General features: G+C 41.1%; 1 protein-coding gene, 2 long non-coding RNA genes and 2 pseudogenes across 7 annotated transcripts; 4 read left to right on the top strand and 1 right to left on the bottom strand.

The window, feature by feature from the left end:
• Positions 1 to 10,546: 10,546 nt before the first annotated feature.
• Positions 10,547 to 14,634, top strand: LOC120543893 (annotated as a pseudogene).
• A 970-nt stretch (positions 14,635 to 15,604) lies between these two features.
• LOC120543890 (collagenase 3-like) lies at positions 15,605 to 108,349 on the top strand. Of its 5 annotated transcripts, XM_039777254.1 has the most exons (11): positions 15,605 to 15,763; positions 15,973 to 16,220; positions 16,318 to 16,466; positions 16,718 to 16,846; positions 16,960 to 17,121; positions 17,671 to 17,800; positions 17,914 to 18,047; positions 18,144 to 18,303; positions 18,425 to 18,528; positions 81,798 to 81,826; positions 93,728 to 93,843. In XM_039777254.1, exons 1-11 carry the CDS (start codon positions 15,665 to 15,667, stop codon positions 93,806 to 93,808), a joined length of 1,425 nt encoding a protein of 474 aa, XP_039633188.1. In that variant the 5' UTR covers positions 15,605 to 15,664; the 3' UTR covers positions 93,809 to 93,843. The 5 variants fall into 5 exon arrangements, with proteins under 5 accessions (XP_039633188.1, XP_039633187.1, XP_039633186.1 ...); XM_039777253.1 differs by lacking the exons at positions 81,798 to 81,826; positions 93,728 to 93,843 and adding an exon at positions 108,225 to 108,349; XM_039777252.1 differs by lacking the exon at positions 93,728 to 93,843 and having other exon boundaries at positions 81,798 to 81,922.
• Positions 50,076 to 51,981, bottom strand: LOC120543895. The gene is made up of 3 exons (XR_005636408.1): positions 51,504 to 51,981; positions 51,075 to 51,103; positions 50,076 to 50,120 (listed from the first exon to the last, which is right to left on the bottom strand). It is a non-coding gene; the product is annotated as an uncharacterized LOC120543895 (long non-coding RNA).
• LOC120543896 lies at positions 54,038 to 57,445 on the top strand. Its single transcript, XR_005636409.1, has 3 exons — positions 54,038 to 54,077; positions 54,632 to 54,792; positions 57,196 to 57,445. It is a non-coding gene; the product is annotated as an uncharacterized LOC120543896 (long non-coding RNA).
• On the top strand, positions 91,211 to 91,982 carry LOC120543894 (annotated as a pseudogene).
• Positions 108,350 to 119,775: the final 11,426 nt, after the last annotated feature.

The following is a 119,775-nucleotide window of genomic DNA, read 5'->3' as shown; positions in this document are numbered from 1 at the left end:
AAGAGTGGCAAGAAGAAAGCCATTTCTTAAAGATATCCATAAAAAGTGTTGTTTAAAGTTTGCCAAAAGCCACCTGGGAGACACACCAAACATGTGGAAGAAGGTGCTGTGGTCAGATGAAACCAAAATTGAACTTTTTGGCAACAATGCAAAACGTTATGTTTGGCGTAAAAGCAACACAGCTCATCACCCTGAACACACCATACCCACTGTCAAACATGGTGGTGGCAGCATCATGGTTTGGGCCTGCTTTTCTTCAGCAGGGACAGGGAAGATGGTTAAAATTGATGGGAAGATGGATGGAGCCAAATACAGGACCATTCTGGAAGAAAACCTGATGGAGTCTGCAAAAGACCTGAGACTGGGACGGAGATTTGTCTTCCAACAAGACAATGATCCAAAACATAAAGCAAAATCTACAATGGAATGGTTCACAAATAAACATATCCAGGTGTTAGAATGGCCAAGTCAAAGTCCAGACCTGAATCCAATCGAGAATCTGTGGAAAGAACTGAAAACTGCTGTTCACAAACGCTCTCCATCCAACCTCACTGAGCTCGAGCTGTTTTGCAAGGAGGAATGGGCAAAAATGTCAGTCTCTCGATGTGCAAAACTGATAGAGACATACCCCAAGCGACTTACAGCTGTAATCGCAGCAAAAGGTGGCGCTACAAAGTATTAACTTAAGGGGGCTGAATAATTTTGCGCCATATTTCAGTTTTTTATTTGTTTAAAAGGTTTGAAATATCCAATAAATTTCGTTCCACTTCATGATTGTGTCCCACTTGTTGTTGATTCTTCACAAAAAATTACAGTTTTATATCTTTATGTTTGAGGCCTGAAATGTGGCAAAAGGTCGAAAAGTTCAAGGGGGCCGAATACTTTCGCAAGGCACTGTAACTACAGCTCGTGCTACCCTCCACTCCCCCTACTGGTTGTCTCATTAGAACTACAGCTCGCGCTACCCTCCACTCCCCCTACTGGTTGTCTCATTGGAACTACAGCATGCGCTACCCCAGGTAGTTCTTCTCGCTGAAGGCCAGCTTGCACTTCTTCGGGTTCGCTGTGAGTCCTGCTTCCCTGAGTGAATCCAGCACCGCTTGTACCCGGGGTAGGTGGCTGGCCCAATCCGGACTTTGTATGACGACATCATCCAAATAAGCCGCTGCGTACCTCTTGTGGGGCGCCAGGACTCGATCCATCAGGCTTTGGAATGTGGCAGGTGCCCCGTGGAGACCAAACGGAAGCCGGTTATACTGGTAGAGCCCCTCCGGGGTGGCAAAGGCTGTCTTCTCCTTGGACGCCGGGGTCAGGGGCACCTGCCAATAGCCTTTTGTAAGGTCAAGAGTGGTTAGAAAACGAGCATGCCCCAATGTGTCTATTAAATCATCGACACGAGGCATTGGGTATGCATCAAATTCAGACACTTCATTCAACTGTTGATAGTCATTGCAAAATTGTACTGAATCGTCTGGTTTGGGAACTAGTACAATGGGACTTGCCCAGGCACTGTGTGACTCTTCGATTATTCCCAACTCCAGCATCTTCCTTACCTCCTTCTGTATAGCCACTTTACGAGCCTCTGGCACGCGGTACGGGCGCTGGTTTACCGTTCGGCCAGGCAGGGTGCGGATCTCATGTTGGACCACTTCTGTGTGATCGGGAACGGAGGAGAAGACATCCTGGTTCCAATCCACGAGTTCCAGGGCCATCTGTCGTTGATGTGGGGACAGATTTGGACCCAGCTGAACCTCATCTCGCGCCGGTTCCTTGGTCTCTGTGGGGGGTAGACAGCTGAACAACGCCTCTCTGGCGTGCCACTTCTTCAAGAAGTTAACATGATAAATCTGCTCAGTTTTTCTTTTATCTGGTTGCCTCACCTTGTAGTTTACTTCTCCCATGCGTTCAATGACCTCATATGGTCCTTCCCAGGAATTTACACTCAGCGGTTGGTAACAGGACCAGCACCCTGTCCCCCGGCTCAAACTCCCTGGGTTGAGCAGATCTGTTGTAGGAGGCTTGCTGTTGTCGCTGACTGGCCTCCAGGTGTTCGCGCATCATGGGATAGATGGCCTTCATTCTCTCCCTCATGGCCCCGACATGCTCGATCAATGTCCGCTGTTGGCAAGGCTGCTCCTCCCAGGCCTCCTTGGCGATGTCGAGCAGTCCTCTGGGTCTGTAGGAAAGTAAGAGCTCAAAGGGTGAAAAACCAGTAGAAGACTGTGGTACCTCTCTCACCGCAAACAATATGTATGGTAACAGCTGATCCCAGTTGCGCCCATCTTCCCCAACCGCCTTCCGCAGCATGGACTTTAGTGTCTTGTTAAAACGTTCAACTAGGCCGTCCGTTTGGAGGTGGTAGACCGAGGTTCTCAGCTGTTTGATTTTCAGTAAAGCACAGAGTTCTTTCATTACCCTGGACATGAATGGAGTCCCTTGGTCCGTCAATATCTCTTTTGGGATTCCCAGACTAGTTGAGAGAAGGAACAGCTCCTTGGCGATTTGTCTGGATGTAGCCTTCCTCAGCGGAATGGCCTCAGGGTACCGGGATGCATAGTCCAGAATGACCAGAATGTATTGATGCCCCCTGGAACTTTTCGGTAAGGGCCCGACTATGTCTAAGCCAATCCTCTCAAAAGGAGTTTCAATAATGGGCAAGGGAATGAGCGGGTTTCTATATGTGGGCTTTGGTGCAACCTGCTGACACTCAGGGCAACTACGACAGTAGTTCTCTATCTCTTTGTGTACTCCTGGCCAAAAGAAACGTTGCATTATTCTGTCCTTAGTCTTCTCTACCCCTAAGTGGGCCCCTAGCGGGTGTGCATGTGCTAGGTGGAGTACTGTGGCCCGATAGGGCTGTGGCACTAGGAGCTGTTCATGCACTTCATCATTTTTTTTTACTATCTGATACACTAACCCCCTGTTTACTGCGAAATGGGGGTAAGTAGGGCTTGTCCTATCACCTAATACTACACCTTCTAATACCTGCACATTTCTTAAGGCATTTGCAAGAGTAGGATCTTGTAATTGAGCTGTACCATACTGGCCTGTGAGAGGGGAAGCTCCTGGGTGCCTTGGACATCTTCTTCACTGGAGAATGGAGCACTTTCCTGGGCCGCGTTCTCTTCTCCCGTATCTGGACCAGTCTCTGTGTCGGTCTGGGCACCAGCCATCCCTATCAGAGCCCGGGCGGGAGTGAGTAATTCGGAGGACTGCACCAGAGCATTCCCAAGGATGAGTCTTGCCTCTCCGTTTCCGAGGTACTTGGGCTATCCTCTGAGACTCTCTCCAGAGTGGGTAAAAGGCTGGGCAGTCTCGTCCAATTAGGACAGGGACGGGGAGGGAATCAACCACCCCCGCCCGTGCGTGTGTATGGTTCCCCGTGTGTGCTGGTCATTGTGAGTTCAGTAATGGGGTAGTCTCTGGTGTCTCCATGGACACAGGAAACAAGGGAGGACTTTCCCTGGGGTCAGGCGCACGATGGGCCCATCAGGTCCTTACGCACCAGGGTGGCCCGGCTACCAGAATCCAGTAGGGCCTCCACGTCATAGTGATTCACAGTTACCGGGCAGGTGGGGGCCGATCTGGGCCGCCATCTACGACTCCCAAGAGTGAGGCGAAGCGGTGTGCGGTGCTGAGCTGGAGGACTCAGCAGTGGGCATAAGGTTCATCGGCTGGTTTTTCCCTTTTCCCACACTGCCAGGAGATATGTCCCATCTCCCCACACCGGTAACACTGTCGAGTTTCCCCTCCTGCTGTACTCGTCCTGGACGCCGCCGGTTTCTGCCCCCCCTGGAGCCGGGATAGGTCCTGGGCGGGGCAGCGTTCGAGGCCTTAGGGTTCTTTGGACGGGTTCCTCCCGCTTGTTGTGGGGCGTACTCCTGGGGTCTTTTCGGAAGCATGCAGCATCTCCGCTGTGGCCTGGTACTTTTCCACAGCTTCGCGCGGTCAGATCAGCCGTGGTCAAAACCTGTTGGCTGATGAACCGTTTTCGCCTCATAAGGCAGGGCGTGGTAAAGATCCACCACACGGCGCCCCCCTACGCCCGCTGCTGTATTCCTCTGCGGATCTAGCCATTTCCTGGTGATCCGGACAAGTTCATGCATCTGCGCCCGAGGAGGCTGGTCTAGTTGGAAGGTCCAGCTGTGAAAGCGCTGGGCCATACCAAACTTTGTGAGCCTGTTTCTGCTGAGGATCTCGGACTTCAGGGCATCATAGTTGGTAACCTGGTCAGGGCCCAGGTCCCGAACAGCATTCAGCGATTCCCCGGTTAGGAAGGGGGCTAACAGTCCAACCCACTGTTGCTTGGGCCAGGCTTCCCTAGTGGCCGTGGCCTCAAAGGCATGCAGGTATGCCTCAATGTCATCGGCAGCCCCCATCTTAGTTAGAAAGTCACTTGCCTTTATTGGGCGGGTATTTTGGACGACCATCTGTCTCTGCAACTGCAATTCCTCTGCCTTCAGAAGGTTGGCTTTCCTTTGCTCCTCCAAGAGCGCCACATTTGCTTGCATCTGGGCTTGCTGGCCAGCAACAAGGGCTTTCAATATGTCCTCCATCGTAGTCGGCGGGTAGCCCACGGCCAACTCAGTAAACTTGACGAGCACAGCTTCTATATCCTCCTTTGACATGCACTAGTTATGCTTGAGCGTGCCCACGTTCTCCACCATATGTGACGTCATGAGAGGCTGCACAGCTGTCAGCGGGGTGGCTCAAGTAGTGCAAGGAGACGAGGTTCAAATAATAACAAGGAATTTATTAAAGTTCTTGGAAGTCAATGAAAACATAACAGAATGCAGACATCTTGTTGCTCTTTAAGGGCCAACACTTCAGGGATGTCTCTTTGGCCTCTTGAAATCATAATTCTCTCCCTCAGGAAAATAAACAGTTTTTCTCAGCCTTACGGTAGTCCAGGCTGCAGCTAGTGGCCAAGCCAGCAGTAAGTCCTTCCAAATGTCTCTCACGTATTTCCACAGGTGAACACTTCCAACGGTGAGTCCCCTCCACAGACAAGTCTCTCCAACTCTTCATAGTCCTCATGGCAACAGCAGCACAGCGCTCTCGTCCTCCTGGGAGCCCAGCTTGGAGACCATGTCTCCCCACCACACACAGACCTCTCTAAGTGTGTGTCCATCCCTTAAAAACCCTTCAGCTCATCAGCTCCTGATTTGTCACAGCTGTATGGGAACATTGGCCACAGAGGGGTGGAGTTCCCGATTATACCAGCGGATGGAGCCATAGCTGTCTTTGCTTGCAGCCATCTCAGGGGGATGTAACGTCCGTCCAGGACACAGCCTCTCGTGACGTCACAATATATATATATATATATATATATATATATATACACACTACTGGTCAAAAGTTTTAGAACACCCCAATTTTTCCAGGTTTTTATTGAAATTCATGCAGTTCAATGTCTTATTGTACTCTGAAATGAAAGAATAGAACAAATGAACAATTTAAGTTAAAAAAGAAATCATGGAATCAATTTATAAACCAAAATGTATTCTAAATGTTTGACTCATCAACGTAGCCCCCTTTGGCAGATATAACATCTGAACACACTCGTGGCATTCTTTCTAAAATGGAAATCAAATATTCTTCAGAAAGTTCTTCCCTGTTGCAGAAGTTCCCATAAATGTGTGGCACTTGTAGGTTGCTTTGCTTTCACTTTTCTGTCCAGTTCATCCCAAACCAGCTCAATGGGGTTTAAGTCTGGTGACTGTGCTGGCCACTCCATGTTTTTAAGCTTACCATATTGTTCTTTTTTCCTAAGGTAGTTCTGGCATAGCTTGGACTTGTGTTTTGGATCATTATCTTGCTGTAGGATGAACCCCTGACCAACTAGGCACATAACAGAGGGTACTGCATGGTGCTGCAAAATGCTGTGGTAGCCGTTTTGGTTCAGGGTGCCTTTCACTCTGTACAAATCACTGACCCTGGATCCGGCAAAACAGCCCCAGACCATCATGCTTCCTCCTCCATGTTTGACAGTTGATGTCACACACTGAGGAACCATCCTTTCGCCTATTGGACGGAATACAAAAATCCTACGTGATGAACCGAAGATTTCAAATTTTGATTCATCAGTCCATAGCACCTTCTTCCAGTCTTCAGTAGTCCATTGACGATGTTTCTTGGCCCAGGCAAGCCTCTTTTTCTTATTCTGACGTCTTAGCAATGGCGTTCTTGCTGCAACTCGACCTGTCAAACCTGCAGCTCGAAGTCTTCTCTTTACAGTTGAAACTGAGACTTGCTTATTACGACCACTATTAAGCTGTGCTTGAAGCTGTTTTTGATGGTGAAGAATACTGTACTCACTGACACCTTGACTTTCTTCGCAATTTCTCTGTAGGAAGGACCAACGTTCTTAAGTGTTATGATGGTCTGTCTCTCTTCCATTTTGCATTTTTCCCGTCATTTTTATAGCAACACACTACTTTCTGCAGTACAATACTGTTCAAATAATGCTCACGAGGGTATGGTACCACAGTGTGTTCCAACAATACTTTTATACAAACAGAGGGGGTTGTAAATAATCCAGACAAGTTGGAACACCTGTGGGAATTGGTAGCACCAACTTTCAAAGCTTGATCAACCTTGATTGCTGCAGAACAGCTTTACGTTGTTTACCCATTTCTTGTTCCCTGAATTAGGCCTTTTTATAAAATACTGAAATGTACATTATTTTTCAGTTTTGGGTAACCTTACCTTTTTTTTTTAACTTCAGGCAATTCAACACTTACCTTTGTACCATTTCAAGCTATTCATTGGACTTGAACTGCTAAAATTTCAATAAAAAACAAAAAAAAATTGGGGTGTTCTAAAACTTTTGACCAGTAGTGTGTATATATTAACATGACTTCCAGCCCAACCTTGAAAAAGTAGAACAAAGCATTTCACTTTGGGTCACTGTGATTGAGACATTTTATTTAAAACCCAGGTTGGCTCCAAAAGAAATTCACACCTTAACAAATCAAAACACTTTTGATCAGTTGAAGTAGACAGTATTGAGTCTATGCAAATCTACTCAGGCAGACTTGAGTTGAATTTCTTCTCAGCTTTTGTTTATTCTGTTGTTTCCTGTAACCTTATATAAAACCCTGGCTAGAAACTCATCCTGGGCAGAGATAGTTCTACAGCTTTTTGAGAGCTTTCTGAGAACTTCTGTCTCCACTGTGCAGTAAATAAAACTCGTCCGAACCAGCAACTGAATCGGACCTGAAAGAACTTTTCTTCCATACTGGCTATTACTATCCATCCATCCATCCATCCATCTTCGTCCGCTTATCCAGAGTCGGGTTGCGGGGGCAGCAACTCCAGCAGGGGACCCCAATCTTCCCTTTCCTGAGCCACATTAACCATCTCCGACTGGGGGATCCCAAGGCGTTCCCAGGCCAGGTTGGAGATATAATCCCTCCACCTAGTCCTGGGTCTTCCCCGAGGCCTCCTCCCAGCCGGATGTACCTGAAACACCTCCCAAGGCAGTAGCCCAGGGGGCATCCTTACCAGATGCCCAAACAACCTCAACTGGCTCCTTTCGACGCAAAGGAGCAGCAGCTCTACTCCGAGCTCCTCACGGATGACTGAGCTTCTCACCCTATCTCTAAGGGAAATGCCAGCCACCCTCCTGAGGTAACCCATTTCGGCCGCTTGTACCCTGGATCTCGTTCTTTCGGTCATGACCCAGCCTTCATGACGATAGGTGAGGGTAGGAACGAAAACTGACCGGTAGATCAAGAGCTTTGCCTTCTGGCTCAGCTCTCTTTTTGTCACAACGGTGCGATAAATTGAATGTAATACCGCCCCCGCTGCACCGATTTTCCGACCAATCTCCTGTTCCATTGTCCCCTTACTCGTGAACAAGACCCCAAGGTATTTGAACTCCTTCACTTGGGGTAAGGACTAATTCCCTACCTGGAGAAGGCAGTAATGGCATGGCCTCAGATTTAGAGGTGCTGATGCTCATCCCAGCCGCTTCACACTCGGCTGCGATCCGATCTAGTGAGTGCTAAAGGTCACAGGCCAATGATGCCATCAGGACCACATCATCTGCAAAAAGCAGCGATGAGAGACCCATGTCTATTACTAGATCCATTTAAAAAGGTCCTTATTGGTGCTAGTATTAGTCCATATCAGATTGATGGATAACTAATGACCATGTATTTTGAGCACTGAGCTAAAAAATTTACATTTTATGTATCCCAATAATGAATCTTCATTCCCAACAGGAGTTGTCCACTTCTTTAAGGGAAACATCCACTATAAATTTGACTCAGAATCCAAACATGTCTTCTCCACCGGTCCTGCTAACGACCTGCTGGAATGCAAGAACAATTGACGACAATGAAATACTGACAGGGAGGAGATAATTGAAGGAAAGCACACCATGTAGCCTGAAGCTAATGCTATGTATTTGATGTGTGTGTATACAGTGTTACAAAACACCTAGATTCAGTAGAAACCACAATGTACCCAATACCAAATTGGGTAACTGATGAATCCACGACAGTGGTCAAAGTGTTACAGTACCTCAGTGTGTAATACCATGTTGTAATATATAATATGTTTTGTGTTGGATTTGATTTTAAAGTTGAACTTACAAATATTTGTTTCATTCAAATGTTGCTGCTGAAAGTGTAGTTTTTTTGTTTTTTTTTACATTTTAGATGATACCTCCATTTCAAGACACTTAACAGCATATAAAATATATATCTGTGATTCTGCCAGCATTGTGACAATGTTCTGTTGTATATCTATAAAACATGAATCTTTGCCTTTTTATTGCAACACATTCATTCTCTCTGAGTGTCTTCATATACTGGTGTTGATCAATGTACCTGAGACAATTTGAAACAGACACTACTACTCCTCCTAGTTCACTATTGGGTAACAGTGACCAAAATGTAGCTTTCCACATCATTGATGTACAAAGTGGTTGTAGATTACTATAGACACACCTGGATTGAAAATAACCACTAACCAATGCACGCAGATCCTCCATCAAGTGAAAGACCCTATATGTTTTTTATGCAGTAAAACACCCACAAATATGTTATAAAATAAACTGACTTGGAGAGTTACAGTAGGAAATATGATTAGGCCCAAATGAATGAATGAATAATTATTATGGCACAGCATAATACATGACTCTACAGTAGGCATCTATAAGTACTCCACATTTTGTTCACAATGACATGACACGACATGTCGCTGTTTGGTCACAAAGCACGTCACTGTCTTACCAGAAGCAACAGCATGCGGGCTGGGGAAGACACTTTGTGAGTCAGAGGTATAGCCTATTGATGAGAGAACACCTGAACAAAATATGAAATAGAATTGTCAAAGACGTACAAAATGGCAAGCATTTCTGTCAAACCTCTCAGAGGAGATACTTTAAAAAGACTGCGTGGCTCAGAATGCATACAGGTCTTTGGGATGAAGTAAAACACAGATCAAGATGTTGACACCCTAATCCTCGTTCATTTGAGAGTTTATTCCAATTTTTAAGTATCTAAAATGTAATGTCAATAAAGTGTTCATTCTCAGCTGTTATCACTGCCAAGAGGGTTATATATTTGGTTATGATTATTTCTTTGTTATTTTATAACTAGGCTACTTTACATTTGATGGAAGGTTGGGAGATGACACCAGGAATATATGATTTGTTTTTTTGCACATCTTGATAATCAATTTGCAGATTCTGACATATTTTTCCATGTTGACAAAACAATGTCATCATCAAACATATTACATAAGCTTCCTCAGCAAATGGAATTCGGGCAGTTTTCAAAAAGATTTCTTAACATTTTAAGATAAGGCATTTTCTGACCAAATCTTAAATGAACTATTTCAGGAAAATCTGGATCCAAATACAAATTCTAAATGTTATATTGGCTTTTTTATTAGATTTTTTTGTGAAACTAATTTTCCAGATACCCCTCATTTTTTGAAGCCATGGAAATGGAATGGAATGGAAATTGATTTATTTGAAACAGGGACAATGCACAAATAAACATTAAACTTGTTAAACAAGAGAATATGTCGTTGGCCAGATTATAACAACAATTGCTAATTTCCACCTGTAGTCCCTGGGCAGGTATGACAAATTTAAAAAACAATTTACAATTTTAAATAGAAATATCACAAAACTATATAATATATATAAATGACAGGATGTGCATAGTAATTAAGAACAAACAGTTTAGTTAAAACAGGGGCGCCATCAGCCCACTCACCATGAGCAATACGACTGTTGGAAATTGAGAACTTGTGCAAAATAAGTGTCTCTGAAGAAGATGTACAAGTAGCAGTACAACCCCTAACCCTATGGCAGATTCATGAGATTGTTGTAATGTAATCTTTATTTGATAAAAATGTCACTAGGCGTAGTCTGTTACATGTACCAACATGTGTTATGTCATCATAATTAGGGTCTTGTTTTGGGAAACTTTTTTGTTGGGTGAGCAATCAAAGCACAACTTCCTCTCGTATCCATAAAAGGAATATTGAGTCTCTGATTCAAGGACGTAGTTGTTTAACACGCCCTCTCCTCAGCCTTTATAACAGCTGCCTGCAGCTCAGAAACACAGGTTGTATTCAACGAAACATGAAGACTTTCAATCTGTGCATTCTAGTGAGCCTGGCTGTCGCAGTTTACTGCGTGCCAATATCGCATGTTACTGGGCAAGATGAGGATTTTGCAGAGGTATGTATTCTTGCTTTGCCTTGTTCTTCAAGCATGTGGAAACTTGAATTTATCCAGATATCTTAATGTTACGCTGTACAGGAAAAAAATGTGGGAAGCTGCTGTAAATAGATTTGCATATTAACAAACAGATCACTTCTTACTATATAGAGCGTATTATGTACATCCTGCAGCTGATGCATGTTTAAGTATCAAACACCTGTTCTTTTTTACAGAGCTACCTGAAGAAATTCTTCAACCTAACAGAGGAGAAAGGTCCCACTAGCAGACGTGGGGTCAGCGCGGTGAGCAGGAAGCTGAGTGAGATGCAGAGATTCTTTGGCCTCCATATCACCGGGACTCTGGATGCTGACACCATGACGATGATGAAGAAGCCCCGCTGTGGCGTCCCAGACACCAACATTGCCAGTTTCTCCACGTTTGGAAGTAACCTCAAGTGGGAGAAAAACAGCCTTACCTACAGGTGACTGATCTGAAGAGAAAATGTATGAGAGAAACATAAAGGTGCCCTGCCATATAAAACCGTTTTTACTTGCACTTTTTGAAATCTGTTAGGTCCATATGTGTTTGTGTTATGTGGTGAATGTGAAAATGAACTGCTACCTCCTCTGTCAGCTCTAGCCACTGAAAAGAAATAAGCGGAGAAATCAGGCCAATTACAAAAGTCTGACGTGGTGTTGCCTGAGCTCATTACTATTCATGAGCTCACCCAGTTGCGCTGGGTAAAGGATGCTGATAGCCAGGCTCTCATTGGCTAGCTGTTAGCCAATCAGAGTCAAGCAGCTTAGCTTGTTGAATATTAATGAGAACTGGCATAAATTGAGCTGTCTTCCTGTAGGCTTTCTATACCACGCTAGAATGGCTTGAAACAAGGTAACCAAGGCATTTTTTCAACAAAAAATGTTACAGAGTCCATGGTAGAACTTCAGACATTACCACAAAGTCATGAAATACGTATGGCAGGGCACCTTTAATGTAGGCAGTACATGTCATTAATTATTTAAACATAACTAACCCTTTTCTGTCCTACAGGATAGAGAACTACACACCTGACATGTCTGCGTCAGAGGTAGATGACTCCATAGAGAAAGCGCTGCAGGTTTGGGCCAAAGTCACTCCTCTGAGATTCACAAGAATCCAAAGTGGCACCGCTGACATCATGATCTCCTTTGGCCGCCGAGGTGAGTGCTCAATAACTTTTCCTGTGTCTTTCCCAGTTATATACTCTCTCTGTGCTCAGGTTATTGGTTGTGATGTCCCATAAAGCATCTTTGCTGTAACTACATGTGTTTGCTGTGTCTTGTATCACATTGGGCAGCTGATCAATAATAGCGCTAAGATCCATTTAAAAAACCCTGTTCTGATTTATGTTTTTTTCACGGCTTGTAGCTCTATTTGGTTTGGAAAACCTGACATGAGTATGATTTCTTGTCAACAGAACATGGTGATTATTACCCCTTTGATGGCCCTGATGGCACTCTTGCCCATGCCTTCGCCCCGGGCACTGGCATTGGAGGAGATGCTCATTTTGATGATGATGAGGCCTTCACTTTCCGCTCAAATACTGGTCAGTTTGTTCTCTTGTATTCACTAACTGTGTCAGTGTATGTTTTGAGAGCTGTAACTAACCTGTACTTCTGTGTTACCTGCTGTAGGCTACGTCCTCTTCCTGGTGGCTGCCCATGAGTTTGGCCACTCCCTGGGCTTGTCTCACTCTGATGATCCTGGTGCTCTCATGTACCCTGTGTACTCATACAATAACCCAGACACCTTTGTTCTGCCACGGGATGATGTCAACGGCATCCAGTCTCTCTATGGTTAGTACTAACTGGCTGGATCATCCATGCCTGTTTGCAACGCATTCTCATTAACCGGTTGGTATCATATCCTACGAAAATGTATGCACACCAATTTGTTTGATATCCTACGAAATTACGACTGCTGGCTGGTCACGTGACGATTAAGGTTAGCGGTCAGTTAAATTTATCTGAATAAAGGTTACTGCAAACCGGAAGTCCAGATTAGAAAAAAAGACTGTGGTTTTGGTTTCAAAACCTGTCCCCTTAAGTAGTACTCCAGGGACACGATCACATGTTTCCTGGGTGAAAGTCTCACCAGAGCAGTCTTATACAGCAGCACTCAACATGGTGCATACAGTAATAAATATGTGGAATACATACAAATTACTGTTCATTACTTTTCATAGCTGTATGCACGAATGGTTCAAAAGAACAGCCTGTTGTACACACAGCACTTGATAACACTTGGTTTTATGCTATTGTTGTAATGAGATTCTGATTTTATTTAACCTCCAGGTCCAAACCCTGATACGGATGGAGATATAGATAAACCTGAGCCCCCCACCACCCCCGATGCCTGTGATTCAACCCTGGTCCTGGATGCTGTTGCCACCCTCCGAGGAGAGATGCTCTTCTTCAAGGACAAGTAATGCAGACGTACAGTAGAAAAAAAAATGTAAATGCTGAAGTCCATTAAGAGTGTTTTCTCTGTACACAATATGAATTATAAACTACTTTATGTTCTTGTGTGTTCTCAGCTTCTTCTGGCGGAGCTACCCTCAGAGCAATACACCTCAGCAAACTCTCATCACAAACTTCCAAAGCCCCAAGCCACATCCGGCCGGCTGCTTAAAAAAGCCTACAGTCAGACAGAGTCCTTCTCTTTAAAGGTATGTGTTCTCCTTATCTAATCTAACAACATTGTCAAGACTGTATCTTATGTACATGCATATATTAAAAATTATTTTCTTTTGATCTCGATACAGATCAGAGAGTGTGGGCTTTCAATGGCTATGATCTTGTGAGAGGCTATCCTAAACCAATTTCCAGTTTTGGTCTGCCCACAAGAGTGAAGAAAATCGATGCGGCCCTCTATGACGTGGAATCTGCCAAGACTCTGTTCTTTGTAGGCACCTCTTACTACAGGTGCGTTCAAATGATCAGATGATGTGAAATCAATTCAGGTGACGTGACATAGGTGTGATGATGTTTTACAAGATGGTTTACAAATTTGGAATCAGTCTAATTATTGTCTGTGTTTCCTCAGTTATGATGAGGCCAAGAAGACCATGGACCAGGGATTCCCCAAGCCAGTGGATCAGACGTTCTCCGGTCTGACCGGCAAGGTGACTGCAGCTCTCCAGGTCAAAGGTGAGTCACATTCAAAGCTGACCTGAGAATTCCAAGTCAAAACAACTGAAATTAGATATTTTTTGCAGATGAACTAACATTGAGTCTCTGTTCTGCAGGTTTTACTTACATCTACAGCGGATCGTACATGTTTGAGTACAGCCTGAGCACCGGGAGGTTGTTCCGTGTGCTGAGGAACAGCTACTTCCTGCGGTGCTCTAACTTCTAGAGCAGTTTACTGGCCAAGCTGTTTATTTAGCCACTCTGAATGAGAATGAAGGAAACAGAGTTAAAGTGTCCATGCATATGCAATAATATATCTTATAATATAGAATATTATTTGTACACATGTATGTGTTCATACTGGATATATGCCCTTCCTGAGAACAGCACCTTATATGTTTTTTAAAATGGTATTTTTGTGATGTCAGCGATTGCTTTTTTAAATTTAATTTAAGTTTATTTTATCTAAGTTTATTTATGCCATAGTCATAATTTAATTACTGTTCTTGTTTTTGTTATATTTTTGTGTTTAATGTAGTGTGTGGAACTTTGGAGCATGTTACGTAAATGTATTTTCAAATATTAACATTGTTACAATTGCACATGTCTACACAGATTTGTACGTCACTGTAATAAAACATCTGATTGTAGGTCTTTGGGATGAAGTAAAACACAGATCAAGATGTTGACACCCTAATCATCGTTCATTTGAGAGTTTATTCCAATATTTAAGTATCTAAAATGTAATGTCAATAAAGTGTTCATTCTCAGCTGTTATCACTGCCAAGAGGGTTATATATTTGGTTCATTACCTGTACTGCACTTGTTTGAACTCAATACCTGCATAAAAGACACCTGTCCACACACTCAATCAAACAGACTCCAACCTCTCCACAATGGCCAAGACCAGAGAGCTGAGTAAGGACATGTGGTCTGATGAGACAAAAATAGAGCTTTTTGGTCTAAACTCCACTCACCATGTTTGGAGGAAGAAGAAGGATGAGTACAACCCTAAGAACACCATGGAAACATCATTCTTTGGGGATGCTTTTTAAGTAGGAAAACCTGCAAAATCGGCAGTGTATCAAATACTTGTTCTCCCCACTGTATGATTTGTTTTTTTGCACATCTTGATGATCAATTTTCAGATTCCGACATATTTTTAAAGGTTGAAAAAACAATGTCATCATCAACTCCATTTAATAGCTGTCCTGGAGCTTATAAACATATTACACAAGCTTCCTCAGCAAATGGAATTTGGGCATTTTTTAAAAAGATTTCTTAACATTTTAAGATAAGGCATCTTTCTGACCAAATGTTAAATGAACTATTTCAGGCAAATCTGGATCCAAATACAAATTCTAAATGTTATATTGGCTTTTTCATTAGATGTTTTTGTGAAACAAATTTTCCAGATACCCTTAATCTTTTGAAGCCATGAGCAATATGACTGTTGGAAAACTGAGAACTTGTGCAAAATAAGTGTCTCTGAAGAAGATGTACAAGTAGTAGTACAACCCCTAACTCTATTGCACATTCATGAGATTGTTGTAATGTAATCTTTATTTGATAAAAATGTCACTAGGCGTAGTCTGTTACATGTATCAAAATGTGTTATGTCATCATAATTAGTGTCTTGTTTTGGGAAACTTTTTTGTTGGTGAGCAATCAAAGCACAACTTCCTCTCGTATCCATAAAAGGAATATTGAGTCTCTGATTCAAGGACGTAGTTGTTTAACACGCCCTCTCCTCAGCCTTTATAACAGCTGCCTGCAGCTCAGAAACACAGGTTGTATTCAACGAAACATGAAGACTTTCAATCTGTGCATTCTAGTGAGCCTGGCTGTCGCAGTTTACTGCGTGCCAATATCGCATGTTACTGGGCAAGATGAGGATTTTGCAGAGGTATGTATTCTTGCTTTGCCTTGTTCTTCAAGCATGTGGAAACTTGAATTTATCCAGATATCTTAATGTTACAATGTACAGGAAAAAAATGTGGGAAGCTGCTGTAAACAGTTCTGCATATTAACAAACAGATCTCTTCTTACTATATAGAGCGTATTATGTAGATCCTGCAGCTGATGCAAGTATCAAACTCCTGTTCTTTTTTATAGAGCTACCTGAAGAAATTCTTCAACCTAAAAGAGGAGAAAGGTCCCACTAGCAGACGTGGGGTCAGCGCGGTGAGCAGGAAGCTGAGTGAGATGCAGAGATTCTTTGGCCTCCATATCACCGGGACTCTGGATGCTGACACCATGACGATGATGAAGAAGCCCCGCTGTGGCGTCCCAGACACCAACATTGCCAGTTTCTCCACGTTTGAAAGAAACCTGAAGTGGGAGAAAAACAGCCTTACCTACAGGTGACTGATCTGAAGAGAATGTGTGTGAGAGAAACTTAATGTAGGCAGTGCATGTCGTTAATTATTTAAATACAACTAACCCTTTTCTGTCCTACAGGATAGAGAACTACACATCTGACATGTCTGTGCAAGAGGTAGATGACTCCATAGAAAAAGCGCTGCAGGTTTGGGCCAAAGTCACTCCTCTGAGATTCACAAGAATCCAAAGTGGCACCGCTGACATCATGATCTCCTTTGGCCGCCAAGGTGAGTGCTCAATAACTTTTCCTGTGTCTTTCCCAGTTATATACTCTCTCTGTGCTCAGGTTATTGGTTGTGACGTCCCATAAAGCGTCTTTGCTGTAACTACATGTGTTTGCTGTGTCTTGTGTCACATTGGGCAGCTGATCAATAATAGCGCTAAGATGCATTTTAAAAACCCTGTTCTGATTTGCATTTTTTTAATGGCTTGCAGCTCTATTTGGTTGGAAAAACCTGACATGATTTCTTGTCAACAGAACATGGTGATTTTTACCCTTTTGATGGCCCTGATGGCACTCTTACCCATGCCTTCCCCCCGGGCACTGGCATTGGAGGAGATGCTCATTTTGATGATGATGAGTCCTTTACTTTCCGCTCAAATACCGGTCAGTTTGTTCTCTTTTACTCACTAACTGCTACTCTCAGTGTACGTTTTGACATGCTATAATCATGGAGAGGAACTGTAACTAACCTGTATTTCGTGTTTTTCCTGCTGTAGGCTACGTCCTCTTCCTGGTGGCTGCCCATGAGTTTGGCCACTCCCTGGGCTTGTCTCACTCTGATGATCCTGGTGCTCTCATGTACCCTGTGTACTCATACAATAACCCAGACACCTTTGTTCTGCCACGGGATGATATCAACGGCATCCAGTCTCTCTATGGTTAGTACTAACTGGCTGGATCATCCATGCCTGTTTGCAACGCATTCTCATTAACCGGTTTGTATCATATTCTATGAAAATGTATGCACACCAATTCGTTTGCTATCCTACAAAATTACGACTGCTGGCTGGTCACGTGACTATTAAGTTTAGCGGTTACTGTAAGCCGGGTACAGGGCACAGTGAGGAGACGATCCTTTTAGAGGCTTTTAAGATTAACGTCAGGTAAATTCTGGCACCAGAACAACTAGTTCAGATTAGAAAAAAAGACTGTGGTTTGGGTTTAAACACACCTGTCCCCTTAAGTAGTACTCCAGGGACATGAACACACGTTTCCTGGGTGAAAGTGTCAAAGTGGTCTTATACAGCAGCACTCAACATGGTGCATACAGTAATAAATACATGGAATACATACAAATTACTGTGCATTACTTTAGCTAGCTGTATGTGGAAATGGTAAAAAAAACAGCCTGTTGTACACATAGCACTTGATAACACTTGGTTTTATGACATTGTTGTAATGAGATTCTGATTTTATTTAACCTCCAGGTCCAAAACCTGATACGGATGGAGATATAGATAAACCTCAGCCCCCCACCACCCCCGATGCCTGTGATTCAACCCTGGTCCTGGATGCTGTCGCCACCCTGCGAGGAGAGATGCTCTTCTTCAAGGACAAGTAATGCAGACATACAGTAGAAAAAAAAAATCTAAATGCTGAAGTCCAGTAAGAGTTTTTTCTCTGCACACAATATGGATTATAAACTACTTTATGTTCTTGTGTGTTCTCAGCTTCTTCTGGCGGAGCTACCCTCAGAGCAATACACCTCAGCAAACTCTCATCACAAACTTCTGGCCCAAAGCCCCCACCCACATCGACGCTGCTTATGAAAGCCAACAGTCAGACAGACTCCTTCTCTTTAAAGGTATGTGTTCTCCTTATCTAATCTAACAACGTTGTCAAGACTGTATCTTATGTACATGCATATATTAAAAAGTATTTTCTTTTGATCTCGATACAGATCGGAGAGTGTGGGCTTTCAGTGGCTATGATCTTGTGAGAGGCTATCCTAAACCAATTTCCAGTTTTGGTCTGCCCAAAAGTGTCAAGAAAATCAATGCGGCCCTCTATGACGTGGAATCTGCCAAGACTCTGTTCTTTGTAGGCACCTCTTACTACAGGTGCGTTCAAATGATCAAATGATGTGAAATGAATTCAGGTGACATGACGTAGGTGTGATGATGTTTTACAAGATGGTTTACAAATTTTGAATCAGTCTAATTATTGTCTGTGTTTCCTCAGTTATGATGAGGCCAAGAAGACCATGGACCAGGGATTCCCCAAGCCAGTGGATCAGACGTTCTCCGGCCTGACCAGCAAAGTGACTGCAGCTCTCCAGGTCAAAGGTGAGTCACATTCAAAGCTGACCTGAGACTTCCAAGTCAAAACAACTGAAATGAGAATTTTTTGTATATGAACTAACATTGAGTCTCTGTTCTGCAGGTTTTACTTACATCTACAGTGGACCGTACATGTTTGAGTACAGCCTGAGCACCGGGAGGTTGTTCCGTGTGCTGAGGAGCAGCTAATTCCTGCGCTGCTCTAACTTCTAGAGCAGTTTACTGGCCAAGCTGTTTATGTAGCCACTCTGAATGAGAATGAAGGAAACAGTTAAAGTGTCCATGTCTATGCAATAATATATCTTAAAATATAGAATTGTATTTTTACACACGTATGGTTTCATACTGGATATATGCCCTTCCTGAGAACAGCACCTTTTATGTTTTTTAAAATGGTATTTTTGTGAGGTATTTTTGTTCCGGCGCAAGCATTACGTGGTCCTATTTTGCAGTTTCAGAAAACAATTCCGCCACTGACCAGGAAAAACCTGGTCTAAAGTCAGCGGCGCTAGTCTAAAGTCAGAAGCGCGTTATTCAGAAGCTATTTTAGGGACGAATGCTTGGCCATAATGTAGTGTGTGCACAACGCGCACTTCTCTCATCTACAGCAGTTCCCATTTTTGAAAACCATACATAATTGCAAAGAAAAATATTACTGAAAATGCGCTTCAGGTGTTTGGATAGATCAGGAGGCACTTTACAGTACAATCCTCAAAAAGTCGCAGCATTCTTTGTGGCTTGTTGTGTTTTACACAACATTTCCATGAATCATGGATGTGTTGATGACATAAATGAGGAAATATTAGAGGACTTAAGGAGACGTGATGTTGAACTACGGTGGGATTGGACACTCTGGCGGAATCTGGTCCGGGAGTAATGCGCGATGCGCTCCTGGTGGAGCGGGTGGACGGAGATGGAGTGGGGGGAGGAGGAAGGGGCACAACAGGTGCAGGTGGTGCGTTTGGAGTTCCACGCTCCATGGCTGCAGAATCCTCTCCAGACTTGAGGAGATACAGGCCGCAGCAACATCGCCACCCGGCTAAGACGGGCATTTATTACTTTGCCGCATCCCGGACAGCTCCGCTGTCATAATAGCAATCCGCCATGGAACAAGCGCGCCTGATCTTAAAAGGAATGAGAGATGATGCTCTGATTGGTTATTTTCACATTACGCCCAAACCACACCTAGCTACTTCAGACCAACCCATTTAAGATTTGCATCAGGCGCAAGAGTCATTTATCCCGCCGGTATAATAGCAACAGCGCCAGAGATCCGCCCACAAAGCTACTTGCGTTTGGCGTTTCACACTTGCGTTTCAGATCGTTAAAATAGGGCCCTAAGTGTGGAACTTTGGAGCATGCTACGTAAATGTATTTTCAAATATTAACATTGTTACAATTGCACATGTTTACACTGATTTTTACATCACTGGAATAAAACATATGATTGTATGTTTTTACTCATGAAACCAAATAGGACAAAGTGAAAAGAAATTGCCACCATGAATTGGCAAATAAAGGTTTTTTAACACATTTTTGTTTTGTTCTTATTTTGCATGCAGATCAATCCTGTTTGCCATGATATTGCTTTTGCAACTTCTCAACAAAACTGACATTTAATGTATCCGTAGAAATCTGAAAAAATGCAGTAATATATATTTTCTGTGCAGTATTTTATCTGCAACCTTATGTGGTCCATTTTTAGATCAGCTTTTTAATCTTTTTCAGTAAGTACACGTTGAACAGTTGTTTCAAAGGGAGCTATAGGAAAGTCATGGGCCAAAGCTGAACATCTTACAAAGCCAAGTTGGACTGTGGAAGAGGATGGCCCCTCTTCCTCGTAATACCCAGAATTGCTCTGCAAATAAATCTTTATATTCCTCATACACCTTTATTTATATTTATATTTCCACTGGGGTAAAGTAGGAGGCTCAAGCAGGTACAGAGCCAGACATTGTAAACATTCGGGGCTCAGCACAAACCTGGGGGGGTCCAGCAGAATGCCTTATTTAGCATCTATGTCAACATTTTGTCACATTTAGCTTCAAACAATGTTTAAAAAACTGGTATGAATTTTTGAGGGTCACTTTTTAGCACATTTAGAACAATATTTGTCAACTTAGAGATATTTTAAATAGTTAAATCTAAATATGAAATGTTACACCTAAATATTAAATCTAATTCTAAATGCTAAATCTAAATCTAAATGTTAAATCTAAATATTAAATCTAAATCTTAAATCTAAATGTTGAATCTGAATCTAAATCTAAATGTTAAATCTAAATCTAAATGTTAAATCTAAATATTAAATCTAAATCTAAATGTTAAATCTAAATCTAAATATTTAATCTAAATCTAAATCTAAATCTAAATGTTGAATCTAAATGTTTCGGGTGAAACTAAATATTTAACTAATATGCAAAATCAAAATGCCGGTAACTGGAAGTACCAAAATAAAAGCTTGAGGAGGTCAGTGTGTGTTTATAGTGCCAAATAACGAATAAAAACCATCTCATCCGGGGAAATGGACTCTTGGACAAGGATTATCATGATAATAACTACCTAAAATAATAAACACGTTTGGAGAAACTGTATTTGAAGAGTACTTTGAGTTTTTAGTATCACTTTTATGAAGGGTGTGGGACTTATGACATGTAACAGGAGACATAAACCTACTAATCTGCCTAACTTTGGTGATGCCAAAGCTTTTTGTTTTAATAATTTTTTTGCCTCAACAGTTGTAAATCTGGCTAAGAAGATAAATCAACCCCAGGGTGTCACCTTCGAGCACTTTCTTTCTGGTAGCTACATTCACTCATTTTTCATGATACCGACAGATATTCCTGAGCTCCTCAAGATCATTTTGGACTTGAGGAGCTCATACACCGCTGGTGTAGATGGAATATGTAGTAAGATCATGAAAGCCATTGCCAACGTAATTGTAGAGCCACTGGCTCACTGCATTAACATTTCTTTACTTACTGGCACTGTACCTAAAATGACAAAAATTGCTAAGATAATTCCAATTTTTAAATCGGGCGACAGAAATGATATGAGCAATTACTGGCCCATATCAATTCTACCCACTTTCTCTAAAGTAATGGAGAAATAGTATACACTAGACTCAGTGGCTATCTTCATAAACTAGATACTACGGTAATAGAAAAAAGAGTACAACCTGTATGGCAATACTCAATTCAATTCAATTTTATTTTATTTATAGTATCTGTAAGAGCCAAGTATAGTTCTATTTTTTGGTAATTAAGGCACCTGGTGGGGGCGGAGAAAGTAAGGTAGTATTATCTGTTCACCTGTTCTGCTTTGGGAACGAGGAGAGGGGGTGAAAGGGGGAAGTCATATTTTTGCTGACCGCTGTTTTCATGCATGTTTTTACGTCTTTCTATGGCGCTGATGACCTCAAGTAACAATGATGTATGGCGCTAACACGATTATGGTATGTTGGAAGCAGAACCTTGTTTGTGTTATCGCAAAATTAAATTGTGAACTCTAAGCGCGTCTGGCAAGTTGTTATTCCCCTGCTCAGCCTCTCGGCGGATGAAATGAAGTGTCAGATTGACGCCTACATTTGTCAGTAAAAACGATAAGAAGAATAAAGGAAAGGAAAACGCGCTTATCCAAGGGCGGTAGCCACGCTGAGATACTGGATCATCAGCCATTGAGATCACACACACACGGACGCACGGCTGGTGGAGAACGGAGCCAGCCCGAGAGCTTCGCACCCGAGCAGCGGTATGTAACCTGTGTTTCGTACTGTGTTATGGTTTATTTGACACGCAGTTTGAACGGGTTTCTGCCACTTGTTGGTGTTGCTGTTGTTGTGGCGGGTTGACTGTCGCTGATCGGGTTTATGTTCGCTGTGTTTGGAACGGAGAGCCACTTGTGTGTGTTGTGACTTCAGCGTGTTGGTTCTGGTAGGCTATCGTGCCTGCATGGGATTGCTGTGGCTACTGACGTTATTGGCTACGTTGGATTCATACTGTGATTTGCATCTGACTGTATGCATAAAATGAGTGGATCAAGGGCTGGTTCAACTTCACCTGAAGAGGAGAAAAGAAAAAGTATTCTGACTGAAAAGGCTCTGGCAAGCAAGATTGAGTCCATTCAGAACCAACGTAAAAAGGAAGTGAACAAATTAAAGGGCCAGATACGGTCTCTCAAAGAGCTTATGAGAGATGATAAAAATACTTCACAAGTTAAGGCACAATTTGATGTTCTGCTGCAATTGTCTGAAAATGCTACAGCATTGCACAAATCTCTGATGTCTTTAATCCCATCTGATGAATGTGAAAAACAAAATGTATGGTTCACCAGCATCACTGAATATAATCAAGGATTTATTGAGGATGTTAAAGTGTGGCTTCCAAAACCTGGCAGGCCTCTTTCAGGACTAACTCATGATGTTGAGTGTCACCAGGAAGCTCTGTCAGTTAAAGAAAGTGGGGTTCATAAGGATGTGAAAAAAGGACAAGAGAATCCATCTTCTCAACATGACCCAGATGACATATTGCCATCGGATAGCATATCAAACTTAAGCAGCAACAAACAAGGTTCAAAATCAAATGTTTCCAGCACCTCATCTGCACGTCTAAGAGCAGAGGCTGAAACGGCTGCTTTGCTTGCCCGTCAAGGGTTGCTAAAAGAAAAGCATGCTCTTGAGGAACAGGAAGAGAAATTAAGAAAACAAAAAGAACAACTTCAGCTTGAAACCGATATAGCCGCATCAGTGGCAAAGGCAAATGTTCTAAGGACCTCTGGATCTGGTGTGCGGAGTGCTGTTTCTCAGCGATCTAATGGCATGGAATCATACTTTAAGAAAAAGGAAAAAAAATTTGAATCTCTTAACATTGATGCAGATACTTTTGTTCCACATAAACTTGAAAAGGATGAAAAAGGAAAATCGGCAAGTGGAAATGCTGTTTTACAACTTGGAATGCCAAAACAGAAAAGGGCAGACATTACCAATTATCTCCAGCAGAGGCCCCTAGAGCCTATGAGAAAGAGCACAGTTCTAAATACTGGTATTACAGCGCCTCCAGTGTCTCATCACAGAGACGTCCATACATGCTTTTCCCCAAATACTAACAGTGACCAAAACCACATGTTGTCTATAATGGAAAACCAGAATAAGATAACAGCAATGATGGTGCATCAGCAATGTCTTGCATCACTGCCTAAGAGAGAGATCACAATATTTGATGGGGACCCACTACAGTACCATGCTTTCATGCGGACCTTTGAACAAGTGGTTGAGGAAAAGACTGACAATGCTGAAGACTGCCTTCATTTTTTGGAACAGTACACTAGGGGGCAACCAACAACTTGTCAGAAGCTGCCAACACATGACTGGTTCAGGCTATGCAAATTAAAAGACTTTACTGCAAGAACACTTTGGAAATGAGCACATGATTGCATCTGCCTAATTGGATAAGGTCTCTTCATGGCCAACAATAAAATCTGAAAATGGAAGATCTTTACAGGCATACAGTCTGTTCTTGCGTGGATGTTGCAACGCCATGGAGGAGGTGCATAGTCTGTGTGAATTGAATACTCCTGCCAATATGATCACTGTGATTAAAAGACTGCCATACAAATTGAGAGATAAGTGGTGAACAGTGTCATGTGACATCCAGGAAAGGCATCGCCGGAGAGCTGTGTTGATTGATATTGTGACTTTTATGGAGCGTCAAGTGAAAATATTAACAGATCCTGTGTTTGGAAACCTACAGGATGCTCCAATGTTGGTGTCAAGTAAAGAAGGCAACAGGATAAAGCCATCCCGTTTTAGATCTACAGGACATAGCTTTGCCAGTGCTCTGCTACTACATTTGAAAAAACATTAACAGAACACAAGGTTAAGTATGGATACTCACCAGAAAAGACTTGCCTGTACTGCAAGGGTGGACACATGCTGGAGTTTTGTACTCTATTGGAGAAGAGCGCTCAAAGTGAGAAGATTGATTTCCGAAAAAAGAATGGAGTTTGTTTTGGCTGTTTGTGTATTGGTCACATCAGTAAGGAGTGTAGGAAACGTCTCTCTTGCAAAACCTGCGGCTTGAGACACCCTAGTGTGCTTCATATTCATCGTGCAGACAAGGGAGCACATGCGGATAAAGGCAGGAGTAACTCAGAGAGTGCAGTGGGATGTTCTTTGGTTGCAGTCCAGACCAGTGGTCTTACTGGGGCCGGTGAACAAGATTTTAAGCTCGCCATCGTACCAGTCAAGGTCAAATCTAGGAGAGGTCAAAGGACAGTGGAAACATATGCCTTTTTGGACCAGGACAGTTCAGCATCCTTCTGCACAATGGGTCTGATGGATAGACTGAATCTCTCTGGGAGAAAAACAAGGATTCTTTTGCGCACCATGGGCCAAGAGAGAATTGTGGACAGTAGTATTGTCTCAGACTTGGAAGTGGCTGGATTGGATGGTGGCTGGTACTGTGAAATGCCAGATATCTTTACACAAAGCAAGATGCCTGTGAATAGGAGTAACATCCCACGACAGAAAGATCTGCATAAATGGCCTCATTTGAAACATGTATACTTACCTGAGATAGATGCAGATGTGGAGCTTTTGATAGGCATGAATGTGCCCAGAGCTTTGGAACCACTTGAAGTCATCCGGAGTGTGGATGAAGGGCCGTATGCCATCAAGACTATGTTTGGTTGGACGGTAAATGGACCACTTGGTGGAGAATGTTCTGATGGACCTGTGTATCAGTCTGTAGTTACCATCAACAGAATTTCTGCTGTGACGCTTGATGAACTCTGGAAACAACAGTTCAAGACAGACTTTCCAGAATGCAGTCAGGAAGAACAGCCAGGACTTTCAAGGGAAGACTGCAAGTTCTTGAAAATGGCTAACGATACTGTGAAACTAGTGGATGGCCATTATAGTATTGCTTTACCCCTAAAGGACAGAACGATAAGCATGCCTAACAACCGTAAGATTGTAGAACAACGCATCCTTAATCTGAAGAAAAGGTTTATCAGAGATGCATTATTTCACCAGGATTACACTGCTTTTATGGATAAACTTGTATCCAGTGGATATGCAGAGAAAGTGGCCACCACAGATCTTGAACGTAGCGACGGAAAGGTTTGGTATATCCCACACCACGGTGTATGCCATCCAAAGAAAGGAAAGATCAGAGTTGTCTTTGATTGTGCCGCATCATTTCAAGGCGTATAACTCAATGCACAACTCTTGAATGGTCCTGATCTGACTAGCACATTGATTGGAGTCCTGACCAGGTTCAGGAAAGAGCCTGTTGTTCTGATGTCTGACATTGAGGCAATGTTTCACCAAGTTCAAGTTCCAGAGGAGGATGCAGACCTGTTGAGATTTCTTTGGTGGTCCAGTGGAGACTTCAGTCAGCGTATGGAGGAGTACAGGATGGTTGTCCATTTGTTTGGGGCAACTTCTTCTCCAAGCTGTGCTAACTTTGCTCTCCGAAGGTGCGCAGAGGACAACAAAGACTTCTTCAGCCATCAAGTGTTTGAGACCGTCATGCACAGTTTTTATGTGGATGACTGCCTTGCCTCTGTGGCCTCAGAACAGGATGCTATGTCCCTCTATAAAGACCGTAAAACCATCTGTGCTAAAGGGGGCTTTCATCTAACAAAATGGATAAGCAACAGTCGCAATGTGTTGGCTTCAATACCTGAGGAAGAGCGAACAAAGGAGGTCAAAGACCTGGATTTAGACCATGACTCGTTACCGGTTGAGAGAGCTCTGGGAGTGAGTTGGTGCATCCAGTCTGATACCTTTAAGTTCAGCATAACAATTCAGGAGAGACCATTGACCCGTAGAGGGATCCTTTCAACTGTCAGCTCTTTCTATGACCCTCTGGGGATCCTAGCTCCTGTGGTTTTTACAGCTAAAAGGATTCTGCAGGACCTGTGCCGGGACCGGCTAGGATGGGATGATTCTATACCACCAGTGGTTGCTCAGGAGTGGATGGACTGGTTGAAGGAGCTACATCAGTTGGAAGGCTTCAGCATCAGACGATGTTTAAAACCACTGAATTTTGGAGAAGCAACCACTGCTCAGTTGCATCATTTCTCCGACGCAAGTGAGGAGGGATATGGTACTGTTACCTATCTGCTGCTGTGCAATAAACACTCCCAGACACACAGTGCCTTCATAATGGGAAAATCTAGGGTGGCACCTTTAAAGCATGTTACCATCCCACGCATGGAGCTGACAGCTGCTGTTGTAGCAGCTCGCATGGACAAGCTGTGGAGAAAGGAGACAAGACTACAGCTTCAACACTCAGTTTTCTGGACAGGCAGTACCTCTGTACTAAAATACATTAAGAATGAAACTTGAAGATTTCGAATCTTTGTGGCCAACAGGGTCTCAGAGATTCTCAAGGTCTCTAAAGCATCTCAATGGAGATATGTGAACACTGTACATAATCCTGCAGACCTTGCCTCCAGAGGTGTGAGGGCGGAGCCATTCCTGAAGAACGAAACTTGGATATCTGGTCCTGCATTTCTCTTGCAATCAGAAGAAGAATGGCCTGTTAACCCAGACATGTTGCAAGAACTTCCAGGAGACCCTGAGGTCAAGAGCTCATCTGCAATTGGATTTTCTACAGTTAAGGACGAAGATGATGCAGTGACATGTTTGATCAACCGTACCTCATCTTGGACACATCTAACAAGAGTAATGGGCTGGATCCTAAGATGGAAGGCTTTGCTTATGAATCTCAGGAAAAAGGACATGGGTGATTCCAAGCATAAACTCTGTGGTGGTTATCTCTCTTTGGGAGAGATCAGAGAAGCTGAAATCAAGATAATCATGTACTGTCAGAGAAGAAGGTTCTCTGAAGAAATCTCCTATCTCCAAAAGGGAGAAGGTGTGAAAAGAAACAGCCACATCTATAAGCTTATTCCAATACTGGAAGATGGTGTGTTAAGAGTTGGAGGACGGCTGAGTAAGAATGTTTTGACTGAAGAGTCAAAACATCCTGCCATACTATCTAAAGACCTTCATATTTCTGATCTCATCCTACGACACATTCATCAAGAGGTTGGCCATGGAGGTAGAAATCATATGTTGTCAAGGCCACGCCAGAGATACTGGATCCCTGGTGCCAGTGGTTTAATAAGTATAGTCTTGGCAAGATGCATTGTCTGTCGTCGGCTACATGGAGCTGTAGGTCAACAGCAAATGGCTGACTTGCCTGTAGACAGAGTTTCTTCAGAAGAACCTCCCTTTAGTCATGTTGGAGTCGACTACTTTGGTCCGTTTGAGGTCAAGCGTGGGAGGAGTCTTGTGAAGAGATATGGAGTCATCTTCACGTGTTTAGCAATAAGAGCAGTACACATTGAAGTTGCCACCTCGCTGGACACAGATTCTTGCATTAATGCCTTGCGGCGTTTCATTGCAAGACGAGGGCAGGTCAAAGAGCTACGGTCAGACAATGGCACCAACTTTGTCGGTGCAGAGCGAGAGTTGAGGCGAGCCATTGAAGGGTGGGACCTGGAAAGGATCAATGATATGCTCTCATTGAAAGGAATAAAATGGACCTTCAACCCTCCCACTGGATCGCATCATGGAGGAGTGTGGGAGAGAATGATCCGTTCTGTCAGAAAGATTCTTAACTCTACTTTGAGGACAAAGTCTGGATGAGGAGGCACTCCACACAGTCCTCTGTGAAGTTGAGTCAATCCTGAACAGTAGACCTATCACAAAGGAATCCACAGATCTAAATGACTTGGAAGCATTAACACCTAACCACCTTCTGCTTCTCAAAACTAAACCATGTTTAACACCTGGACTGTTTCAGAAAGAGGACATGTATGCACGGCGAAGATGGAAGCAAGTCCAATACATGGCTGATCTGTTTTGGAAAAGGTGGACTAAGGAGTACTTACCACAACTGCAGGAACGACAGAAATGGACGAAGATCAAGCGGAATTTCATTCCTGGAGTCATCATACTTGTAGTGGATGATTCTGCACCCTGCAACTCCTGGATCATCGGAAGGATAACAGAAGTGGTTCCAGACAGAAGAGGACTCATAAGACAAGTCCGGATCAAGACCCAAACCAGCTGTATATACAGACCTGTAACCAAGATCTGCCTTCTTCAGGAGTCAGCTGTTTCCTGATTGCTGTACTTTGATACCTTGACTTCTGACTGATTTGACTAGACTATTTTTTTGACTTTTTTCTTTGGAGAGAAGACAGAAGATTGGATACGTTTTTGTATAATGGACTATAAATACGTTTTTTGTGTATTCCCCTGCATGTGTGATATATATGTAATTATTACTATAATGTAAGAGCCAGGTATAGTTCCATTATTTTGAAAGGATATTTTTTGGTAATTAAGGCACCTGGTGGGAGCGGAGAAAGTAAGGTAGTATTATCTGTTCACCTGTTCTGCTTTGGGAACGAGGAGAGGGGTTGAAAGGGGGAAGTCATATTTTTGCTGACCGCTGTTTTCATGCATGTTTTTACGTCTTTCTATGGCGCTGATGACCTCAAGTAACAATGATGTATGGCGCTAACACGATTATGGTATGTTGGAAGCAGAACCTTGTTTGTGTTATCGCAAAATTAAATTGTGAACTTTAAGCCCGTCTGGCAAGTTGTTATTCCCCTGCTCAGCCTCTCGGCGGATGAAATGAAGTGTCAGATTGACGCCTACAGTATCAAATCATAACACGAGTTATCTCGAGACACTTTACAGATAGAGTAGGTCTAGACCACACTCTATAATTTACAAAGCCCCAACAATTACAGTAATTCCCTCAAGAGCAAGCAGTGTGACAGTGACTTAATAGAACAAATAAATGACTGCATTGAATAGGGAAAATGTGGTGTTGGTATCTTCTTGGACTTATCAAAAGCCTTTGATACCATTTACTTTGATATTTTATTGTACAAATTGCATCACTATGGTATCAGAGGTCTAGCACTTAAATGGTTCAGAAGTTATTTATATATGAGAGGGAACAGTATGTCCATGTCAATGATCATAACTCTACTTGTCAGCCCATGATCTGTGGGGTCCCCCAGGGTTCCATTTTAGGGCCATGATTTCATAAATTCCTCTAAAATATTTCATAAAATTATTTTTGCAGACGATACAAATTTGTTTACATCACACAGGAACCCACTTATTCTACAAGATATAGTAAACTCAGAGCTAACCAAAGTGGACTCCTGGTTTAAATGTAATAAATTGTCATTAAATGTCAGCAAAACAAATTTCATTTTATCTAAATCATGTAAAACATTTAAAAACACTGATCACTGCCCGATTAAAATTAATGGGAAGGAGATAAAAAGAGTGCACTCAACTAAATTCCTGGGGGTCCTCATTGACGACTCACTCAACTTTGTATGTCATAATGACTATCTTGCCTGCCTTATGTTCCAGGCTGTGGAATAGCTTACCTCCTTATATTAGGGAATGTTCCTCTTTTATAGAGTTTAAACGACATTTGAAAGCTTACTTTTTCACTCTGGCTTTTGATCATCTTTGAGTGCTGTGTTAATGATGTGATAGGATTTTAGTAGTATTTACTAGTGGCAAGGTCCGGAATTTAAATGTCTTGAATATTGTTTTATTTTATTTTTTGTACAGCACTGTGGTCAACTTTTGTTGTATTAATATGTGCTTTATAAATAAATTGAACATTGAACATCTTGTAAACAAACTGTCCAAGTATGTTGGCTTGTTCTATAAGATCGTACATTTCCTTCCTCTGTCTGTCCTTCTCACGTTGTATAAAAGTCTCTTTGAACCACACCTTAACTATTGTAATGTGATATGGTGTAACACTTTCACCAGCCATCTTAAAAAACGTATATCCTTGCAAAAGAAAGTCATACGGGCTCTGTCCTGGTCAGAGATAAATTCCGCCACCCAACCTCTATTCCACCGTTTTGAGTTACTAAGACTGACTGAGTTAAATGAATATCATAATGCCTGCCTTATGTTCCAAATTGTCAACAGACTGAACTCTAGATTGAGTAGTCTTGTTCCCATCTCCAGCCCCCAGCATACATACCAAAAGAGAATCAAACCACTTATATTAGGAAAATGTCACCGACATGTGCGCGTCAGTATGAGTGTTGTCTGTAGGGGGCCGCAGATCTGGAACGGGATTGATGATGGCCTCAAGGTGTTGCCCTCTATCTCCAACTTCAAAAGACAACTAAAAAACCATTTCTTATTAACCTATATCTAATATAAAACTGTTCTTTCTTGGACTACTGGGATGTATGTGTATGATTGTATGTGTATGAAATGTTGTGTATGTACTGGTGCACTTTTTGCGTGCATTTATTTATCATCGTCTGGATACAGGTGGTATCTGTGTATTCTATAGTCTGTACCACTACCCCCTTCATGAATCATGGGCCCCCACCTATAAGCTTTCCTAGCCTCCTTGGGGGACCCATTCATTTTACCCAATTGATCTTGTACCCCAACTGTATTATTGTAATGTTTGAAGTGGTACTGTGAATAAATAAATAAAATAAATAAATAGCCACTATAGCCAGCCACAAGGGGGCTCACTTTGACTGATCTGTCATGTTCGCTTGCATAAAGGCCAGCAACAGCCTATCCCCGCCCGGGTACGGTTCTGTCGGCCATGGTTGTGCTGCAAAAATGTCCAACGAATTGGCGATAGCCGAGAACATCGGCAGAGCCGTCCTGGCGGCTGTACAAAATTTTTCAACAATGACAGCAACCGCCTCAGGGCCACCACAGGCCACCTCAGTAAGTATGTTTTCCAAATCACGTAGCATTGGATTCTTGTCAAGGCTAACTTAACTAAACTAGCTAATGGTAGCCAGTAGAGATTTGCTACTAGCAACAATGCACTTTATGTGTAGCACATTTGTTTCTATAAACCGTAAAACTCACACCGGTTAAGAGATGCAGTGGGATGAACTCATGAGTAAATGTGAGTTCAAGATTATGTGAAGATGTTCTGAGCAGCAAAGCATAAATTATATAATTTAGCGTTACAGCTAAAGGAGGCTACTTGTCACCCCTCAGGCCCACAAATAACACTGTCAATTGTTGGTCAAATGGATATCTGCCGCTGTCCTCAGTCAGACATCTCACTACCTGCTGGCCTTTACTCAAAGATAAAACCGTTCTTGTTATGGTTTTGGTGTTTTGCCTGGTATTTTGTTGTTTCGTTTGTAGTTTTCTGTATTTATCCTGTTTGGTTAATTCTGGACTGTGTATATTTATGTTCCCTGTGTATTTCTGTGTTCCCTGTTCTGTTTCCTGGTTTTGTTGGTTATTCTGAATTGTGTATGTTTTGGCTTATTCCTGTGTTTTCTGTTCTCCCTTATGTTGTCTGGTGTTGTGTCGAGTTCCTGTGTTTAGTTTTCATGTTTTCTGTCTGTTTTTCCTGTTTCCTGTTTTATTTTGATAGTCTGGTTTTCTGTCTTGTCCAGTTTACTTCCTCTGTTTTCCCGCCTTTGTTGATTGCCCTGCCCCGCCCTGATGTGTTTCACCTGCTGTATCACCTGTCCCTCATTTGTTCGTTACCTCATGTATTTAACCTCTGTGAATCCCTTGGTGTGTTGTCAGATCGTTTTGAATCCGTACCCTTGTGTTCCTTTGTGTGTCAGTTTGCTCTACCTGTGTTTAGCCCCTCAGTTTGTGCATTTCCGTGTGAGTTTTCCAGTTCTTGTACTGCCTTGTTTTGTGTTACACTAAATCCCTGAGTCACCTCCATCTCCTGCCTGCCTGCCTCTCTCTGTGTTTGGGTCCACATTCCCTGCTCCCACATCACAGTTCTGTTCTTGGCTAGAGAGAGAGTAATGCTGATGGAGGACAGAGGCAGTCACAATGATAAAGACATTTAATTTAATGTTAATAAGGTACCAGAGTGCATATTGTTTCTACATTTTCCTGCTTTTTTGTCATTTGCCAAAGTCAACCCTGGTTTTTGACTGCTGGGCATATAAACATTAAAAACACATGAACTATAATGTCGCTAATATTTTGCTAATGTCTCTTCAGGCTCCCACCACCTACAATAACACACCGGGGCCAGCCACACCCACCACCTCCACTGGGACATCATACCGCTCGGTATACTTTCATACTCATGTAACCTAGCTGGGATTTTTTTTTTGTGTGTGGTGTAATGTTTCGGCCTTGTCGATTAGTTCCAATCATGGTGGCATATTTTACACAACACTAACATGTGACAAGATAACAACGTCTTTATAACGTGTTTATATTTTAAAACTCCTTAGGGCTCCAGCACCAGCGCTACCATACCTTTACCAGCAACAGACTTCGCTCCAGTGACCTGTCAGTCAGTCAGTACTCAGTTATATTCATGTTCATATTTGTTTGATTTATTTCTCATTTACCTCTCAGTAACCTCATCTTTTTATTGTCCATTTTATTTAAACATTCCTTAAATAAATGAACAGTACAATCTATAATTCTCTTCAGTCAGAAAGATAATGAGTGGATGTGAATGATCATCTGTTATAATGTCTATAATTCTCCCTTGAATAACCCTTGTTTGTTATAGAAACATGCTAAATGTCATATTCTTTGCTGTGTTCTAGAATGACTACCAAGGAAGACATCAGATTTCCAAAGAGGAGCTTGAACATGTTCTTTCACTGAAAACCACCTTTACAGAAGCGGCATCTATTCTTTCAATATCAAGGCCAACTTTCTACAAGTTACTGCAAGACTATAATATCCCAACGTCTAAATTTAAGAGCATCAGTGATCAACAGTTGGATCTTGAAGTGTCACAAATAAAAACTGAACACCCAGATGTTGGAGAAGTGATGCTTATGGGGCATCTCCGCTCCAAAAACATTGTGGTTCAAAGACAACGTGTAAGAGATTCACTGCGAAGGATGGACCCAATTGGTTTCCTAGGCAGGAGAAGATCCGCAATAGCTCGGCGAGTATACTCTGTCCCACATCCAAATTTCATATAGGAGGTAGATGGAAATCATAAGTTGATTAGGTGGAAATTGGTTGTTCATGGTGCCATAGATGGCTACAGTAGGATGTTGATGTTTCTTCACTGCTCCAACAATAATTGTGCTGAAACTGCAAGAGACCTCTTTACTGCAGCTGTTTGACAGTTTGGCAGACCACTGTACATCAGGACTGATCACGGAGGAGAGAACGTTCAGATTTGGGAGGACATGCATGCGAGCAGGGGGGAAGGCTCTGTCTTAACAGGAAGTTATACACAACCAGAGGATTGAGCGTTTTAACCGAGACTTGAACAAAAACTGCAGCCATATTTATGCACCCATTTTTTATGAACTGGAATCCCTGGGTATCCTAGACATAGACAATGCAACAGACCTATTTTGTCTCCATTATGTCTTTCTAGCCAGAATCAACTGCACTTTGGAGGAATTCAAAGCTGGATTTAACAAACACTTTATGTCATCTGAAGGAAATAGTACACCAGTTCAGCTTTTTACTCTGGACAATGATTTGCCTCATCTTCACAACCCAGAACTCTCAACAGCAGGGGTAGTTTTTTGTTCCTCACCAAACTCTCAAAGAGGATTTTCCCCATTGAATGACAGGGATTTGCAAGAACTGAATGATGCAATTAACCCTCTTCAAAATGACAACAATGGCAAAACATTGTTTCAGAGAACACAACAGTTTATTTTTTATAAACTTGTAAATGTGTGATCTTAGCCCAACATGGACAACTGGGTAACATTAGCATTATTGTACTTTCAAAAGTACACTGAAACAAATATTGATGTTGTGTTGTGCTTCTTGAACTGCAAGATTTAAAGCCTCTTGCCATCATATAGATGTTTGAAAATTACATGATGGCACATACTTGATGTCAGTGTTAAAAAGGCTACAGATGCACTTTGGCAACTGTTAGTTTTCTGTCAAGTCAAAAGTAATGGTACTGTGGATAAATTCAAGATGACTCCTGTGAAAGAACAATGAAATACTTTTCAGGGCTCTACAGATGTATCGATACATAACTGTCTTCTACTACATTGCAGTACATTGTTCCTGATTTTTAAATTCCCTAAATATGCAAAGTAAAACTACTCAGTGAAGTAAAACGATACCTATCAGTGTTTAATTATATCTTATACATTACATAAATAACTATTGTATCTTTATTATGTATTTCTGAGAAGATGACTGTTCATAAGGTAAGAAAAAAACTGTTTTCAGCTTTGTGACGATACATTAGTATACATTAGTGTAGTAGACGAGCGGAAAGTTTCATTAGTTTCAAATAAATAACACTAAATAAACTGTAATAATAATACTACTACTACCGTATCTTCTTCTTGTTCATGGCTTCTTCAGACATTGTTTAAATTCACCTACCCTGGTCCCTGTCTCGATCCTGCCGGTAGCTAGCTTGCCCCGCTAGCCGTTAGCTGCTGTCCGGTGAGTGTATTCAGCCAGGCTTCTGTGATAATCATCCCAATAACAGCGGCGGTGGTGTGGCTATGTCTTCCAGTTACTGAAGGCTAGCTTTAGCTTGCGCTTGGAGCAGCAAGTTCATCTGCCTGTTGCCCCTCTGTCTGTCTCGTTCTTCAAGACGTGACATGACCTGTCCTCTGGAGGACATAGCCACACCACCGTGGATTGTTATTGGGATGATTATCACAGAAGTCTACATACATACACTCACAGGACACGGCTATCAGCTAGCAGGGCAAGCTAGCTACAGGCACGTACCGTTGTTCACTGGCTGAGCCAATGCAACTCTCTAATGGATGCCTGAACGCAGGCCAGCTGACAGTCTTGCCTGGGCCCGGGACGAGATAAGCTTAGATGGGCCCCCCGCGCCCAGATCTCTCCTTTATCCTTGCTCTTCCTCTCCCCTGCTCTTCCTCTCCTGTTCCTCTCCTCTCCTGTTCATCTCCTGTACCCATACCCGTCGCTATGGGCGGGCCATAGGGGGCCGGGCCCGCCCCCAAAAATGCTTGTGCCCCCCCCCACTTGAGGCACAGATCTCTTAAAAAAATTACTTTAATTTTATATTATCATAGTTGCTAATTTTGTGTTGCATTAATGTTGCATTCTTTATCATTAAAACATTATAAATATAAATAAACAATGGTGTGATTTTTGTTTGATTGATGGGAATCTACACTGCAACAGCCTATCACGGCCTTACTAAAAAGAAAGTTAGGCTACGACGTGACGTAGCCTACGTCAGTGTAGCTGCTCAACAGTTACCGCACATTTTTGAAAGCTGGATGAGTTTTCGCCGGCTTACTCGCTTCAGTTCGTGATGGTAAGTGGTTGAAAAGCCCACCAACATTCTCCTCTGCCAAATTGATAGGCGCTAACGCCACGCCTCCTGATGTTGTCGTTGGAGAAGGAGCCCCTGGACGACAGTCTGAGCCTGATGCTAGTAGCTCCGTGGGCCCGAACCTGGGCCTGGCAGGACCTGCGGTCAAGTGCAACTGCGACTGGGGCAGCATTTGGGCCACAACTAACTGTTGAATCAGGGGGTGTGACGGACAAACCCAAACAGGTTGTTTTGAGGAAATATCCAGTCAAAATGTTTGGTTAAAAAAAAAACGTAGCTGTAGCTGGCATTTGAACAGAGACTGGCTTGCGTAGGCTACTCGGTGGAAAAGGACTCCGCATTTTGTTATGCCTGCAGGAAATTCACATCTGTATCATCGGACGCGATCTTCTTCATTAAGGGGTTTAAGATTTACAGACAAGGGCTTAAATAAGCATGCAGCTTCAACTGACAGGAGGGACTGGAGAGAGGACAGGCTGCCTCCACTCAAAGTACCGGTAGGTTCAAAGTCTCTGTGCGTGTGTGTGTGTGTGTGTGTGTGTGTGTGTGTGTGTGTGTGTGTGTGTGTGTGTGTAGGCTGTGTCTCATAGCACATGCATAGCAATGCATATCCTTCTGTTGACTGCTTTAAAATGCAATGTTTGAGAGATGCTTCTGGTGTTACATCTAATATGTTGTATAGTCAAGTGTTTTATGTATATTCAAAACATTTCTTCTATGTAATGTGTTGTAGGCTATATAGGTTACCTGGTCATATTGCTGTTGGTTATGTTTAACGTGATGATTACGTGCGAATAGTATAACAAGAGTATATGATTATTATACATATACGTACTGTACGCCAATAATAATTGTGCCCCCCCATGTATTTCATGTGCCCCCCTTAAGACTGAGGTCTAGCGACGGGTCTGCCTGTACCTCTCCTCTGCTCTTCCTCTCCTGGTCCTCTCCTCTCCTCTCCTCTTCCTCTCCTGCTCCTCTCCTATGCTCTTCCTCTCCTATGCTCTTCCTCTCCTATGCTCTTCCTCTCCTCTGATCTTCCTCTAATCTGATCTTCCTCTCCTCTCCTCACATCTCTCACTGAAATTAATGTGATCAGTCTCTGATCCATCCTGCTCAGACTCTCCGACAGGGCAGCGGGCCCCTCCCGCAGATCTCTTTCTCTCTCTCTCTTTTTTTTCTCTCTCTCTCTCTCTCTCTCTCTCTCTCTTTTCTCACCGGTAGCCTGACTCTGTCCCTCCGTTTATGCGCGGCAGCGGGCCCCTCCCGCATCATCTCTCTGTCACCTGACAGCAGATGGATCTCTCTCCTCTCTGTCTCATCCTCTCTGACGGAGCTACCAAACTCAACTCTTTCTGTAAAAGAGAACGTGTTGTCTCAGGCTTTTATACAAGCTAATGGACGTTAACATGAGAGCTGGCCTGTTAGCTTACGTTACATGGCTCGTAAACGTTGGCTGCGCTGTTTCTTACCTTGCTCTACGTACCACCTTTTTTTAAAAATATTTGTTTAGAAAATCTCTAAGGCCTCTATTTTCTTCTTCTCTTTTCCTTCCTTTTCTGAGCACCGGACTTGTGCTGACCGGACATTTTGAGCGTACTGAACTTCAAATCTACTGAAAACAACATCAACTTTTGATAAGGGGCCAAACCATTTTTGTGTTGGGGGTGGGGGGGTTCTTGACCACTATTTCAAGGACAATTAGGAAGAAAACAAATAAAAAGCTTTTATGTAACTCAAATATTACATATTTTTTTCCACAAATAGGCCTATTTAAAAAAATGTTTTTCAATTATTCCATAATTTAATGAGGGCCCAGTTCTGGGCCCCCAGTTCTGGGCCCCCCCCTACTGTGGGCCCGGGACAACAGACCCGTTTGTCCCCCCCTATCGGCGGGCGTGCCTGAACGCATCCCAGCTCTGGGAAATAATTCATCACACGTTAATCCATGCAGTAAATCATGGAGTGTCTATGATCAGTATTAACCACACATAATGTAACATCTAGCCATCGTCTTATCTGTGATTATATTCGCTGCTGACCGGTGGATATTTCGACGCGATGGGCAGCAGCTAGCGAGCAGTCCAAAGCTAGCAGAGTGATATGGCTCTGGCTGCAGCTAGCTGGTCGGCTAACCGGGGTAGGAGCTCCGCAGACCCGCATTTAATTCAGATGTTTGGCTTTTTTGAAGCTCATTTCCGTGCCATGTCATCTTTAATTTAAGCAATATTGTTTGTATGTGTGTTAAGTTAAATGATCAAGGGAACGGCTTACTTTTTGGGATATGTAGGTCACTGAATAACCGATGATAGTTATGTGGGACCTGTTAGCAGGAACAGCTGGTTAGCACGGCAGCTAGCTAGGTGAGGAAGTTTTATTATTATTATTTATCAGTCATTTAAAACAGAAAGGCAATACATATACATGCTTGTGTTGGTGAAGATTACTCTGCAGATTGTGTATGTGAGAACAAGAACAACGAACACACTCGTTTGACTCATAGGTTTGACTTGCCGTCCGTCTACAGAATAGCTCTTCCGCCGTCCGTCATGGCGTTCATAATTTGCGGGAGTAGAGTGTGACGTCACGTGCAAAGGGTCTATAGTGTAACGTTTTAGGGTTGTTACCATGAGGGGGGCAGAGGGTACACAGAACACCACAGCAGCCTGGTTTGACAAACATGGGGAGCCCTGCACTAAACGGTGGTGTATTACACTGCAGGGATTCTTTTACAAATTAACTGATTTCAGTAAATTAGATTTACAGTAAAAATCTAAACTAGGACAGTATACTTATGCTCCAGTTGTGTTTGCAAAAAATAAGCCTTGTACTTTTAATGGTAGCTGTTAAACGTCTCGTTGTTTAAATGGTGCTGAATAAAGAACCATTCATTAGTGCTACTAGGAAGCAGTAGTTAAATTCATCAGCCATTGTTGCGTTCACAAAAAGGTGAAGCTCATTTGAACAAGGGAAGATGTTTTTTTTTCATCATGAATAAATATTAATTTAGGAGTTGGATGAAAACCAATGGCTGGGACTTTGCTGCTCCCTGTAGCAAACTCCAGGATGTGACCAGGGCTCAAAGTCTTCAGGAATGCCTCCTCATCGTTGGTTAGAGTCCTGTCCCCATATGTGTCTCTCAGCTCTTTATCTAAAAGCAAAGGGAAACCACTGGAAAATACTCAGGTTTAAGAAAGCCTGAATCAATGAATAATTTAGTGACTGACTAATGGATTACTGTATAGGTATTTTGGTGAAAAAGCAATTTTATTCTTTAACTGTATTCTTGTTTGTGGTATGTAAACATTAGATAGGCACAGCTTCATGAGTTGTAAAGTACGGTGGCCGGGAAGTGCAATGCAACATTACAAAGAATGAAACACTTTTACATTTTGGAAAACAAATTTACATTTTGGAAAACAAATTTAATTTCAATTCAATTTCAATTCAATTTTATTTATAGTATCAAATCATAACATAAGTTATCTCGAGACACTTTACAGATAGAGTAGGTCTAGACCACACTCTATATTTTACAAAGCCCCAACAATTCCAACAATTCCAGTAATTCCCTCAAGAGCAAGCAGTGCGACAGTGGCGAGGAAAAACTCCCTCTTGGGAAGAAACCTCGGACAGACCCAGGCTCTTGGTAGGCGGTGTCTGCGCGGCGCGGTTGGGGGTGTGATGAACAGTGGCGATAGTAGTCACATTAATAATGGAACAGTGACTGGATGTCGGGAAGCTGCAGGGTTCAGCAGGACGCAGCAAGACATTGCAGGGCATCGCTGAGCTCAGCAGGGAGTGCAGCAGGACCACGGCGACAGCTGCAACCAGGGTCTTGGTGCAAACCTTTCTCCAAGGAAATACGCTGGGGGAAAAAAAAGCATAAGGACTCCGGGGAGTAAACTCCCCAGAAGCTAGGATTAGTAACAAGCATTTCTGGGACGGGCTGCACACAAATAGTAATAGTAATAGTAACAGTAATAGAAACAGTAATAGAAAGGGAGAAGAGAGAGCAGCCCAGTGTGTCAAAGGAAGGAAGTCCCCCGGCAGTCTAGGACTATAACAGCGTAACTATAACAGGTAACTAAGAGACATTACATTTTTTTTTACATTTTGGAAAACAAAATAACATTTTGGAAAACAAATTTACATTTTGGAAAACAAAATAACATTTTAGAAAACAAATTTACATTTTGGAAAACAAAATAACATTTTAGAAAACAAATTTACATTTTAGAAAACAAATTTACATTTTGGAAAACAAATTTACATTTTGGAAAACAAAATAACATTTTAGAAAACAAATTTACATTTTGGAAAACAAAATAACATTTTAGAAAACAAATTTACATTTTGGAAAACAAAATAACATTTTCGAAAACAAATTTACATTTTAGAAAACAAATTTACATTTTGGAAAACAAAATAACATTTTAGAAAACAAATTTACATTTTCGAAAACAAATTAACAAGATGCAAAACACTTTTACCAGTCCCGAAACAAATTTACAAATGACAGATTCTTCACGGAAAGGGAATGTACCACATACCGGAAGTGATGAGGTTTTGTATACATGTCGCCTTGACTACGGCAGTTATGGATCGAATGCGTCAATAGAGCCGCCATCTTGGAACAGGGAGGCACTGCCTTATATACTGTCTATGGGCCGTCCTTAATGCATCAGCGTCAATGTAGGCAAAGGTCTAACGGAAATAAAATCACTTCAAATCGTCAAAATCTCATGCGATGTTCTAGTTTTTTTAAACAAAAGACAAAGAGACTAATTAATGTGTTAATACAAAGAATATTTATTATAATCAGTTCACAGATATGAGTACAAACGGAAACTTCACCCTTCTGAACTAAGAGGTTCTGCTTCAAAGTGAAGTTTAAACAGACTGAAATGTCCAGGCTCACTCCCCCACTAATGATTCATTTATTTCTGCATGTATTTATTTATTTAACGGACTTTAAGTCGTGTTTCATCGTCCACAGTCCGAGTCCCGCAGACTCCCTTTAGGAAACCTGTGATTTAAACTTCAGCAGGCTGTGACAGTCCGCTCCGTTTAGTCCTGGATCTGATTCTCCGGGGCTTCCCTTCCCTCCAGCGGGCCCAGCAATACGGCCTGCCTCTCCAGCTGCGTTGTGTCGGTTTTGGCTCCCAGGAATGGGCAGTGAGCTCCAGGTCCTGCAGCTGCAGACGGACTCAGCTGCCCCCTGCTGTAGCTTCCGATCCGGGCGGCTGTCGATATCGTTCCCTGTTTTTCCAATGTTTTCCGTCAGGTCCGGCGTCAAAAAACTCCAAACACCGACCACACGTAAAGTCACCATAAACTTCATTCACGCCATATACTCACTCACAACAACACAAATTGACTGCGCTCACCAACAACACCTCATCACTTCCGGTATGTGGTACATTCCCTTTCCGTGAAGAATCTGTCATTTGTAAATTTGTTTCGGGACTGGTAAAAGTGTTTTGCATCTTGTTAATTTGTTTTCTAAAATGTAAATTTGTTTTCTAAAATGTAAATTTGTTTTCTAAAATGTTATTTTGTTTTCCAAAATGTAAATTTGTTTTCTAAAACGTAAATTTGTTTTCGAAAATGTTATTTTGTTTTCCAAAATGTAAATTTGTTTTCTAAAACGTAAATTTGTTTTCGAAAATGTTATTTTGTTTTCCAAAATGTAAATTTGTTTTCTAAAATGTTATTTTGTTTTCCAAAATGTAAATTTGTTTTCTAAAATGTTATTTTGTTTTCCAAAATGTAAATTTGTTTTCCAAAATGTAAATTTGTTTTCCAAAATGTAAATTTGTCTCGAGCTTTGTAAAAGTGTTTCATTCTTTGTAATGTTGCATTGCACTTCCCGGCCACCGTAGTAAAGAATAAAATTAATCTGTAAATTTCCTGGATTGCCTCATTGTATAATATACTGAATTACAAATACATACTTACTTTCAACACATTGGAGAAACTCCCTAAATTTGACCACCATCAACTCCTCCTTAGCTCTTCTGTTGCTCCCCAGTACGGAGTAGCTTGGCTTGAGAATACCAGCTACAAAATCAGCTTCTTCATCTTTGTCCTCTCCTGGTATGTCAAGCAGCACACGCAAGCTGGGGTTCTTTCTCAGGAGTGATAAAACTTGGAGGGAAATTCAACACCATAAATGAAAGGCCATAAAGCTAACCAAAGATGATACAGAACTGTGAGGTAAATCTTACTCCATAGTGGGACAAGCCATCAATGAGTTGATCAAGACAGCTCTGCCGTTGCACAACAGTATGGTATAGAACTGCATTTTTCACAAACACATCTCTGTTGGCCATGGTGACTACAAGTGGAAGCCCCTCTACTTGATATCGCCATGAGTCACTGCAGCTGACTGCTTTCTCCAAATCATCCTGCAAGGTTGCATGTTGAACCTAAATATTACAGATCTATTTAGTTATTTTCTCAAATTACTGCATTTAATCAACATTTACAGAAGTACTATGTAGACTGTGCATTTCACTTAATAGTTACTTACCTATGACAAGAAAAGTTGGAATTTTTTTGTTGTTTGCAAAATTATTTTGATAATGCATTCCACCAAAATAAAAGTAACTGTACTGCTGTGGAATATTCAAAAAAAGCAAAGGCTTACTACAATAGTCTTCAGATCAGAACATTGTGCATTACCTTATTGAGGTTCTCCTTTAAATCAGGGTCACCTATATCATCAGGTGTCACATGAGCTTGAAGGATGTCCCCAGACACAATGGAGTCCACTACACTCGGGGACAGGAATGCAGGTGGTTCACCCCCTTGCACTATTATTGTAGACATCATCCTGCCAATGGTTCGATACACTCCATTTTGCAAGTGGAGCATGTTCAGTCTTGGTGTGCATCCATTTGGTGTGCCTGAAAGATTAAATAAATTAAACAGCACATTCTATTTGGCCAGGTAGCCACAATATATATATATATATATATATATATATATATATATATATATATATATACATACATATTTATAAAAAAAATTCAAAAGCTCCACTGTCCTGGAAGATAGCCTTCACCAGTAAGCGGAAAAACTCTTGTCTGGGACCCCCAAGGTCAGCAGCATCTTCCACAGTATCATGTTCATCGCTTGCAAATGTGACAGCGTGTCACAGCTTTCTCCAAAACTGGGTCTCTTAAACACACGTAAGGCTGTGGTGCAAACATTGGCTCGACTGATATAGATCTGTCTTGTTTCCAATGTAATAACTCTCTCACTGTGAGCTTTTAGAAGGCCTGCAATTTCTTCTTTGCTCAGCATTTCAGATGACCTATATTAAAAAAGACAGTGACAAAGATAAACAGACCTTTGGCTATCTGTGCATTTACTCCACTATCCCCTTCAGTGCACAGTGATATAACTGTTCGATGTTTACACTGGTGTAAACAAGATATTTACTGTAATAAAAAATTACTTGTAACTCTTACTTTAACCCTTGTGTGGTCCTTCGGGTCCCGGTGACCCAAAGGACCACACAAGGGTTAAAGTATTAACAGCAGGTCCATCACACTCTTATAGTAGATTATGCTGAATTGCCTCTTCAAGAGCCTCATCTTCTTCCAGATAAACAGGGCTGAGCAAACAGAGATAAACAGGGACAGCAGATTCAGCAGAAATCCAAGAGAGAGAGAGAGAGACAGTCACTTTTGACCCCCATAACCACAGTCATGAGGAACAACCCTGACAAAACAATACATAGAAATGGGAAAGACTTAGTGCATCTCTGTAGAGCCTCAGGCCTGTATATATTAAATGGGAGGTTCAGAGGAGACAGTCTGGGACGCTTTACCTACTGTTCAGCTCTTGGTAAAAGTGTAGTTGACTATGCCATCTCAGACATGGACCCCTCCTCATTCAGTGCTTTTACTGTACGAGCACAAACCCCCCTCTCAGATCACAGCCAAATAAATATGTACTTTAAAAAAAACAGAGATACTACTAAGAAACAGAAAAAATGTGAACTAATGTATTTCAATGGGAAGCATATTTCGTGGCCACAGCACGAAATTGTAGGGAGTAATATAAAAAGCCGAAAATCCGCGTAGGGAGGTTGGTCGGGGTGGTGGATGGGTCAAACAACACAGGACTTTCACCCGGGCGAGCGGGGATCGCGTCCCGTTTGCGGCGCTTTGTTTCCCGGGGATGGCGTCCCTGCGTGTGGCGTTTTGTCCCGCGTGTTACTGTGGCGCGTCTCCCGGCGTTTAAGGCGCCCTTTCCCCGGCGTTTAAGGCGCCCTTTCCCCGTAAGTTTTTTCCTAAACCCAACCTCCGCCATCCCGTTATTGTGGGGCGTCCCCAGCGGGCCGCCTCGCGGGCCGTCTCGCGGGCGCCTCCCGGCTTATGGAGCGTCCTTTTCGGCCGCCTCCCGGCGGGTCCCCAGCGGGCCACCTCGCGGGCGCCTCCCGGCTTATGGAGCGACCTTTTCGGCCGCCTCCCGGCGTCCTTTCCCCGAGAAAATAATGTGACATTTACACGTAAAAAATAACGTGACAGTTACACGTAAAAAACGAGAAAAACGTCTCCGTGAACACGTATCAATAGATTAAGAATAACGTGTACATTTACACGAACTGCCGTGAGACCGGGTTGGTACTGTTCACACTACACGCCTGTCTTGTACTCAGGAGTGTTGTGGTTTGCACACTTCATGACTGGGGGGGAATCACACATTACATTACATTACATTTGGTTAAAGTTTGTTGATTGCTCTCGGCAAGTGGAAAATCAGGGCTACAATCCTAAAGTGTGAACTTAACTTTTGCAGTAAATAAAGCAGTAATTACTGAGTTGTCAAGGACAAGGGTACACTTTATTAATCGCACATACAATTTAGTACAGTGAAACTTGTCCTCTGCATTTAACCCATCCCAGGAGCAGATTCTGAGCCAGTGCCTTGGTCAAAGGTAAATGTGCCCATTTTTGATGGTGCAGGAAACCCACACAAACATGGGAGAACATGCAGACTCCACACAGAAAGGACCAGGGCTGGACCAGGGTTTGAACTAAGTTACCATACAGCCCATAGAAAACATAATATAAACAAGTGCTTTAACCTACTTCTTCTTTGACGCGATGGACTTTCTTGCAGTCATTTTCACTCCCTTGACTGATGAGCTCACTTTCACTTGTGGAAGGTGACACTGTATGAACTAAATTACATGATGTTATGGACAAAAGAAGGGAAAATAAATATCAGTAATTGAGAACAAAGTACTTAACATTTTTAATTTAATTACCCATATCTGAATTTTGGGATGAGCAGAATTAATAATAAATAAAAAAAATTATAAATAAATGATAAACCCATTGCTGTGAGAAAATAACTGTTGACTGTGCTTACAACCTGTTGCGAAACAACATTTCAAATTCTCAGACCCACCTCTCAGACCCACCTCTCCAGCCCACAGGACTTTCAAAGTCACTATCGGAGAGTTCCTCAGGTTCCTCCTGGAGAAAAAAGTATGTTATGTGTGATATATAATACATCAAGCCAGTGGCAATGCAGAAGTATTTAACACTAAGTTAACCTAAAAAAAGGATATGCTATTTATGTAAAGAAGCAGAATAAGCAACATACATATTTTTACTTCTAATACATTGAATGTTGCCCATAACTGAAATTCTGTACTGTCATATAAACTGTTTACCTGTACAGGTTTGCGTATTAATGCCATTATATAGAGACATGTGGCTGAACTAATCGAGGCAACTTCTTCTCCAGCCCACAGAAAACTGCTTGAGACGTTTGGTTTCATTAGTCTTTTGCATCCCTTGACTGTACTCAAATACTCCAATGGGAATGACTGGTCCATAGACAATGCAAACGTTCTTCTGAAAATGGCGGTCATTTCTTCTTTAAGTTGTGCTTCAGACAGGGGCGTCGGACTGGGGGTAAAACCAATACTGATTACCAGGGCCCAAGGGGAGAGAGGGCCCTTGAAAAGTCTGGAATATATTTTATTTCACCTGGATATTTTCATTTCCTAATTAAATTTCATAATGCATGTCAGATGAAATGTAAAGTTAGTGTATTGGCTGAATAACTTGGTTGATTGACTGATTACATTTTGTATACAAATAAAGACCTCACCCACCCCTCGCTAATGCGCCAAATGGTTTAGTCCATCTGCACGCATTTTGTTTATGTTAGTTCAGTTGAGCATCTGATGGAGTGCAAACTTCTGCTGTAGAAATTCTCAAAGAAAGCCAAATCAGGTTACCAAAAAGAAAAGAAAGACAGGAGGAGAGAAAACAAAAGGAGGGGAAACAATTGGTAACTGACTACTTTTCAAAGAAAGGTGAGCACAAACTAAAAACCGAAATCCATGGTGCTAAACTGCTTGAATATCTCCGCGACTGTTAGTGCTAAAAACGAACTGAGACAACCCATTGAAAGAGCAGAACATACACTTTCAAATGATAATTTGGATATACATGTAATCTGAGGTAAAGGCTAAATAGATAAACTACACTAACAATGCTGTTTGCATATAACACACCATTGCAATACCTAATTTAAAACCTATTAATTTTAAATTAATAGGCTATAATGTCTGTAATTATCAATAATAGGCTAATCAGTGTCATAGGTAGCTTGGTAGCTCATCGGTAGATATCATGTCAACATTATAGTTATGTCAGATTCAGTAGAAGCAGATGTTAACATTTTGAAACACAAGGCCCTCAGTTTCAGAAACTGTCCCACCAGGGAGTGGAGTAGCAACAGACCCCTCATCCTCCTCTTTGGATTTGAGACAAGGGAAGCTTATATCAAAATTAAAGCAAACCATCTTTAGCCATTTTGACTGAAAGGTGTAAAGGTGGAACATCTTGGACTGGACCATCAGGACTACCTACACTGTAAAAAACTAGAAAAACGGTAATACTCCGCAGCTGTGCTAAAAATTACCGTGAAAATAACGGCAAAAACAATCTCGTAAAAATACAGTAATTTTCCATAATGACATAACAGATTGTATCTTTTAATCTTACATTAAATCTTATGTAATTATTGGGTTTTAATGTTTAAAAAAAGGACATATACACCTTTAAAACAACAATTAATCTCTACCTTATAAATACAGCCTAACTGCCATAATACAAATATTATGGCTTAAAATTCGTGAAAAGTGCCAATATTATTTCAGTTTTATATTATACCTTTTATGTAAAAATCGTGGTTTATTTAATAAATATTTAATGTAATAAAGCTATACATCATCCACAAACATTTGATTTAACTTTAAAAAGGTCTAAATATTCTTTTGTAAAACAGATAATAAGCTTTATATTTACAACAATCTACCCTTAATTTTAGATCATATCAAGTTTATTATACTGCTTTACATGGAAATTTTACATATAAATCCTGTGTATTTAATAGATTTTTAATGTGAAAAAGCATATTCTGCCATAAATACAATGAATTTAAGTATAATTACAGCAATCTATCATTCATTTTTAAAATTTATTGGGCATTATATGAGTATTTATATGTAATTTTCCATAAAGATCATGTATATTTTAATTCATCTTCAATGTTAAATAAGCATACTTTGCCATAAAACAATGGATTCGCTTTAAAAAGAAAAAAAAAGAAAATACTGTTTTAAAAACAAGTATGTGTGAGTAAAATTAGAGCAATCTACCCATTAATTTTTTAGCATATTAAGTATAATGACTTTTTAATATGCAATTTTACATACAAATCATGTATATTTAATTTATCTTTAATGTTAAAAAGCATACTTTGCCATAAAAACACTGGATTTACCTTTGTTTTAAATGTCCAAATACTGTCAAAAGAAATATTGATTATAGCAACAATCTGCTGATAATTTTGTCAAATATCATAACACTGCTATAATAATGATAACTAAACATATATTTATAAACATTCAACCTGCAAATGTAATGGACAATTTCGAAAATATCAAGCTATAAAGAATAGTGAAATGACAAACTATAAAAAGATTTAGCTTAACAATAACAGCTCTTAGAAACAACCAGGACACAGTTACTACTGTTCAACATGTATTTATTCTGTTGACCAACAGATCAGAATAGAAAACAGTTGCTGCTCTAGCAACATACTTGCTTACAAAGCTTAACGTGGCATGGCTACATACTGCTAGCAGTCCAACAATTGGCTGCTTGTGGACGTAAAGTTCAAGAACAGTTTACAGTAGGTTTCCAGCTAATGTTCCCAGTGAAATTAAAAGACTTGAAACTAAAAACAAGCTACATACAATTTAAAAGTCTGTCTGGTACTGCAGATGCCTTTAAAAACTAGCCCGTTTTGGAAAGATAAAATAAAGTTTTATTCCAGGTGCAGTGTAATGTTTGCTTCCACTGTTACTGCAGTAACTTAACTGAAGGTACTGAAGTAGCCTATAATTTTAAAGTAGTAACTTTGTCCAGTACTGTGAACCAATTCTATACTTAAAATATGGTACAATGTGTACCTAGTATTCACAGTGGTAGCATCTGACAACAATTAAACACCACTCAAGAATACAGTAGTGAGACCAACATGAACTGTGCATGAGAAAGAACTAGGGACATTGGATTGCAATGGGCTCCCTTCTGAAAAGTGTTTTCTTTTTACTCCCCTCCATTCATAGTCCATAATTTTGTTATCAGGGAAAGAACCTTTGGACTGACCCAGCTGCTTTCTGGTAGCATTGTTCTCCACTCTTGATCCCTTGTCTGGGTTGATCTTGAGGCATCTATCAAATGAAATACATCAAACAATTTCAGTAATAAAATGTGGACTCCTTGCGTACCTTATATCCTGACATGAGGGACGAATAAGGAATAAATTGGAAAACATCATGTATGTGTCAAATTCAACATTTGGATTTATTATGTAAAAGAAAGAAATGGTACAATGTGAGAATTCACCTGTCAAATTCATACTAAAAAGGAGGCACCAGGGGTGTGTGTGGGCCTTGTGTGCCTCAGCAGCACAGTGAGCAGCAGGTCACGTAATAAGCCACTTTAATATTATACTCATTAAAGGAACACGCCAGACTTCTTGGGAATTTCTTATTCACCGTAACCCCCAGAGAGTTAGACCAGTCCATACATACCCTTCTCATCTCCGTGTGTGCTGTAAAGCTGTCTGATTGGCGTAGCCGACAGCAACCATCCAGAACATGCAGGTGAATGGTTCCAGTAATCCTACTGCTCCGAATAAGTGACAAAATAACACCAACATGTTCCTATTTACATGTTGTGATTTGTAGAGTCTACTATAGTACTATATTCTTCCGCCTGAGAATATAGTTCCCGGTTTGTTTAAGGATAGAAGGTGGCTGTGTCTCATGTTCACGTTGTTTTGTGTACGCTGTGACTCTACAAAATCACAACATGTAAATAGGAACATGTTGGCGTTATTTTGTCACTTATTGGGAGCAGTAGGATTACTGGAACCATTCACCTGCCTGTTCTGTTATGGGCTGATGTTGCTGGAGCCGTCAGACAGCTTTACAGCACATACGGAGATGAGAAGGGTATGTATGGACTGGTCTAACTCTCGGGGTTACGTTGAATAAGCTAAATTCCCAAGAAGTCGCCGTGTTCCTTTAATGAGTATAATATAAAGTGGCTTATTGGACCTGCTGCTCACTGTGCTGCTGAGGCACACAAGGCCCACACACACAGTTGTTGCATCATACACATCTCAGCTGAAACTAAGGGGAGGAGGCATAAGCTATACTGTCGGACTATCACCTCTTGAGATAAAAAGTAGCATAACCACACAGGATGGGCGGGGTTAGCTTGTTAGCATGCTGTTGCTGTAGAGTGCGTGTTAATACACTTCTTAAAAGGTACTATGTGTCTAAAGTTTAGTAGGGGAAAAAATGAAAATGAACTAAAATGAACAGATTAAGAGAGACTAAGAGCTCTGATGTCAAGTGTATTAATACACACCTAACGGTTGAGAAAATGTAGTGAAAAAGACAAAGGCTGTGACAGCAAGGCAAAGTTGTGAAATTCTGTCCTGTGCAAGGCTCTTTTATTACATTGCATTAGATTTTAAAGGGGGTAACTATTTTTCTGGTCATTCTATATCTGTTTTGATATGGGCAATAAAATGGACTTCTGCTTTCTTACCTCTGCAAGAACTCCAATATTGGCAAACATCAACACAAGAGCATCGGTGAAGGCACTGATGTGACCATTCACAATGGTCGGTCCACAGAAAGCATGAAGTACTCTGCTGCCAAAGGAGAGCTTCCTGTTGTAAACATACAAAAACGGGATCTGTATTTTTGTGACAAACTGTGCTCAAAGACCATAAAGTCCAGTAATTTACAAAATTTGTAAAGTTAAATTATATTTAACTTAAAAAACACCAAAAAACATGAAAAAACATCCATCGCTACAAGTAGCAGGGGTGGGAATCACCAGACAAACAATACAATATTACCATTACATATAAATGTGGGGGTAGGTAATGTTGGAGAAACTAGCAATAGATAGCTACAACCGTCATTGGGTTGGGATGTTTTTCAAAATGCAATAAAAAAACAACCTGTGATTTGTTAATTTATATCAACCTTTATGTGTGACAAAAGTACAAAGAAAGAACAGTTTTACTGGCCAAGCGTAATTATATTTTGTAAAATAAACATTTATAATTTCATGCCAGCAACCAAACAATTAAGCATGCATCTGTCCCAACTTTTGTTGTGTGCTGCAGGCATGGAATTCAACTTTGTTTATATATTAAAAAATACAATTATGCTGGTCAGTAAAACTATTGGAAATCATTTGTCTGTACTTTTTTTTTTTAAATAGGGTTTGTTGTAGTATTTAAAAGTATCCAACTGAAAAAATCCCACTGAAAAAGACTTATCACAGTTTTTGAATGGGCATTGCACCTCCTCTCTTTTTGAAGCATGAGATTTCCAGGTGACACAAAAGATCTTTCAGATCAATCCTACAGTGAGTAAGTTTACATTTAAATGATCCCTGCAAAGTCTCACACTGTGACACAGAAGATGCCTGCCCGATGATGACAGAAAACATGACATTATAATTTCTAAAGTGAGACCTGCTATGCAACATGCATACTGGTAATGAGCCTCATTTCTGTGGCGCCCTTGATGTTGTACATAACCTTTTAGGGTTTTCACAGAAACACCACACATGTGACAAGTGTAATCTATGAACATGGCGAAACACTCACCTCTTCAGATTACTTTGAGGTCAGCAAATCTGTTGAGAGACAGAAAATAAAGTATTTGAGTGCATAGGGCAATCTTAATTAAGAAATCTGCCAAAATTAAAATTTCGTTGGAAACTATTGTGTGCAAGTAACGTTAGCTAGCTAAATAGGTAAAACAGTTAAGGTTAGCTACATTATACTAGTGAGCCAACACTTCACTCATAACGTTGGCTACCTAACGTTACAGTAACGTTGCTTAATTTACTTGTTACTACTGTTAACAACGTCGAGGTTCAGGTCACAAGTTACAGAATTGCACGTTTGCCAAGCTGGAGTAAAGTCAAAGTTGGTAAATGATTAACAAGCTAACATTTATGCTAACTAAAGTTACCAAGCTTGAGTTGGTAACGTTAACGTTAGTTATACAGTTTATATTTCGGGCTTACGTACCTTGCAGTTCTTGTTCACGTGCAGACTGTCAATGGTATCTTTTGCATCCTGAATTTCGCACGCGTTGCACATAAAAGTCGCTCTCTTCCAAACTGTCTCAAACACTATGACAACGTAAAACAGCCGCGCTCCTCTGGCTCACACTGTATCTCTACCGGTCTCTACGCTGTATCCACCGCGCTTTCTAACGTAACCCCTCCCACTCAAACATTGTTCTTTAAAATGATTGGAAGTTTCACACGTTTAGAGTCACATGTCCCAAATCTCCTGCTCCTGACTTTGCTGAAATGAGACTTGTTGTCTTTGAAGTTGACCTGAAGTTGACCCTCTGTCTGCACCTGGCAGATCCGTTAAGGACTCTGAATTCTGATTGTCTACAGAATGGTTCCTGATTTAACCCTTTCAAGTCTTTCGTGCTGTTTCATATATTTCCAAGATATTTCAATCCAAGAAGTTGTTTACAATTCCTCACATGGAAAAGCCTCTTCATGTGGTTGAATTTGAAAAAAAACAACCAGTCTGCTTCTTACTTTTTTTTAAGAATTTTGTTGTTCCTGCAAAATATCCCACTTTCACTGTCCAGATTGTAATTCATGAAGGCAGACAGACACATATGAAATTATAAATTCTGAATGACAGAACATTATAAAATGTTTTAATGATGTAACACACAGAGTGGTTATTTTGAAAGTAGCTAGTACCAATGGTTTGTCGTGTGTTTAGACCACAGATTTTTTGTGTGACTCAGACCAGATGTTATAACAATAAGTCACATAAAATGTATCTTTTCTAGTTTGAATTTGGGCCGCGTAATCAAAATGAGATACAGCTAGTCTTTTTGAGATGTGACATCAGTCTTGACAGTCTAATCAGAATTCATGCGACTTTGATGTCACTCTAGATCAGGGGTCTCAAACTCAGGGGGCCGAAGTGATCTCTGAGCAAATGTGCCGAAAGGGGCTGAAGCAAGCGGCAACCTCCAGTTACTGTATTTTTTTTACTTAAGTGCAATTATCAGACAGCTTTAATGTACTATTTCTTTCACATAAACACATGAAAAGGTTCAAAATAGGTTGGTAATGATATTACAAAAGTACATTTTGAGAATATTGCCCTTTCTTAGAGTGCTTTAATGCTGCTGACCACAAAAATCATGTGGAATGTATTTGCATCCTCTTTCAGGCTGTGGCCAGTTTACACTACAGTCTAATTTGCGGCACATTTAAAAATAGGACAGTCAATCAAAACATGTGATATGGGCAATAAAGAAAGCCTGCAGTGTGAGTGTAGTAGTTAACATATTTTTTTAACAACACAACAGTGCTTGACTGATGCATCCATGCCCACATAATGCCCAAACAACATACTAACAGGCCAGCCATCATATCAAGTTATATTGTCCCATCACAACTACCTTTCAAGAGTTGATTATGTTTTAATGAAAGTAATCATGCTATGTAGGAAAGCAGGAGATACATATGTATGGAAATAATCTCAAAAATCAAGACCTGTATATTTGTTTCTGTCAGGTAAAAGTATCCATTTAATCAGAGCTACCAGAGATTTCTGATAATAAGCATAGGTTAAGTCAGAGTTCTGAGGAAATGCCAGATACAAAACACACTTCAAAAGTGCACAGAAATTATACATAAATATATTTTACATTTGACTTATTTAGCTGACGCTTTTATCCAAAGTGACTTACAATTGTTATATATTTCCGAGGTCACATCTCTGGAGAAACTAGGTAAACCATTTTGTTCAGGGCACAATGGTGGATGTATCGCAGTGGGATTTGAACCCAGGTTTCTCACACCAAAGGCATATGTCTTTATTGAGTTTGTGCACAGTTAGTTGAAGTATACTAAAACACAGTAGCCAGAAATATTTTATTATAACCTGGTGAAATACTGGTAAAAAATATTCAATATTTACAATATTTGCAGTGCTTTTTATGCTTTTTGTCAGTTTACCGCCAATATATCTAATAGGTTATAATGATTTGCTTGAAAAGAGAAAAGCAACATAGTGTGTGAAGTGCTTTATTGGATGGCATCAATCTTCAATCAATCTTTATTTGCATTGGATATATATACAATTAAATGAGAAACTTCCATTTTCATAATCACAGGCTATAAGTCATCTATTTTAACAGAGACAGTGGCTTTAGGGTTCAGGTTGCGGCAGACAGGCGGTTATTTGAAATGGAATGAAGCCCCCCACGGCATTCTCATGACAGTGGTCGAACAGCGCCACTCCAGTCCAGTCGGTGACGGGTGCGCATGTGTGTATGATTGCGCGGGCAGCGCGGTGCGTTTGTAGTTCACAAGTAGGTAGTCGGTTATGTGGTCTTCTTGGGCGGGCTTTCTGTGACGTTAAAGTTACAATTGACTGTTTGAAATGAACAATGTCATAAACAAAATAGATTCAGAGCTGTGCAACGGAGGTTATACGATGGTAAAACAGCCACAATCCAGTAAGGAAGAGTTTTTTTTACAACGAGGACATTTTTTGCGACGTGAAGGAGAGTGGGAGCGCCATTGAAGGATTGGAGCAGCACTGAACACATTTCATGTAAGTGTTTTAATAAAGAAAATGCTTTCTATTCACTAACCAACATATTCAGTTCTTTAAAGATCGGTAGCAAAATATTTACAGAACGGTATTAGGCCCATAGTGATAACAAAAGTTGCAAAACGAACTCCTTCCAAGTTAAGCTAACCTTAATGTTAGCTTATCAAAAGTGACATACACTTGTAACGTTAAGGTTTGTAAGTTCTGCAAAGCATCGATTGCTTAGTTTTATTTTTAATGTTAAAATTAATATAATGCATCTTGAAAAACATGACATTTCACTGTGGACGTACGAAAGCTCTGCTGCTTTTATGACAGTGGGTGCACTGCATATGTAAGTTAACTTGCCGATTCCACAGGCATACAGTTAAACCAGTGCCACAAACACATGGGAAGAAATGCTTTAGCGGCATTTTAGCTATCTCATTTTTATGTAAATATGTTGTGTATATCTTAATAACTAATCTAATATGCATTCATATCTAATAATGACAGCAAAATAATGTCTCGTTATTGAGGTTTAACTATACTTTTTGTTCTGTGCTTGTATGCAGAATCAAGAAGACCCAGCCAGCCACCTCTTCACCTGAGGGAGAAACTGCCCAGCCCTGTCTTCCCCCAGTCAAATAACCATTCCATGTGGCAGCAGCATGTGGGTGGACAAGTTCCAGGTGCCTTGGGAAAAAATAAGGCCCCTTTCTTACCATTGATGCTGGTAAGAGGCCTTCTAGAACTTCATCTTGAACAGTTGTAAAGGTTACTTATTTGTTGTGAACAGAGTAGGCCTACAATATTTAATCCTCCACAATTCCATAGTAGTAATCTTGGGTTCATCAGGTAAACTTAGTATGAAAGGCTGACTAACATCCAAAAATGTTGCAGCTGCTGTTTCAGAATTTTATGAAATTTGAATTTAGCTTTCATACAATCAAGAAATGTGAAATCACTGTCAAACATAAACCTCTCAATTTGGCAATATTAAAAGCTTTGACTTTACGCGACAACATAGACTGATTATCTGCGTTTCCTATAAATTACCAAGACTATGGTGGCCCGACACAGCCTAATTTGTTCCATCATAGTTTCAAAATTAACCGAAACTATTTTTACGCTTTGCTCTTTTAGTAGTTCCGTTTAACATTCAGATTGGGGGTCAGTGAGGCAGTGCATAAGACACATGACTTTGGTGTGAGAGACCTGTGTTCTATTCTCACTGCAACAAATCCATTGTGTCCTTGAGCAAGTTACTTAGTTGATGTGTGTAACCTCTGACATACACTCACTGGACACTTTATCAGGTACTCTTTGCTAGTACCAGTCAAGACCCTATTGCCTTCAGAACTGCCTTAATTCTTTTTGACAAACAATATGTTGGAAACATTCCTCAGAGATTTTGGTCCATATTGACATGATAGCATCACACAGTTGCTGCAGATTTGTCAGCTGCACATCCATGATGCAAAGGCTGTTTGAAGCCTGAACCATTGATACAAGGCAGGATGGATCCATGCTTTCATGTTGTTTACGCAAATTCTAACCCACCATCTGAATGTCGCCGCTGAAATCCAGACTCATCAGACCAGGCAACGGTTTTTCAATCTTCTATTGTCCAGTTTTTGGGAGTCTGTGCGACTTGTAGCCTCAGTTTCCTGTTCTTAGCTGAGAGGAGTGGCACCCGGTGTGGTCTTCTGCTTTTGTAGCCCATCTGCTTTAAGTTTGGATGTATTGTGCGTTCAGAGATGGTATTCTGCATACCTTGGTTGCAGTGATGCCACGTACTAGTAACGCGTTACTCTAATCTGACCACTTTTTTCAGTAACGAGTAATCTAACGCGTTACTATTTCCAAACCAGTAATCAGATTAAAGTTACTTATCCAAGTCACTGTGCGTTACTTGTCATTTTCCTTAGTAAAAATATATATTTTTGCTTTCTTCTTGCATCTCGGGGAGTGAAGTCATGTTTTCAGCATGTAGACAGTTCACGTGTACCACGCAGCGACACAAACGTAAACAACAATAGAGGGAGGAGAGAGATGCGCGTTTTCTAGCTGGAAATACAGTCACTATTTTGAGTTTGTGTCGGCTAAAGACGGCAATATTAAGGTTGGTTGTACACTCTGTGCTGGTGGCGACAAAGTGCTATCTAGCTACAAAAAGACTACGTCAAATTTGAAGAAACATTTGGAGTTGCAGCGCTGCAGTCAAACTTACAGAGCAAGTCCCAGCAGGTGGTGCGAGATAGGGGTGGGGGAAAAAATCGATACAGCATAGTATCGCGATATTTTTCGTGGCAATACTGTATCGATACACAGACTCCAAGTATCGATCTTTTATGATATATGTGTTGGTCAGTCTGTCTGCTGACAATCCCCATTTTGCAGCAATACAATTGAAGGGAGATGAACAAACAGAGAAATGTATCTTTTTAGATAAAACAAATGTTGACAAAATTGTCCTTTGGGGACATCATTTGAAACTGGGAAAAATTTAAAGTTGGAAAAAAGGTAATAAATTGCAATATATCGCAGAATATTGCAATATGTTTAAAATCGCAATAATATTGTATCGTGACATAAGTATCATGATGATTATATCGTTCGTGAGGCCTCTGGTGATTCCCACCCCTAGTGCGAGAGCAGGAGGTCCCCACCACCCAAACAACAAAAGCTGGACTTCGGTGATAAACCAGTAAGTGAGGGAGACTTGAAGAAGTAGGTCGGGGCAGTAGGCCTATGTTGTAGAGGAAATGCCCTGCCCTTAAACACCGTTGACTGGCTCTCTTCCGTGCCATAATAAACCAGATCCTACTACTGTCACGCCGAGCGTGCCTCACAGTAAACCCGGTTGTCATTTTTATGTTGAGGCTGTGGGGTGTTGTCGGCAGCTGCTGAATGTAACTAATAAAGTAACCCGTTACTTTTTAAAATCAAGTAATCTGTAAAGTAACTAAGTTACTTTTCAAAGTAACTGTGGCAACACTGCTTGGTTGTAAGCGTGGTTATTTGAGTTAATGTTGCCTTTCTACCATCTCGAACCAGTCTGCCCATTCTCCTCTAACATCAAAATGATATTTTGTACAATATGTGGACACACATTGAATATGTATTCCCTTTTCAGGATGTTGGAGACATACCAGGAAGATGCAGTGGCTCTGGTAGCAGTGGTCAATGAGGAGCAAGAGCCTGCAGGAATCACCTTTTTCAAACTCACCACGTCATTCATACTCAACCATCAGGTTTTAATGTGTCACAGACCTTGGATAGATATTCTGATGATTTTGTTTGGCGTTATTTATGTTTTCCAATTAAGCTACCTTAAAAAGCTTAGTGTTTTTTTTTTTTAACTTCATCCAGAGGTTTTGTAGTATAAAGTCAGAAGAGCCCAAAAATGGCGCTTTGGGCTTGCATGCTGTACTGGATACAAATGGATTTATTAAGATTGCCCTAAATGTTCCATATATTGTACAGTGTGCTATGGCCATTCAGTGTATGGTGTTTAAATAGTTATAATACAAACCATTTATTTATTTATATGTTAAAATGTTCTGCTTGGGTTTTGTTTGGATCACATTCCTGTCTTTTTCCCCTGCATGGATTTTCATCTATTTTGTATACCAAGTAACTCCAGCACAAAGATACACAAACTTGGCTCTAGAAAGTCATAAAATATAAAATTGAATCAAGAAAGTGAGGAAGTCTTTTAATTGTACATGGATGTTCACTGTATGGAATACCACCATTTTGTATTAGCCTCTCATATCTCTTACAGTCCTATCAAAGCAAAATGGCAACATTCATTGCTTTATGTCGCCCCAGTTGGATTTTAAATAATATATCTGAAAATGCTATCAGTAATGTAAATAAAATTAAATGTTTTTGTGTTATGAAGGATTTTAGTTGGACTTTTTTGTTGGGGGGTGGACAATTCTGTAAGCAGAAATGTTTGACTTATTTCTAGCCCTATATTGTGGTTCTGTGATCCGTGTATGGTAGCTTCTGCTAGCTAGTTAGCTCTGCTTGCTGTGCATCTATCCATCCTACTGCTGATTCTGGGGGGGGTGTTATAGATTTAAACATTAACATTAGTTAATGGGTGTGACCTGTGTGCTCAGCCAGCAGCAAATACCAGATATAGGAAACCGGCTCAGCGTGTCGTCACATGTAGCCCAGAGTAAAGTAAACTGTTGAAAACAATTCTGAACAGTGGGAAATCTGAGGTTTTGGCTCACAGGGATTTCTTTAAATATGTTTAACTCAATATTTGACACTTTGGCCATGTTTAGCATGAACATCTGACATTGTAACATCAGATATGACAGAAAACACAGAAAAGCTTAATAGGTCTCCTTTAACAAATAGTATGAATCAAAAAGGGTTTCTGGTCTCTATTCTAACATAAATTAATAATATATACTACTATACTGTAATATAAAATGTAAATGTGGCAAATTAAGTAAATTAACAAGCAAATCCATATAAAATTACTGAAGAAATATCTTTTACTGTCAATTGTCACTAATTGCACAAACAGTTTTATTTATTTATTATTTTTAAATAAAATATTTGTGAATTGTACATGTTCTTCTTTGTGTGTGTAATTACAGTGATTGTGGCTGTTTTAAATGATAAAAACTGTATTTTGGCAGTTTAATAATGCTTATAGACAGTTTAACAATGCATATAGACATTTATACACTGATTAAAAAGCAATTATTCAAGGTTTTTGTTTTCAAAATGTCCATAATTTTACGAGATATTTGTCAATTTACAAGTATTCTATGTAAAATGACAGAAAAATACTTTTTGTTGGTAATTGCCACTAATTGTATGGACTTTTAGCAGTGTTTTTACAGTATTAAACTTACACTTAACAGTTTTATCTTTTAAATAAAAAAATTATATTTGTGAAAATACGATACATTGTGAATGTATTTTGAAAGTCATTTTATGTGAAAAAACGTACATTTTCTTTAAAATAATGAAAATGCTATGCTTATTCACGGCTACAGGTTTTTTATGTTATTTTACATTAGACATTTAAATTCACAGTTTATTTTTGTAATTTATTGGTGTTTTCATGTATTTAAAAAATACAGAAAAAATCTGTAAAATTAACAAGAAAACGTATGTAAAATTACAGATTTTTTTTACAGTGTATGCATAGGGCCTAGGGTCTTGTGCTACGCCCCTGGCTTCAGACCAGTCAGATGTAAAGGAGATCTTCCCAATAAGCCATCTCGTGCCAGATTTGCTGTTGAGTCTCCCCTTGGAATGCGGAATTTTGATGCTGAAGAAAAAAGCAAGCACACAACATCTCTTGTATATTGTTTGCAGGCTTTGTTTTTTCTGACAAAACGTGAGTATGTAGCAGGCCTTTGAAGAACTGATGGAAAGGGAACCTGAAATCAATGAAAACACAGACACCTGTGCATTACAAGAGAGCAATAGTTCATTGTGAATGAAAAGTGTAGCTGCAAACCAACTAACTGGTAGTATCATCAACCCATCATGGGGTCTCTATACGATTGATCGATTACCAGGTAGTTCATTAACCTTTTTTTGTCAATAAGCAATTTATGAAATCAAAATGCTGGTGTTGTGTAAAATATGACACGATGATTGGAACTAATGCCGAAACATTACACCACACAAATTAAAAAACCAACAAACAGCCAACTAGGTTACATGAGTATGAAAGTATACCGAGCGGTATGATGTCCCAGTGAAGGTGATGGGTGTGGCTGGCCCCGGTGTGTTATTGTAGGTGGTGGGAGCCTGAAGAGACATTAGCAAAAGCAGGAACATTTTTTACAGTATGCACTCTGGTACCTTATTCACATTAAATTAAATGTCTTTATCATTGTGACTGCCTCTGTCCTCCATCAGCATTACTCTCTCTCTAGCCAAGCAGAGAACGGTTTTATCTTGTGAGTAAAGGCCAGCAGGTAAGCCAAGGTGAGATGTCTGACTGAGGACAGAGGCAGAGTTCCATTTGACCAACAATTTACAGTGTTATTTGTGGGCCTGAGGGGTGACAAGTAGCCTTCATTAGCTGTAACGCTAAATTATATAATTTATGCTTTGCTGCTCAGAACATCTTCACATAATCTTGAACTCACATTTACTCATGAGTTCATCCCACTGCGTCACTTAACATGTGTGAGTTTTACAGTTTATAGAAACAAATGTGCTACACATAAAGTGCATTGGTGCTAGTAGCAAATCTCTACTGGCTACCGTTAGCTAGTTTAGTTAAGTTAGCCTTGACAAGAATCCAATTCTACGTGATTTTGAAAACATACTTACTGAGGTGGCCTGTGGTGTCCCTGAGGTGGTCGTTGTCATTGTTGAAAAATTTTGTATAGCCGCCAGGACGGCTCTGCCAATGTTCTCGGCTAACACAGATTCGTTGGATATTTTCGCAGCGCGACCATGGCCGACAGTACCGTACCTGGTCAGGGGCGGGTGGGGATAGGCTCTTGCTGGCCTTTATGCAAGCGAACATGACAGATCAGTCAAAGTGAGCCCCCTCGTGGCTGGCTACAGTGGCTACATGTCATAAGTCCCGCACCCTTCATAAAAGTGACACTAAAAACTCAAAGTACTCTTCAAATACAGTTTCTCCAAACGTGTTTATTATTTAAGATAGTTATTATCACGATAGTCCATGTCCAAGAGTCCATTTCCCCAGATGAGATGGTTTTTATTCGTTATTTGACACTATGAGCACACACTGACCTCCTCGAGCTTTTATTTTGGTACTTCCGGTTACTGGCATTTTGAGTTTGCATATTAGTTAAATATTTAGTTTCACCCGAAACATTTAGATTCAACATTTAGATTTAGATTTAACATTTAGATTTAACATTTAGATTTAGATTTAACATTTAGATTTAGATTTAGATGTAATATTTAGATTTAGCATTTAGATTTAACATTTAGATTTAAATTTAACATTTAGGTGTAACATTTAATATTTAGATTTAACTTTAAAATATCTCTAAGTTGACAAATATTGTTCAAAATTTGCTAAAAAGTGACACTCAAAAATTCATAGCAGTTTTTTAAACATTGTTTAAAGTTAAATGTGACAAAATGTTGCTGTTATTTTCAGCGTGAGCTGCTTTACAAACGACACCCCATACCTGTGGCCATATTGTATCTGCATTCCGTTAATGAGGGCTTTGTATATGCTTGTGCATGCACTTAACGCAGGGTAAACTTGTCACCTGTTCTGAAACTGGAATTTGGATGGTCCCTGTTGTGTGTGGAATTGTCTCGCATTGCCAGAAGATCTCCACAGCGCTGTGGAGTAAGGTCTGGCTATATCACATGTACATTCTGGGATAGGAGAAAAAAAATGCTTTAGGTTGTTTTCATTTTTTTTAACTAGTGATAGGCCGATTTTATCGGCCAGCCAATACGCGGCTGCTGCGTTCGCGTGGAACTTTGTCACTGGCATCAGTTTGTTAAGTAAAAAGCACATGTATATAGTGGATAGAAAGCATTCAGTCATAGTTCTCACTGTAACACCATTTCCTGAAGGCAACATTACAGAGGAGTCTTCTGCCTTCTTTGTTAGGCTGTCACTCATAATGCCACGCCCCTCTGAGTTGAAGCCACGCCCCCTACGCAAAATCAGGGCCAAAAGTCTGAAACCGAAAAAAAATGATCTGAAAGTGAAAAACAGATCTGAAACCGAAAAAAAAGATTTGAAGCCGTAAAAAAAATAAGTTTTGAATCTGAAAACATGAAATGTGGAACTGAAAAGAAATATAAAAGTGAAAAATGAAAATTTATAATTTATTCAAAATAATTCCAGAATTGAATCTAAATTTTATTCAAACTGAAAAAAAAATTGGTACACTTATTTTTAGTTTGAATACATGGTTTTATTTTTTTCCAAGTTTTGACCAAAACTTAAATTTTCAATTTCAAGCTTTAGTTTTTCAACTATATATATTTTTTTCAAATTAACAAAACATTTGGCCCCGATTTAGCTCCATATAGACCTACCAAATGTAATGGCAAACCAAACAAATAGTTAGAGATATTTCAGTCTGGATCAAAGTGGTGGACCCACTGACCAAGAAACCGACATTGACATTGATAAAATATTGAATGGAACTGTTTTAAAAATTGGATTTTACTTTTAATATTAAGTGTAAGGAAAAGTCTCTTGGGTTTGAGTTCCAACAGCTTTTCCTACAGTACCACCAACAGCTGAAAACGTACCTCAGGAAAAAGCAGGGGTGATTCATGTACATAAAGTTGTCTTTTCCAAGACAAAACCAGTGAATTTGTTGTTCCTGTTATAGTTGATAGCATGACATGAATTTTGGTTGCTGGCTGTAACACGAACAGCTTAACACCTAACTTTTTCCGGTACATCACACATTTCATGAAGGCTGACTTAAACTTATGTGAGTTTGTGAATGTATTGCAAGAATTAGGTCAATATATATTCAGAAATAATTACAATAAAACATGTTCCATACTTTGAAATATAATTCCAGTGTAGGTTTGTGGTCTATGCTCGTGTGGCCAGAGAATCCTATATGTGATATAAATCTGTCAGTAATGACATGTCTAATATCCTGCTCACTGATGAATAATGCAGGGGGTGGTAAAAAGTGATAACGTCAGCATGTAATACAGTGTTAGGAACTTAATGATAATCCCTTAAATTGACAATTTAATATTCCACTTTTAAAACGGGAAGTAGATTTTACAAAATGTTTTATTTTTAAAATATGCAGCACAGACATCAATTGGTCACATTGAGATTTACGTTTTGCAGTATTAAAGATTATAAATATATATCGTTGCTATTAGGCAGAAACCTTGTATCTCCATATTTGGTCGTGTTGGGACCAGCAGTGGGTTAAAAATTGTTGATTAAACTGACATCTGAGAGATAAAAGGGCCAACATGGGCCTGAGACAAAAGGTGGCCTACGTGGAGAATCCACGTTTCACCAAACTCCTACAGGTCACCACTGGGACAAAGGTCACAAAATGGCTGAATGACCAGCAGGGAGTGGCCAAAGTGGCCAAACTCTAAAAACTCTAAGAACTACAGGCTTGTAGTCTTCACACCTTCAAGAGATTTTAGTCTTCCTATTTGTTCAGCGGGACCATAAACACAGCATGAGGTCTTTTATAAAACATTCTGACACCCGAAAATCCACTGTCTCCTGCTGCGGGCTCACGCTGCTCATGGAAGCACACAAGCTTGTGCTAAAACTTCCATTTTCAGAACACTTCTGGATCCTGGAAAATATGCACCGGTGTTTTTATACCTGCAGGAGAAGGGAACAAGGTTTTCTCCTCAAAAGTCGACTGGAACTAACTCCCTCTATGCTGCTCCGTCTTGGAGAGAAAAGTTTTCTTCCGTGCATTGCTGACGAGCAATTCGGATTTTTGGTTCTGTTTCCCGTGGAAGTCTATGGGATAATCCAGGACAACACACAGTAAGAAGGTTTACGGTCTGGGCAGAGATAAATAGTGTGTTTTATTAATGAGTAACTTGCTATTGTTGCTATTTGTGTTGCCATTAATGTGATCTGATTAATAAGCGCTACTGGTGCGCATTTGATGTATTAATCTGATGGTATCTACCACGTCCCATCATTTTCTGTGAATGTATCATTTCACCACGATACTGTTGATATGTTGTGTTGAATATTGCAGCTAGCTTGTTAAAACTGTAATTGCTACCTGCTAACTTCCCTTTCACAGAGTTTTAGTTATTGCAGGGCCGGATTGGGACTCATTTTCAGCCCTGGATTTTCATGTTTTAGACCGGGCCACTTTACTTCACGAATGACTATATTAAAAAAATTTAATCAAAACCTTAGTATATAAGTCTGCAATAGCACCCTGTCCTCTACATCCTTGTAATTCGGTGTATTTTGTAAAATATCACTATTTCCAAGTGTTGCCTAACAATGTAGATTTATTAGAAAAGTTAACATCTTAACAACAATCTATTTTTTCCTTTGAATATTTCATACAACTTTCATAATGGGTCACAAGTAATATTTGGTCATAAAAAGTGATTATATTGTAGCTAATCTGATCATGTTTGCTTGTTCACACACTGTGATACAACAGCTTACAGTAGATGTGCCATCCACACTGACAGCAGCTATCCTATATAATGCACACTACTGGCTCTGCTTCTGACACTAAATCACATTTTCTAAATTGTCATACTTCTCAGCACAAATCTCTCCTTTTTACAAAGCTTTCTGATCAAGTCAAGTCAGTGTCATTATGGTAGTGCCGAATCATCTGGCATCATTAATTATCCTAGGGCATTTTTCATATAGAGCAGGTCAACACCACACTCTTATTAATTCTTATAATACAACCCTACCTGCCCAAACTGGAGTTCTGGGCTCATATAGCTGCTGCTTGGTAACCTTACTGGCTCTTCACTGTCACTGTTAGCAGCAAACTGGACTAGTAGCTGCTGCTGCAGAGCTACAAGAACAAGTTTGATTCATAAACGCCTGTTTGCAGGCACTTTTCCTAACTAACTTAGCTTACCCGTCTCAACGTCTTCATTTGGCGTTTTGCTAAAAATAGAAAAAGTTCATCTGGCCGCGTCACTTTCTAGAGCTATACTTTCTAGAGCTCTACTTTTTAAATTGACGCTTTTTCAGTGCCGTTTTGCGCTTTCTATTACCCATTTAAAACAGTGCAGGCAGCATAGGGACAGCATCCATAATATTCAACTATGATTTCAACCCAGTGCCATACCTGAACACCGGCCCTCACAACCAAACAACCAGACCGGCCCACCGGGAATTCTCCCGGTGCTCCCGATTAGCCAATCCGGGCCTGAGTTATTGTACTGAGTGAGATAATCAGGTTTTTCAAAGTGCCTTTCCTTTCCTAAGGGGCTTCCTTTCTTCTATCACTAACACACACACACACACACACGTACGGACATACACACGCCCAAATGAACAGCTGGCCAACAGCGAGTCATGTATGTCGAATTGCTACACAGCTAGCACATAGCAAAGTAGCTAGTGTGTCCCTCTTTGTTAACCCCACGTTAGTCTGAGAGCTAACTGACTAGCTTAGTCACGTGGTGTTGCAACGCAGCCCACTACTGCCCTCTTGAGGCTAAATAGCTTTCGTGCAGCTAAGACATAGCCTAGCTTCAATGAGCTAATGGCTAATCTGGGTGTGACCCATAGACAGTATATAAGAATGGACCAACAGATCCCGTTGCTCTGGACGGAGACCAGTGAAGGCTATTAGAAGCACTTTTCTGGTGATCGCTAGCTTTACTGAGCAGCCTCCAACTGAGAGAGACAATGTAAATGTGACGTGAGCAACGTGTCTGAAAGATGTAAGTCTTCTGGTAGCTGTGCCAAGAGAAATCTCAATCATTCCCAATCTTACAGAGATGGGGAGTGTAGGTATATGTAAGGAGATAACATGGGCACAGGCTAATTATTGCTAACTAAAATGCTAGTTAACATTAGTAATTAAACCTAAACAGCTCATGTAACTCGAAACTGCCTGCGAGCTTCTCCTGTACTATACGGTAATTCCTCTACTATGTGACACAATCGTTAGCCTTTTTTTACAAAAACATCTGCTACGGAGCCATAACGTGAGGTACAAGGTAATGGAGCCTTTTATACATTGTTGTGTTTCTTTAGAAATAAACAGTGGACAAATAGAGTCTTTAAACGCTTCAGATGTAAAGTTATTCACTGTCAAGTGACGTCAAAATGAATGCTAGTCAGTGTAATGCTAACGGGAGGTCATCTCTTTGTAGCATCAAAATGGCGCCATAGGAGGTTTGAGTTCTGAAGCGAAGCTTACCCCCTTGGTGTGACCAAGCAACCCCCGGGTTTCATCACTCCCCCCTCCTCCTCGTTCTCTCTCTCACATGCACACACACACACACACACACACACACACACACACACACACACACACACACACACACACACACACACACACAGTGTCTCACAGAGAAATGCTGGTTTGTTTTTCTTTGTTTTGTTGTAGATTAAAAAAGTATATTGTTTTTAATTAATCAAAGAATTATTGATCGGCCATTGATGATTTTGAAGTTAATAAATTCTATTATACTTTAATTAGCAGTTGTTTGTGATTATTTGTGTATTTGTTGTAATAATTGATGGTTGAACACAGGTCAGTGCTCGAATTCACCCTTCCTTTTGTTCCTTTAAAGAATATGAGATAGATTAACCAAGTTAAGATCTGTATTTTAAAGGAATGCCACCTAATGAGACTATTTCACAGTTTGATTATTGGTCCCTGACTTTGCAGGGTGGTGCCCTGTTTTGATTATTTGTCGATTTGATAAAGTTATTAATAACCATATTCATAACTTTATTACAGTTTTTTTCGATTGCTAAACGACAGTGGGCACAACTGGAGTCACATGTGCAAAACTCTAACTCCAGTCTGCACAGCAGCAGTTCATGTGGACCAAACTCTAGTTCGTTTTTCATTGCTTGAACACAGTTTTCAAAACTCTACACACTTATCCCATGACTTTAACCACAACGTGCACAACACTGTAGATTTACAGCACTTTGTTCAAATGCTAACACACTGCTGTCAAAACTGTTACAGTTTTTTTCGATTGCTAAACGACAGTGGGCACAACTGGAGTCACATGTGCAAAACTCTAACTACAGTCTGCACAGCAGCAGTTCATGTGGACCAAACTCTAGCTCATTTTTCATTGCTTGAACACAGTTTTCAAAACTCTACACACTTATCCCATGACTTTAACCACAACGTGCAAAACACTGTAGATTTACAGCACTTTGTTCAAATGCTAACACACTGCTGTCAAAACTGTAAACCACACATTCAAAACAGAATAGATTCCAGTCTGGTGCCTATCAAACACTGCTGATTGCAATTTTAGCTGAAAGCCTAAGCAGGTGTCTTGTTTTAGACTAGTTGGTGAACATATACGGTATTTATACAGAGAAAGCTCAGAAAGTCTTTTTTTGTATACAAACACCAAATAAAAATGAAACAATTATACACTGTACCGTTTGAGAGAAACAGGTAAAAGAGCAGAGATACCAACATGTCCAGGTAAGATGTCTGAGGTTATATACACAGCTATAAAAAAAAAAAGAAAGACTGTGTTCTTAGTTTTTCAGAAAGTAATGGAGGTGAAAGCAATAGAAACACCACATTCATTTGTATTTAGAGATGATGCAGATATCCAGTGTGATGAAGAAAACTTGCCACATGATGCTGGAGAGAGGCAGGATTAGTCACACTATTCTTTGGTACTGTTACGTATGTACCTTTAGTTTTTTTCCCCAGTAATTCCATAAATTACTAGAGACAAAATACTATATTGAAGATATTTTTCATTCCTTCTTGTTTACCTTATGTAAAAATTGGTATGTTATACAATCTATATTTTTTCCTTAAATAAACTATTGAGTAGTGTCAAGTCACTCAAATTGTTCAAACTGTAAAGATGAAAAAGTTTGTAATTTCTGTATTGGTGTTTGATGCTAGTGTTTTTACCCTCAGTGTGTTCTGAGAGACAGTGTGTGTTATCTCAGTGAGGCCTGTGCATAGTGTTTGACAGCACTGAGCCTGTTTTGAGACGTGTGTTAAGAGTTGTGTTGCTTTGATTGAGTTTTGCAGCTTATGTGAACTGTTTAGCTCAGGTGACTGTTGGTAGTGCAGACTGTAGTTTGAGTTTTGCACATGTGACTCCAGTTGTGCCAACTGTCATTTAGCAATCGGAAAAAACTGTAATATTGATAAAACATCTTTGATAATTTGCCAATAATTAAATCTGTACCCTACGATTTCCCAACAGTCGTTTATAAAAAAAAAATCATGAATAAATGTTGGTCACGTTTAGTCTGTATGTGGCAGAGGTGGGTAGTAACGAGTTTATTACTCCGTTACATTTACTTGAGTAAAAGTAAAAAAATTATACTTCTAGGAGTAGTTTTAATTCCCTATACTTTTTACTTTTACTTGAGTAGATTTGTGAAGAAGAGACTGTACTCTTACTCCGCTACATTAGGCTACAATGAGCTCGTTACTTTTCTTTTTACCTCTTTGGTATTCTATGGGTCATTGTTTTTATCCCCCCCGAGTATGCCTCATTTTAATGTTTTATTTTGACAGAGAGAGAGACTTCCACTAAAAGCTTTACCACGTGACTGTGTTTCACCAATCAAACGTAGTTGTGCAGTCTCGTCACGTGACCATACTCAATCTCAGCGGGACGGGTTAGCTTTACAGTCACAGCAAAACAAAAATGACAATGTCAGAATCAACCGTCGGCAATGCAGGCACAGACGAAGAGGAACAACCCAGAGGCCAGATCAACATGTCCTGGATTTATTTCAGTTACCCGGCTTCACCTAACCTAACAACCGCGGTCCCGCAAGCTGTGTCACAACGGTTGTTAACAACTACTTCAGTCAACCATCAGGGTTTCCCAATCTAGCGGCGCTTGTTCACATAAAAGAGGCGATGTTTGCACAACATGACCAATAGCCACATATTTTACATAAGAAGAGCAAACTATAATTCTACATAAATATGAGGAACATAGACACGGTTTTACAGGCAAAACGCAATACAGTCGCTGCTTCCTAAAACAGGAGGACAGATGGCAAAAAAAAAATAAATAGGCGACGCTGTAGATGCGTACATCACAACGCTTATCAATATCACTTCCCCATCAGTCAGGCACAAGATCTGACCATAATTACACTTGTAATTTCCATAAACTGCCGTTGCTTTAGCCTATTATTTCAGTTGCAACCCTGGCAGTGGAAGCGATCGTGAGAGCAAATAAAAAAATACAAAAAACATAATTCAAACCGCTGTGCGCATTACACACGGCTCAAGAAGCCGACAAATAGCCGATATGTAATATAAATATACCCATCACGCCATCATGGAATGTTAAAGGGGTTGTCGGTCTCTAAATGTTTTTTGTATGAGCGCACCTCTCTCTCTCTCTCTCTCTCTGCACCGAGCTCCACCTGATCTTCTAAGAACGGTGATGCCGTTCTCAATCGAGTATTGATTGGTCAGTAGGCGGTGCTTTAACACTGATTGATCTCTGATCTCCAACTTAGACCCTGTTTACACGTGCATGGTTATTTTTACAAACGGAAACATTTCCCTTCGTTTGTACCCTTCGTTTACACGCAAACGGAGAATTCGCCTCTGAAACCGAGTCTTTCTAAAAACTCCGGCCAAAGTGGAGATTTTGGAAATCTTCGTTTGCACATTTGCATGTAAACTGAGACAAACGGAGGTTTAGGCAGCTGAGAGAGAGAAAGAGGACGTGATTGGTTGCTGTTGTTGCTATTTTCGGGATTCTGATTGGCTAACGTGGGCTTGAGCTTCTCGTTACACCGCCACCTACAGGTCTGGCGTGCTCTTGACTGCATTGACGGCATATATACACGGGTACATATAAACAAACATTTTTCTGAAAACGGAGAGGTTGAAATGTCCGTTTATGAAAATAGCTGGCCACGAGTAAACGTAGCACTAACCTGCTCCCGACCAGGTTAGGTGTTCAGCATAAGTTACCACGGCGATTGAACCCGGTAACAAGTGATCCACCTTCGTGTTACAGAAAACCCTGGTGAACCTGAAGTTAGCTCGTTAACCCTAAATCTTGCTTCGTAGTCCAGGCCTCTGGCTTCATAATGAAAGCATGTTTACCTTAGTAAAAGTGCCAAACAGCAGCTCCATTACCTTGTTCTAGTTCTGCCTGCAGAGCCTGGTTAAAAAAGTATAAAGGTGTGCAAATTCGTGTTACTTGTGCTTATTTATTTTTTATGTATTATTATTTTATTTTTAAGTAGTTTTAAGTAGTGAATTTACCTGGATTATTTTAATTTAAGCTATTTTGTAATTAATTAATTTAAATTTATTTAATTGATTGGATGAACTATAATTAGCCTAAAGATGATCATTTTGTATTTTTTCATCTGTCTGATTGAATGCTTGTGTTAGAAAATATATCAGACGTTACTCAACAGTTACTCAGTACTTGAGTAGTTTTTTCACCAAGTACTTTTTTACTCTTACTCAAGTAATTATTTGGATGACTACTTTTTACTTTTACTTGAGTCATATTATTCTGAAGTAACAGTACTTTTACTTGAGTACAATTTTTGGCTACTCTACCCACCTCTGGTATGTGGGTTTTCCAAATAAACAGTAAAGAGGAGATTTCGTCTGAATTTCGTCTAAGGGAAATAGCTCATTCAAATGTTGTTAAATTGACCTTTTTTTCATTCCCTGAAGACATAAGTTGCACAACCAAGAAGACAGTACAGCTGCTCCCAGTGTCCAGCTTTAGGAAACAACAAATGCAATGTAGTTTTCCACCCAACGATAATGTACAAATCTTACATAAATAGATGCATAAATACGTATTAAAATTGATTTTACAGATGTTATATAGAAAATAATCTAGTTGACATAAGGAAACTTCTCTCACTTGTAAAACAGTTAGGTCCTTTGGATGCCTTACAGCCCCCGACAGTATGTCACAGAACAAATTGACCTTAATGTAATTGTAAAATCTGTGATCTATCTATAGTTATACATATTGACTCACAGCTATTAACCTTATTGCTGCAGCTGTTTAGCTGTTGGGAAGTGGTTTCGAGTTATATCAGACAGCATGATGAGCGATCTGTGGCATATACAAATACTCCATCACATGTCAGAAGGAATTGTTTATGAAATCATGCAGCTTGTCTGTGTTTTCTCACAAAGCACGTCACTGTCTTGTCAGCAGCAACGCTAGCCTGAGGGTTAAAGAAGAAGTTTGTGATTAAATACCTAGAATATCATTCAAAATATAAGCACACAATGAAATCAGCAAACGTGGTACCTTGGCCAGCTCCTCCTGTTAAACTGCCCAGAGTATATATTAAATGTATGAGTATCACTTCTATATCACTTATTTTATTCATGCAGTTTTTACCTAAAATATTTGATTTTAAAATCGGTTGTTTCGTTATGGAGTTTCAGTAAATTAAGTCTTGATTTGGGGACTTTTTAGTGGGGTGGCTGAGAAATAAAAGCAATCTTCTCCTCCTGGAAAACTTCTTGAGTCACTGACTCAGGAAGGTAGTTGCTCAACACACCCACTCCCCGATATGTCCACTCCTCAGCCTATATAACAGCTGACTTCCAGCACAGAAACACAAGTGGCATTCAAGGAGGAAGCATGAGGTCTTGCAGTCTGTGCATCATCCTGAGCCTGGCGGTGGCAGTTTACTGCATGCCTGTATCACAAGTCACTGAGCAAGATGAACATGATGCAGAGGTAAATATGTTTACTTCGTCTTGCATGCGCTCTTACTATTTTGCATTTAGGATGTGTTCAAGTTGTGCATTGGGGGGAACTATTGTTTTTCAAATGTTCTGAAGATCATTATTGACCAATAAGTATTCTCATCTTCTTTTATAGAGCTACCTGAAAAGATCTTTCAACCTAACACAGGAGAAAGGTCTAACTGGCAGACGGGGGATCAGGGCGGTGAGCAGGAAGCTGAGTGAGATGCAGAGATTCTTTGGCCTCCATATCACCGGGACTCTGGATGCTGACACCATGACGATGATGAAGAAGCCCCGCTGTGGCGTCCCAGACACCAACATTGCCAGTTTCTCCACGTCTGGAAGTAACCTCAAGTGGGAGAAAAACAGCCTTACCTACAGGTGACTGATCTGAAGAGAAAATGTGTGAGAGAAACTTAATGTAGGAATGGCATGTCGTTAATTATTTAAGTATAATTTTCTGTCCTACAGGATAGAGAACTACACACCTGACATGTCTGTGCCAGAGGTAGATGACTCCATAGAGAAAGCGCTGCAGGTTTGGGCCAAAGTCACTCCTCTGAGATTCACAAGAATCCACAGTGGCACCGCTGACATCATGATCTCCTTTGGCCGTCAAGGTGAGTGCTGTTAAGAAAATCAAAAAGACGTGTTCGTTCGATTTCTGAGGAGGAAGGAGAGGCGAGGTCCAATTGAAAGATTAAGCAAAAGATTTAATGAACAACAAAATGAAAACGACATGACAAAAACAATCAAACATTAAACATGAAACACTGCCAGCAGTGGACTGCAAGACATGCTTCCCTTGTGGGGTCACAGTCTGCAGTCCTGAAATCATCTCTGTTTCCGAATTATATTCCTGTCTCTCAGGTTAAGGACACACCTCTGAATTTCAGGTTTACTCCAGGTCACAGATAAAGGTTGTTTATCATGGTAGTGCCGATTCTATTCAAGTTTACAGAGTTTGCATTTCCTTTGTTCTAATCAAGTCTGGCCCCGCAGGGAGTGGCTCCCCAAAAGTTCTTTAAACATTAAGTCTTCTAGAGCATCTACATTCATGCTAAATAACAGACATGACCTGATTATTCTTCATTCAGTATGCTAAATGACAGACATGACCTGATGATTCTTTAGAAGCTTGAGAAGGTGTGAGCCAGACAAATGCTAATTAAGTGTGGTGTGATGCAATCGGTATTGTTTCAGTGTTCTTTTCTAGATACAGTGTTCATTTAACTAAATGTATATTTTTTATCAGACATCACCAATGGTTTAATTTTTTACAACCTAACAGTGCTCAACAGTGTTGGGTTGTTACAGTAACGTAACTACTTTTTTCGGGAAAAAGTAAAGTAACGCGTTACTACTGAAAATTTGGTAACGAAACGTAGTTCCTTTTTCAATTCGGCGCAACGTTACCTTTCCCAGGGACAGATTTGACAGCGACATTGCCTTCTCAGCTGCGCGCTCACAAGCTCCACATGGGACGTGACAGAGGCTGGTAGTAGCGGAGCAATGCTGCAGCCAAAGCTAGCGTTTTTAGCTTTGTGGCTTTTTACTGGACGGCGCTCTGAGCGGAGAGCTATGTCACACATGCCACTACATCGCTGAGGACTGGCGGTTAAATTGTCCGTCCTACAAACAGAGCATGCCAGGCAGACACAAAGCTGACAACCTCACTATGGATGCCGTGGAGATGGGCTCATACATAGGCTACACGTAGCGGACCGCTGTGGACTTGTGTCGGTCGCATCGACACGCAAGGACTTTCAGAAAAGAGGCTGCATGTGTCTATGACAATGCACGGACCATCGTGGCTGCGCGACCAGTACTACAAGTAGATATGGACATTACACATTAACACCGTGTAACGCCGATGACCTGCCGATATGCTTTTAACCCACGCTGGACTCGTTCATAATGAATCAGCCGTCACTCTGTGAGTAGAGAATCTGCAATGTAGCCTAGTTCAGACACTTCACTGATAAACCATAGATTGGATTTATGGTCAAAGATAGCTTTTGTATAATTAACTTCAGTCTCTGCCAGAGACACCTGCTTTTAAAAGTAACGTAAAAGTAACGAGTAAAGTAAAAAGTTACTTTCCATAGGGGGTAATAAGTAAAGGATAACTTTTTTAAGAAGTAACGAGTAACGAACAAACACTACTTTTTAAAAGTAACTTCCCCAACACTGGTGCTCAATAACTTTTCCTTTTCCTTTCCCAGTTATATACTCTCTCTGTGCTCAGGTTATTGGTTGTGACGTCCCATAAAGTGTCTTTGCTGTAACTACATGTGTTTGCTGTGTCTTGTATCACATTGGGCAGCTGATCAATAATAGCGCTAAGATGCATTTAAAAACCCTGTTCTGATTTGCGGTTTTTTACACTAATTCATGGCTTGCAGCTCTATTTGGTTTGGAAAACCTGACAAGAGTGTGATTTATTGTCAACAGAACATGGTGATTTTTACCCCTTTGATGGCTCTGGTGGATTTCTTGCCCATGCCTTCGGCCCGGCCCCTGGCATTGGAGGAGATGCTCATTTTGATGATGATGAGTTCTTTACTTTCCGCTCAAATACCGGTCAGTTTGTTCTATTTTACTCACTAACTGCTACTGTCAGTGTTTTGACATGCTATAATCATGGAGAGGAACTGCAACTAACCTGTACTTCTGTGTTTCCTGCTGTAGGCTACGTCTTCTTCCTGGTGGCTGCCCATGAGTTTGGCCACTCCCTGGGCTTGTCTCACTCTGATGATCCTGGTTCTCTCATGTACCCTGCGTACTCATACAATAACCCAGACACCTTTGTTCTGCCACAGGATGATGTCAACGGCATCCAGTCTCTCTATGGTTAGTACTAACTGGCTGGATCATCCATGCCTGTTTGCAACGCATTCTCATTAAAGGGGTGATAGAATGCAAAACCGATTTTACCTTGTCATAGTTGAATAATGACAGTATAGTGGGTAACTAGGACATACAAAGAACCTCTAAATCCCATTGACACCTCTTTCCTCTGCAAATCTCACAATTTTAAACTGCCTCTGAAAACAGGCAAATCTCAACAAGCCGCCTAGTTGACGTCAATTCGGCAGCTCCTCCTCATTTGGCTCTAGTCTCTGTTTGTCACGCCCCAACATTTACATAGGCTACACAACTGACCTGAGATCAGTTAGTCTTCTGAATCTAGGTCGGGCAGATCTCAGAAATTGTATACATTGTTCATCTGCTATTTTAACATTAAATTCACTTGTGAGACTTTTTTATGCGAGAAATAAACTATGTAGAGGTCAAATATGGGCCGTTTTACAAAAATTGATGTCTAATTGCAAATTTTGTCCGACTGTGTGTCGGAGTTCAGCGGCCGGTGCTACCTGTGTTTCTGCCTCGCCGCCTGGCCTGCTTTCCTTCACAGACCCCGGCCTGCTGTGAGCTTGATTGAGCTCCGTCACGGCTGGCAGCCGACAGCACTCCATACCCGTGCAAAGTCACCGTTTTGTGGGTGAATGGACTACCAAACGCCGCTGCTCTGACAGAGCTCCAGGGCCTGCAGCTCCCCTCTTCCTGCTAAATGCCCCGTGTGTGTGAGTGAGAGCGCGGTCAGCGAGCTTGTTACGCCAGCAATCTGTTACAACAGGTTCCAGTATATCTTATAATGTGTGTATTCATAATGTGTTGAGTTATTTAAACATTACATCACATTATTAAACGATTGGGGAAATAAACGCTTCTTGTCCGCAAGTCTCATTGATAGAGCCCGCGGTGAGCTGGAGTCCATCAATGAGAGCTAGCTAGCCTCCTCCTAACGAGACCTCTGAAATTCACAAAAATGCATTAAAATTGAAATCGTACAAGTGTTAGCTAAGCTTTATAGGACATTGGGGTAGATGTTATATAAGTGGCGTGACGAAATTCAAACTGTAAATATACTATAGTTATGCCAAAAGTGTAGCTAGCTGGCTGCAATCATTTCCCATTGTATTGAATGGAACATATAGCTAGCTAGCTGCTTGTCCTAACAAGACACCTCACGTTCATAAAAATGCCTTAAAATCAAATCGGACACAACGGTTAGCTTTATAAGACATTGGGGTAGATGTTCTATAAGTGGCATGACAAAATTCAAAATGTAATTAAAGCTGCAAGCAGCGATGACGGGCCCTCGCTTCTTGCCCCGGGGGGTACTGGCAAATGCAACATCACATGTAGACCACACATTCTAAGTTTCATGTAAATCGGAATAACTTTTGCCAAGATAGAACCGTTCACGTTTCGACACCCACCTACAGGAAGTTGTTCCTCCATAACTTGTGCATTGTGTTAGCTATCAAAATTCATTTGATAACTTTTAGTCACGAGGGTCCACCGTGTCTATATCCAAGTTTTCGTGCAGATTGGACTCACGGCCCAGGAGGAATTAGACAAAGTATGTTTCCCATATATCGCAATGTGAATAATTAATAAAACAAATTCTAACAGCGCCATCTAATGGCCGATTCACTCTAAATTTGGCATGGATGCTCAAGCCCCTATGCGGAACAACTGTGTCATTTTGGGTGGCAATCGGAATAAGTCTTGGTAAGATATGCAACTTCCTGTTTCGACAGCCACCTTCAGGAAGTTGGTCTTCTGTAACTTGCGCATTGTGTTAGCTATCAAAATTCTTTTGATAACTTTTGTCAGGAGGGTCCACAGAGTCTACGCGTACATTTTTGTGCAGATGGGACTCACGCTCTACGAGGAGTTAAAAAAAGTAGGTTTCGCATAAAGCGAATTTGCTAATTAATTAAAAAAATTAAAACCGCGCCATCTAAAGGCCGATTGACACCATATTTGGCAAACAGCCTCATTGACATATGAGGAACAACTGTCTTAAGTTTTGTGTCCATCAGAATAGCCATGTGCAAGATACAACCGTTCCTGTTTCGACACCCACCTACAGGAAGTTGGTCCTCTGTAACTTGCGCATTGTGTTAGCTATCAATATTGTTTTGATACATTTTTGTCACGAGGGTCCTCCAAGTCTATCTGCAAGTTTTTGTGCCGATCGGACTCACGTCCCAGGAGTAGTTAGACAAAGTAGGCTTCCCATATATCAATATTTTGCTGATTAATAAAAAAAAAATTTAAACTGCACCATCTAATGACCGATTGCCGCCAACTTTGGCACAGATTCTAAACCGGCCATGATGAACAACCTTGTCAAGTTTCGGGGCAATGCGAATGATTGTTGCCACGATAAGGCAACTTCCTGTTTAGACAGGAAGTTCCTATAACTTGTGCATTTTTTCAACTATCAAAATTCTCTGGATAACTTTTCGTCATGAGGGTCAACAGATACTACCTGCAAAGATTCGAGAAGATTGAAATCATGGCCTAGGACGAGTTCGAAAGAATGTAAAACACCTGAATAATTAATAATGGCCGCCTTCCGGTTGGGCGGAGCTAATGAAGGTAAATGGGAAATATGTCCATAATGATTAGAGCAATATGTGTATTAAATCTGGTGATGATCGGAGCAACTATGTCCATGTTAAGGCCTTCCACACCTTAGGGGGCGCTATGGAGCCCGCTTAGAGGTATGGCCCAAATCACTGTACAGTCTCACAAAGCTCCCAGGTGTTTATGTGTGCGCCAATTTTTGTGAGTTTTCGTGTATATTGAGGCCGTCAAAAATGTGCCCAAGGGCTAAAACCAATTAGGGTCACATAGGCCACGCCCACTTTGACCAGTCCGTACCTTACTATAGGGGTGGCCTCATGAGTGGCCCTAGATGGTACCCATCAAATTTTGTAAAAATCGGATGAGCAGTTCATGAGGTATAAACTTTATGTACTTGTAGCGACCCAGTGGCCAATGTTCATAAAATGTGTGGGGCACCTCCAGAGGGTCATGGCAAACAAGAATCTTAAGTTTTGCGTTAATAGCAATTATTTTGGTTGAGATATGGCAAAGTTAGTGTTTTCATACTTAGCTACACACGTTTGTTTGTACGTAATATGTGCAGTTTTTATCCTATAAAAATTCTTTGGATAACGTTTTGTCAGGTCCATCTAGAGATGCTACCTGCCAAGTTTCATGCAGATCGGTCGCACGGTCTAGGAGGAGTTCGGCAAAGTAGGTTTTCAATAAATCGCCATTTTTCACGCATAAAAGTCTAGGCGGAAATGGGCGTGGCCTATATCAGGAGATTCAGCTGGATCCAGGGAATGCGAAGATATATGGTTTTTGAATGTGCGATGTACGGCTTGGGAGTTATAGGGCAAAACGCGGGTTTTTCTGCAATAGCGCCACCTAGTGGTGCATATGAGTAATTATTTTGAATCTTTGCAATTTTCACCACTTGTGACAAATTGTTGTGAGTTTTCGTGCATGCTAACCCCCTCAAAAATGCGACGATGGACTCGGAAAAATAATCTGACGAAAAACAATAGGTTCCTTCGCATAGGGCCCGTGCTCGGCACTGGCCGCGCGGCGCTCAGGAGAATGCCTAGGATGACCATACATGTAAACTCAACAAATGATGAAAAACTCTGACAATGAATACAATAAATATATTTTAATAATATTTCTCTGTTGTCATGCTTTTATTTTCTAGTGCTCGGGCCCTAAATATACTATAGTTATGCCGAAAAGTGTAGCTAGCTAGCTGCAATCGTTTCCCATTGTATTGAATGGGACATATAGTTAGCTAGCGCTCGTCCTAACAAGACGCCTCGCGTTCATAAAAATGCCTTAATATCAAATCGGACATAACGGTTAGCTTCATAAGACATTGTGGTAGATGTTATATAAGTGCCGTGACAAAATTCGAACTGTTATGCCGGCAGCCGGCCGCGGAGCCCCGGTAGTGCAGTATCCACAAAGGGTGACTTTGACCTGGGTATGGAGAAAGCCCAGCAGGCTGCCGCTTTCTCGTCAGACTGTGTGAAGCACCGAAAGTCTGACACGTCTTACCAAATTTGACATTAGCCATAAATTTTCGTAAAACGGCCCATATTTGAGCTTGATATAGTTGATTTCTCACATAAAAAAGTCTCAGAAGTGAATTTGGTAATGAAACACTGCAGTGTCTGGAATATGAGATTCTGTCGCTTCTCTAATGTGTGTGTATCGGGGATTCGCTCAACCAATCAGCGCGCGTCTCTAATGTGTGTGTATGGGGATTTGCTCAACCAATCAGCGCACGTCTCTACGTGTGTGTATGGGGATAAGGCTCAACCAAGCAGTGCACAGCTCATCTAAATATTCATGAGCATACCATATTTGGAGGAAAAGCTCTTGTTACAAATAGGGACAAAACATAGGGATGCATAAGGGCCAATAAAATATCAACCAGGCCATTTTCAGCCCAACCAATGTTACATACCCCATTAGAAGACCATAAAGAACAGTGTGAAATACCCTAATCATTCTATCACCCCTTTAACCAGTTTGTATCATATCCTACGAAAATGTATGCACACCAATTCGTTTGATATCCTACGAAATCACGACTGCTGGCTGGTCACGTGACAATTAAGTTTAGCGGCCAGTTAAGTTTATCTGCATAAAGGTTACTGTAAGCTGGGTACAGGGAACAGTGAGGAGACGGTCCTTTCAGGGGCTGTTGCAGTTGAGTTTAGCTGACAAAATGTTAACGTCAGTTAAGTTCCGGCACCAGAACAATTAGTTCAGATTAGAAAAAAGGACTGTGGTTTTGGTTTAAACACCTGTCCCCTTAAGTAGTACTCCAGGGACACGAACACACGTTTCCTGGGTGAAAGTCTCACCAGAGTGGTCTTATACAGCAGCACTCAACATGGTGCATACAGTAATAAATACATGGAATACATACAAATTACTGTGCATTACTTTTCATAGCTGTATGCACGAATGGTTCAAAAGAACAGCCTGTTGTACACAGCACTTGATAACACTTGGTTTTATGTCATTGTTGTAATAAGATTCTGATTTTATTTAACCTCCAGGTCCAAACCCTGATACGGATGGAGATATAGATAAACCTGAGCCCCCCACCACCCCCGATGCCTGTGATTCAACCCTGGTCCTGGATGCTGTCGCCACCCTGCGAGGAGAGATGCTCTTCTTCAAGGAAAAGTAATGCAGACATACAGTAGAAAAAAAAAATGTGAATGCTGAAGTCCCATTAAGACTGTTTTCTCTGCACACAGTATGAATTATAAACTACTTTATGTTCTTGTGTGTTCTCAGCTTCTTCTGGCGGAGCTACCCTCAGAGCAATACACCTCAGCAAACTCTCATCACAAACTTCTGGCCCGAAGCCCCCACCAACATCGACGCTGCTTATGAAAGTCAACAGTCAGACAGACTCCTTCTCTTTAAAGGTATGTGTTCTCCTTATCTGAGTTTCCTAATCTGACAATATTGTCCAGACTACCTTATGTATCTTATGTACATGTCTATATTAACAAGTATTTTCTTCTGATATCGATACAGATCGGAGAGTGTGGGCTTTCAGTGGCTATGATCTTGTGAGAGGCTATCCTAAACCAATTTCCAGTTTTGGTCTGCCCAAAAGAGTGAAGAAAATCGATGCGGCCCTCTATGACGTGGAATCTGCCAAGACTCTGTTCTTTGTAGGCAGATTTTACTACAGGTGCATTCAAATGATGTGAAATGAATTCAGGTGCAGATGTGTCAAGTAACAAAGTACAAATACTTCATTATCTTACTTAAGTAGAGATTTTGGGTATCTATACTTTACTGGAGTAATTATTTTACAGCATACTTTTTACTTCTACTCCTTACATTTTCACGCAATTATCTGTACTTTCTACTCCTTACATTTTAAAAATAGCCTCGTTACTCCTATTTCAGTTCGGCTTGTTTTCATTCCAGCTCGTCATCGTTCAAAAACATACACACAAAAAAAAATCTATCCAAATCGCTCCATCCAGAGAGAGTGAATTTGATTGTGGTTGGATGAGAAGTATAAACATAGCTATTCCGACACCCTATTGGTTTGTACGCGATCCATTGCACCTTCACAAACCCGGTGCTAATACGCCACCGGTGCTTTAACGACCATTATCTACCGGACCGAATAGCAACGAGGATTTTGGTGCCTTATTAGGTGCCGCTTAAATGACTGCGCTTCTCTCTGATGCTCCGAAAACGGACGTTAGAGGGAACTGAAACACGCTAGTTAACACTACAGTTGGCAGCAGGTAACGTTAGCCTACAGTTAGCTAGCAGCTGGAGTACGGTTAAAATGCTGACAGCTAAACTGTGTAAAAGTGTGTCTGTATTTAGAGGATTCTAACACCAGACTGTAGTTGCCGTTGTCTGAAAAACACAGAAGAGATGTGTCACCTTTTTCAGCCCTTCTGAGTTTGCAGGCATGATTTTAATATAACATTATTATAGTCATTATGGCCTTTAGAAAGAACTTTTTTTTGTGGAAGTGGGGTTTTGTCCCCACGTTTTGGGGTTAAGCTTTTGTCCTTAATGGCATTTTTTCCCCCTTACATCAGGGGTCTTCAACGTTTTTTAAGCCAAGGACCCCTTAACTTAAAGTGAGATGTAGCAGGGACCCCCTACTACATATTGTATGAAATTAAGTTGCATATTAAACTGGGCCTACAATAACTGTTAGGGCAACCTAAATCCTACATACCCTTTTTTCATAAGCTATTAAAATATTAATTGTTGGCATGATTTTATAAATCATATTTTAATGTTACATATGCGGCACAGTAAATCTAGGATTAACTGTATCTGTGGGCTGATATCTTAGTGACTACCTTACCTATAGGCCAGTAAGCCTATCATCAGTGGGAATTTATATTTGCTAAAAATTTGTTGGAATTATGTTAAGGCATTTTAATTATTATTTTTTTTTTTAAGATTTGGAGGCCCCCTGCAATGACCCTGAGGATCCCCTGTCGAAGATATCTGCCTTACATTACTTTTACTTTTATACTTTAAGTAGTTTTGAAACCAGTAAAAAGCTTGAGTTGATACTTCAACTACAAAAGTCTTTTCAAACCCTAGTATCTATACTCTACTTGAGTAATGAATGTGAATACTTTTGACACCTCTGTTCAGGTGACGTAGGTGTGATGATGTTTTACAAGACGGTTTACAAATTTTGAATCAGTCTAATTATTGTCTCTTTCCTCAGTTACGATGAGGCCAAGAAGACCATGGACCAGGGATTCCCCAAGCGAGTGGATCAGACATTCTCTGGCCTGACCGGCAAGGTGTCTGCAGCTCTCCAGTACAGAGGTGAGTAGCATTCAAAGCTGACCCTGAGAATTCCAAGTCAAAACAACTGAAATGAGAATTAATGTACATGAACTAACATTGAGTCTCTGTCCTGCAGGTTTTACTTACATCTACAGCGGATCGTACATGTTTGAGTACAGCCTGAGCACCGGGAGGTTGTTCCGTGTGCTGAGGAACAGCTACTTCCTGCACTGCTCTAACTTCTAGAGAAGTTTACTGGCCAAGCTGTTTATGTAGCCACTCTGAATGAGAATGAAGGAAACAGAGTTAAAGTGTCCATGCCTATGCAATAATATATCTTATAATATAGAATTTTATTTTTACACACGTATGGGTTCACACACTGTAAAAATTATCAGGGTGGTTCCACTTAAAAATTAAAGTTCAATTGCTGCCTTAAAAATGTGAGTAAACCCAACGTTTAGAATAGTTTTGTTTCAACTCTTGAAGTTAAGTTAGAGAAGATGTTTAATCAATGATCATTTATTGTTTGAACTTGATACTGTGAGTTAAAACAACCATCTTTTTTACATTGTATATTCAAGGAAACTTGTTTCCTCTTGTTAAACAAACATACAATTCTACACCCTTTCAACTCACTTTTTTAACTAATTGTATTCATACCAAATATATTTTCAAGTTATCTATCTACTAATAGCAAATTCACCAGTTTCCTAAAATATCACACTGAATAAACTTAAGCTATTCAAAAACATTTAAACCGCCATTAAAGCCTTCTTCAAATACACTTGTACATGAATGATGAGACAAGCCTGAAAGTCAATGTAAATAAAATATTTATCTTAAAAAGGCATACTTGGCAAAATTATTATCTGTAGTTGTCAAATGTTGCAAAATAGGGCCCAGATTCAAAATTACATACAGACGTGGACAAAATTGCTGATACCCTTCCGTTAAAGAAAAACCCACAACAATCTCTGAAATCAACTGAAAATTAACCGATAAAAATCAGACATTGCTTTTGAAATTTGGTTTTGGAAATAATTTGACCATAGGGGGAAAAGAGCAAAATTGATGACAAATCAAAGAGACTGATAATATGAATACTAACCAAAGGAAAACAGATTATCCATCTCGGCGATTTGTCATCAATTTTCCTCTAGCAGTCACCTCCAGGGAGGTTGCCTACAGTCTCGTGGATCTTAAACTTAAACTATATATTCCCTTTAAAGGGGTGATAGAATGCAAAACCGATTTTACCCTGTCATAGTTGAATAACAGTATGACAGTTCGGTGGGTAAATAGGACATACATAGAAGCTCAAAATCCCATTGACACCCCTTTACTATTAAAATCTCATATTTTGAAACTGACGCTGAAAACGGGCGAATCTCAACAAAGCTGAAAGCTTACGTAAGCATCTCAAGACCTGTACCTTTGTCACGCCCATGGGTGTTCTAAGAGAACGGTCACGCCCCAACATTTACATAGGCTACACAACTGACCTGAGATCAGGTAGTCTTCTGAATCTAGATCACGCAGATCTCTGCTATTCCATTACAAAATTCACTTCTGAAACTTTTTTATGCGAGTAATCAACTATATAAAGCTCAAATATGGGCCGTTTTACGAAAATTGATGGCTAATTGCAAATTTTGTCCGACTGTGTGACGGAGTTCAGCAGCCGGTGCTGCCTGGGTTGCTACATCGCCGCCCTGCCTGTCGTCCGTCACAGACCCCGGCCTGCTGTGAGCTCGATTGAGCTCCGTCATGGCCGGCAGCCCGGTGCTCAATACCCGTGCAAACTCACCCTTTTCTGGGTAATTGGACTACCAAACGCCGCTGCCCTGACAGAGCTCCAGGGCCTGCAGCTCGCTGTTCTCCCTCCCCTCTTCCTACTAAATGGCCGGCCAGTGAGTGACTGAGTTATGCCCGCAATCTCTTACCGCAGGTTCCAGTTAACCTTATAATGGTTATGTGTGTTGAGTTATTTAAACAAACAATCGGAGAAATAAATGCCTCTTGTCTGCGATTCTCATTGATAGAGTTGCGGTGAGCTGGAGTCCATCAATGAGAGCTAGCTAGCCTCGTCCTAACTCTTGACATTCACAAAAATGCATTCAATAGAAATCCGAAATCGGACAAGTGTTATCTAAGCTTTGCAAGACCTTGGGGAACCTGTAATATACATGCCGTGACGAAATTCAAACTGTAAATATACTATAGTTATGCCGAAAGTGTAGGTAGCTAGCTGCGATATTTCCCCATTGTATTGAACGGGACATATAGCTAGCTAGCTAGCTGCTCCTCCTAACAAGACCCTGAGTTCATAAAAATACCTTAAATTCAAATCGGACACAACGGTTAGCTTTGTAAGACCTTGGGGTAGATGTTATATAAGTGGCGTGACGAAATTCAAACTGTAAATATACTATAGTTATGCTGGAAGTGTAGCTAGCTAGCTGCGATATTTCCCCATTGCATTGAATGGGACATATAGCTAGCTAGCTAGCTGCTCCTCCTAATTCAATTCAATTCAAAGAACTTTATTTATCCGTTAGGAACTTCATTTGTGTTGAGCATCAGTGCATGTACAATACCACAAACACAGCATAATCTAACACACACACACATGCGCACACACACACACACACACACACACACACACACACACACACACACACACACACACACACAGTTCCATATAGACAAATAGTAAATAGTTACCAATAAATAGTAACATAAATAGTAACCAAAGCTTGCAAAGTACAATAGATAAATACATGATAAATAAGCATTAAGCATTAAAAAACAATTACATTAAAAGTAAAAGATAAAAAAAAGGGGTTAAAATAGTAAATGTGTCAATCATTCATATTTCTGATAGATGTAGGCACAAACTTTTCATGGCTCTCTTGGTCCTAAATATAAGTGATCTGTATCTTTGGCCTGAAGGTAAAAGACAATAGTGACTGTGCAGTGTATGAGTAGCGTCTAAGGCTATTTGTGTTCCTTTTGTTTTTGTCCTCCTGTAATATACTGATGAGTGGTTCCTGCACCTGTCCAATTATTTTACTACTTATTGTTATAACTTTGTTTAGTGTGTTACGATGAATGTTAGATAATGATCCAAACCAAGCTGATATGTTGAAAGTTATTAAAGACTCAATGAAACATTTGTAAAAAGCTATCAACACTGACTGATGAACCTGGAGTTTACGTAGCTTCCTCAGGAAAACGAGTCGCTGCTGACACTTAGAGAAAATATTCTCACTATTTAGTTGAAATGTAAGTTTATGATCAAGTATTGTCCCAAGGTATCTATATGATTCTACCCTTTCTATTGGCTGATTGTTGACTAACAAAGTGGGCATAATGGAAACATCCTTACGGAAGTCAACTACCAGTTCCTTTGTTTTTGAAGCATTAAGGTCAAGACAGTTCTGCTTACACCACACCGCATAAATGTCCATCTCAGTCTGCAACTGAATTAGTGGTGTCCATGATCACAGTGTCGTCAGAATATTTAGTATATATTATACCTGGGTTATTGCTCCTACAGTCATTAGTGTATAGTGTGTACAGAACCGGTGAGATTACAGAACCTTGTGGTACACCGGTGGAGACTATCTTAGACGAGCTGAGGTGACCATTGACTCTGACCCTCTGATGTCTATTTGTCAGAAATGATAGGATCCATAGAATGATGTGCGGGTTCACATCCATTTGAAGCAATTTTTTTCCCATCAGGTGTGGTTGTACTGTATTAAAAGCACTTGAGAAATCCACAAAGACCAATCTAATGAAGGATTTGGGCTTTTCAAGATGGGAATAAGTGCGTTAATATAGCATCATCCACACCTCTGTGCCATTTGTATGCAAACTGAAGGGGGTCAACGTGCAAGCTGACCTCCTCCTGTAACTGGGAAAGAACAAGCCTTTCGAAACCTTTCATCACCAGAGAAGTTAATGCCACCGGCCGATAGTCATTGTTACAGGTGGGATTGCTCTTTTTAGCTACTGGGCAGATGACTGAGGATTTCCATGTTGCTGGAATTAAATGTTCTGAGAGAGAGCGGTTGAACAAATGACAAACACCTGCCAGCTGGCTGCAGCAGGCTTTTAACAACCGACCACAGATCTGATCAGGTCCTGGTGCTTTGTTGGGTTTCGTCCTCTTCAGCATAAGTTCCACTTCCTCCTGCCGCAACTCCAGGTTTGCTTGGACAGATATCATAGGAGTGATCTCAGCTATTAACTCCTTCCTCTCTTGAGAATAATCAAACTGGTCAAACCTGGAGTAAAATTGGTTAAGGTCCTCTGCCATATTGACAGAGTCCCGTGTCCCAGATAAGGCTGAGTTGTTAATAGGGAGACCAGCCAGTGTTTAAACACCTCGCCAGGCATCCCTAGCTTTACCTTCCCGAAATAATTTCTCCACTCTCTCCTAATATCCTTTCTTTGCTCATTTTATTTCCTTATTCAGTCTATTTTGAATGAGTTTAGACTCAATTCTTTTTCCTGAGTTAAATGCTATTTTCTTTTCATTAATAGTGGATTTTAGTGCTTTTGTAATCCAGGGTTTATTGTTGGAGAATACCTTCACAGTTTTTTGTGGTGACCACTTCAGTGGCTTCTTCTAGGCTGCTCCCCTCAGTCAACACCTCCCAGTCTGTGCTGTCAAAGCAACCCTTTAGAGACTCAACTGCATTATCGTCCCACCTTTTCACCAGCTTCTTGGTCACGCCCTCTCTCTGTAGTTTCGTACGATAAGCAGGGATCAGATGGACCACATTATGATCTGCAGTGCTAAAAGGTGTTTTTTTGTACGCTTTATATGCATTCTTTACGTTGCCATAACAGAGATCAATTGTTTTGTCGCCTCTAGTGGCACATGTCACATATTGTTGATAGGTTGGAAGTGACTTATTTAGCCTGCAGCCATTAAAATCCCCTAAAATGAGAACAGGGGAATCTGGGGATGTAGATTCAATCTGATGGACACGCGCCGCTATGGCCTCTGCCGCGCGTGTTAATTGCCGGAGGGAGGGATGTAAACAAGCACTACAGTCAGCTGACCGAACTCCCGGGGGAGATATTTAGGTCTGAATGACACAGCAAGCAGCTCTAGATCAGGTGTACAGCAGGAGTCTTTGACATCAGCAGTTCTGCTCCAGTCTTTGTTAAAATATACGCACAACCCTCCCCCGTTTTTTCATACTACTCACAGTATCCCGGTCCAGTCTGAGCGGAATGCCAAATCCGTCCAGAGAGAGCTCGGAGTCCACGATTGTTTCATCCAGCCAGGTTTCCGTGAGGCAGACCAAACTAGCCTCTTTGTATGCCCACTGGCATAATATGTTTGCCTGTAGTTCATCCAGTTTGTTGCGTAGGGAGCGAACATTGGCGAGTATAATGGAAGGTAACAGTGGACTCCTCTGTGTGCCGGTGAGCCTTTTCAGCCTCTGCTTCACTCCGCCCCTCCTTCCTCGCTTCCTCGTGGGAGATTTCCGTCGGTAATCACGGCCCAGCCCACGTTGTTCCGGTATCAACTCTCCACAGTTGTCCAAGTTCGGTGCTATGTAATCCATGTTTCGAAGAAGCATCAGGTTGTCCCGATTATACTGCAAAATTTCGCCCCCATGACTCCCAGGTAATGCCATTAGCAGTTCAACTGCCCAAAGCAGCAGCAGCAGCAGCGTCAGCTCACACTTCCTCATCATGAAAAAGTGTACTTCACAAGCTTTGATCTCACTATAATAATGTCCAGAAGGCAGACATTCATGGAAACCGTACTATTGCTAATTTAAACAGACGCTTGCACTCAGGAACACACAAATAACTAGTTAAAAAATTTACACGCAGCAAGATGCACTCGACACACTCCACCTGTCGCCATTACAGCGCCATAGACCCTGAGTTCATAAAAATACCTTAAATTCAAATCGGACACAACGGTTAGCTTTGTATACCTTGGGGTAGATGTTATTTATATAAGTGGCGTGGCGAAATTCAAACTGTAAATATACTATAGTTATGTCGAAAGTGTAGCTAGCTAGCTGCGATATTTCCCCATTGTATTGAATGGGACATATAGCTAGTTAGCTAGCTGCTCCTCCTAACAAGACCCTGAGTTCATCAAATCGGACACAACGTTAGCTTTGTAAGACCTTGGGGTAGCTGTAATATAAGTGCCATGACGAAATTCAAACTGTAAATATATTATAGTTATATATAACATTATATGTTATGTCGGCGGCCGGCTGCGGAGCCCCATAGTGCAGTAATCCACAAAGGGTGACTTTGCCCTGGGTATGGAGCCCAGCAGGCTGCCGCTTTCTTGTCAGACTGTGTGTAGCTCCTAAAGTCCGACACGTCTTACCAAATTTACAATTAACCATCAATTTTCGTAAAAAGCCCCATGTTTGAGCTTTATATAGTTGATTACTCGCATAAAAAAGTCTCAGAAGTGAATTTGGTAACGAAACATTGCAGTGTCTGGAATATGAGATTCTGTTGCGTCTCTAATGTGTGTGTATTGGGAATTCGCTCAACCTAGCGCGTGTCTCTAATGTGTGTGTATGGCGATTCGCTCAACCAATCAGCGCGCGTCTCTAACGTGTGTGTATGGCGATTCGCTCAACCAATCAGCGCGCAGCTCATCTAAATATTCATGAGCATACCACATTTGGAAGAAAAGCTCTTGTTACAAATAGGGCCAAAACACAGGGATGCATAAGGGCCAATAAAATATCAACCAGGCCATTTTCAGCCCAACCAATGTTACATACCCCATTAGACCATAAGGAACAGTGTGAAATACCCTATATAATCATTCTATCACCCCTTTAAAGATAACATCACAGTCGCCTTAACAGAGAGAAGTCGACCTAACATCTGCGCATCGGAGTGTAAATGTGTGTGAATGTTTATCTGATGAGCAGACCCCCGTCTGGAGCCAGGCCCAGATGGAGGGCTTTTATAATCATTTCATCTGATCTGAGGCCGTATGTTTTGGACACTCGGGTGAAGAGAGGGGCGGAGCTGTCAACCGATCACCATCTGGTGGTAAGTTGGGTCATGGGGATCCCTGTGGAGGCTGGGGACATTGAACCCGAGTGGACAATTTTCAAAGTTTCCATTGTTGAAGCTGCGGCGAGGAGCTGTGGTCTTAGGGTCTTAGGTGCCTCAAGGGGCGGTAATCCATGAACACCGTGGTGGACACCGGTGGTCAGGAAAGCCGTCTGACTGAAGAAGGAGTCCTTCCGGGATATGTTATCCCAGAGGACTCCAGAGGCAGTGGCAGTGTACCGAAGGGCCCGAAGGGCTGCGGCCTCTGCCGTGAAAGAGGCAAAGCAGCCGTATGGGAGAAGTTTGGAGAAGACATGGAGAAGGACTTTCGGTCGGCACGAATGTACTTCTGGAAACTTGTTCGCCACCTCAGGAGTGGGAAGCGGGGAACCATCCAAGCTGTGTACAGTAAGGATGGGACACTGTTGACCTCAACTGAGGAGGTAATAGTGCGGTGGAAGGAGCACTTTGAGGAACTCCTGAATCTGACTAATACGCCCTCTAGGTTAGAGGCAGAGCTGGAGGATGATGGGGGATTGTTGTCAATTTCACAGGAGGAAGTCACTGATGTAGTCAAACAACTTCACAGTGGCAAAGCCCCTGGGATTGATTAGATCCGTCCAGAAATGCTCAAGGCTCTGGGTGTGGAGGGGCTGCCTTGGTTGACACGCCTCTTCAACATAGCGTGGAAGTCTGGGACAGTGCCAAAGGAGTGGCAGACCGGGGTGGTGGTTCCCCTTTTCAAAAAGGGGGACCAGAGGGTGTGTGCCAATTACAGCGGTATCACACTTCTCAGCCTCCCCGGTAAAGTCTACTCCAAGGTGCTGGAAAGGAGGGTTCGGCCGATAGTCAAACCTCAGATTGAAGAGGAACAATGCGGATTCCGTCCTGGTCGTGGAACAATGGACCAGATCTTCACTCTCACAAGGATCCTGGAGGGAGCCTGGGAGTATGCCCATCCGGTCTACGTGTGTTTCGTGGATTTGGAGAAGGCGTATGACTGGGTCCCTCGGGAGATACTGTGGGAGGTGCTGCGGGAGTATGGGGTGAGGGGGTCTCTTCTCAGGGCCATCCAATCTCTGTATGACCAAAGTGAGAGCTGTGTCCGGGTTCTCGGCAGTAAGTCAGACTCGTTGCAGGTGAGGGTTGGCCTCCGCCAGGGCTGCGCTTTGTCACCAATCCTGTTTGTAATATTTATGGACAGGATATCAAGGCATAGTCGGGGTAGGGAGGGGTTGCAGTTCGGTGGGCTGGGGATCTCATCGCTGCTCTTTGCAGATGATGTGGTCCTGATGCATCATCGGCCTGTGACCTTCAGCACTCACTGGATTGGTTCGCAGCAGAGTGTGAAGCGGTTGGGATGAGGATCAGCACCTCTAAATCTGAGGCCATGGTTCTCAGCAGGAAACCGGTGGAGTGCCTACTCCAGGTAGGGAATGAGTCCTTACCCCAAGTGAAGGATTTCAAATACCTTGGGGTCTTGTTCGCGAGTGAGGGGACAATGAATTTATCGCACCGTTGTGGCTGAGCCAGAAGGCAAAGCTCTCGATCTATCGGTCACTTTTCGTTCCTACCCTCACCTATTGTCATGAAGGCTGGGTCATGACCGAAAGAACGAGATCCAGGGTACAAGCGGCCGAAATGGGTTTCCTCAGGAAGGTAGCTGGCGTCTCCCTTAGAGATAGGGTGAGAAGCTCAGTCATCCGTGAGGAGCTCGGAGTAGAGCCGCTGCTCCTTTGCGTCAAAAGGAGCCAGTTGAGGTGGTTCGGGCATCTGGTAAGGATGCCCCCTGGACGCCTCCCTAGAGAGGTATTCCAGGCACGTCCAGCTGGGAGGAGGCCTCGGGGAAGACCCAGGACTAGGTGGAGGGATTATATATACAACCTGGGCTGGGAACGCCTCGGGATCCCCTAATCAAAGCTGGTTAATGTGGCTCAGGAAAGGGAAGTTTGGGGTCCCCTGCTGGAGCTGCTCCCCCCACGACCAGACACCGGATAAGTGTACGAAGATGGATGCATGGATGGAAAAACTGTTGAGACCATCAGCTCTAATCAGTCCAAAACTAAGTTGGTCTATAACAGTGCTTTAAATTCTAAGACTGCTGTTTGCATAAAATAAGGCATTTAACATGTATATGTTGAATAAAAATTGTCTGCCTAAGCAGAAAACAGGTGAGACAATCACCGTATCAGTCCAACAAAATTAACCGGGCCAATATGCTGTGAGTCCGTGATTAAAGTTTTAGTCTTAGTGTACAAAAATAAAAAAAGACTGCCCAGCTAAATTCTTCTGGAATTCTGCAACATTGTGAATTTTTAGTGGGGTTGCTGAGAAATCAAAGCAATCTTCTCCTCCTGGAAAACTTCTTGAGTCACTGACTCAGGAGGGTTGCTCAACACACCCATTCCCCAATATGTCCACTCCTCAGCCTATATAACAGCTGACTTCCAGCACAGAAACACAAGTGGCATTCAAGGAGGAAGCATGAGGTCTTGTAGTCTGTGCATCATCCTGAGCCTGGCGGTGGCAGTTTACTGCATGCCTGTATCACAAGTCACTGAGCAAGATGAACATGATGCAGAGGTATGTATGTTTACTTCGTCTTGCATGCGCTCTTACTATTTTGCATTTGGGATGTGTTCAAGATGTGCATTGGGGGGAACTATTGTTTTTCAACATGTTCTGAAGATCATTACTGACCAATAAGTATTCTCATCTTCTAATACAGAGCTACCTAAAAAGATTCTTCAACCTAACAGAGGAGAAAGGTCCAACTGGCAGACGGGGGATCAGCGCGGTGAGCAGGAAGCTGAGTGAGATGCAGAGATTCTTTGGCCTCCATATCACCGGGACGCTGGATGCTGACACAATGACGATGATGAAGAAGCCCCGCTTGCCAGTTTCTCCAAGTTTGGAAAAAACCTCAAGTGGGAGAAAAACAGCCTTACCTACAGGTGACTGATCTGAAGAGAAAACGTGTGAGAGAAACTTAATGTAGGAATGGCATGTCGTTAATTATTTAAGTATAATTTTCTATCCTACAGGATAGAGAACTACACACCTGACATGTCTGTGTCAGAGGTAGATGACTCCATAGAGAAAGCGCTGCAGGTTTGGGCCAAAGTCACTCCTCTGAGATTCACAAGAATCCACAGTGGCACCGCTGACATCATGATCTCCTTTGGCCGCCAAGATGAGTGCTCAACAGTGTTGGGTGTAACGCGTTACAAAGTAAAATGAAAATTTGGTAACGAAACGTAGTTCCTTTTTCAATTCGGCGCAACGTTACTTTTCCCAGGGACAAATTTGACAGCGACACTGCCTTCTCAGCTGCGCGCTCACAAGCTCCACATGGGACGTGACAGAGGCTGGTAGTAGCGGAGCAATGCTGCAGCCAAAGCTAACTTTTGAGAGCGTTTTTAGCGTCGTGTCTTTTTACCGGACGGCCCTCTGAGCGGAGAGCTATGTGACACATGCCACTACATCGCTGAGGACTGGCTGTTAAATCGTCCGTCCTACAAACAGAGCATCCCAGGCAGACACAAAGCTGACAACCTCACAGATGGATCCCGTGGAGATGGGCTCATACATACACTAGGCTACACGTAGCGGACCGCTGTGGACTTGTTTCAGTCGCACGGACACGCAAGGATTTCCAGAAAAGAGGCTGCATGTGTCTATGACAATGCACAGACCATCGTGGCTGCGCGACCAGTACTACAAGTAGATATGGACATTACACATTAACACCGTGTAACGCCGATGACCTGCCGATGTGCATTCAACCCGCGCTGGACTCGTTCATAATGAATCAGCCGTCACTCTGTGAGTAGAGAATCTGCAATGTAGCCTAGTTCAGACACTTCACTGAAAAACCATAGATTGGCTTTATGGTCAAAGATAGCTTTTGTATAATTAACTTCAGTCTCTGCCAGAGACACCTGCTTTTAAAAGTAACGTAAAAGTGACGAGTACAAGTAATACAGACATACAGTAGAACAAAAAATGTGAATGCTGCAGTCCATTAAGAGTGTTTTCTCTGCACACAAATATGAATTATAAACTACTTTATGTTCTTGTGTGTTCTCAGCTTCTTCTGGTGGAGCTACCCTCAGAGCAATACACCTCAGCAAACTCTCATCACAAACTTCTGGCCCGAAGCCCCCACCCACGTCGACGCTGCTTATGAAAGCCAACAGTCAGACAGACTCCTTCTCTTTAGAGGTATGTGTTCTCCTTATCTACCTGAGGTTCCTAATCTGACAATATTGTCAAGACTACCTTATGTATCTTATATACATGCATATATTAACAAGTATTTTCTTCTGATATCGATACAGATCGGAGAATGTGGGCTTTCAGTGGCAATGATCTTGTGAGAGGCTATCCTAAATCAATTTCCAGTTTTGGTCTGCCCAAAAGAGTGAAGAAAATCGATGCGGGCCTCTGTGACGTGAAATCTGCCAAGACTCTGTTCTTTGTAGGCAGATCTTACTACAGGTGCGTTCAAATGATGTGAATTGAATTCAGGTGACGTAGGTGTGATGATGTTTTACAAGACGGTTAACAAATTTTGAATCAGTCTAATTGTATAATAATACAATTATACAATAATATAATAATTGTGATGTTCATATGCACAGAGTAGTCATGATCCGGTATAGGAGACTGCATTACTCAGTATGACACGATGTGCCCTGCTATGACATGAACTTCCACGATGACCTTTGAAGTCACTGTTCCATTATCTTTAATGTGACTATTATTGGCCACTGTTCATCACACCCCCCAACCGGCCCCGTCAGACACCGCCTACCAATAGTCTGGGTCTGCCGAGGTTTCTTCCTAAAAGGGAGTTTTTCCTTGCCACTGTCGCAATAGCCACTGCTAATGCTTGCTCTTGAGGGAATTACTGTAATTGTTGGGATTTTGGAATTTATAGAGTGTGGTCTAGACCTACTCTATCTGTAAAGTGTCTCAAAATAACTCTGTTACATGTTTGAGTACAGCCTGAGCACCGGGAGGTTGTTCCGTGTGCTGACGAAAAGCTACTTCATGCGCTGCTCTAACTTCTAGAGTAGTTACTGGTTTATGTAGCAACTCTGAATGAAAATGAAGGAAATAGAGTTAAAGTGTCCATGCCTATGCAATAATATATCTTATATCTTCATATAGAATTGTATTTTTACACACGTATGGGTGGATATATGCCCTTCCTGAGAACAGAGAACAGAGAACTGAGAGCAAATGTGTTTTTTAAAATCGTATTTTGGTGATGTCAGCGATTGCTTTTTTAAATTTAATTTAACTTTATTTTATCTAAGTATATTCATTTCATAGTCCTAATTTAATTACTGCTGTTGTTTTTGTTTTATTTTTGTGTTTATTGTAGTTTAAGTGTGGAACTTTGGAGCATGTTACGTAAATATATTTTCAAATATTAACATTGCACATGTATACACAGATTTGTACGTCACTGGAATAAAACATGATTGTTTGATTGTACTCAAAAAAACAAAGAGGACAAAGTGAAAAGAAATTGCCACCATGAATTGGAAAATAAAGGTTTTTTAATACATTTTTAAGTATGTTTTGTTCTTATTTTGCATGCAGATAAATCCTATTTGCCATGATATTGCTTTTGCAACTTCTCAACCACACCACCATTTAATTTATCACTAGAAATCTGAAAGAAATGCAGTAATATACATTTTCTGTGAAGTATTTCATCTGCAACCTTATGTGGTCCATTTTGAGATTGGCTTTTTTAATCTTTTTCTCTAAGTACACGTTGTACAGTTGCTTCAAAGGGAGCTATAGGAAAGTCATGGGCCAATGCTGAACATCTTACAAAGCCAAGTTGGGCTGTGGAAGAGGATGTCCCCTCTTCCTCATAATCCCCAGAATTGCTCTGTAAATACATCTTCATATTCCTCATACACTTTTATTAAGATTTATATTTCCACTGGGGTAAAGTAGGAGGTTCGAGCAGGGGCAGAGCCAGACATTGTAAACATTCGGGGCTCAGTCCAAACCTGGGGGGGTCCGGCGGGAATGCCCCATTTACGGCATCTACTGTATGTGCTCTATTTTTCAAGCCGTTTGAGATGATACAATGCTTAAAAATCTGTACATCATTTGGGAAAGAATGTGATAGTTGCCAAGAAAAAGAATAATACTGTAGAGCCTACATCCTCTTTTGTATCTAATTGTTCTCCAACTGTCTTCAGCATTCTGAAACCAGAACACAACAAATGTTGAGGATGACTCCTTTTTATTACTGCCACCTAAAGAGAGGCAACAATTGATGTTACTATTTAATAATGTACAGTAGACAGGGTAGGAATTTGAAGTAAACAGCATCAGAGAGACTGAGGAGAAAGCTGAAAAAAGATACAGGGCTTCAAGGGCCGGAGCCTCAGAAAATAACTGTATGTGTATTACAATAAATTATCTCATAATAAAAATGCATGTTTTCCATTACCCATCAAGATGAGCCAATGGACTGCTCCTTCACCCCTCCAAGTATAGAGGAGACCAACTATCCTGAATTTAAGGTGACAGAGCCAGCACACCTGATAAAAAAAGGAACAAGTTTAGCTTAGTTGAACAAAATGTATACTTTTTTTTCATCCAGGACAGTGATGCTGTGCTGCACATCCCCCTGAGGCCCCATGTGTCCTTCGACAGTGTGACCTGGACCTGCTCAGTCTGATATTAAGTCAACTATGACGGCTACTTGCTTGTGTACTTGGCGGGGTACATAGGAAGTAAAGCTGGAGGGAACTTTAGCATGGATGGTCCCTGTTGTATGTGGAATTGTCTCGCATTGCCAGACACAGCGCTGTGGAGTAAGGTCTGGCTATATCACATGTACATTCTGGGATAGGAGAATAAAAACGCTTTAGGTTGTTTACATTTCTTTAAACCAATCACAATCGTCCTGCTCCAGACGCAGCAACAGTGACTCTGCTAAATATTCTCGGGAAGAAACTTTTTTAGGTAGAACATTTGCACCCCGCAAAAGAAAACGCCACATACAATATTAAATGAAGTTAACTGTTCACCAATACAGTAACGTGAGCTATTTAAATTAGCCAGTGTATCGCCATGTATATTTTATTCATAGCCATCCCCACCAGTCTGTCCCAAAACGTCCAAGTTAGAGAGTAAATGCCGTAAACATATTCTTCTTAAATCTTTACAATCATTCACCGAAAGAACCAAGCAGGCCTGCCTTATTACAACATCCAAATTTTCCTTAAAACTTGCCATTTCCAAGTTTTTTGTTGTTTCCCGAAACGAACAGAGTGTGAGAATGGTATCACACAGAGAACGAATGTCAGGCAATTATCTTGGAATTGTACTGTTGATCCAGTCTATCAGTGTAACATCTTGACTTCAGCTTACCCTGAGGATGCACGTTACACATTTCTGAGAGACAAGAAATATACTGATCTTAGTCTGGGAGAGAAGGGTCTTAAAGTGCTCAGCCTGGCACAGGTTGGTCTGATCACAGCCCTGGAAGGAGCTTTAGTAAAAACATTGCATCTGTAATCCAATCCGATGGCCTAGGGAGTGGGTTATTCACCAGTATGATGATGTTTGTGAGTGGTGTGTGCCAAAAACAAGTTCCAAGAGGCATTCACCTACATAGTGAAGCTGATGTTGCCAATCAGAATACACCACGTCCTGAGGGAGGTACGTCAACGCATGTCTCAGCCAAAACAAAAGAAATACATTCTTAAAGATTAGCCATGATTACTCAGTCAGCACTCTTGTCTCATTCATTTTTAATTGACCTAATTAGTTTTCTTCCAAAGTTCTTACTTTAACGTAAGTATTAAATGGACTGCATTCATAGAAAAGTGTTACAGAAAAAACTGTAGTCGAAGTGTATTCTGCAATTTTACAGTGGGCTAACTTCTACTGTTGTTAAATCTATGAAACATATTGTTCTAATGTTCTTCATGACATTGGCATGATATCAAATATTCTAGATGACTTTACACTTGGCGGCCTCAAGTGGCACAACGTTATAACGGTATCTTTAAAAGTTTGAAAATGTTAGAGTTGAATCAGTTTCTTTTTAGTGGCTGTCAAGTGGTAAATGAGGACATTTATTTAGGCATATATGCAGCAGGTTCTGATAAGGCAGGTTTTTAATAGATAAGTTTAACTAAATGTTTACTCAGTGCATATTTAAAAAAATTACATAACCTGGAATAGATCAAATGTGCTTGTAAAAATATATATATATAAACTGTCATTTAATGCTGGTAAATAGCCTTTTGAAAAAAACTGACTAAAAAATGTATCAACAATTATGGTTTGTCTATTAGTTTGTTCCTGAAAAGACTTACTACCCTAAAACATCAACAACTAAATCGAGCAAAAGAAACACATTTAACATTTAAATGGACATTTAAATAGCTACTATTCAATAATTAATGAGCCCAGATAATAGAAAATTAAAAACAAGCTAAAATATAATAGGACAGGTATAAAATACAAGCTACAGGTATTTGTGATAATTTAATTTCAATCAGGAGAGACTTTGTAGCAGATATGCAAAGATTTATTTTTAAGCTACATAACACAATATGAAATGTATAAAGTCTTTGAGGATTAGACTCCATCGCATAATATAGGTTTTAAAGGGGTAGAGAAACCCAAACGTATCCCCCAATGGAGTCACTGGTGGTGGTGATGAAGGAGCACAAAGACTACACCGAAGGTGTGGTCAGCTGGACGAAAAGCCGCTCCATGGTGTTTTTCGCCCCCAACTGCTTCCTTCCAGGCAACGGCCGGCGCCTGCCTTCAAGGCACCTAACCCTAACCTTAACCTTAATCCTAACCCTAACCATAAAATGTTCCTCCCAATGGTGCCTTCCAGGCAGTGCTGCCTGGAAGGCACCGTTGGGGGCAAAAAACACAGATAAACCGAAAAGCCTGGGTATCACGGGTGAAGAAGACTGGGGGTTGAAGGGGAGGAGGTGGGTCACACTCTATTCCTGAAATGACAGCTGACAACCGCAGGGGAGAGAACATATTTAAAGCAGGGATGTCATGCTGTGATTGGCTTGCGAAAAACATGGCTGAATCTGATTGGTTTATTTGAAAAGTGAATGCCTAGAAAACAGCTGATCAATCTTCCTGAAAGAACTTACGCTGAGCTTCATTGTATACGCTACATTCATTAACCTATTTTGATCTGTTTATAGCTTCTTTTGACTTTTTTTCTTTCTCTGAAATGAAAATTAAGCAGATTAAAGTTTATTGCAAAGTACGTTTTCATATATTAGAAACTTACCTCTTGTCTACGCATATGATACACATTTTTACACGTTTCTAAAACCTTATTCATGTTTTTTCACTGATTTTTTACAACATAATCCTGGCTGTGGATAAAGCAGGACTGATTTAACAAGGTAGTTGCATTGATTGCAAAACATATTACCACAATGTCACTATGTCTACAAGCAGGTTAAGAAAAGGAGAGAAAACGTTTAGATTAAATGACTGCCACGGCTGTTGGTTACTAGCTCTCGTAAGTAGGATTGGCATAATTTACAAATCTCCGTTATTAATGCGAGCCCTATTTCAGTCCAAAATAGCAGCGAAAGAGCTCGCCGACCCAATGGAGTGTCGCCTCTTAACCTCTTTGACCGAAAGTCAGTGGGCTTCATCTTCTGTGGATTTTGATATCTACTGTGTCATAGACTGTGGATATAGCAGTGGACGTTAAAGCTGTAATGTCAACCATTGGTTTGTGGACTTCCGTTTTGAAGCCTCGAGTTTGGCATTTGGCCACCGCCATCTTGTTTCTTGGATCTGGATGTGACGATTTTTGGACAAAGGGTAGCGCTTGGGAGGATGACGCAGCCATGCTAGTTTTGTTTATGGGTGCATTGGCGCTGCACTAAGCTAAACGGTACAGAGGGAAAGTTGCTGATTTTTAACACTTCTGACGAGAGTCATCTGGTGGAGCTTTTACTGGTGGGTAAACAGACCACCAGGTACTGGCGCCATCCATCTGCATGTACGGCATTTAAGAGATAATTGGCAGACTTTCCCTTAAGTTCTCAGCTAACACCAGCGACACTGAATTAGACATTTTTAGGCGACCAAAATATTCCAATTAACTTTGATGAAGTGTAAACACACAGTGAGAGGGTCAAAGTTTAAGATGAAAACACGGACAACACCCAAAAACAAGTTCACAGCTACTTTTTTGTACACAGTGCCAAAACTTGAAACTAGCGATTGAGACCATAAGCTCATTATAAAAATGTTTTGGTATTGTTGTTAGTGTTAGTGTTTGTATTAAATAACGTGAGAAGTAGGGTCATTTTCCTATTAGTCTCGTGTAGTGGGGCTGGCTTGTGTGCAGAACTTCAAGTGTTCACACCTCCCTAGTATCAAATTAACTCCACCCAGACCAAACCCCCCGCATTAGCTGAGTTTATTTAAGGCACCTGTGCCATCATGGCTACCTCTTTGGTGTTCTGTCCCTGTCAGTTGCCACATTGGACCGTGTCTGTGATCTTTTAAGTAGGTGTGTAAATTGAGACCCTGTGTTATGGTTTTAAGACTTACATGTTTTGATGTGGTTTGCCTGTCTGACAGGGATTTAAAGGGGTGATAGAATGCAAAACCGATTTTACCCTGTCATAGTTGAATAACGACAGTTCGGTGGGTAAATAGGACATACATAGAAGCTCAAAATCCCATTGACACCCCTTTACTATGAAAATCTCATATTTTGAAACTGCCGCTGAAAACGAGCGAATCTCAACAAAGCTGGAAGTTGACGTCAACCTCCCAAAAACCGGAAGCTTTGTCAGCCCTTGGGTGTATTATGAGAACGGTCACGCCCCAACATTTACATAGGCTATACAACTGACCTGAGATCAGGTAGTCTTCAGAATCTAGCTAGGTCACGCAGATCTCTGCTATTCCATTTCAAAATTCACTTCTGAAACTTTTTTATGCAAGAAATCAACTATGTAAAGCTCAAATATGGGCCGCTTTACGAAAATGGATGGCTAATTGCAAATTTTGTCCGACTGTGTGTCGGAGTTCAGCGCCGGTGCTGCCTGTGTAGCTGCCCTCGCGCCGGCCTGCCTTCCTTCAGCAGCCCCGGCCTGCTGTGAGGTACTTGGAGCTGCGTCCGACGCGGCAGCCCACAGCACTCCATACCCGCGCAAAGTCACTCGTCTCTTGGGCTGATTTAAGGGCCTAATAAAATAGCATTCGGGCAATTTTCAGCCCAACCAATGTTACATACCCTATTAGGAGACCTTAAGGAACAGTGTAAAATACCCTATATAATCATTCTATCACCCCTTTAAAGTTCCCCTGCCTGGAGTGGTGTGATATGTTTCTTGTTCTACTGAGCTCATGGTGTAAGGTAGGAATAACCATGATGATGACTACTGAAAGTAAATGTTATTAAACTGGTTTTTAACATGGAAATGTTTTCTGACTTTTTCTGCTGTTTTGCCTTGGTTTAGTTTCTTAGTATTTCAATTAATTTATTACGACTTGGTTAAAAGTGCCACCAGGCCGCACTCTCCCTGTTTGGTCTGCTTGTATTTTAGATATGACCAACTGTTGCGTGCATATCTTTGATTTTGTGGGTTCATTTTCAGTGGAGCTAGTAGCCAGCTTGTGGTGGAGGCGGGGCCCGCACGCTAGTGTGGTTCCCTGCACAGTTTGAGTGATGATGGCACTGGGACATTTTTTCCGGTGACACGACTTGCAGTGAACCGGTTTGCAGTGACTTATCGACTGTAGTGAGCACATGTCGTGAGTAAGTTGATGCACCCCTGGAACACACCCGGAGTTAGATTGCCTATCCACAGCTGGCCTCTGCCCACTTCCCCTTAAGTGTCTGGGAGTTGTTTAAAAAAAGAATTTACCCTTTTAAATTGTCAACATGGTAATGAACTATTTCTATATCTTCTACATAACTTTGATGATCCTAATTTGATTAATTTATATTTCCAACCACCCTATTTTCAGGCACTTCCAGTCTTAAATTATTAAATTTTCAATAAATATTTCTTTTTGGAACCGCTTCTGTCTTGCTTCAGTCAACAAACCTGTGTAGCTTTTGTGTAACAGGGTGTTATAGTTAAAGTAGAAGTAAAGCATATTTGGTTGAAAGTCCCCAGGTGGCGTTCTCTGATAGTTAGATTCTGGTGGCGGTTACTCCTGTAGAGCCACCGCCCTTGACACACTCATTGCCAGACCTTCTGGTTAAGGGTCTGGCTAATCTACACAACATTCTGGGATGGGAGAAAAACATGCTCTGGTTTTTTGGCATTTCTTTAAACCAATCACAATCGTCTTAGGCGGTGCTAAACGCCAAGCGGAGCCACTGTGCCGCTGCAAAATGCCTCAAAGAAACATCCAGCGGTATTTCCGGCAGAACGAGAGCAAGCCCGGAAGTGGAATTTTATGCTTATAGACTATTTTCCTATAGACTTCTATACAAGCCACCTAGGTTTTTCAACCAGTAGAGTCGCCTGCAGGAAATTAAGTATTATACAGGTTTAAGGCACTACTGCCTTGGCTTCACTTTTCAGACCAGGAAGCTCCGTCCATTATTTTTTCGTCTAGATCTATATAACATTTTATGGCAATCCATCCAGTAGTTACAGACATTCCACTAGAAAGAATCTACAAAGTAATTTCAATGCATCCTGAGGGGACCATGTAGATCTACCAAATGTAATGGCAAACCAATCCAATAGTTGTAGAGATATTTAAGTCTGGATCGAGTGGTGGAACCACTGACCAAGAAACAGACATTCACACCAATAAAATATTGAATGGAGCGGTCTTTAAAATTTTTGATTTTACTTTTAAAAAGTGGGAGGAAGTGTCTCTGACGGGTTTGGGATTCAACAGTTTTACAGTACCACCAACAGCTGCAAACATACCTCAGGAAACGGCAGGGGTGATTCATGTACATAAAGTTTTCTTACCCAAGACAAAACCAGTGAATTTGTTGTTCCTGTTATACTTGATAGCATGACATGACTTTTGGTTGCTGGCTGTAACACGAACAGTTGAACGCCTTACTTTTTCCGGTACATCACACATTTCATGAAGGCTGACTTAACCTTATGTGAGTTTGTAAATGTAATTCATGAATTAGGTCAATGTATATTCAGAAATAATTACAATAAAACATGTTTTCCGTACTTTGAAATACAATTCCAGTGTAGGTTTGTGGTATATGCTGTTTGGAACCAAATATGGTAATTTATCTCAGATAATGCTGCCAAGTGGCCAGAGAATCCTGTTTGTGTGGGAGTGTGATATAAATCCTTCAGTAATGACATGACTAATAATATCCTGTTCACTGAATAATAGAGGATGGTAAAAAGTGATAACTTAAAGCATGTAATACAGTGTAATGAAGTTATTGTGCTGGGCCCTAAACACCTCCGAACTTCATTATCTAAAGATATAGCTACTCTGGATGGTGTTGCCCTGGCCTCCAGCACCACTGTTAGAAATTTAGGAGTTATCTTTGATCAGGATATATCCTTTAATGCCAATCTAAAACAAACCTCAAGAACAGCCTTTTTTCATCTTCGTAACATTGCCAAAATTAGGAATATCCTGTCTCAAAACGACGCTGAAAAACTAGTCCATGCATTTGTTACTTCCAGGCTGGACTATTGTAATTCCCTACTGTCAGGTTGCTCAAATAAGTCTCTTAAGACTCTCCAGCTGATCCAGAATGCTGCAGCGCGTGTTCTCACAAGAACTAAGAAAAGAGATCATATTTCTCCTGTATTAGCTTCTCTGCATTGGCTTCCTGTTGAATCCAGGATTGAGTTTAAAGTCCTTCTCTTGACCTACAAAGCTCTAAATGGTCTAGCACTATCATATCTAGAAGAGCTCCTAATACCCTATTGTCCCACTAGAACACTGGCGCTCCCAGAATGCAGAGTTACGGGGGGTACCTAGAGTCTCTAAAAGTAGAATGGGAGCTAGAGCCTTCGGTCGCGTTATCAGGCTCCTCTCCTATGGAACCAGCTCCGATCTGGGTTGGGGGCAGAAACTGTCACCTCATTCAAGAATGAACTTAAAACTCTCCTATTTGATAAAGCTTATAGTTAGGGGAGTGAGGGGCAGTGTCCACCTAACTGGCCCAACTGCTTCTCTTCATAATTGTTAGATTAATAATACATAACAAAGTAGAAGGAGGCAGGCCAGCGAGCCAGATCTGGCAGGGGAGAGTTCTAAGCCCGAAAAACCTACCTCTCCTTATGACCTGTCTCTCTTAGTTACCTGTTATAGTTACGCTGTTATAGTTCTAGACTTGCCGGGGACTTCCTTCCTTTGACACACTGAGCTGCTCTCTCCTCTCCCTTTCTATTACTGTTACTATTACTATTACTATTACTATTTTTGTGCAGCCCGTCCCAGAAATTACTAAGTTACTAAAGTTTACTAATCCTAGCTTCTGGGGAGTTTTGTTTCCCCCCGAGTCCTTATGCTTTTTTCCCCCAGCGTATTTCCTTGGAGAACGTTGGCACCAAGATCCTGGTCGCAGCTGTCGCCGTGGTCCTGCTGCACTCCCCTGCTGAGCTCAGCGATGCCCTGCAATGTCATGCTCGTCCTGCTGAACCCTGCAGCTTCCCGCTACATCCAGTCACTGTTCCATTATTAATGTGACTACTATCTCCACTGTTTCATCACACCCCAACCGCTCGTCAGACAACCGCACCAAGAGCCTGGGTCTGTCCGGGTTTCTTCCCAAGAGGGAGTTTTTCCTCGCCACTGTCGCACTGCTTGCTCTTGAGGGAATTACTGGAACTGTTGGAATTGTTGGGGCTTTGTAAATTATAGAGTGTGGTCTAGACCTACTCTATCTGTAAAGTGTCTCGAGATAACTTATGTTATGATTTGATACTATAAATAAATAAAATTGAATTGAATAATAGGAATTTAATGATAATCCCTGAAATAGATACTCATGTCACACTGACAATTAAATAATCCACTTTTGAAACAGAGAAGTAGATTTTACAATGTTTTTTTTTTTAAATATGCAGCGCAGACATCAATTGGTCACATTAAGATTTACATTTTGCAGCATTAAAAATTATAAATGTATATTGTGAGGCAGAAACCTTGTATCTCCATATTTGGTTGTTTAAAAAAAAATCATGAATCAATGTTGTTGGTCACCGTTTAGTCTGTATGTGGGTTTTCCAAATAAACCGTGATGAGGAGATTTCGTCTGACTTCCGTCTAAGGGAAATGGCTCATTGAAATGTTAAATTGGCCTTTTTTTTTCTTCATTTCCTGAAAACGGTTTTGGACATTCAAGGTTTTCACCCGACAGCGACAATATATTTAAAATGCCTTCGATTTTGCTTATCTATTGCAACGCTTTCATCCTTTTTTTAATCCGTTTACTGTGTCGATTACCTGGAGACATAAGTTGCACAACCAAGAAGACGGTACTGCTGCTCCCAGTGTCCAGCCTTAGGAAACAACTGCAATGTAGTTTTCCACCCAACAATAATGTACAACTCTTACATAAATACATGCATAACTATTATTAAAATTGATTTTACAGATGTTATAAAAAAATAATAATTTAGTTGACATAAGGAAACTTCTCTCACTTGTAAAACAGTTAGGTTCTTTGGCACGTGTACAGCCCCCGTACGTATGTCACAGAACAAATTGACCTTAATGTAATTATAAAATCTGTGATCTATCTATAGTTATACATATTGACGCTCAGCTATTAACCTTATTGCTGCAGGGGTGATGGCGCAGTGGATATGACACATGCCTTTGGAGTGGGAGATCTGGGTTCAATTCCCACTGCGATACATCAACCAATGTGTCCCTGAGCAAGACACTTAACCCCAGTTGCTCCAGAGGCGTGCAACCTCTGACATATATAGCGGATATAGCAATTGTAAGTTGCTTTGGAGAAAAGCATCAGCTAAATGACATGTAATATCAGACATCATAATAAGCAATCTTTGGCATATACAAATACTCCATCACATTGTCTTTGTTCATGAAATGATGCAGCTTGTTTGTGTTTTCTCACAAAGCACGTCACTGTCTTTTCAGCAGCAACGCTATCCCGAGGGTTAAAGAAGAAGTTTGTGATTAAAGACCTAGAATATCACTCAAAATATAAGCTTTACCAACACACAATAAAATCAGCAAACGTGGTATCTTGGCCAGCTCCTCCTGTTAAACTGCCCGGAGACTATATTAAATTATTTTTTTAATTATTTATGCAGTTTGTACCTAAAATATTTGATTTTAAAATCGGTTGTTTCGATATGGGCATCACGTTGTGTCATCATAAATGAAGTCTTGATTTGGGGATTTTTTTAGTGGGGTGGCTGAGATATCAAAGCAATCTTCTCCTGTCATCTTTACATGGAAAACTTCTTGAGTCACTCACACAGGAAGGTAGTTGCTCAACACACCTACTCCAAAATATGTCCACTCCTCAGCCTATATAACAGCTGACTTCCAGCACAGAAACACAAGTGGCATTCAAGGAGGAAGCATGAGGTCTTGCAGTCTGTGCATCATCCTGAGCCTGGCGGTGGCAGTTTACTCGCGGCCTGTATCACAAGTCACTGAGCAAGATGAACATGATGCAGAGGTATGTATGTTTACTTCGTCTTGCATGCGCTCTTACTATTTTGCGTTTAGGATGTGTTCAAGATGTGCATTGGGGGGAACTATTGTTTTTCAACATGTTCTGAAGATCATTACTGACCAATAAGTATTCTCATCTTCTTTTATAGAGCTACCTGAAAAGATCTTTCAACCTAACAGAGGAGAAAGGTCCAACTGGCAGACGGGGGGTCAGCGCGGTGAGCAGGAAGCTGAGTGAGATGCAGAGATTCTTTGGCCTCCAGATCGCTGGGACTCTGGATGCTGACACCATTGCGACGATGAAGAAGCCCCGCTGTGGCGTCCCAGACACCAACATTGCCAGTTTCTCCACGTCTGGAAGTAACCTCAAGTGGGAGAAAAACAGCCTTACCTACAGGTGACTGATCTGAAGAGAAAATGTGTGAGAGAAACTTAATGTAGGAATGGTATGTCGTTAATTATTTAAGTATAATTTTCTGTCCTACAGGATAGAGAACTACACACCTGACATGTCTGTGTCAGAGGTAGATAACTCCATAGAGAAAGCGCTGCAGGTTTGGGCCAAAGTCACTCCTCTGAGATTCACAAGAATCCAAAGTGGCACCGCTGACATCATGATCTCCTTTGGTCGCCAAGGTGAGTGCTCAATAACTTTTCCTTTTCCTTTCCCAGTTATATACTCTCTCTGTGCTCAGGTTATTGGTTGTGACGTCCCATAAAGTGTCTTTGCTGTAACTGCATGTGTTTGCTGTGTCTTGTATCACATTGGGCAGCTGATCAATAATAACGCTAAGATGCATTTTAAAAACCCCGTTCTGATTTGCGTTTTTTACACTAATTCATGGCTTGTAGCTCTATTTGGTTTGGAAAACCTGACATGAGTATGATTTCTTGTCAACAGAACATGGTGATTATTACCCCTTTGATGGCCCTGGTGGATTTCTTGCCCATGCCTTCCCCCCAGGCCCTGGCACTGGAGGAGATGCTCATTTTGATGATGATGAGAACTTCACTTTCCGCTCAAATACCGGTCAGTTTGTTCTCTTTTACTCACTAACTGCTACTGTCAGTGTATGTTTTGACATGCTATAATCATGGAGAGGAGCTGTAACTAACCTGTACTTCTGTGTTACCTGCTGTAGGCTACGTCCTCTTCCTCGTGGCTGCCCATGAGTTTGGCCACTCGCTGGGCTTGTCTCACTCTGATGATCCTGGTGCTCTCATGTACCATACGTACTCATACAGAAACCCAGACACCTTTGTTCTGCCACGGGATGATGTCAACGGCATCCAGTCTCTCTATGGTTAGTGCTAATTGGCTGGATCATCCATGCCTGTTTGCAACGCATTCTCATTAACTGGTTTGTATCATATTCTACGAAAATGTATGCACACCAATTTGTTTGATATCCTACAAAATTACGACAGCTGGCTGGTCACGTGGCGATTAAGTTTAGCGACCAGTTAAGTTTATCTGCATAAAGGTTACTGTAAGCCAGGTACAGGGCACAGTGTACTGCAACAGCCCCAGTTTAGCCGACAAAATGTTAACGTCAGTTAAGTTCCGGCACCAGAACAATTAGTTCAGATTAGAAAAAGACTGTGGTTTTGGTTTAAACACCTGTCCCCTTAAGTAGTACTCCAGGGACATGAACACACGTTTCCTGGGTGAAAGTCTCACCAGAGCGGTCTTATACAGCAGCACTCAACATGATAATAAATACATGGAATACATTACTGTGCATTACTTTTCATAGCTGTATGCACGAATGGTTCAAAAGAACAGCCTGTTGTACACAGCACTTGATAACACTTGGTTTTATGACATTGTTGTAATGAGATTCTGATTTTATTTAACCTCCAGGTCCAAACCCTGATACGGATGGAGATATAGATAAACCTGAGCCCCCCACCACCCCCGATGCCTGTGATTCAACCCTGGTCCTGGATGCTGTCGCCACCCTGCGAGGAGAGATGCTCTTCTTCAAGGACAAGTAATGCAGACATACAGTAGAAAAAAAAATGTGAATGCTGAAGTCCATTAAGACTGTTTTCTCTGCACACAATATGAATTATAAACTACTTTATGTTCTTGTGTGTTCTCAGCTTCTTCTGGCGGAGCTACCCTCAGAGCAATACACCTCAGCAAACTCTCATCACAAACTTCTGGCCCGAAGCCCCCGCCCACATCGACGCTGCTTATGAAAGCCAACAGTCAGACAGACTCCTTCTCTTTAAAGGTATGTGTTCTCCTTATCTACCTGAGGTTCCTAATCTGACAATATTGTCCAGACTACCTTATGTATCTTATGTACATGCATATATTAACAAGTATTTTCTTCTGATATCAATACAGGTCGGAGAGTGTGGGCTTTCAGTGGCTATGATCTTGTGAGAGGCTATCCTAAACCAATTTCCAGTTTTGGTCTGCCCAAAAGAGTGAAGAAAATCGATGCGGCCCTCTATGACGTGGAATCTGCCAAGACTCTGTTCTTTGTAGGCAGATTTTACTACAGGTGCGTTCAAATGATGTGAAATGAATTCAGGTGACCTAGGTGTGATGATGTTTTTCAAGATGGTTTACAAATTTTGAATCAGTCTAATTATTGTCTCTTTCCTCAGTTATGATGAGGCCAAGAAGACCATGGACCAGGGATTCCCCAAGCGAGTGGATCAGACGTTCTCCGGCCTGAGCGGCAAGGTGACTGCAGCTCTCCAGGTCAAAGGTGAGTCACATTCAAAGCTGACCTGAGAATTCCAAGTCAAAACAACTGAAATGAGAATTTTTTTGTACATGAACTAACATTGAGTCTCTGTTCTGCAGGTTTTACTTACATCTACAGCGGACCGTACATGTTTGAGTACAGCCTGAGCACCGGGAGGTTGTTCCGTGTGCTGAGGAACAGCTACTTCCTGCGCTGCTCTAACTTCTAGAGCAGTTTACTGGCCAAGCTGTTTATTTAGCCACTCTGAATGAGAATGAAGGAAACAGAGTTAGTGTCCATGTCTATGCAATAATATATCTTATAATATAGAATTGTATTTTTACACACGTATGGGTTCATACTGGACATATGCCCTTCCTGAGAACAGCAAATTATGTTTTTTAAAATGGTATTTTTGTGATGTCAGCGATTGCTTTTTTAATTTAATTTAATTTAACTTTATTTTATCTAAGTATATTTATTTCATAGACCTAATTTAATTAATGCTGTTGTTTTTGTTTTATTTTTGTGTTTATTGTAGTTTAAGTGTGGAACTTTGGAGCATGTTACGTAAATGTGTTTTCAAATATTAACATTGCACATGTATACACAGATTTGTACGTCACTGGAATAAAACATGATTGTTTGATTGTACTCAAAAAAACAAATAGGACAAAGTGAAAAGAAATTGCCACCATGAATTGGCAAATAAAGGTTTTTTTAATACATTTTTAAGTATGTTTTGTTCTTATTTTGCATGCAGATCAATCCTGTTTGCCATGATATTGCTTTTGCAACTTCTCAACCACACCACCATTTAATTTATCACTAGAAATCTGAAAGAAATGCAGTAATATACATTTCTGTGCAGTATTTCATCTGCAACCTTATGTGGTCCATTTTTAGATTGGCTTTTTTAATCTTTTTCTCTAAGTACGCGTTGTACAGTTGCTTCAAAGGGAGCTATAGGAAAGTCATGGGCCAATGCTGAACATCTTACAAAGCCAAGTTGGGCTGTGGAAGAGGATGTCCCCTCTTCCTCATAATCCCCAGAATTGCTCTGTAAATACATCTTCATATTCCTCATACACTTTTATTAAGATTTATATTTCCACTGGGGTAAAGTAGGAGGTTCGAGCAGGGGCAGAGCCAGACATTGTAAACATTCGGGGCTCAGTCCAAACCTGGGGGGGTATGGCGGGAATGCCCCATTTACGGCATCTACTGTATGTGCTCTATTTTTCAAGCCGTTTGACATGATACAATGCGCAAAAATCTGTTCATCATTTGGGAAAGAATGTGATAGTTGCCAAGAAAAAGAATAATCCTGTAGAGCCTACATCCTCTTTTGTATCTAATTGTTCTCCAACTCTCTTTAGCATTCTGAAACCAGAACACAGCAAATGTTGAGGATGACTCCTTTTTATTACTGCCACCTAAAGAGAGGCAACAATTGATGTTACTATTTAATAATGTACAGTAGACAGGGTAGGAATTTGAAGTAAACAGCATCAGAGAGACTGAGGAGAAAGCTGAAAAAAGATACAGGGCTTCAAGGGCCGGAGCCTCAGAAAATAACTGTATGTGTATTACAATAAATTATCTCATAATAAAAATGCATGTTTTCCATTACCCATCAAGATGAGCCAATGGACTGCTCCTTCACCCCTCCAAGTATAGAGGAGACCAACTATCCTGAATTTAAGGTGACAGAGCCAGCACACCTGATAAAAAAAGGAACAAGTTTAGCTTAGTTGAACAAAATGTATACTTTTTTTTCATCCAGGACAGTGATGCTGTGCTGCACATCCCCCTGAGACCCCATGTGTCCTTCGACAGTGTGACCTGGACCTGCTCAGTCTGATATTAAGTCAACTATGACGGCTACTTGCTTGTGTACTTGGCGGGGTACATAGGAAGTAAAGCTGGAGGGAACTTTAGCATGGATGGTCCCTGTTGTGTGTGGAATTGTCTCGCATTGCCAGACACAGCGCTGTGGAGTAAGGTCTGGCTATATCACATGTACATTCTGGGATAGGAGAATAAAAACGCTTTAGGTTGTTTACATTTCTTTAAACCAATCACAATCGTCCTGCTCCAGACGCAGCAACAGTGACTCTGCTAAATATTCTCGGGAAGAAACTTTTTTAGGTAGAACATTTGCACCCCGCAAAAGAAAACGCCACATACAATATTAAATGAAGTTAACTGTTCACCAATACAGTAACGTGAGCTATTTAAATTAGCCAGTGTATCGCCATGTATATTTTATTCATAGCCATCCCCACCAGTCTGTCCCAAAACGTCCAAGTTAGAGAGTAAATGCCGTAAACATATTCTTCTTAAATCTTTACAATCATTCACCGAAAGAACCAAGCAGGCCTGCCTTATTACAACATCCAAATTTTCCTTAAAACTTGCCATTTCTAAGTTTTTTGTTGTTTCCCGAAACGAACAGAGTGTGAGAATGGTATCACACAGAGAACGAATGTCAGGCAATTATCTTGGAATTGTACTGTTGATCCAGTCTATCAGTGTAACATCTTGACTTCAGCTTACCCTGAGGATGCACGTTACACATTTCTGAGAGACAAGAAATATACTGATCTTAGTCTGGGAGAAAAGGGTCTTAAAGTGCTCAGCCTGGCACAGGTTGGTCTGATCACAGCCCTGGAAGGAGCTTTAGTAAAAACATTGCATCTGTAATCCAATCCGATGGCCTAGGGAGTGGGTTATTCACCAGTATGATGATGTTTGTGAGTGGTGTGTGCCAAAAACAAGTTCCAAGAGGCATTCACCTACATAGTGAAGCTGATGTTGCCAATCAGAATACACCACGTCCTGAGGGAGGTACGTCAACGCATGTCTCAGCCAAAACAAAAGAAATACATTCTTAAAGATTAGCCATGATTACTCAGTCAGCACTCTTGTCTCATTCATTTTTAATTGACCTAATTAGTTTTCTTCCAAAGTTCTTACTTTAACTGAAGTATTAAATGGACTGCATTCATAGAAAAATGTTACAGAAAAAACTGTAGTCGAAGTGTATTCTGCAATTTCTACTGTTGTTAAATCTATGAAACATCTTGTTCTAATAACTCTTTCTTGGCAGCATTTCATGACATTGGCATGATATCAAATATTCTAGATGACTTTACACTTGGCGGCCTCAAGTGGCACAACGTTATAACGGTATCTTTAAAAGTTTGAAAATGTTAGAGTTGAATCAGTTTCTTTTTAGTGGCTGTCAAGTGGTAAATGAGGACATTTATTTAGGCATATATGCAGCAGGTTCTGATAAGGCAGGTTTTTAATAGATAAGTTTAACTAAATGTTTACTCAGTGCATATTTAAAAAAATTACATAACCTGGAATAGATCAAATGTGCTTGTAAAAAATATATATATATAAACTGTCATTTAATGCTGGTAAATAGCCTTTTGAAAAAAACTGACTAAGAAATGTATCAACAATTATGGTTTGTCTATTAGTTTGTTCCTGAAAAGACTTACTACCCTAAAACATCAACAACAACAACAAAATTGAGCAAAAGAAACACATTTAACATTTAAATGGACATTTAAATAGCTACAATTCAATAATTAATGAGCCCAGAGAATAGAAAATTAAAAACAAGCTAAAATATAATAGGACAGGTATAAAATACAAGCTACAGGTATTTGTGATAATTTCATTTCAATCAGGAGAGACTTCGTAGCAGATATGCAAAGATTTATTTTTAAGCTACATAACACAATATGAAATGTATAAAGTCTTTGAGGATTAGACTCCATCGCCTAATATAGGTTTTAAAGGGGTAGAGAAACCCAAACGTATCCCCCGATGGAGTCTAGACACTGGTGGTGGTGATGAAGGAGCACAAAGACTACACCGAAGGTGCCAAGGGGTGTGGTCAGCTGGACGAAAAGCCGCTCGATGGTGTTTTTTGCCCCCAACTGCTCCTTCCAGGCAGCGCTGCGACCGCTGCCTTCAAGGCACCTAACCCTAACCTTAACCTTAATCCTAACCCTAACCATAAAAAGTGCCTCCCAACGGTGCCTTCCAGGCAGCGCTGCCTGGAAGGCACCGTTGGGGGCAACAATATATAAACATATAAACCGAAAAGCCTGGGTATCACGGGTGAAGAAGACTGGGGGTTGAAGGGGAGGAGGTGGGTCACACTCTATTCCTGAAATGACAGCTGACAACCGCAGGGGAGAGAACATATTTAAAGCAGGGATGTCATGCTGTGATTGGCTTGCGAAAAACATGGCTGAATCTGATTGGTTTATTTGAAAAGTGAATGCCTAGAAAACAGCTGATCAATCTTCCTGAAAGAACTTACGCTGAGCTTCATTGTATACGCTACATTCATTAACCTATTTTGATCTGTTTATAGCTTCTTTTGACTTTTTTTCTTTCTCTGAAATGAAAATTAATCAGAATAAAGTTTATTGCAAAGTACGTTTTCACATATTAGAAACTTACCTCTTTTCTACGCATATGATACACATTTTTACACGTTTCTAAAACCTTATTCATGTTTTTTCACAGATTTTTTACAACATAATCCTGGCTGTGGATAAAGCAGGACTGATTTAACAAGGTAGTTGCATTGATTGCAAAACATATTACCACAATGTCACTATGTCTACAAGCAGGTTAAGAAAAGGAGAGAAAACTTTTAGATTAAATGACTGCCACGGCTGTTGGTTACTAGCTGTTTGATAGAGATTAATCCCCTCTCGTAAATAGGATTGGCATAATTTACAAATCCGTTATTAATGCGCGAGGCCCTTTTCTATTCCAGAAATAGCAGCGAAAGAGCTTCGCCGACCCAATGGAGTTCGCCTCTTAACCTCTACTGAAAGTCAGTGGGCTTCATCTTCTGTGGATTTTGATATCTACTGTGTTATAGACTGTGGATATAGCAGTGGACGTTAAAGCTGTAATGTCAACCATTGGTTTGTGGACTTCCGTTTTGAAGCCTCGAGTTTGGCATTTGGCCACCGCCATCTTGTTTCTTGGATCTGGATGTGACGATTTTTGGACAAAGGGTAGCGCTTGGGAGGATGACGCAGCCATGCTAGTGACGCAGCCATGCTAGTTTTGTTTATGGGTGCATTGGCGCTGCACTAAGCTAAACGGTACAGAGGGAAAGTTGCTGATTTTTAACACTTCTGACGAGAGTCATCTGGTGGAGCTTTTACTGGTGGGTAAACAGACCACCAGGTACTGGCGCCATCCATCTGCATGTACGGTATTTAACAGATAATTGGCAGACTTTCCCTTAAGTTCTCAGCTAACACCAGCGACACTGAATTAGACATTTTTAGGCGACCAAAATATTCCAATTAACTTTGATGAAGTGTAAACACACAGTGAGAGGGTCAAAGTTTAAGATGAAAACACGGACAACACCCAAAACAAGTTCACAGCTACTTTTTTGTACACAGTGCCAAAACTTGAAACTAGCGATTGAGACCATAAGCTCATTATAAAAATGTTTTGGTATTGTTGTTAGTGTTAGTGTTTGTATTAAATAACGTGAGAAGTAGGGTCATTTTCCTATTAGTCTCGTGTAGTGGGGCTGGCTTGTGTGCAGAACTTCAGGTGTTCACACCTCCCTAGTATCAAATTAACTCCACCCAGACCAAACCCCCCGCATTAGCTGAGTTTATTTAAGGCACCTGTGCCATCATGGCTACCTCTTTGGTGTTCTGTCCCTGTCAGTTGCCACATTGGACCGTGTCTGTGATCTTTTAGGTAGGTGTGTAAATTGAGACCCTGTGTTATGGTTTTAAGACTTACATGTTTTGATGTGGTTTGCCTTTCTGACAGGGATTTAATTCAATTCAATTCAATTTTATTTATAGTATCAAATCATAACATAAGTTATCTCGAGACACTTTACAGATAGTTTACAAAGCCCCAACAATTCCAACAATTCCAGTAATTCCCTCAAGAGCAAGCAGTGCGACAGTGGCGAGGAAAAACTCCCTCTTGGGAAGAAACCTCGGACAGACCCAGGCTCTTGGTAGGCGGTGTCTGACGAGCCGGTTGGGGGTGTGATGAACAGTGGCGATAGTAGTCACATTAATAATGGAACAGTGACTGGATGTAGCGGGAAGCTGCAGGGTTCAGCAGGACGCAGCATGACATTGCAGGGCATCGCTGAGCTCAGCAGGGAGTGCAGCAGGACCACGGCGACAGCTGCAACCAGGGTCTTGGTGCCAACGTTCTCCAAGGAAATACGCTGGGGGAAAAAAAAGCATAAGGACTCCGGGGAGTAAACTCCCCAGAAGCTAGGATTAGTAACAAGCATTTCTGGGACGGGCTGCACACAAATAGTAATAGTAATAGTAATAGTAACAGTAATAGAAAGGGAGAGGAGAGAGCAGCTCAGTGTGTCAAAGGAAGGAAGTCCCCCGGCAGTCTAGGACTATAACAGCGTAACTATAACAGGTAACTAAGAGAGACAGGTCATAAGGAGAGGTAGCTTTTTCGGGCTTAGAACTCTCCCCCTGCCGGATCTGGCTTTGCTGGCCTGCCTCCCTCTACTTTGTTATGTATTATTAATCTAACAATTATGAAGAGAAGCAGTTGGGCCAGTTAGGTGAACACTGCAACTCCTCACTCCCTAACTATAAGCTTTATCAAATAGGAGAGTTTTAAGTTCATTCTTGAATGAGGTGACAGTTTCTGCCCCCGAACCCAGATCGGGAGCTGGTTCCATAGGAGAGGAGCCTGATAACTGAAGGCTCCGGCCCCCATTCTACTTTTAGAGACTCTAGGTACCACCAGTAACTCTGCATTCTGGGAGCGCAGTGCTCTAGTAGGACAATAGGGTATTAGGAGCTCTTCTAGATATGATGGTGCTAGACCATTTAGAGCTTTGTAGGTCAAGAGAAGGACTTTAAACTCAATCCTGGATTCAACAGGAAGCCAATGCAGAGAAGCTAATACAGGAGAAATATGATCTCTTTTCTTAGTTCTTGTGAGAACACGCGCTGCAGCATTCTGGATCAGCTGGAGAGTCTTAAGAGACTTATTTGAGCAACCTGACAGTAGGGAATTACAATAGTCCAGCCTGGAAGTAACAAATGCATGGACTAGTTATTCAGCGTCGTTTTGAGACAGGATATTCCTAATTTTGGCAATGTTACGAAGATGAAAAAAGGCTGTTCTTGAGGTTTGTTTTAGATTGGCATTAAAGGATATATCCTGATCAAAGATAACTCCTAAATTTCTAACAGTGGTGCTGGCGGCCAGGCGACACCATCCAGAGTAGCTATATCTCCGCGAGACTGACAGATAGCCACGCTCTACTGAGCCATCTATTCCTCTAGCTATGAGTAGTGATGACTTCATGAGCTTCTTCAATGATAAAATTACAACAATTAGAGATAAAATTCATCACCTTTTACACTCAACTTCTACGGTTTCTTTACCATGAAACGTAGAGTCGTAGAAATAAAGACTAGTCTCGACATTTACTTAGACTGCTTTTATCCTATAGATCTTCAACAATTATTGTTAAAGATATCCTCAGCTAAGCCATCTACCTGTCTCTTGGACCCCATCCCAGCGAGACTACTCAAAGAAGCATTACCTGTGGTTAACACCTCATTACTAGATATGATCAATATGTCTCTATTAACAGGTTATGTACCACAGTCATTTAAAGTAGCTGTGATAAAACCTCTTCTGAAAAAACCCACCCTGGATCCTGAGGTCTTAGCAAACTATAGACCTATATCTAACCTTCCTTTTCTATCCAAGATCCTTGAGAAGGTGGTTGCTAATCAGTTATGTGATTTTCTACGTAGCAACAGTTTATTTGATGACTTTCAATCAGGATTTAGAAAGAATCATAGCACAGAGACGGCACTGGTGAAAATTACTAACGACCTTTTAACTGCTGCAGACAAAGGTCTTGTCTCCATTCTTGTTTTACTAGATCTTAGTGCTGCATTTGACACAATTGACCATTCAATCCTGTTACAGAGATTGGAACACTTGGTTGGCATTAAAGGAATTGCTCTGAGTTGGTTTAGGTCCTATTTCTCTGATCGATCTCAATTTGTGAATGTTAATGATAAATCCTCCAAGTACGCTAAAGTTAGCCATGGGGTTCCTCAAGGCTCAGTGCTTGGACCAATTCTATTCTCCTTATATATGCTTCCTCTAGGCAATATTATTAGAAAACACTCAATTAACTTTCACTGTTATGCGGATGACACCCAATTATACTTGTCAATCAAACCAGACGAAACCAGTCAGCTAGCAAAATTTCAAGAGTGCATTAAGGATATAAAATCCTGGATGACCTATAATTTTCTGATGTTAAACCCTAACAAAACTGAAGTTATTGTGCTGGGCCCTAAACACCTCCGAACTTCATTATGTAGAGATTCAATTCAATTCAATTTTATTTATAGTATCAAATCATAACATAAGTTATCTCGAGACACTTTACAGATAGAGTAGGTCTAGACCACACTCTATAATTTACAAAGCCCCAACAATTCCAACAATTCCAGTAATTCCCTCAAGAGCAAGCAGTGCGACAGTGGCGAGGAAAAACTCCCTCTTGGGAAGAAACCTCGGACAGACCCAGGCTCTTGGTAGGCGGTGTCTGACGAGCCGGTTGGGGGTGTGATGAACAGTGGCGATAGTAGTCACATTAATAATGGAACAGTGACTGGATGTAGCAGGAAGCTGCAGGGTTCAGCAGGACGCAGCATGACATTGCAGGGCATCGCTGAGCTCAGCAGGGAGTGCAGCAGGACCACGGCGACAGCTGCAACCAGGGTCTTGGTGCCAACGTTCTCCAAGGCAGTCTAAGTAAATGTCGAGACTAGTCTTTATTTCTAACGACTCTGCGTTTAAAGGTGAACCGTTAGAAGTTGAGTGTAAAAGGTGATGAATTTTATCTCTAATTGTTGTAATTTTATCATTGAAGAAGCTCATGAAGTCATCACTACTCATAGCTAGAGGAATAGATGGCTCAGTAGAGCTGTGGCTATCTGTCAGTCTGGCGGAGATATAGCTACTCTGGATGGTGTTGCCCTGGCCTCCAGCACCACTGTTAGAAATTTAGGAGTTATCTTTGATCAGGATATATCCTTTAATGCCAATCTAAAACAAACCTCAAGAACAGCCTTTTTTCATCTTCGTAACATTGCCAAAATTAGGAATATCCTGTCTCAAAACGACGCTGAAAAACTAGTCCATGCATTTGTTACTTCCAGGCTGGACTATTGTAATTCCCTACTGTCAGGTTGCTCAAATAAGTCTCTTAAGACTCTCCAGCTGATCCAGAATGCTGCAGCGTGTTCTCACAAGAACTAAGAAAAGAGATCATATTTCTCCTGTATTAGCTTCTCTGCATTGGCTTCCTGTTGAATCCAGGATTGAGTTTAAAGTCCTTCTCTTGACCTACAAAGCTCTAAATGGTCTAGCACCATCATATCTAGAAGAGCTCCTAATACCCTATTGTCCTACTAGAGCACTGCGCTCCCAGAATGCAGAGTTACTGGTGGTACCTAGAGTCTCTAAAAGTAGAATGGGAGCCAGAGCCTTCAGTTATCAGGCTCCTCTCCCTATGGAACCAGCTCCCGATCTGGGTTCGGGGGCAGAAACTGTCACCTCATTCAAGAATGAACTTAAAACTCTCCTATTTGATAAAGCTTATAGTTAGGGAGTGAGGAGTTGCAGTGTTCACCTAACTGGCCCAACTGCTTCTCTTCATAATTGTTAGATTAATAATACATAACAAAGTAGAGGGAGGCAGGCCAGCAAAGCCAGATCCGCCGGGGAGAGCCGAAAAAAGCTACCTCTCCTTATGACCTGTCTCTCTTAGTTACCTGTTATAGTTACGCTGTTATAGTCCTAGACTGCCGGGGGACTTCCTTCCCTTTGACACACTGAGCTGCTCTCTCCTCTCCCTTTCTATTACTGTTACTATTACTATTACTATTACTATTTGTGTGCAGCCCGTCCCAGAAATGCTTGTTACTAATCCTAGCTTCTGGGGAGTTTACTCCCCGAGTCCTTATGCTTTTTCCCCGGCGTATTTCCTTGGAGACACGTTGCGCACCAAGACCCTGGTTGCAGCTGTCGCCCGTGGTCCTGCTGCACTCCCTGCTGAGCTCAGCGATGCCCTGCAATGTCATGCTGCGTCCTGCTGACCCTGCAGCTTCCCGCTACATCCAGTCACTGTTCCATTATTAATGTGACTACTATCGCCACTGTTCATACACACCCCAACCGCTCGTCAGACACCGCCTACCAAGAGCCTGGGTCTGTCCGAGTTTCTTCCCAAGAGGGAGTTTTTCCCGCCACTGTCGCTACTGCTTGCTCTTGAGGGGAATTACTGGAATTGTTGGAATTGTTAGGGCTTTGTAAATTATAGAGTGTGGTCTAGACCTACTCTATCTGTAAAGGTGTCTCCGAGATAACTTATGTTATGATTTGATACTATAAATAAAATTGAATTGAATTGAATCTCTACATAATGAAGTTCGAGGTGTTTAGGGCCCAGCACAATAACTTCAGTTTTGTTAGGGTTTAACATCAGAAAATTATAGGTCATCCAGGATTTTATATCCTTAATGCACTCTTGAAATTTTGCTAGCTGACTGGTTTCGTCTGGTTTGATTGACAAGTATAATTGGGTGTCATCCGCATAACAGTGAAAGTTAATTGAGTGTTTTCTAATAATATTGCCTAGAGGAAGCATATATAAGGAGAATAGAATTGGTCCAAGCACTGAGCCTTGAGGAAACCCCATGGCTAACTTTATAGCGTGCGGAGGATTATCATTAACATTCACAAATTGAGATCGATCAGAGAAATAGGACCTAAACCAACTCAGAGCAATTCCTTTAATGCCAACCAAGTGTTCCAATCTCTGTAACAGGATTGAATGGTCAATTGTGTCAAATCGATAAGACTAGTAAAACAAAAGCGCACTAAGATCTAGTAAAACAAGAATGGAGACAAGACCTTTGTCTGCAGCAGTTAAAAGGTCGTTAGTAATTTTCACCAGGGCCGTCTCTGTGCTATGATTCTTTCTAAATCCTGATTGAAAGTCATCAAATAAACTGTTGCTATGTAGAAAATCACATAACTGATTAGCAACCACCTTCTCAAGGATCTTGGATAGAAAAGGAAGGTTAGATATAGGTCTATAGTTTGCTAAGACCTCAGGATCCAGGGTGGGTTTTTTCAGAAGAGGTTTTATCACAGCTACTTTAAATGACTGTGGTACATAACCTGTTAATAGAGACATATTGATCATATCTAGTAATGAGGTGTTAACCACAGGTAATGCTTCTTTGAGTAGTCTCGTTGGGATGGGGTCCAAGAGACAGGTAGATGGCTTAGCTGAGGATATCTTTAACAATAATTGTTGAAGATCTATAGGATAAAAGGCAGTCTAAGTATATGTCGAGACTAGTCTTTATTTCTAACGACTCTGCGTTTAAAGGTGAACCGTTAGAAGTTGAGTGTAAAAGGTGATGAATTTTATCTCTAATTGTTGTAATTTTATCATTGAAGAAGCTCATGAAGTCATCACTACTCAGAGCTAGAGGAATAGATGGCTCAGTAGAGCTGTGGCTATCTGTCAGCCTGGCGACAGTGCTGAAAAGAAACCTTGGGTTG

This window comes from Perca fluviatilis, chromosome 16 (genome assembly GCF_010015445.1).
Source record: "Perca fluviatilis chromosome 16, GENO_Pfluv_1.0, whole genome shotgun sequence".
In the NCBI taxonomy this organism is placed as follows: Eukaryota; Metazoa; Chordata; class Actinopteri; order Perciformes; family Percidae; genus Perca; species Perca fluviatilis.
The sequence above is the reverse complement of the archived record's forward strand: the minus strand, read 5'-3'. Positions and strand labels throughout refer to the sequence as shown.

Excerpts from the sequence above, each read along its gene's own strand:
- LOC120543890 (XM_039777253.1), top strand. The coding sequence starts at position 15,665 with ATGAAGACTTTCAATCTGTGCATTCTAGTGAGCCTGGCTGTCGCAGTT. Across the intron at positions 18,048-18,143 it reads CAGACTCCTTCTCTTTAAAG|ATCGGAGAGTGTGGGCTTTC; the intron begins GTATGTGTTCTC and ends ATCTCGATACAG. Across the intron at positions 18,529-108,224 it reads TGCAGCTCTCCAGGTCAAAG|GTTTTACTTACATCTACAGC; the intron begins GTGAGTCACATT and ends TCTGTTCTGCAG.